We start from the raw sequence: 105,630 nt of genomic DNA on the forward strand, positions 1-105,630 counted from the left end.
ACACGTTTTTACTAAAAACCATCTCTGGTTTCCCAAATCTAAACATTACATTTCTACAGAGAAAAGTTCAAAGCATCGCCCACCTTCCAGCTGTCCATGAGTTCTTCAGCCGCGCGCCTTCCTGCGGGTTCATCCGGGGGTTTCCGGGAGAGTGGGGTGGGGGTGCCCGTATGACGCTGCGTTCACTGGCTTTTCGAAATGCGCACTTCATGTCAATTGGGGCAAATTGAAGGCTTAAAAGCCTGTTTACTTTAGATAATATATCCTATTTAATATATCCTATTTAAAACTTTATTGAGAATTACTACAGGAATCAGTGATGAAACCTTTTTTAACAGATAAATTAGAGCACTTCATTGTAATACTATAATATATGAGATACGTCAAAAAAATTGACAGTTAAAGAAAAAAGAATATAATAGATGCTAATTATTTTATAAACTCCATCAAAATAATTGTTTCATCTCATTTATCATAATATTTATAGTTTTTTTTTAATCACACACCATTAGACTCGTAGTGTAAATAAATTAAAATGCAGAAAAATCAATTTAAAGAACTCTTTGGTCCGTCCCTGAACTCAACATTTTTCCGGTTTGTTGTCACATGTCAATCAAAGCCTGATCGCCGCAACAGCAACACGGAACGAGAAAAACCTAGACACGGGTCCCTAGATGTGTAAATAAAAGAAATGAATAAATCGCAACGTACCTTTTTACGAGATTTTCCACAGGAAAAGAAAGAGAAAGGCACGTCACGTGACCCACGTCAGCCCGCATATATGAATGGAAAAGATCAGACGCTTTCAGATCCTTTGAGGAAAAGTTGAACGTAACAAACAAACAACTTCATGTCTGCAATATTACGAAAATAAAGGGGATATATACTGCTAGAAATGTTTTCAAAAATAAATCAGTCCATATTCACTCATATTTTACAATTTTCTGCGGAAAAAAAGAGAAACATATTAGTCACGTGACCCACGCGCACGTCTGCAGATATGAATGAAAGTTAACGTGTTTCTCCAACGTAACACAGAGCTTTTGGGAGAAAAAGTTGAACGAAACAGGCAAACTACAAACTGTATGTCCTAAATGAAAGCATATTTTAAAAGAAAATGGTATATTTCTCACTAGAAATGTTGTCAAAATAAAAATTAGTCCTCAAAATATCTTGTTTTATGGGATATTCCACCGAAAAAATGAACGTGCATCCGCCATGTTTTTTGCTCACGGCAGGCCAAACCTCCAAAGTCACGTGATCCTGAGAAGGCTCGTAGAAAATGAATAGAAAAATGAAACGTATCCGCCTCACAGTTTAGGGGGCGTTTTTGTAAAACTCTCACGCATTTCCATGTGGACAAATGTAGCTACTACACATTTTAGGATGAGACTGGGTTGGATAAAATAGTTTGTCAGGCTACATATGGCCCTTCGGACCATGGTCTCACCCCTGAACTAAATCAAATTTGGCTGGTTTGTCCAGGTTGCTCACTTTTCACCAAAGACTGTTAATCTTTATCAAAGGCTGTTTCACGTTTTGTGTTTTTCTGTCAAACTTCTTATAGAATGTATTGAATATAGTGGAAATCCATCCGCAGGAGTCATAAGTTAGTTTATAATGACCACCGCTATCAATTTTGCTACTAAATTACATTATGACCCTTTGATAGCGAATGTCTGTTTCTATGTCACGTTGACTTATTTTATTTCTTACCTTCTTTTTCACCAGAAATAAAGACATTGAGAGGAAAGTTTCTTTCACAAGGGTCAAGAAGTCGTGAACCATGTCAGTCATGAAAGCATCTGTAAGAATCAACAGTATAAAATCACAGATACAGTTCAGAAGTGCAGCAGTGTTTATAGCAAGAATTGGCATAAAACGGTAGACATCAAAGTTTTAAAAGGCGTTATCCAATAGATTCAGGCTGTTATTTTCCTCAGAATGGAACAGAACACTCTAAATGAAATGACCTAATTCAATTTTCTCTGTATAACATTCCAGACTGAGGGGACAGCAAAGCTGAAAAGTTTTTTTCCAAATCAGTCCTTACCAAAGAAACTGAAAAAGCCAGCGTGTTGAACACCTCAGGGCAAACCACCTGTTTGCTTTTTGTAAAACGTCCCCAACATGAGGAGGACTCAAACCTAAACCTCCTAAATTAGAGTCAATCAATGTGCATTCAGAGAGGGTAAACTTGCTGTGACATGATGCTCGCAGTGGTGGATAAAAAAATAGTAACAGATGACAAATATCAGTGCTGAGAGAAAATGATTGAAAGCTTGAACGGTCCACTAAAATAAGGCAACTCAATGTGATTACATTTGTGCCAAATCTTTTATGCAATACTTTTTGCATTTAATTGAAAAGTAAAAAAATGCAAAAGAAAAACCTCCAGAGGTGCAAAGAATGTTTGTGCAAATGGAACCCTCCAATTTGCAAACATGAATTGTACATCTTTTCATCACGTATTTCTGTCTTCTTTCTTTCCAAAAATGTTTTTGTCTTTGCTGGTTTGATATTTCCTGCTCGACTTGCCCTTAGACTGTTTCTGTTGTGGTTTCTGTTGAGGTCTTTGAAAATATGTTGTATGCATTTGCAAATCACATGTTTCTCACTGGTGGGAGGGGTTTCTGTAGCATTTGTAACAATTGACTGTGTGACTTTGAGTGACAGGTTAGCGACCCGGGCACATTCTGGCTGATTATGTGCCCGGGTCGCTAACCTGCCCGCCCACTTGCCTTTTTATCCTCATAATCGCTGGTCTGAGCAGAGCAGATGCTGAGTACCTGCAAGTCTGGATTTCTAAAGGGTGAGCAATGACTGCATGTACTGTTTGAACTGGACAGGTTCTGCAAAAACAGCACACAAAACCATGTTTATCTAAGTATCTAGAAACATATTTAGTTATCCTTATGAAGCACTTGGCCTTTCTAAGCAGCATTCCACAAAGATCAAAGGAAGCTACATGCATGACTTACCTTAGCATGACTTTATTAACAAGAAAAAAAATGTAAACAAAAAAAGAACAGTATATTCCCTTCAAACAAGATGTGTGATCATAGTTTTAAGTTTAGTAGAAATCCAAACTGCAGGAGAACTTTGCTCAAATTACTAACACCAACAATTTGAAACTTTTTCCCCAAAAACTATTCTTCCTCCAGGTGTTTCTTCTTCATTCAAACAAAATGTTTTCTTGGTTAATAAAAATAGCAATTAGAACAAATTGTATCTTGGCCAAATATTAGATGCAAATGTAGTACTGCTAAACTATTTCCCTGTTTTTTTCATTAAAATGTAAAAATATGTACAAATTATTTTGGGCAGTCAGAGAATCTAAAAGATAATAAAACCTGTAGCTCATTGCAAAAACTGAAGAAAGTAAAAAGACCCTTATTATTTCAAGAAAAAATGTCTTATTTTCTGTCTTGCAAGACGAATAATCTTTTCAAGAAAGTTTTTAATAGTAAAATAATCTTGTCCACTCGTAGTGCCTTGAATTTTTTTATAATAAGAATTTATGGTAAAACCATTTTAATTAACCCATTGGCAGATTTTTTTTTTTGTTTATTTTAAAATAATTCTGCCATTGGGGTAAGAATTTTGGAGTTATTTCTAAGGGAGCCTGTTTAAGCAATGTTAAGCTGTGACAATAAGCCATAAACAGAGCAGGTTTAGTTTGAAAGAAACAAAACAGAAACCATTTCTGCGCAGACGCATAAATCATGTTTGCAAATTGAAGGGTTGCATTTAACATTTATTATTTGCACTACTGTTACGGGGTCACATTACAGTATGAATATGGATAAACATAAAGAAAAGAAACATTAGTTCTACCTGTGTTTATATATGAAGGGACTGACGTGTTTTTTCTTGTGATAAATATATGTTATCCACTGACATTCTGGAGGTGGTCTTTGTACTATTTTCATGGGTTTATTTATTTATTTAATGGACGGTTCACCTGACGCACGGCAGTCACGCACCAAAGTTGTTAAATGGGGTCGGAACAGGTGCGCAAAGGAGGGAAGAAGGAAGGTGAAAGACGCGCCGACAGCTGCCGGCGTGCTCTTTTCCCATGACCAAAGACTCCAAATAAAATTAAAAAAAAATAAATAAATAAAAATAAAAAAGACTCCAAATTTTCAATGTTCCCTGCCTGCTGGGTTTATCCCACCAAACATGCTGTGGAGTCCAGGGGGGTATTCCAGAAAGCAGGTTATGCTAGCTCCCACGGTAAGTTTGAGGCTAAGGAAGTTGATAACCTCAGCTTTCGGTTCCAAAAATGGAGGTATGTTTCAGGGTATGTCAAGTTGCTATAGCAACTCAAGCTCTGAACATAACCTGGTCTGGAGCAGGTTTAGTTGAAGGTTACTTTGTTTACAGAGAGGTGAAGCAGCATGGCGTGTCCATTTGAAGATGATTTAGTGGATGAAGAAGCTCAGACAATACTTTTTCCACCATTAGAGGGTGATAAGACCACATATGGATTTTGGAAAAATAAACTTTTTACTTTGATCTAACTAAATTATTTGTTTTAGTTAAGATAAATCATTTTTTTGTTAAGTCAGCTTAAAGAATAACACGTAGTTATCACAGTTATTTTGCTTTCTTTCATATTAAGGGCTCCGTCTCACTGAAGTATAGCGCTCTCTTTTTTTCTTTACGCGTTTCCATGGTGACTCCGGAAATCTGCGATCCATTGAGAATGTCTTTATGTACTTGACGTGAATTTGCATTAACCCAGGGTCACCAAGTCGAGCGTAATTACGCTAACTCATATCCGGTATGTTGGAACCGACATACTCAGAGTCAGCAAGTTCAGGTGGACTTCAGCCAGAGTTCAGGGTTAAAGTCAGGGTAGTTTAAACCTATTTTCTGGAATACCCAGATGAGTGACGAGGGATCAGAAACCGGAGATTTTTCAAAAGACAGAGTGGAGTGACATTCGCCATCCCGTGAGTGGGCGCATTCCAATGAGGCTTCAAAGAGACCAGCTGGTGAGATCAAACCTCTATTTTTTTCTTCATGGGTTCCCAAACACACAATTTTTTTTTTACTGGTAAGCCAGTATATACCGGCAGAGCAGTTTGTCCAACAACCAAAGGGTTGGCGGATTGATCCCCACTCTCTCCAGCCAGCTGTCGCCCCCCGAGTGCGGCTAGTCTGCAGCTCACCGCTGCCCCCAGGGGATGGGTCAAAATGCGGAGAAAGAATTTCCCTGTTGTGGGATAAATAAAGTAAAAAAAAATAATAATGACCAAGTGTCATTTGTACAGTTAACCAGATTTTTTCCCAGTTGGTGTCCAGATCTTCTACTCGTCTAGTAATTGTATCATTTGATAGACTTATTTCTTCAAACTTTTCCTTTTGTTCTGGGCAATCAATGTCAGCTACTTTAAGCATACATTCTTTTTACAAACTCCCCGTCACTGAAGGGCTTGCTACGACCATTTCCAAAGCCGCAACGTAGCTAGCTTCTTTCACAGCATTTAGCCATTTTTGTAAAAATCTGGTGTGCAGCATAGCCTTGTTGTAGTTGTTGGAGCTTATTGTAGCGCTCCTCGCTGGTAAGTGTTTGAAGAAAAGCAGATTGGAGTCTGCATCCGGCTCAACAGGTTGGTCATTAGGTGTTATCTTAATTTGAACGTTCTGCAGCAGCACCTTTCACACAAAACCATGAGTTTATCTGTATCTAAAGTCAGTTTCAGATCGTAAAAAGAAGACTGAATTACACAAAGAAAGGACTTGTACAAAGTCAAAAGTCTGAGTGAGGAAAGTTGAACAGCAATAAATAATGGTACTGGATGAGTAAAAACAGCAGAGATTGAGAACAAAATTGGTCCCAAAACTGAACCCTGGAGAACCCCGTTGGTGACGAATAGGCCAATGCTAAACCAGACAGCTTGTTACGGCTTAGGCCGTATTTGGTTTTGTTTATTCTGCTTGTTCTGTGTTTGTGTATTTTTTTATATCAGAATGGGACTTTGTTGTTTTTGTGGATCTTTTTGTGTTTGTTTGTCTGATTATTTTCAGGTGTGGTGCATGAAGGCGTGGCTCCCATTGGACCCAAACTGATGGAGACAGCCTTCAAAAGCACCATGTGGACCTACAGCCTGTGAGAAGGGAGCTTGGCAGCAGCTGGTCCCCATTGCAGCAGCTGGTCCCCATTGCAGCAGCTGGTCCCCATTGCAGCAGCTGGTCCCCATTGCAGCAGCTGGTCCCCATTGCAGCAGCTGGTCCCCATTGCAGCTTGGCCTGCTTCTCCACATGTTTCGTACTTCTCTACATGTTTTGTACTTCTCTACATGTTTTGTGTGTTTCACTTAGTGTTGTTTTCTTCTAGTATTTTGTAGTTCTGTGGTTTTGTGCCCACTCTGTTTAGTCTTTTGGTTTCTAGTTTTGTTTAAGTGAAGCTGTAGGGGTGAACTGCCATTTTCTTTAGTACTTGTTTTCTCCTGTTTATTTTAGTCCAGGGAGGTTAGTGTTTGTCTTTGTTTTCCCTTTTCTTTTGGTTCAGTTAAGAAAACCGATTTCAGTTTGGTGGGGTTTTGTTTGTTACTTTGGCCTCGGTTCACCCTGAAGCGTTTTTGCTTCACTTTAAGTTATTATTTGTTCTCATTTTGTAAATAAATGTGTTATTTGGATGGAGACATTTGTTTGGTGTTTTTGTTTATTTAAACTTGGTGCCAAAAATAATTACTTTTTATATTATGCCCCCCTAGGTACCCCTAGACTCAAAAGGGGGCCTAACACAACTGCGTGTTTAGAAAACCCAAGGGGATGTCGGGGTTGTACCCACAGTCTGTGGTCCATGGTGTCAAAAACTTTTGACAATTAAAAAGTGCAAAACAATATTTTCTTCTTTTTGACGGACTTGATGATAAATATAATTTAAGATTTTCAATTGTACTAGGCTGTTTTATAAACCAAACTAGAAAAATGGTAAAATTCTGAAGAATTTTAAACAAAAAGGCAGAATATTTCGGTGGGTTTGTATTTGTTTACATTTATGGATTCCGCTCCCATTAGTAGAGGAAGGACAGAGGCTCAATTCCAAATTCAAAGACCCACTCCAATAAAAATGGTGTTTTTAACACGTTCTTGTGGAATTTTTCTAATGATGAAGGACATCAATTAAGAAAATTAAACCTAAAGTTTTATTTTTAAGTAAATCTTTCTTTAAATTGTTGTGAATCAGGAGCAGACAAAAATAATGCTGGTTGAAAAAGCTTCCAGCTGTGACACATAAAATATTAGGGGTGGGCTACATGCTCCCTGCTCCGCTTCATTCTGATTCATCCACTTGCAGACAAATAAATCCATGTGCGTCTTGGTTTTCCTCGACTGAGCAGCTGGAATCTGGATCAAATCTGTATGTCAGGATAGCTCCAATATTAATCACCATTTTTGTTACCCTCTTAATGTTAAGTTTGGGGGTGTGAGGGGCTGTAAGCTGATGGGAGAGACTGTAAACAGATGGGTAATGGGAAGTGGAGACAGGGTTGCTCCCCGCCAACAGTCTTACCCACGACTCTGAGGTGAATTTCTAATAAACTACTGCTGCTCTGCAGAAAGTATGTCCTAAAATCGACATTTTTTTTATTATTATTATTTTGGCCAAAAATAGCATAATTCTAACTGAAACACCACTGGGAACACTTTGAAAATAGATCAAAAGATGATCAGAGTGGGACTTCATAAGGAAATTTGTGACTGGCAAGATTTAGTTTATTGAAGAAATATATGTATGTTAGAAAGTTTCATCTATGACATTAATAGTAAATATCAAGAAAAGAGCTTTATTTACATAAGGTCATGCTGCTTCACTTGCTGGTTTAGTTTTTTCAACCCCCTCAATTTGAGTCACTCTCAGGACGACACAAAGTGCAGAAAGACCCCTAAAGGAACTGATGTGAAAATATTCTGCTGAACTTGTTAACACGCCTCAACCAACAGCACATCCATTTCAAGCTACAGTTACTAAAAATAATCCTAAACTAATAAATACAGAACAACACTTGGATTCAGAGGCGCAGCGGCTTCTCAGCTCCATAAACAGGGTGAAGATTTTTAGCTGAGATTGTTGCTATGTTTACGTGGAGCAAAGATAACCTTTTTGAAGTGCAGGAAGTTCAGCAGAGACTCTGTAACTGCTGTAATGTTGTCTCCACCGCTGCAAAGATAAAAAGATATTGTTTAACAAAGCCATGTTCTTGTATGAGTGAAGAAAAATGATTTGTAACATGTTGAAAGCTTGTTGAAGAGTTGAAAGCTTGTTAAATTGAAAAAGAATAGATCTAAGGAGACTGGGTTTTTTTAAGAAGCAAACCAAATGACTAAACACTTTTATAAAATAGTTCAAAGTTAAAGGTTGGTATGAAAACCAGGTTTATATGGTAACGTTCTCCAGAGCTAAACCCTTAGACTTCTGCTTTTTTATTCCCATCTCTGCCCCATCCTGAAAGATAGTTCAGTATTTATTTAGAGCTTTGACTTGTCATGGATAAGCACCGTCACACTCCTCCTGCCTTTCTTCTCTTTACTGGCTACCAGTGTAAGGTTTTCTTTAAATACTCTTAGAAATAAATCCACTTTTTTTCCTTTTTTGTATATGTTATTTCCTGTGTCTTCATTATTTTTTTTGTTTTAATCTGTAAGGCATTTTTAGTTGAGCTGCTATAAACTAACTCAAATATAAAAAATGTAAAGAAAAAGGGCGTCAAGCTTTCTCCAAATATAAATCATGTGTCAGTAACTGTAAGGTTTCTTATGTAGCTTACTATAAGTAAAAATTAAGCATTTAAAGACCAATGTGGTATTTTAAAAATTATTTTTGTGACAATATTTTTCTCTTTTCTTCAAATCATGATATGCTTTGCCACAGATTTATCAGCAGTGAGCTTGGTCTTGCAGAAGACAGAGGTTTGTCAGATCAAACTCTTGAAGGGCCATCTAGTGGCCAAAACTAAGAATTGCAGAAAGGCTGATCATCCAATCTCAGTGTGTGGTTGAGCTCACATTACTGTAGGTCACTAAACAACATAATCACGTTTTTTCCTAATTCTGATACATAGATAGTCTAATAAAGACTGAATTATATGGAGTTAAATGATTATTAGTTAAACTTTTGTCACATTCTGTATTTGTAGTTTTTATACTGTTTTTTTATTATGTTACAATAGAAAAAACATAGGCAGGACGGGGCTGTACTTTGGTGTAGTAGTTTGAGCTCTCACCTCACAGGGAAAAGTCCCAACTGGGACCTTTCTGTGTGGAGCTTGCATTTCCTCCTCACGCATGTCAAACATGCTTCTTAGATTAATTGGAGTCTCTAAATTGTCCCTTGGTGTGCCTGTGAGTGTGGTTGCGTGCCCCTGCATCAGACTGGCAATCTGCCCAGGGTGAACCTGCCTTCTCCAAACAGCAGCGGGGATAGGCTCCAGCAACCCAACGACCCTGAAGTGAAATCCGCGGGTTCTGAAGATGAACGGAGGATGCAGACAGCAAGGTAATAAATTCTTGACTGAGTTTTTTGTTTTTGGTGCCACCTGCTGGACATGTCCATGATCAAACCAAACAAAACAAATGAGAGGAGAAAACCTGAAAAAGAATTGAAGATGCAGCTGGTGCCACAACACGTTTAGACAGCAAACCAACAGAACACAAACATCTTTACAGCAAAGGGGAGGATTTGTGCTGCTCAGCCTAAGAAGTTAATTTTTTTCTAGATAGCAAGGGTTTCAAATATTCAATAATTAAACCAGATGTAAGCACAAATGCAAAGGTATGCACTATTTCTACATGAGGGGTTCGGTTATGGAACAGTTGTAATGAACATTGAAAAATGTGTCACTCAATAAACAAACTTCAAGCTGAATACAGAATGATATGGTTAATAGGTACAGTCAAGAGGCTCGATAAGTGCATGTAACTTTCAAAATTTTTGTTTTCTGTATTTCTTTCCTTTCCTTTTGGGAACTTTTGATCATGGGTTACAGTGTTTGTATTCTTTGTTTCTTGTGATTTTGTTGATAGAGCTATTTTGTTCAATTTTGAGTTTGGATTAAGTCAAAATAGGAAACGAAAAAAGGGCATGGACTTAAAAAGTACCCTAACTTCCTCCCAATAACATAAATTAAAATAGAAAAAAAATAAAATAAAAGTCAAGTGTTAGATCCAATAGCTTTTAATAAATAAAAAATATATATTTAATGTGATCCCTGCTGTCATTTTCATACAAAGTCGTCCCCTCAGTGTGTTTTTGAAAAAAAATGGTATTGTAATAAGGTTTAAAAATACATTGTTCTTTCTTTTATAACAGAAACTCTGCACCAAAACAGATTCAAAGGCAGAAAATCATCATTACAGAATTATCTGTACTTTGACATTTATTGACTTTGGTGATTCTGGTGAAGTTTCCTCCTTTTTTTGTTCCAAACTGATTTTTTATGTAATGGAAAGTGGTGTAAAAGTACAAAAAGGGGAAACTGACATATGCAGTATGTGATCCTGCTGAGCTTTGATCGTGCTGTTTAAAGAGCACACAATCAATGAGAGGCATGTGTGCAGATATTGGCTTTTTCTTCATCACAGCTGTACTTTTGTTAAATATCCTTGACTTTGCAGAACAGTATAAAAGTGGTTTCCAAAAGCAATTAATAAAACTGAAATGTTCTAAAAAGACCCTAGGTGTGACTGAAAGGTGGTCTGTGATTGTGTGGCCCTGCAATGGACTGGCAACCTGACCAGGCAGTACCCTGCCTTCTCCCACCGTAGACGGGTAAGGCTCTGGCAACCCTGTGACCCCGAAAGGGATAAAGTGGTTTAAGAAAAGGCAGCCACCTTAGACATTTAGGGCCCCTTGGTGGGGGAGGGTGAGGGGACGTCACTGTGAGTAATCAGGAGATGTCCCCTTAGTGCCCTACCCGCCAATTTTAACTGCACCCCCCTTAGTACACACACCCCTACCCCCTCAATATATACATCCCAACATAAACACACACACATGCACACACACACCCTCTCAAACACACATACACGCACACACATTTTGCAAGGAAGGTGGGACCTGGGTCCATCTGTCCCCTGCCTCTTCCCTGGTGGGGGGTACGGGCCCCTTTGCAACGGCGGCCGTGTCCCCGGGGTGCCGGCTTCCTGGGCCCGGCGGTGCTCTCTCCGCACGGTGGGGGGGGTTCACATTACATCTGAGCCAGGGGTGTCTGGTCCCTGGGGGGTGGGTTCTGGTCCTCGCTCCTGAGTGCTGGGCCCCGCCAAATTTCCAACTGTGGCCGAGCCTGGTCGGGCCATATTTACAACACCCCTTGTGGGCCCTCTTTTTTCCCCGGGGTTCCCCCCTCCTGGGCGGGGGCGGCGGGCCCCTGCCTCGCTCCTCCCTGGACCAACCGTGGGCTGGGCGGATGGCTGCCTGGAGTGCGGAACGGGTCTCCCTTGGGGGGTCCTGGCTCGTATCTGGGGTTGGGGCGGGGGGATGCCCAGAACTCCTGGGTGGTGGTGGGGTGCTCGTTTGGGGCTGTGGGCGTCCTTCTCCGGTGGGGCCCTGCGTTGGGTTCTCCCGGCGCGGCGGGGGGGCTGCTCTCCTGGTGGGGCTGGGGCGCTCTCTTTCCCTCCGTGCCTCCCTGGCCTCTGGCTCTGGGGGCCTTGCGGCGGCCCTGCTGGCCCTGGCCTGGGTGGCGGGCTTGGTCGCCCGGGCGGCGGTTGTTCCCTGCCGGTTCCCGTGTGGCGTTGGGGGGATTCCGGCTGCCGCTGCTGCTGCGGTGGGGGTCTTGGGGTGGGGATGGCTGGGCACTCTCCCTCCTTCTTTTCACGTTCCACCACCCATTTTAGAAGAACATAAACACTCACCTGAGCACTGGTGTTAGCTCACCTTTGCACTAACAGTTTGCATGACTGAATGACTGAAATATTTCACACTAGTTGGTTTTAAGGCATAAGTATGCGTGTGAACACTATCTGTTTTGTGTACATGTCGACAGGTGGACATTTTTGCAGCTAGCAGGTGTGTTTAATACATTTGAGTGTGTGTGTGGACAGGCTCCGCCCCTTTTTTTCCTTTTTTTTTCTACATTTGAACCTTACCATAATGATTTACAACCAGTAAACTTGTTGCTTTATGCTGCTTCATGGTCTTATCCCCCTTCCCCTCCTATTATCACCCCCTACCCCCTCTCTCTCTAACGTCCCTCTCTCTTCTTCCCCTCTTTCCTTTTCCGTCCGGTCCAACACCAAAGATTTTCAGACATAGTTGTAATTAATAAAGTTTGGCCTCAATTACAAAAGGGGTTTATTCAGACATACCTTTGGTTTGTCTGAAGATTAATAACCCCTCTTGTTAAAGTAAAATATGTCCAACACAAGAGGCCCTCAGCTCTCATCTGTCTGCCCAGCTGTTGGACAGGACAAGTTAAAAAAAAAAAGGCAGCCACAGTGCTGGAAAGGATTTTGTTGGCCCACCTGAGACCTCTGGTGAAACCATCTCAGGACCCACTGAAGTTTGTGTACCAGCCACGCCTGGGGTTTGAGGATGCTGTCATTTACCTGCTGCAGCATGCTCATGCACACCTGGATGGAGGGGGAGACACTGTGAGGATCACATTCTTTGATTTCTGGGTGTGGATGGGGCTTTGGTCTCCTGGATCATTGACTACTTGTTGGACAGGCCGCAGTTTGTCCGTTGGGCAGTGTCCTATCTGACGTGGTGAAGATCAGTGTGGGGGCCCCACAGGGCACTGTACTCTCTCCCATCCTGTTCACTTTGTACACCAGTGACTTCCAGTATAACTCAGAGTCATGCCATCTTCAGAAATTCTCTGACGACTCTGCGGTTCTTGGCTGCATTATTGGTGGGCGGGAGGAGGAGTACAGGGAACTTGTGGATACATTTGTGAGGTGGACTGGAGTAAACCACCTGCTGCTCCATATGGAAAAGACCAGAGAGATGGTGGTGGACTTCAGGAAGAAACCTCCAGCTTCCAAGTCTCGCAGCATCTTGAGCAGAGATGTGGCAGAGGTGTACAAGTACTTGGGAGTAACCATCGACAACAGACTGAGCTGGAAGAGCAGCAGCTCTGCTGTGTATAAGAAGGTCATAGCAGACTGTACTTCCTGAGGAGACTAAAGTCCTTCAATGTGTGCAGCAGGATGCTCAAGATTTTATACCAGTCTGTTGTGGCCAGCACTCTGTTCTTCTCTGTGGTCTGCTGGGGGGGCAGCATAGCTGCCAAGGACACTAATAGACTGAACAAACTGATTAGAAGAGCTGGCTCTGTAATCGGATGTAAAATGGACACGTTAGATGATGTCATGGAGAAGAGGACTTTAACAAAGCTCACTAAAACATTCTGATTGCTAAACATTTGTATAAAAAAAGGAAAAAAAAAATTTTTTACACTTACATGACACGATGGTGTCAAGTCTGAACGTTTTAAAATTTCAAATCAGATCTGAGAAATGTCCAAAAGCTCTGAGAAACTCTCAATGTCTTTTTTTTATAACTTGTCCAACAGCTGAGCAAGCAGACCAGAGCTGAGTGCCTCTTGTATTGGACAGATTTTATTGTTACAATTGGAGTTTGTGGATCTACAGACAGACTGAGTGCATATTTGTATAAACCCCTTTTGTATTTGAGGCTAAGCTTTATTTATGAAAATTATAATTGTATGCATTCCTTGTTGGACCGGAAAAAAAGAAACAAAAGAGGAGAGAAAGAAAGAGTGGGATGTCAGAGATGGGGGATAAGGGGTTAGAGTGGGGGGTAGTCGATATCACAACGTTAAAACACAAAAGTGTTGTAAGTAAATTAAATTACATAACTTAGTTCACACAGAAACAAAACAAAAACAAAACAACAAAAAATAGTCTGCACACAACTATTTACGGGTTAGAAGTACAATCCTGCGTCAATGATTAAAGACTTATCTCCCAGGATTTCTGCACATAGATAGCTACACACAATATTCGCATTACCGATATTCATGAAGAGAGGTGTAGAAAAAAAGAAAAAACAGTATCCATGCCCGTATTTGTGCAAAGGTGAGTAAGCGGGTGGGTTGAATGAACGTGTGCCTCTTAGAGTGTACCTTGATCACATTGAATGCTCCAGCAGAGGCAGGAGGCCTGGCACCCCACACCCCAGAGCTACGGGTAGAGAGTGCAGCAACCCGGCCGATCTCAATGCCTTTTTAATGGAACCAGAAAGGGGGGACAGTCCAGCATCTTTTTGTGCTGCCAAGTCAGGTGAGTTAAGAAGATGGAACCTGAGAGAAACATTGACAGCTTTTACCCCTTAGCTATCTTATGGGGTCCAGATGACCCCATCCTTACATTGACGTGTTCTCCCTACCATGACAAAGGTGGATAAAGGTGAGGAGGATTTCATGTAATCCATGGAAACCATTGAAGATCACAAACCATTGAAGAAAAAAGGTTCAGAGCACTGTCTTGTGGGATCTAGATGAAAAAAAATCCCAACATTAAAGTGCCTAGGATAGCACAAGGGTTAAAAGAATTGTTGGAGGGTAGACATGGTAGAATAGAAGATGAATCTTCAATTTGCTCAGGGGAACCAGTGCAAAAGTAACAGGCTTAAACTGTAGGAAGAGAGAAGTGTATCCTGTTGTGGATGAATGAGTTGTCTTAAAGGAGATGTTCTGAAGGTGAAAGTTGAGATGCTGAGTCAGATACTGGAGACTGAAGGTGTGATGTGGAATGTTATTGTACCCTGCATGTCATGGTGCCTCGGTCTGAGTCCTCCCCCTCCCAGCCCTACTCTGCTCCTGACTCTCAGCTGCATCCTATATTCTCATCAAGCCTCTGCTCTTCATAAGGACACCCAGCTCCAGCATTAATCGCCAGTCCGTTAACCCTGATGTTGCTTACTCACGGTGTGATTCACGTCTGGCTCCCCTAGTCTTGTACCTCGCTAGTTGAACCTTGTCTCCTCTGCCTCAGATTAATCTCAAGCCACGAAAGTCCTGAGTCAACACCACCTCGAGTAGCAGCTGTCTCTATCTCCAGGCTGACGCCTTCATTCCTCAAGATCCACAGTCTCAGCGCTCCGCAAGAACTCCAGGCACGCCACTGGGCGGCCGTGGTGCAGCGGTAGGGCGGTCGTCCCATGATCGTAAGGTTGCAGGTTCGATTCCCGCCTTGCACGCCCATGAGTCGAAGTGTCCTTGGGCAAGACACTGAACCCCACCTTGCCTCTGGTGGTAGGCGGGCGCCTGTGTTTGGCAGCGGAGCGACCACCAGTGTGTGACTGTGTGTGTGACTGGGTGAATGGGTCTGTGACTGTAAAGCGCTTTGTCCTTGTAGGAAGAAAGGCGCTATATAAGTATACGCCATTTACCATTTACCATTTACCACTCGCCAAGAACTCCAGCCTCGCCTCCCTCAAGAGCCTATGCCACGCTCCTCGTCAGTTACACCAGCCACCCTCCAAATCTACTGTCACGTCTGCTCACTGCCCTGTCTGGATCAGTAAAATAAATCCTACTTGCCAACCATTTACCTGTTTTTCCTTCTGGGTTCCAGCACTTGGGTCCGCTTCGTGTTCTGATCATGACACTGCAGGTACAATGAAGAAGAAATAAAAGTTCTGCTTCAGATTGAATGAATTGATGCTAACATTAGATGAAAGCAGAATAGATTTTGAGACTATTTTACTTAAATACACCTTTAAACAGAAGCGCTTTGTTTTTTCTGAATGAACCTATAGTTTACTAACCTAAATTTTACCAATCCGATTAGGGGTCGTTCCTTGAATTTTCTTTGTGGAACAAATTTCAGTTTGGGAAGTAGACGCCATGTGTTTTAAGGTTTGACTGAAAACTTCCCTCTTTGATGGAGTTAACAGGCTCAGGTTGCCGTGGGCGACCCTCAGTCGTCTTTATGTATCTTACTAAAGGTTTAGACTGCAGGTCATTTTTAGATTAACCCGATGGTTTTTCTTAGCTTCCGTCCTTTACACATTTCCTCCCGTCTCCATAAACATACATGTAAATATATACGGGCAGCTATGGGGAAGAGGTAGAGTGGTCAGCCTCTGATCGGATGATCACAGGCTCAGTTCCTGCCTTGTGCTGAAGTGTCTTTCGGTAAGACACTGAACCCCACATTGCTCCTGTTTTTTTTTTTTTTTTTTTTTTTTTTTTTTTACAACTTTATTGAACAAAGCATAAGCATACAAAATCCAGCATCAAAGACTCAGAAAGAGCATCAGCAGTGATAGTCAATGTCATCAATCCAAACTTATTGAATCATTTCAAGAAGAAAAAAATAATAATAATAAAATAATCAGAAATATATCCAAAATAGAATATGCTGATAGAAAAATAAATTATCTTAAAATATATAAAAGGGGATTACAAAATAATGATAATAATAATATTTATAATACAAAGTTTTCTTAGAGGAGGGGATTACCTATCAAACAAAAAAGCACAAATTATTTCAGTGTTACTTGCTTTGGGTGTATTAATTTTTTTTATATATTCATAAAACTGGAGCATCTCGAACTTAAATATGGTGAAGTTGGGAGTTGTTTTTTTTATTCTGCACTTATGAATGTAAAATTTGGAAAGGAGAAGTAACAAATTAATACTTTTTTCTACTTTTTTATCATCCGAATTAAAATATGCAACTATTTGTTTCAAATTTAAAGCAACGTTACAGTTAAATTTGCTGTTTACAAAGCATTCTAATTGGTTCCAAAATTCAAGGGAAAGTTTACAAAAGTAGAAAAGATGAAGAACTGATTCAGGGAAATCAATACAAAAACTACAATTATTTTCTATATTTGAGAATTTGGATATAAACATATTTGTGGGGTAAATGTTATGTAGAATTTTTTTGTGTATTTCTTTAACTTTGTTATTTATACAAAATGTATCTGGCAATAACCAAGCTTTTTTCCAATTTATATCATTTAAAAGGTTGTTCCAAAATATTTCTCCTTTTGGTGTGATATGTCTTTTTTCACTTAAGGTATTCCGAATATATTTATTGATGCATTTTTTATTGAGAATATCAATGCCATTAATCATTAAAGGAGAGTCAATTTTAGAGGCGTCTTGATATTTAAGGTGAGAGGTCATCAGCTGAATTAATCCTGAGGGGAGAGCTTTCATTACACCATTAAATTCTTTGCTGGTTACTGGAAAACACATTTTATTTAGAAATCTGCCATAATCCAAAATCGTACCATTCTCGTCAAAAAGATCCGAAACATAAATTATTTTTTTGTCAATCCAGTTTTGTTTAAACAAAGATTTATTTTGTATTGTTATGTCTTCATTGTTCCAAATTATACTTTTGTGTGGTGAGAAATTGTGATTATAACATAACTTCCAAGCAAGAAGAGCCTGCTGATAAAAATTTGAGAGATTGACGGGAATCTTTTTGATATTATAATTACATTTTAATAGAAATTGAAGGCCACCAATTTTATTAAAAATATTGAAGGGGATGAAATACCAGATTGAATTTGAGTGTTGAAGGCATTTTTTAATCCAGTTAATTTTAAATGTATAATTCAAATCAGAAAAATTTATGAGTTCAAACCCACCTTTACATGAGGGGGCATAAAGTTGTTCTTTCTGGAGATAGTGACGTCTATTTTTCCATGTAAAGTTAACTAAGAGGTTATTTATTTCTTTGGAAGTTGAATCAGGAACAAATAAAGATAAGGCAGGATAAACTACTCTTGAGATCCCTTCTGCTTTAGTCAAGAGGATCCTGCCAAAAATAGATAGATCTCGTTGAAGCCACATATTCATAACATCCTGCATTTTTTTAATTCTCAAGGAGAAGTTTTGCTTTTGTCTAGATTTAATGTCTTTAGTTATACTAATACCTAAATATGTAACTACATCTTTAATCGGGATACTATGAATTTTTTCATATTTTACGTTTTTAATACTTAATATTTCACATTTTCCTAAATTAAGATGTAATCCGGAAGCATTTGAAAAGGAATTAATCGTGCTTATAGCAAGGTCAACTTGGTTTCTGTCTTTTAAGAATAATGCAGTATCATCTGCTAGTTGTGTTATTTTGATTTCTTTCTGAAATATAGATAAACCTAATAAGTTTGGACAATTTTTAATTCTTAATGAAAGTAGTTCTGCAACAATTAAAAAGAAAAATGGAGAAATTGGACATCCTTGGCGTACTGATCTATTTATGGAGAATCTTTGGGATGTATTAGGATAAAGAAGAATAGAGCTGCTAATGTCTTTATAAAACATTTTAGCGATAGAAATGAAATTTTCCCCAAAGCCAAATAATTTCAGTGCATTATAGAGAAAGGGATGTTCTACAGTGTCAAACGCTTTGTAAAAGTCTAAAAAAAAAAACGAGTGCTTCAGAATCAATGTGTTCTGAATAGTCTAATAAATCCAAAATTAACCTTATATTATTGCTAATATGTCGATTTTTCATAAAACCAGACTGAGTCTCGCTAATAATTTCGTGTAAATTACTTTTCAATCGTTGGGCATAAACAAGAGCTAATATTTTATAATCCACATTCAAAAGAGTTATTGGTCTCCAATTTTCTATCATAACAGGGTCTTTGTTTGGTTTGGGTATTAAAGTTATTAAACCCTGTTTCATTGTAGCTGTCATTTCTTGTTGTACAATGCACTCTTTGTACATCTCCATTAGATGAGGATTGATAACATCCCAAAAGTGACAATAAAATTCTTTAGAAAGACCATCATTTCCTGGAGATTTCCCATTGTTCATCTTTTTTAAGGCATCAAGCAGCTCATCTTTAGTTAAATGATCATCACAGATAGATTTGAATGTGTCTGAAATAGAAGGGATGTGTTCTTTTAGGTTACCTAAAAACTTTTGACTGTATTCTTCATTAAATTTGGAAATATATAATTCTTCATAGAATCTTTTTACATGGTTTGCGATTTCTGTTGGATCAGTACAAATATTATTATCAATTTTCAACTTTGTAATTGTATTTCTTTTAGAATTTCGTTTTTCTAAAGCAAAAAAGTAGCTGGTATTTTTTTCTCCATTTTCTAGCCATTTTGCTCTAGATCGAATGAAGGCGCCTTTTGCAGCTTCGAAGTATAATTTATCTATTTCATTTTGAAGCTGGGTTAAATTTGTCTTTTCATCATCAGAAAGAAAGGTTTTGTGTAATAAAGACTGTATAGCTTCCATTATCATATTTTCTTTGGCCTGTTTGTTTATGTTAAGAGTTTTACTACGTTCAATTGCTATGGATCTAACTTTAAATTTAAAGAACTCCCATTTCTGCTTAGCATTCATGCTTTTATTTCCAAATATATGTTTTGCTTCTTGTCTAATGGAATTTTCAAAATGTTCATCTTCAAGTAATTTGTTATTAAATTTCCAATATCCTCTTAATTTATTGTTTGTTTTGTGTTTTGAACCATTTAGTTGGATAGTTATCATTTTGTGATCAGAAAATGGGGCATAACAATGTGAAATATTAGTTATATATTGTAGACAATTACAGGATGTTAACCATAAATCTATTCTTGATTGCAGAGTTTTACGAGAGTTACTCCAGGTAAACTCTTTGCTATTAGGATTGAGAAAACGCCATGCATCAATGAGGGAAAGTTTATCAATTAGGAAATCAGTCAATTTAAATTGAGAGTTTAGAGCTCTTACTGGAAGTCTATCCACACAATCATTTGGGGCATCATTAAAATCTCCCCCAATAATCAGAATTGCATCTTTATATTTCTTTATAAAAGTCTGTATAATATTGTAAACATCTGTGGCTAATTGTTTTGTTTGTGCTATTATATTGTGACCATACATATTAAGGATTATGAAAATGGAATTATCCAGCTTTAACGCCATTACTATCCATCTGCCATCTTCAGAACTCTTTTTTTCTAAAATATCCCCAGTAAATTTGTTAAAGAGTATTGAAACACCTGCAGAATGATTAGAAGCATGAGAGAAAAAATACTGATCACCCCACTGAGATCTCCAAAATTTTTCATCCAACTCACAAGAGTGAGTTTCTTGCAACAGAAAAATATTTCCGCCAGTTCTTCTAAGAAAAAGAAATAATGCTTTTCTCTTGGTTGTATCACGTAGTCCCCTAACATTTAAAGAAATTATTTTTAAAGAGTTAAACTTAAAATCAGTCATAGCTTATAGAACACAGAACTTGAAAATAAGAACTAAGAACAAATAACGATTCTATACCAACTTACCTAGCTTTAGGGATAAGTTGGAAACAAAAACTTATCGAAAGTTTGACATGCCTTCATAAGGTAAAATTCTAACTCAACAAATGATTGTTGCAAAGGGAATATTTCTTAATTACCGACCTTTACAGTTACATCAATCAGTCTTTTAGATTTTCAGCTGAAACTCTCTTTCCATCGATGATGGCATCCTGTCCTCTCCAGGTGGCTTTCTTCCCTTCTTTCCGAGCTTTTTCCACCAACGGCCAGATCTTTCCTCTGTTCTGCCTTTCACGAAAGGTCAGATCTTCGGCAATGCGAAGCTTCTTTTCCTTCATGACTGCAGCATCCTTTGACGCCCTCCAGATTTTCTGCCTGAAGACTCGCATTGTGAATTGAATGATGACTGGTCGAGGCCTGTTTTCATCTTTACGCTGTCCCACGCGATGCACTGTGTCAATGAGAAAGCCAAATTTCTGCCTTTCTTCTGGAGCAATCTGGGCAAAAACCTCAAAAACTTTTCCTCTTGTTTCCTCCCTTGTTTCATTTGTGGATTCAGGAAGGTTGAACATCTTCAGATTCCACCTGCGACTGTACCGTTCCATCTCATCGGTCTTCATCTCCAGATCTGAAAATCTCTGATTCACCTCTTGCATCCTTTCCTCGCTTTTTTTAACCTGATGATCCAATCCTTCCACCACTTCTTTGATGGTTACAATATCTGCAGTGTTTCTGCAGATCTTTTCTTCAAGTGAAGCAAATCTGCCTGTTAATTCGCGGATTGCGTGTAGAATATCAGCATTTGACACATGTTCTTCTTTTTTTCCTGAACACTGTTTTTTTGAGAGAGGACTTGAAGCAGGAGATTCAAGCAGCAGTGCACAAGCAGAACCTGCGCCCTCTTCATCTGTGTCCATTAACATGTTCCCTTTGATTTTATCTCGTTTCGGCATGGCGTTAGCAATAGCTAGCTAGCAATTGCTATAGTGGTGGATTGAAAGATCTTCCCCAGCAGGAACTCCCAGAGCGAGTAAGTAATGTTGAGTTCGTTTTTTTTTTTTATATATTTAAGCAAGCTCTCTTACCGGTAGTCAGTCACTGTATTCATTTGTTGTCTTGTTACTAGGGTTTGGCACGCAAACTTCTGCAGAGTTTAGAACACCACAGGCTCCCGGTCCGCCATCTTGCCGAACCCGAGGTCCAGGTGAAATGTAAAGCGTGTAAAAGAAATTTCCACATTGCTCCTGGTGGTTATAGGTTGGCTCCAGTGTTTGACATCAGTGTGTGAATGTTACTATAAAAGCATCTAGGGCCTTCTAGGAAGGTGGAAAATTGTTGTATAAGTTTACGCCCTTTACATTTATGTGTTGTTATTTTTTTTTCTTTCTCCTGTAGCAGATGTTCCAGTGTTTCTGTCTTTCTCAGGCAGGGGTTGGTACTCACAAGGATCCAAGGGATCTGTGTGTAATTTTTCTATCCAAACTTGCCAAAAGCTCAAAACAGAGAATACCAAAATTGATGTGACTTATGAAAATCAATATTTAACACAGTTAAGATCATTTGGTGTTATTGAAGTAATCTGGACTGAGTTAGACTAATCCAACCTTTTCTAGAAGAGAAGAAGAAAAAAAGTGTATAGTTAAATAAAAAATAAGAACATTTTAAAACTACTTTGAAATTGGGTGTAAAAAAGAAGCTCAGTGGCCACTTTTACATAAAAGTCAGAGGTGTGAAGCTGACAGAAAGGCCCCAGATTCAAAGGTTTAAAAACAATTATTCAAACTTAACCAGATGCTGTGAATTTTGAAACTGTGTGGTTATGGGATGCTGTTTGATCATTCCTGTGTAAAGAGATGTGTGAATAAAATATGTAGAAAAATCCATTAAATAGGTTAAAAAGATATGAATAAAAGATCCATTAACTTGTAATTTTACTGTTGAGTTACTGCAAAGCTCTACACAGAAACTGTTCCCAGACCCTCCAGTGGGGGGCAGTGTGGCCCCAATAACCTTCTCAGTTTTCCTCACCACCAGCTTCTCCATTCCCAAAAGAGATGCTGCTGGTTTTCACTCTCAGCTGTGTCTCTGTGAGAAGTGCAACCCCCTTCAGCCTCTGGAGGGAATCCAGGTGCTGATGAGACTGACTGTGGAGCAGCTGAGCAGTGCGTGATGCGGTTTCCATGGCAGTGACCTCTATTGGATCAAGTTCTTTAGGTGTTAAACGCTGTTTGTAGGTGAGGCCCGCAATACTGTGCTGAACTTAGTAATGTCAGGGGTCATGATTGTGTTTTTGTGTGTCCTGATTCTTAAATGACATTAAAGTCGCACTCTGATCATCTCTCCATCTATTTTCAAATCGTTCCCAGTGGTCTTTTGTTTATGATCCAATATTTTTTTTAAAAAGCTGTGGCTTTTTCTAGGACATAGTTTCTGCAGAGCTGCAGTAGTTTGTGAGAAATTCCCCACTGAGTTTTGGGCAGAACTGCTGGCGTGGAGTAAGCCCCACGCCACTTCCCATCACCCACCTGAATATACGCTTCCCTGCTTTTAAACTGCATTTTTTAAATCTGTTCCTGATTTACAATGATTTGAATAAAGAAATGCAATTTTTAGCTTATTTTTCTTTATACACATCCTCTATCATGAGAAAAATGCCACAGGAACATGTCAAAAAACAATTGTCCTTGGAGTGGGTCTTTAGATGCTTTTTTTTCTCACACAAACAACTTTTAAATAAAAATCAATTTCCTCAGATGCTGACAGGAAACATTTGGTGTATTTCTCCACATGTTTACGTGAATTAGGATGCCTGTTTTGAGCTGTTGTGATAGGTGAGGCGTGCGTCCTGGCAGACCGGTGCCAGAGCTTGTTTTAAACCTGTCTGTGCGTTTGCTCCATAACATGTCCTCATTGCAGGAGGCAATGACAATGTGAGACCTGTTTGGGGTAAGGTGGTGATGATGTTGAGGTTGTTTGTCAGCAGCCCTTGTTACAAAGGCAGCGACCTGATCTGACGCGATTAATTAGGCACATCACATGAGTGCAAAGCTGCTGTGGGTCTGCTAATCCCTCCACCGTCCCTCTTAGCTACCTGCCCGAAGCAGAGCGCACGCTGCCCGCGGCCCTGTGCGCCCACCGGCCTCCCCTTATCTCTCCATAGCACTTGCGGGTGCGTAAATTGTGCAGTTAAGGCGGGGCCCTGAGTCATGCTTATAATGGTGAGGCGCGCTGCGTCAGGTCTCGGATCGCCAGCTCTCTGCTCCGTGCGCATCAGCAAACTCTCCGCCATGGCTCAGTCCTCCCCCGAACAACAAGTGTTCAACAAGCCGAAGGTACGTTTCCAACCGCGCCGCGCACAGACTGGAGAAGGAGGCGGCGAGGCGCGCTTTATGTTGGATTTACGCCCGCTCATCCTACGGTACTGAAAGTACAAGAAGTACTCTAAGTCCATAAAGTACTCACCGGGTCGGGGTGGCTGAACAGTGCTTTCTATCTTCCTCTTTTTTTTCTTTAATGAAAATGAATAAATACTTAAAGAAATAGATTTATATTCTGCGATTCGTGACTCCATAGTTACTCAGGAAGAAGAACCAGACTGCAGACGTGCTTATTAGGCTGCAACTTTTTCCATTGAAAAACCTCAAAAAAGGAAGTTTCTGAATTAAAGAAGTTATGCGCTCTAAGACAACTGCAATGCCCATGAGCCAAAAAATTAAAAGTTATATGTACTTAGGCTGAGATTTTGCATTTATGACCAGGCATAAATGTTTTATGATGTACTTAGGACCTCCACACGGTTGATTAAGCTTTTTCTGAATCATTTGGAGGTAAACAAAGATGCTTTAGGTTCTGAGAGACAAGATTTGGAGTTTTATGAATATCTAAGATGAGCCCAAACGTTCTGTCTGTCAGAATAGGAGATGTTTTGGTTCTGGTGAGATTGTAGCCTCAGTTTCTAGAGGTCGTCATAAATCCTCAGATAATTTTAGCTGAATCATCAGGAAATGTTCTGAGACAATAAATGACAAAAACGTGCACAGAAACAAGGATAAAAGCTTTAAAATGTGGCCTAATTGCTATCTTTATTAATAAATGACAGTGTTCTGCTCTAAAGATGACTGTGAATCCTTTTCAAATTAAAGGTGAGAAATGAAAGAGTCATAAATCCCCCCTGTGCCCTTTGAGTCCTGCACATGTACGGCTCACAATCAGACAGCTGATAACAGAGGGAGAGGAGGGACGAGTGAAAACGCTGAGCTGCAGGTGAGGGCTGCTGCAGCCATCACCTCCGTACATGAATGAGCTGATGAGGCTCTGATACCACCATGAGTGGTCACTGTCCACCTTCAGCAGCCTCGCTTCACCCGCTGCCTCCACCTCAATACAGGGAAAAACCACAACAGAAAGTCTGAACAAACAGCATGACTGACTACCAAGGAATTTTTCTTGGTTCAGAACGTAAATGTCTACATTTAAATGTGTTTGTGTCATGGGAATTAACATACTAAAAAAAGAATTATAATCATAATTATTTGTTTGATAAAAAAACATTAATAAATAAAATTCATCATAGTTTGCCTTTTAAAATTATTTTTCAAGTGGATTTTGAAGGACAAAAATACAGTTGGTAGTAAAATAAGTGATATAAAGTGAGATTTAAGTTCAATTGGAATAGATAAATTATCATTAATTGATGCAATTACCTAAATCTTTATAGTATCCTTGAGTTAAGTTTTATCTTGAAGAATGTAATATAAAATTAAACTTTTCATCTGAGGATTTTTAAATGATCTCAAATAAAAGAGTTGCCTTATCTTCACAATAACTGAAATGTTTCTTTTTAAATCAAAGGAAGTTTTCATGTTCATTTTTTGTCATTTCATTGGAGGTCTGACCAGTTTTTCCTGCGTTGCTGCCATGCCATCACCTGGATCAGGTCATTCCAGGTTCAGACTGATGGAATAAACTTGATGTAGGCGACTGGCAGCAGGCAGAGCAGACCTGGAAAACATGCAGTGCAGTAGATCTCAGATCTGCTGAGTTGGACCTGAGATCATGACTTGAGTTAGACCTGGGTTTCAAAGGCTTGAGGTTTTGGGAATTCTGAACAATCTTACTTTAATCTTCTTGTGTTTTCTCTTCATCACTGCTGCTCCAAAAAAGTTGAGGCTGTCTTTACAAAGCTTTTATATTGATAATGCAGAAACACCAACTGACTCTTAATGTGTCGCCACAAGTTCTTTAAAGAAGCTCAAAGACTGCTTGTGAGAAAAATTATCTTTATTTTAACTTCAGACGTGACTTCAAAGGAATTCATCTGGATGGAGGGATGGATCTTTGGCTCCTAACAAAATTTATGAAAACTTGGATTATACTACACTGTTGATCTTGTGTGTTGATTCTTTAAAAAAAGAGAAAGTTTCAGTTTGAACAAAACAGCAGACACAACACTCTTTTCTATTTATTCTATTATATTTTATCCTTTTAGCCTAGATTGGATAAATCCGACCTAAAGTCCTAACAAAAACATTCTCTGTTTGTTCTCTGACGAATAGATGTTCAAACTTTAAAACATTATTGTTGGCAAATTGTGTGCAGACACGCTTTAATAGCAGAAAATGTGTGATATTTCTCAGCAGTTTTACTCAGCTGGATCACAGTAACTGCTTTCATAAATAACGATGCATTAAAATAAAAAAGCTCCAACGTTTCTTCACATGCTCTCAGTCTGGTGCTTCTTTTTCTCAAGCTTTTTTCAGAAATAAACATCCCTCCTGGGCCTCATATGATTACTCCTTTCAGCACTTTTATACTCCATCATATCTCTTACAAAACACTCAGTACTGTGTGAACTGAAGGAAGCAGCCCAGGATTTCCTGGACACGACGATGAGCATAGCAGCTGTCCTTTTCTGGAAATGGTTCAGATCTTCATCAGAGCTCAGAATGATGGAATCCAAATCCTCGCTGTGTCAGAAAGTCAAGAAAAGGGGGGTCTCCCTTTAACACACGCACAGATGCAGATGGTTTAAGAAAGCGACATAGTTGGATGATTACAGACATGTTATAACAGGAAGTGCTGCAACTCGTTGCAGATCAATCAATTATGTGGAAACTACGAACAAAATGCTTCAAAGAATATGGGCATGTTTCCTAGTAGCACTAACTCTATAAGCTGTTAATAAAGTCAGCAAAATGCATCAAGTTGAACATCTGACTTTATTTCCAAGTACAAAAGAAATGTTCTTTAGAGAGTCCTGGATTCAATGGCATCTTTTGAATCAGCGACGTTTGATTTGAAGGGGTTAAATGTGGACACTCACTTTAAACCAAGGGTATGCGTGAAATTTATGGTCGAATGAATTATTTGGTCACATCTGCTAAAAAACAGTTCCATCTCCAGAGTTTGTGCTCTCCGCTGAGATTTTTTTCTGTCAAAAGGGTAATTTGTCATTGGCTTTGGAATTTCTGAACCCGTTGCACAACTTTTGCTCCAGTTCACTTCTACCTAGATCATTTTCTGAGAGTATTAGTTTGAATCAAAATGTGGTTTTATCGTTGGAGACTCTGAGTCAGAGTGTTCCTCCGGAGGATCTTTCTGAATCTTTTTCACAACTTGAGCTGACTGGAAGTGAGGATTGAGCAGGATCTAGATTAAACTCATGAGAAGTCTGGCCTCCTGCTTTCTTAAAGTGTCTGAGGACCCATTTGTGTAACCGAGGCCTCAGCTGTTGAAGATGATTTGTGTCATCTGCTGAGATAAATCACAACTCTCATCAGAGACCGACAAAGAACGGGGAACACATTATCCTCTCGTACCCTTCTGGCCCCCCAGCCTTTCTGCTCATTCATGTGTTCTTCATCCTCAGTGGGCCGCAGCCCAAACACTGAATGCTTGTGCAGCTCCGGCTAACAGTTTTTGTTTTGTCGTCTGCAGGTTGAGCTGCACGTCCACCTTGATGGAGCCATCAGGGTGCAGACTATTCTGGACGTTGCCAGGTAAGTTGATTTGTTTGATTTGATTTTGTTTTGTTTTTCTGTTAAAGCAACAAAAGGTTGCCGTTCCCTCGTAGGTGAAGGTCACAGAATCAGACATGTCGATAAGCTCAGGCTGTGGAAAATGCTGAACTGACAGGCACACATAGAGCTCCTGACTTTTTTTGTTTTAATCTGATAGTTTATGATTCAACATCAGGAACTTCTAAACATCAAACTCTATGTCCTCAACCCTAAATTCATGTTAGAAGTCTACACTTAAGAACAGAAGAGGTTAGAGACCATCTCTGATGAAAATTACATTTTTGGTGTATTTAACATGTTCTTATGTCATTTTTCTGATAAGGATATAAAGAAAAGTAAGTTTAATATTTCAGAGTATGTCTTTATTCAAATTGATTTGAATTAAGAGCTGGCAAAGAAATGTCCTTTAAAAAAGAGCAGCCACTTGCAGACGACTAGATCCATGAACGTCTTTGTTTTCCCCGTCTGAGGTGGTTTCTGACTCCGAACTGTACGGCTGGAAATTCCCAATATTGCTCGCCATTTTTGCTGGACCGCTAATGTTAGGTCGGGGTTGTGAGGGGCTGTAAGCTAGTGGGAGAGTATGCAAACAAATGGGTGATGGGAAAGGGAGTGGGCTTGCTCTGTGCCAACGGTCTTGGTCACAACTCAGAGGCAAATTTCTGATGAACTCCTGCCGCAGATTTTTTTTTGGTTTTGCCTAAAAACTGCATTATCATAATCACTGGGAATGCTTTTACACTAGATCAAGTGATGATTCGGGAGGTTCTGTGAACTGAGTTGCTGACTATATTCCTTAAAAAAAGTGTGCAAAAAACTATCTTTGATTTTTGTCTCAAAAATGCTGATGACATTTGGTAATGATAAAAATATACAGTTCAAAAAGGTTATAATGAAATTTCCCCGATAAATACAAAAGCCAAAATTATTATTAATATTATAGTGTTACTATAGTATTATTATAGTGTTATTATAGTATTATTATAGTGTTCTCCACTAAACTCTAAAAGTACAATGAAAGAGTTTAGAGCAGCAGCTCTCAGGTTCTCTGAAGCTTTTTCCACCGTGACAGAATGAGGTCACCTCCTGGCATTCAGCTATGGAACCTCAAGAACACGTCAAACATCTCACAACAGCACAAGTCCAACTTTTAGAAAGCACAGATGAATTCTGTCGACTTTGTTTTAGTTACAGGATTTTGCTAACACATAAAGAGTACAGCGACAAACCTCAAGAATGTTCAAATAAATTATGTCAAGTTTAAAAAATAAATAAAATAAAGCTTCTCAGAAGCTGTGACTATTTAAAAAGTTTAAATGAAGATGAGCCACAAAGTCATCTGTTGACAGGACCACGACAAAAGTGAAGATTTTGGTTTGAAAGAATTTAATTGAAACTTTATCAACATGTTTATTGACGCGAAAAATTGAGAAAAATTCTTGTATTATTTCTGCATTTTAAAGACATTTTAAATATTTCAAGACCCTGAAAGCCTCAAACGTCAGAGTGAAATTGATTTAATGCGAGATACATTCCTTATCTCGTATTTGATTGACGGAGTGGGACTGTAACCCTTGTGCTATCCTAGGCACTTTAACATTGGGAGTTGGGTCATCTAGACCCACTAGACAGTGCTCTGAACCTTTTTTCTTCAATGATTTGTGATCTTCACTGGTGTCCATGGATTATATGAAATCTTTCCACCTTTATCCTCCTTTGTCATGGTAGGGAGAACACGTCAATGTAAGGATGGGGTCATCTAAGATAGCATGAGGGTTTAAGTTTGCAGCTTCCACACATTGTCAGTGTCAGTCAACTCAAACCAGAGAGGCTGTGCTGACTCAACATCTCCTTTGATGAAGTGTAAAGTTGTAAAGGACAGAGACAGAGGAATGGACATTTGAAGATTCACTTTCAGCCAAAACTGAACCCCCACTGTGAAAGAGGTCAGCTTTAATCACAGGACCCGCTGCATGATTTATGACTGAAGAACATACAGCTCTGCTGTACGGCGAGCTGAGTGTGTCTCAGTTTGCAGCCATGTAAATGTGGTCCAGGAGAAGTCACCAGATCAAGTTTCTCGCTTGTATTTCAAAGGGATGAAAAGAAATCAGGCCTGTTAAATGACTTATTACAAAAAAAACATACACAATATTACCAGAAGTATTGGCTCACCCATCCAAATTATCAGAATCAGGTGTCCTAATCACTTGGCCTGGTCACAGGTGCATAAATTCAAGCACTCAGACAAGCAGACTGTTTTTACAAACATTTTTGAAAGAATGAGCTCAGTGAATTCCGGCGTGGAACTGTCATCGGTGACAACTGTCATGTTGCCATCTGTGCAACAAGTCCAGTGGTGAAATTTCCTCGCTCCTAAATCTTCCACAGTCAGCTGTCAGCTCTATCAGAACAAAATGGAAGAGTTTGGGAACAACAGCAACTCAGCCACCAAGTGGTGGACCATGTAAACTGATGGAGAGCGGTCAGTGGATGCTGTAGCTCATAGTGCAAAGAGGTCAAAGACTTTCTCCAGTCAATTGCTGAAGATCTCCAAACTTCATGTGACCCTCAGATCACCCCAACTACAGCAAGCAGAGAGCTTCATGGAATGGGTTTCTATGACCCAGTAGCTGCATCCAAGCCACATATCACCAAGTGTAATGCAAAGCATCGGATGCAGTGGTGTGAAGCACACTGGACTGCACTGGACTCTAGAACAGGGGAAACACCTTCTATGGAGTGATGAATCATGCTTTGGTTTGGAGGTTGGCAGGAGAACGGTACATTTCTGACTGTATCGTGCCCAGAGTGAAATTTGGTGGAGGAGGAATTATGGTGTGGGGGTGTCCTTCAGGACTTGGGCTTGGTCTCTTAGTTCCAGTGAAAGGAACTCTGAATGCTTCTGGTACCAAAACATTTTGGACATTTCCATGCTCCTGACCTTGTGGGAACAGTTTGAAACGGGAACATGAATGTGCATCAGAGCACAAAGCAAGGTCCATAAAGACACGGATGACAGAGTCTGGTGTGGATGAACCTGACTGGCCTGCACAGAGTCCTGACCTGAACCCCATAGATCACCTTTGGGATGAATTAGAGCAAAAAGTGAGAGCCAGGCTTCTCCACCAACATCAGTGTGTGACCTCACCAATGCACTTTTGGAGGAATGGTCAAAAATTCCTATAAACACACTCCTCAACCATGGACAGTCTTCCCAGAAGAGTTGAAGCTGTAATGGCTGCAAAAGGTGAACCAACGTCATATTGAACTCTATGGGTTAGGAATGGGATGACACTTCAGTTCATATGTGAGGCAAGGCAGGTAGTATACTTTTGGTAATATAGCGTATATTTTATCAATAAAATAATTATTTATCAAGAATGACATTTTATTTTTAGTTTCACTTCACTTGATATTCTTTTAAATGTAACAATATACTGTAGCAACAAAAACCTGTGGGGGAAACCTAGCTGAAACTTGTTACCAGGTTTCCAGAGCTTCTCCATCAGTTTTCCTCTTTCATCCAGCTGTTTCTTCATTTTAAATCTGTGCTATGACAGTCCCGGGTCCTGTTGTGCACATGTGTTCTTGGAAAAAGCAGTTTTTCCCAAAAAGGAAATCTATTTGGGGGAAAAACAAACTGGATTCCAAAATTCCACTGCCTGGTTACATAAAAAAAAAAGATTGTAGTTTACATGAGATTTAAGAAATGACTTTATTTAAAAAGCCTGATTGGATGCTGTCACTTAATGGCAACATAAAAATAATAGATTACAAAACATAACCTGAAAAATGCTTCTAAAAGTAAAAAAATGATGATCTGACTGCTGTGGGTGCTTCATCACATTGACTTCCTGTTTGTATTTTGAAAACCAGAAGATCAAGAGGCAAATTTCTGCTAGAATAAAACCTGAATTCTCTTTTAAATCTCTGTGACCTTCTCCTGGTTTTTTAGGAGACGTGGCATCTCTCTTCCTGCAACCACGGCCCAGCAGATGAAGGAGAGGATCATTCTCCAGGAGCCCGAAACCCTCACGGGCTTCTTGGAAAAATTCGACGAGTACATGCACGTGGTTGCGTAAGTGCTGACACGTCTCTTTTGAGTTGCATAATTGCAGTGTTTTCTTGCTGAGGCGCTGGCAGGCGGTGCAAAGGCTGAAAGCGGCGTTCTGATGAGTCAGGAATCCACCTTTCTGGAGCTGCAGGAATGTTTACTGTCTGGGTCAAAGTGCGGACAGGACGTTTGTTGCCCTTCCCCTCACGTGTTCCCATACAGGTGTGAGTTATGTCAGGAAGGATGACGCTGAATGGCAGTGACATAACACAGAGGACGGTTTGAAATGCGTTGTCATAGCAACCACCCTATGGGTACGGAAAAGTGATGGAGTCTTGTTTTAAGTCCTGATCCCTTCAGAAAACAAGTCATATTGGCGCTCAGAGGCTGCTCCGTAGTGAGCGCACACAGAAGGTTCAGCAGAAAAGGCCCATGAAAGCCTTTTGCACACAACGGCCTCGACACAAGGGAAGCTGCCAGCTGAGTTCAGCTCATGCAAGGGGGGGGGGGTTGTTCTGGCAGAGGCAGGACTCCGCTTGGTTTTTTTGGAGAAGTGTTGAGAGGACGCCGGAGAACAACACGCATTCAGACCGAGCAGCCAGCATTCAGAGTGGCTAAAAATGCTGGAAGCGGCGTTGTTCTCCGTCATGAGACACGGGCTAGAACGAAGACTCGCCCCACACACACCGCTGTATGAGCAGGACAGACATCCATGTCTGCAGGAGACGCATCACAAGCTTCCTGAGTGTAGGAAAGAAGAACAACACCCTCTGGAGAGAAAAAGTCCTAATTATTAAGGCCGGGCTTTATGTTTCCACTATGAATACAGAATCAGTCTTTGCATTTTTTATCCAATTTCTGTTTATAAAAAACTTTCTGTTTGCGTATAAAAACAGTATTACCATAACTAGCTATGTAACCAAACAAAGGTTAAACTCCTAATAAAAGTTCATTAGTCATCATAAAAAAGATGTTTTGCCTAAAACAAATACTAGAAATTGCTCGTATATATATTATAAAATTATTATATATAATGTATAATTTATATTTTATGTATTTTAATACTTTTATAACATATTTTAAATAATGTTTGCATTTTTTCATTTCTTTTAATAATTTAATAATATGTTATGTACTGTATGTTTTATATTTTATATAGCCTAAATTAAAATATACTAAAGATGCAGTTTTACGTATTTTGTGTAATATTATTTTTAGTTTTTAGTAATTATATTATATATTATAACAAAAAAATAAACTGATGTTGATTTATCATTGAATTTTTTAACTGAACAACCCCTGTTATAATAGTAAAATATGTCCAACACAAGAGGCTTTCAGCTCCTATCTGTCTGCTCAGCTGTTGGACAGGACAAGTAAAAAAAAAAGAACTTTTGAACTGAAAATAACTCAATTTTGTTAATCCATCAAGATTTAGATCAGTAAGAAAAATGCAGAAAAATGAATTGTTGTAAACAGAGACAGGGATAAAAAGTTGAAACTATGTTCATGAACATACTGTTGCATTTGTAGCTGCTCAGCTCTTCTGATCCAAACAGCACTTTTGGTGAGAATTGTTGATGAAATGCATCAGTTCTGATTGTCACGCCAATGACGTACAAGTAAAGTCAATAAAACAGATGAAACCACTGCAAGTTGTTTGTTCACATTAAATAAAACACCACTTATGTGGTTGGAAACGTCAGTTGTATCAACTTTTGTTTACCTAAATATGACACACAGACCTATTTTTGATTTATAATCCATCAATTACTGCAGGAAATCATTGGGAGCGGTTGATGGACTGTCTCCGAGGCTGATAAACATGCGATAAGAAACGCTCGATTAGGAATCAGAAGGGATTGCATTTCCTAGGTTTCTGAGAATCCTATCTAGTTTTGGTTTTGATAGCCATCCCTGCTTTTATGACGGATGGATCAGCTGGCTGTGATAAGCTTATCTGAAGCAGCTCCACTCATCCCATCTGTGTTTCTGTTTCAGAGGAGACAGAGAGGCCATACAGCGGATCGCCTATGAGTTTGTTGAGGACAAGGCCAAGGAGGGTGTGGTTTATGTGGAGGCCAGGTACAGCCCACACCTGCTGTCCAACTGCAAGGTGGAGCCCATCCCATGGAACCAGAAGGAGTAAGCAGATCATCTGTGTTTTTTACGCCTGTCTCCGTCGGGGCGATGAACACTAAACTGCTTCCTGTGATGCTTGTGCCCAGAGGTAACTTGTGCCCAGACGAGGTGGTGCGCCTGGTCAACAAGGGCCTCAGCGAGGGGGAGAGGGCCTTCCAAATCAAAGCCAGGTCCATTCTATGCTGCATGCGCCACATGCCAAGTAATGAACTGTTCACAAAAGCACTGTGAGATAAGGTTCCTGCATGCACTATTTCTGTCTTGTGTCAGAGATCTGCCTCAGATGTCCATGATGGTAAAAGAAAAATGCCCTTGGGGTCAAAGCGGGTGCGGCAGCCTGTCCCAGCAGTCTTTGAGTAGAGTCAGAGAACGCCCCAACACATTTCTAAATGCTACTTTAAGATTTCCAAACTACAAATTAAATTTGCTTTGGACTGAGCAACATTTGGAGAAAAAACATGTGCTCACTGTGACCACACAATGACGTCCACACAAACAGCAATGGTATTTTTGTCAGAACCTCAAGATATTTCAAGCTTTTTTATGTTTTTTTCTTACTTTATTTTGTCTGTATAAAATATTCCACAGACTGGAAACGAGGTAATAAATCATTCTTATACAAATACTTGAAAAAATCATAGTAAAAAAGTTGTTAAATCCATAAAAGGCAGTCTGAGCTTTAGTTCATGTTTCTCCAAGAAAGACAGGACATTTGCACATTTATCCTTCCCCCATCTCTTACGGGATATTTCAGTCAGTTATATTTCAGTTAGTTATATATCAAAAGCATTTATTGAGTCTGTAAATATCAGGGTGTGCAAGGCCTAGAGTGGAAAACCTTGAAGATCTGCTCCATTGAAAATGTTGGTTTTCATTATGACAGTTTTCTCAAACTTCTATTTAAAATTGAATTTCTGAGTATTCCTTTTAATTGTTGTGAATCAGGAGCAACTGAAAAAATGCAGTTTGAACAATAACCTATTAGCTACAAGCTTCCTGCTCCACTGCATTGTGATGGATCTACTTGTATACGATGACATCGATGTACGTCTTTGTTTTCCTCGTCCGAGCTGTTACACTGTTGATGTTAGGTTGGGGGTGTGAGGGGTTGTTTGCTAGAGGGAGAGCATGTAAACAGATAGCTCTCAGCATTAGGGAGGGGAAAAGCGGGGGGGCTCTACTCTGTGACAACAGTCCTGCCCACAAGTCAGAGGTGGATTTCAAATGAACTCCTGCCGCTCTGCAGAAACTATGTCCTAGAAAACAGCACAGGATTTTTGATTTTGGCCAAAAATGTCATATCCCTAATCAAAAAACCACTGGGAACACTTTGAAAATAGATCAAAAGGTGATTGGAGTGGGTCTTTAAATCTCGTCTGTTGATTAAAGAGGATTTAAAACACCTTTATCCACTTTAACTACTTTAAAAACACGTTATTCAGATTGTTACTGGGACGTGGTCCAGGCTCTGACGGTCTGAATCAGTGCTCTGAGCAAAGGGGATGGATGTACGATCACAAAGGAGCTCATTCCAAAGACCTTCCAGGAGCATGAATCAACTTCCAGTCTGTGGTTGGCTATTGCAGGGACATCATTCGATTTTTTTGTGTTAAAACTTCATTTATAGCTACAGGGGCATAACAGAAAAAAAGTATTATGAGACCAAACAAAGAAGACAGCAGACCTGACTTCATTGCCGCTGCTGAGAAAATACTTGAAATATCTTGAATGGCTGTATTTTGCATCCACTTGGTTGTTAGGCTGTGTGTGTGTATTTGTGTGTCTTCTCACTCCAACATTGTTCCTATTTTCCGATGGATGAAGTGTGATCTGCATTTTTCCTTTTCCCAGTGAAGATTATCAGTGTAAACAGGGAACATTTGCTGCTGTGGATTTATTGACCACAAAGGGGAATGTGATAAGAATTCAAAATAAAAGGCCTCATGTTGTTTTTATACAAAAAATATATATAAACCCACCAAAATAACATTATTTATCTTCCCAACATGAATTTCTGAATTAGTTTATTCATTTAATATTTTTCGTTTTTTTTTAGTTTATTAAGGCCTAACAGCCCCAGGTAGGGCATAGGTTGGTTAGGTTTTCTCAGAAACCATAATTTAATATCTCCAGTTTTTTTCATCCAGGCTTCAGAACACGTGTAAGCCCCTGAATATGTGGGTAAGGTTTTTCATGCAGACACACGTCTGTAGATAAGTTAATATAAAACTGCATGCTGGGGCCGGAATGTTACACAGGAAATACAGATGATTATTTCCTGGCTGCTCGCTGTTGTAAGTCTGTGTGGTGATGCTCTGTGTTTGATCCTGCAGGCTGGTCCCAGGAGGTGGTGGAGCTGTGTAAGAAATATCAGAATGAGGGAGTGGTCGGCATCGACCTGGCCGGCGATGAGTCTCTGAATTGTGAAGCGAATCCAGACCACAGGAAGGCCTACGAGGTGAGCATGTTGGAACCATGGCAGAACTGGGTAGCTCGGTTGGTAAGGTGGGAAGCTACCATGCAGGAAACCAGGGTTCGATTCCCAGAGGGGAATGAGCAATGGTACTGGGGGCAATTACCATATCAATGGCGAGCAGTTCACATCGCCCAGTGAGGGTCCTTAGGCAAGACCCTTAACGCTACTGCCTCCCGAGCGCGGTTTCGGCTGCAGCTCACTGCTCCCCAAGGGGATGGGTCAAATGCGGAGAAAGAATTTCCCTTCGTGGGATAAAATACAGTGTATAAAAAAAAAAAAAAAGTCTGCAACCTGTAGAGCTGTAACAGCCACTTGGTCCAGATTCTTATGGACCTAAACCCAGATAGAGCCAAAAAATCCCACTTTACTGTTTAAAGAAATACCATTTATCTATTTTTTGTGGCCATTAAATCATTTTAAACCACCATGTTGTCCTTTTCACTATGGTGTAATAGTGAAAAGGACTTTCGCTTTTGACCTGATGACATTTTCCCCTCATCATGATGAACTCAAAAAAGCTATTTTACCTTATTTGTGCTTCATGAATCCACTAAGGCCCTCAGTATGTTTGGGTTAGCCGGGTTTCAGTCTAACAGATCAGAGAGTTCATCAGAGAAAGGTCATCGGGGGGGTCAGTCTGCTACGTCAAAACAGAGTAATTCATGTTAATTGTAGCATCAGTAGAATAAATATGTTTTTAATTTTTAGACAAATGTAGGATTCAGTTGTTTACTTTTACATGTTCTGACCTCTGACCTGCAGTCATTTGTGTTTTTAACACATGGAGAAGAACCTGATTTATCTATATAGGTTGAGTGTCAAACTGCTTCCTGCTCTGACAGTGATATTGAAATCATGTGTCATATGGCTGGTAAAGTCAGGCTTAACGCACCTGAATGAAGTTAATCTACTGGCTCGGACTCTGTAAGTAGATGAAGGGAGGGTGTGGTAACGCCACCCACTGTTTTGTTTTAGGCCAATTACAATACCTTTTTTTTGTGTCATAGTCATCAGCATCTCTACAGGACATGATGTCCCTAAATGATGACCTTTCGAAAGGTCATCATTTAGGGATTGACCAGGTAACATTGAATCATGCCTTAAAATTTTGTCAGATTTGAATGGCATTAGATAATAATTGATGCCACAACCTCAATTTACTTCCAGTTCTCAGATATTTGAGTTTGCGACGTAAAGGTCGGGTGCTCCAACATTTGCCAGTATAACTCATTTTCTATTTAAGATCACACTCAACTGATCATATACACACAGTCTTCCTCAGACCAGTTGATAGTGATGATGATGATTATGACACCTATTTCTTGAAGCCAGAAACTGATTTTTTCCTATCAGTTAAATGTTCACCAGTACATGACAGGAACATAACAGAACACCCAGACTAACCGATTTCTGCTTAAATGTTGAATCTTCACAGAAAAAAACCCGACTTAGGTTTCCGCTCATATGATTAACTTAGAGAACAGCACGGCGAGTAATCAGATGAATCCGCCTGACCCTGAAGAATGCAGTACAGTTTATTTATTATGCCTCAATGCCTGGACATGTAACACAAAGTTAGGGCTAAAGACTAGCGCCTCTGTCTGGATGAAGGTGTTCATCATAAATGTCAGAGAAGCTAAAATAAAACAGCATTTATGCATTTATTAGAGGAACCATATGTCTGTTTCAGAAGTGTCATAGCTTTCTGCACACATGATCTTATCCGCACATCTACATTTATTTAAGCGTGACAGACAAATTTAGAGGAACTGCATGTGAACCACAACTTCTGTTTGTATGAACTGATGCAATGTTTAAAAGGGAGCAGACAATTATAAGAATTTGCATTCTTCAATTCTGCTCCTTTCCAGTCATGAAAGTTTTCAATATTGTACAACAAACATGTAAACCTATTGGAAAAATCAATGATTTTCATGAAAGGAACAAATAAATAAATGAACTCACAAAGCAGCTAAACTTGTCAGGGACATTACAAATGGAGCTTTTTTGTTTTTATGATCACCAAACACTGAGATCTGACTGTGTCTGATCCTCAGTAGAACAACCAGTGCAAAGACAATCTAAATGCTCAAACTATGATTGATGGAGTACGATATCTGTATACGTTTACCAGATCACAGAGACACGTTTTTTTATTGGTATTTAGGTTCTGACTGAGTGGAATTGTAAAAAAGAAACAAAACAGAATCACTTCAATTATTTTTTTTTTAAATAATTTGTCTAAACTACTTTTTCCAAATGTTGCCCTCTGTGCTTTTGAAGTTTTTGTAGACAAATCATTTTAAGCGCAACAGTCACTCATTCACAATAATAGCAGGTAATAAACGTAAAAGTTTATAAAAAAAAGTATAATTAAAAACAAAAAACTAGGGGGTAACGTTTCACTTCCCGGGTGACTCTTGCTTTAAAGTTAAATCAATTGAGCCACGTCAGTTCACCACGTAACCACTAGGTGGCTAGTAACAACAATAAGGCATTCCTTTATTTAACCCAAATTTTAAATGGACCCAACTTAACAGCAGAAATATTAATACTCACTTTGTGCCTCCAAAAACCTTTTATAACTTCTCCTGCAATTAAATCTTATCTTATCTGAAAAAAAGTGTATTTAATTAACTTATTTTTATACTGCAGTATCTTTAAAAAGAAACTGATCAAATTAATACTGCAGTATTTTTTCCTGGTATGGGTTACTGGATTGACTAATGATAAATCAGAGCCGTTTCTTTTTTTTTTTCTTACAGCTGGCCGTGGGGGGAATTTAACCTCCACCTGCTCCCCCCCCTCTAAACAAGCCCCTGGTTAGGGGCTTCTGGCTTTTTAATGAATGTTTGCAAACTGTCAGACTTATTGTTTCAGATGAAGCTGCAGATACAGTTTTTGCTGCTTATGTCTGTGTTGGCTTTGAGTTACAGAGAAAGGTGCAGCTTTCTTGTAGATAAAGGTTTAGATCTTTGAGGAACAACTGTTGGAAGAGCCACATTCTGGAATTCCATTCAAACACATCATAAAAGCTGTTTGGCTCTTCTTTGGTGACAGGGAAAACATTCCCAAAGAGAACATTGTGAAAGCCAGATGTTTGGCTGAGCTGTGCGCTTGCTGATGTCTTGCATCGTGGGTTTGTGACAGGAGGCGGTTCGTTGTGGGATCCACAGGACGGTCCACGCAGGAGAGGTGGGTCCAGCCTCTGTGGTGAGGGAGGTAAGCTACGCAACAGCATCACACATCTCTGAAGGGAGGAAGTACAGCCATTTGACCTCTTTTTCCCCTTTAGATGAGGGTAAACAAAAGACTGAAGACAGAAACAGAAATATGAATCCAACAGAACGAGACCAGCAGAGTTTTTAGTTACAGCTGTCTCACACGGAACTTTAGTTTCATGGATAAAGTGGCTCCACAGAAACATGAGCCTCTTCTAAACGTAGCAGTTTCCCCTCATTGGTTGATTTCTTTTGCCTTTTACCACAACGTAACACTAAGAGGGCCTTGACTCATATGTGTTTGGTCCACGCATCTCATATTCTGCTTTGTTTTGATGTGTGTCGCTTATTTGAACCCTGGTCCACCTCCACCTCTGAATGTAAATTGATGCAATTACAAGTTTGGTTCACCCACATAATGAATCAGTCATAAAAAAAAAAACACTGAATGGGAGTTATATAAGCACTGCACACTTTGATTAGAGAAGGAATGCCCCCTTTTGTAAATCAGAAGAGACATTAACAAAGGAAATAAATAAAAGGTCTCATTGAAAGCCTGTTGAATTGTCAATATTTTGAATTTACATAATGCTACACATTTGATAATATGGGGAATTAGTGGCAACTACAATAATAGGTGCACACTAACTGCTTCCACAGGATTAATCCTGAAAGTTATGAGATCTTGTGATCATCTGGAGAGCTCCTTGAATTTGTAGTTCTGGAGCCTGGTGGTGCTACCGTCCAGATAAAGGAAGATGTTGCTTATGACCTTAGAGAAGGAAGTGTTAGGTGTTTCAATGTTAAAGGAAACTTGACCCATCTCAACTGGAAGTCACTCATAAAACATGAAGATATTCATTGATTGAGCTAAGGGAAAAGGTGAAACCTAAAGAAAGGACAGTAAATTTGTTTAAATGAAAGGCCAGAAGAAATCCAAGTAAAGAAAGAAGTCTGCAAAGCAATTCTTTTACAAATCACAAGAATTTGAGAACCAGTCTGGACATATTTTGTCAAAATTCTTTGCTCAAAGTCAGGGGAAAAATCAAGATTCAGTGATTTGCAAAATGCCACACATCTGATTATTTCTGTGGTTTTCCATCTTTTCCGTTTCCCCTGGCTGACATTTCAGGCTGTGGAAGTGCTCAAAGCCGAGCGTGTTGGACACGGCTACGGAACATTGGGAGACCCGGATCTGTACAGAGAGCTGCTGGCTCAAGATATGCACTTTGAGGTAACACCCAGTCCACTCTTATCAGCAAAACTGTGATTTATCTGTTTAAATGTAAAGGCGTCTCTTATCTAATCAACTAAAGTGGACTTTATCCTTCATGTTATAATCCCACACTAGAGGGGAGGGGAAGGCCTCAGAAAAGAAACACTGACCCCTAGTGGACGCTCTGTGCGTCATTCTGTGGAGGCTGATGTGAACAGGTGTGCTGTTCTGCCTGCAGGTGTGTCCTTTTTCCAGCAAGCTGACCGGCGCCTGCAACCCAGACTTCACCAAACATCCTGTCATCACGTGAGTGTCGTTCCTGTCAGAGTAAAAGCACTTTCACTTTCAGCTGAACTAAAAAAAATGACCTCTGGTGCTGCAGGTTCATGAGGGACAAGGCCAACTACTCTCTGAACACAGACGACCCTCTGATCTTTAACTCCACCCTCAACTTGGACTACTTCTTAGCCCACAAACACATGGGCTTCACTGAGGAAGAATTCAAGCGACTGGTGAGAGAAAAATCACTTTGTCTGTACTTTAAAGGACAGACTTTTTGTTTCATAGAGCAGTAAGGAATGTCCAATGCTCAAACATCAGCTAAACAGCCTCAATATTTTATGTTTAAAAAAACATTTTAGGTCAAATTATTTTAGTGCTGGGTTTAAAAAGAATATTTGTCCTGTTTATTTAGTGTTAAGTGACTAAATTTGGTGACACAGCAGTAGATAGGTGCTTTATTCTTTGTTTGATTGATTAAGACAAAAAATATTTATGGACGTAAACCACTTTCTGTTTATAAATTAGGGCTTACAGCATAGTTCACGTCAATTAGTTTAACCCTTGTGCTATCTTAGATGACCCCGCCCTTACTTTGGCGTGTTCTCCCTAACATGACAAAGGTGGATAAAGGTTGAAAGATTTCATGTAATCCATGGTGTAGGAGCTAAAGGCCTAGAAACTATTTAACTAAGTTCTAGCTCCTTTGATACACTGAGATGTGCGACGCCAGAGTTGATTGACGCGCCAAGCGGGCTGTCGTTTCCTTATACGACGAAGAAAAATGAGTCTTTTACTCCGATCAACTTTGCATTACTTTGTTTCTTTTATTAATTTACACTACTGAACGGATTGGACTACTCTTTTGCTTCATTTCCCGCACAAGCGGTCAAAAACCATTTCTCCATCTGGCTCATGCACACCTGTGTGTGGTCAGATCATCAACCAATTTATAATTGACAGAAAAACATGAAAACAGCGACACCCACAGGACATGTTTCTCAATAGGGCTCCTACACGCCGGCCCCTAAATTGTTATACAATTGAATAACAATTTACAAATACCTCTCAAAAAGGAGCCAAACATAGTTTACACTTCTTGTAACAAACAAAGTTTTGATATGGGCCTGTCGATTACATTAGATTTAGTTTGTAGTTTCACAGATCGTACAAGTCCCCTTTTGTCTGAATAAACTTCTAAGACTTTGCCAAGTAACCAGGAACCACGGGGAGCTGATGAGTCCATGATTACAACTATATCCCCGACTAACAAATTCCTCTTCCTTTGATTCCATCCATTTCTGTCTCTCTTGGAGTAAAGGCAAATATTCCCGTATCCACCTTTTCCAGGAAAGATCAGCAAGATATTGTACTTGCTTCCAGCGTTTTCTAACATACTGGTCTTGTGGATCAAATATTCCAGGGGGTAGAGCAGGTTTCCTCATGAGAAGAAGAAGATGGTTTGGTGTAAGAGGTTCCAAGTCATTTGGATCATCAGACATCTTCGTGAGTGGACGATCATTTAGAATTGCTTCTATTTCACAGAGTACTGTGGACAGTCCATCATCATCCAGTTGCTGCTGCTGTAGAACTGAACAAAGAACCTTACGAATCAGGCGGATTAAACGCTCCCATACGCCTCCAAAATGTGAAGCTCCTGGTGGGTTAAAACTCCACTGTGTTCCGGCTTGTGTCATAACTCTTGCAATTTTATCTTGGTTTATTGCAGACAACGCTCTTTTTATCTCTTTATTGGCACCGATGAAATTTGTGCCATTATCCGATCTTAGCTGCTTCACTTGTCCTCTTCTGCTAATGAAGCGACGCAAAGCATTAATGCATGAATCTGTATCCAGAGACGTTGCAACCTCCAAATGCACGGCTCGGCTAGCCATACAAGTGAAGATGACCCCATAGCGTTTACAGGTTCCTCTTCCTCTTTTCACTTCCACTGGACCAAAGTAATCAACACCTGTGTTGGTGAATGGAGGCAGATCAGGAAGGATTCGTTCTTTTGGAAGATCAGACATTTTTTGTGTCACTGGTCTCCCATGAAAACGTCGACAAAATAGACACTCTGAAATTACTCGCCTCACCGCAGAGTTGGCATTTGTAATCCAAAATCTTTGTCTTACTTTGGAGAGTGTATAAGCCCGACCGCCATGACCAAGACGTTGATGTATGTATTTCAGAATGAGCATAGAGATATGCTGGTCCTTAGAAAGGATAAGAGGATGCTTGCTTTCTTCGGGCATTGCTCCTTTGCACTGTCTTCCACCTACTCTCAGAAGTCCATCATCCATGATGGGATCTAATTTGTTGATCGAACTTTGTTTACTCACACTTGAGTTTGTCATCAATGCATGAATTTCTTTCATAAATCGCTGCTGCTGACAATAGCGTATGATGGCCAATTCAGCTTCCTTCACGTCACTCAGTGTTAAGAAGTCAACCTTGCCAAATGTTGCGTCTGTTGCAGGTGTGACATTTTTCCCCTTTGTCCTTGTGGTTTCATCCTGTACAGTTTTCAACTGCCTTCTCTGTTGACCCTTTTCCAACAGTATGGATTTCAGTCTAAGGATCCAGGCAACCGCAGTCGTTAACTTGCTCCAGTCTGAGAAATAGGCAATCAACTTCTCTGTAGGGTTAGAAGCATCACAGCCACTGATTGCATTTACAGTTTCTTCTTTTCTGACCTCTTTGTCATTAGGATCAACTGAAAACTTTACATCTTCTCTTGACATCTCTTTGTCTTTTGAAACCTTTTCATTAAACTCATAGCTGTACTGACTGGACAGCAATTCCTCAAGTTTATTCACAGAGATCCTGTTCACTGTAGCAGAGCGGGGGCGCTCCTCCAAAACACCACTGTTTCTATTCAGTGGACCATTGACGACCCATCCCAACACTGTCTTAACGGCATATGGTCCATTTCCATTGCTGTTAATAACTTCCCAAGGCTCCAGTAGCTGGGGGGCGTTGGTACCTATTAATAGGTCGACTTCTGCATTTATTTTTGGCATGTGAATTTTTGACAAGTGAGGATGTTTCTTCAGATGTTCAGATGTTGCCATGCTCTCAGTTGAAACTGGCATTTTCCTTTGTGTCAATACTTCTGGCAGAGGATAAAAATTATGGTCTTCTACACCACACACTTCTAGACCAATCAAAGAGTAGGCTGGAACAACAGTCTCCTGTCCCATTGTACGCAAGATAAATGAAGTTCTTCTACCAGTAACATTCAGCTTTTGCATAAGATGTTCTGAGCAAAAAGTTGCTGAACTCCCAGGATCCAAAAATGCATGTTTTTTGATGACACAATTTCCCTTTTTTGCCTTGATCTTCACAGGAAGTATAGATAGGGCACAGTAATCCACTCCGGCCCCTGTATGTCCACATGTTGTCTGTAAGGTTGGTTTATTCTCTATGGACTCCTTTGACTGCTCTGCAGCTAGGGGCTGTCTTTTAATGTGGAGCACAATAGGGTGCATTTGACTACAGGCCTCACATTTTAGCTGCTGCTCGCAGATGCGACTCACGTGACCAGTGCTTAAACATGCAAAACATAATTGTCTATCTTTAAGCCACTGAATCTTGTCTTTATGTTTCATTATTGTAAAGGCTTTGCAGTCTTCCAATAGATGGCCTTTTGCACAAAAAACACAGTTAGGAAACTCTTTGTTGTTGCTGGGTTTTTTAAATACACCTGATGTTACTGTAGTGGCCACAGTGTTTCCTTTGAATCCAAACTTAGGAAATGACTTGGGTCTTATAAAGGATTTTGTATGAGCAATGTTTGATAAAGGATCTTGTATGTTGCCAAATAGAGGATCAGAAAGAATTTTTACATGTCGTTCAATGAAAGCGACAAGATCAATGAAATGAGCTCTGTTGTTGGTTCTTTCCATAACTTCATGTGCTGTGACTCTCCAATGTTCTCTCATTTTGTATGGCAACTTTGAGATTAGCTCTCATATTTGCAGGCATGTCAAGTTCTTGCATGTGCTGAAGCTCCGTCATAACATTACAACAGGAACGAAGGAATAAAGAAAATGCTTTTAGAGCTTTAACATCCTCAGCTTTTATTGTTTGCCAAGCCAACGCCTTTTCATTGTAAGCTGTTGCTATTTTATAAGGATTTCCAAAGTGGTACTGAAGAAGATCCTTGGCCACTACATAGCCATGTTCAGGACTCATGTGTTGACAGCTACGCACAAGTTCTTGTGGTTGTTCCCTTGTAAACTGTTCCAAATAGTATAAGCAATCGGCTTTTCCTGTTTTTGCTTCCACTCCTTGCTCAAAAGCCTTGATAAAACTTCTATATTCCAGAGGATCCCCTTCGAAGATGGGAATAGTTCGTGGTGGTAGAGATGTTGAAAGCTGCTGTTGCACAAGTGCTGATGTTATTTCATTTTGCTTCTCCATTATGTTAATTATGCGTTCATTTGGTGAGTTCCCAGTCTGTTCTTGTTGGTTATTGCTGGAATAATGGTAGTTAGTTAATTGCCTTGTGTGATCACTTAAAACTAGAACTGATGAATGAGATTGAGTTTGTTGAACCGTTTTTTGCTTGTTGTGCTCTGGTTGTAGACTTATGCTGTGTTGATACTTGACAGCTGACTCCATTTGTTTGGTTTCCTTTGGTATTGCATCCATAGTCGGTTGTTGTCCCTTTGAAGTATTTTGATAGGCTAATTTCCATGTTTCTGGTTTGTATTCCTCCGCTGAAGGATTTAATGGTGTTTTAGACTCCATTTGATGCCTTTGCTTCTCAAAGTAAGAATTCATTCCATCGGCTTCATTTTCATACTCTTCATCTGCAGCTCGCAGTACAGCAAGCTTAGCTGTGTAAGCTGCTAGTTCAGCCTCCAAGTCCAGTTCTTCCTTTTTCCTCTTGATTTGCAGTTCTTGTTCCTCCAGAGCATGTCTTTGTTTTAGTGCAGCCATACGAGCAATCAATGCAGCTTTGTCTGCTTGAGCTTTAATTCTTGAAGATGATGTTCCGCTTGATTTACTTCTCAGACTAGGCTTACTTTCAACATTAGAAATACTGTCATTTGGACCAATGTCATCTTCAGCATTCTCATTTTTAAACACATTTTCCTCATTCACAGAAATCCATGTTGTACCCTCAGAAATACATTCATTATTGAACAACATTTTGGCTTTAAACCATGTTTCATGTTTTTCACATTCATCGGATGGCAATAAACCCAACAAAGATTCATGCATACATGTGGCATCATTACAAACCTCAACAGGTTTATCAAGAGCTATTTGAACCTTTGTTTTATCACCTTTAACCATTAAACTTTGCAGTGATTTCCTAATGTTGCTTGCTTTATTTAATTTCAGGTTTCTGTTATTTTGTAGCCTGTCCAGTTTATCAGCGAGAGCTTTTGCAGTCAGTCTAACCACTCGCTTTTCAGCATGTATTTCATTGCCAGTCAAACTATTAGTTCTGTTCGCGGTGCACGCTGCAGTTCCCACTGTTACGTCTGACGTTGCGTCGCGCGTCTCCATGCCAACGCAGTCTTTTATTCAACAAGTTTTAAAGCGCTTATTGAGCAGTCTCGTCAATCAGTCAACCAATGCATTGGATTTTATGTCCAGTTATGTGTGCACACTTTTTAAATGGCCATTGAAGGTGTAGCGCTACTCATACCTCTGGGTTTTTGAAGTGTTGGGCGCCGAAAGCAGAGCTGAACTTCACGGACTGCTTCAGTTGTCGGCTCTCTTCCTTGTCCAAATCCACGAATTATTCCAAATGTCCACTCCAATATCCCGATCGGATTCCAACAGAATCGTAGGCTGCGCTGGGTCTTGCTGATCTTCTCGCTGTCAGCACTCAAACAATCCAGCGATGCTCCGAACTGGCTTCCGAATCCCGAGATTTCCATCAATCCATCCAAAGAAATGAGAGGTTTTTGACTAATAAGTGTAGGAGCTAAAGGCCTAGAAACTATTTAACTAAGTTCTAGCTCCTTTGATACACTGAGATGTGCGACGCCAGAGTTGATTGACGCGCCAAGCGGGCTGTCGTTTCCTTATACGACGAAGAAAAATGAGTCTTTTACTCCGATCAACTTTGCATTACTTTGTTTCTTTTATTAATTTACACTACTGAACGGATTGGACTACTCTTTTGCTTCATTTCCCGCACAAGCGGTCAAAAACCATTTCTCCATCTGGCTCATGCACACCTGTGTGTGGTCAGATCATCAACCAATTTATAATTGACAGAAAAACATGAAAACAGCGACACCCACAGGACATGTTTCTCAATAGGGCTCCTACACATGGACACCAGTGAAGATCACAAATCATTGAAGAAAAAAGGTTTAGCACACTGTCTAGTGGGTCTAGATGACCCAGCTCCCAACGTTAAAGTAACTAGGATAGCACAAGGGTTAAAATATTTCTCAGAAATCTCTAAAATTGTTCTGAACCATTGACTGTATAATTGACCTGGAGTGAGTATGATGTCACCCATAGAAAATGACTTCCAGTTCAACAAAATGATGTCACTTCAGTCACCATTTTTATGTGACATGGAGGTCGCCATGTTGGGGCCAGTAATCGTCAGTAAGCAATGATTGATTGGAGTTGGTCGGAAGCTACGTTCACGTTGTCCTCAGCAACACGCGTTCAAGCCACCACTTCCAGTGTCAAGTCTACAAGAACACGCGTGTTTCAGCCATTCATGTTCAACACGCAGCTACGCACGTTTTTACAACTGTTTTTGGGCTCGACGTACAAAACACACAGTCACTGAAGTCGAACCTTGACCAATCAGATTTATTTGGTAATGACTTACGGATGGCACCCCTTTGCGGCAACCACTGCCTGGTGTGTCCGTAGCTTGAGTCATCATTTCTATGGCAACCATTCACACCGATCAGTGAGCCTGTTGGTAGTCCACATCTCTACCATTTGAAACCGGCCTCAGCAGAATCAATCATATGTTTTAAAAAGTTCCACCTGAGACTACAGACTTTATTTCAGGAATCTGAGTGGTCGGTTTATAACTTCAATAACTTGCAATAAAGAAAATATATCATGAAAAAAATTAGGATTGGCAGAACGTGTTAAAAAAGCTAAAGTAAGAATGGTTATTCTGACCAATAGAATGACTGATAAATGACTGTTTATTTCTTAATAGAAGTCTAAAGGATTTTAGCTTCTTAGAACCAGCAGGTACTTCCTGTTTGGAACGCCAAGGGGGAGGGGTCACTCAGTCCAGTTCTCTTATACAGTCAAGGGTCTGAACTCCTCCTTGTGTTTGTAATTTGAAGTTTTTAGCACCATTTCTGTCACATATTAATATCAGGTTCAAGTCTCTGCTTCTAGGTATACATTTTCTTATCTGAGATCAATAAATAAATAAAGTCCCTTTCTCCAGTCCATATTTTCATTGGTAAATCCTGAGAAATTAAGTTCTTATGTTTTGTTTTTGCCAGTCAATATGTGATCTATTCACTATGAGGCATAAAAGTCATAACATTTACTGATAACTGAATCATGTCTTTGAACGCCCCTTAAAATTAGGATTCAGGTCCTGGATTTTTGTACTGAAAAACTCATTAAACGTTTGTGTTGTGTTGTTTTTTTGCAGAACATCAAGTCTGCAAAGTCCTGTTTCCTGCCAGAGAAAGAGAAGAATGAGCTCCTGTCCAGACTGTACGAGGCGTATGGGATGATAGAAAGCACCCCCTTCTAAACTTGAGTGGCATGTCAGAAGATTTGATCTTTTCCTCCACTCTCCTGATAAAGTGGAACATCTTAAGTAACCAGACCTAAAGCCTTTAGAAGATCCAATGTGGCTGCTGCCTTGACTTCATGAACCTGCACGATGCCGGCTGGTCCCCGCTCAGGTCTTTTAGCTTTTGTTTTTTTTAAAAGTGCTTTCTCTCAAGTCAGGTCCTTCTGTCCTGCAGTTTAAGCGTTCATGTTTACAGTTTTTCTTAAAAATCCAGTGAATCAGGGAAGCTTTTTATCAGTCAGCACTTATCAAGTTTGAGCACTTTGTCGACCTGAGCGTTGGGTGAGACGGCAGGCCTTCAGCAGGATAAAACTCATGCAGTGAAGTGGGGGGGCTGAAAGCCCTGCACACCCGACTCCAACTAAGCAGCAACATAAACAGCTGTTGTTTTTTACAATACTTCAGTTCTAAACAGCTTAATGCCAAAAGTGTAACCATATCTTTGAACACAAGATGGCAGCATGCTCTCATCTGTTCGCACAGCGGATTTGATAATTACTCTGTTTTCATGTACATATTTATTCAAAACTTTACAGTTCATAAAATGAAAAGCACTTTTATTAATACATTTATAGCACTTTTGAAGGGCATATCCTACCGAAATAAAAGCTGTTCAAAGTTGCCGTGTCACTTCTTTTAATAACTACCGAGTTTTGTTTTTATCAAGTTTGGCAGATGCTCCGACAGCTTATTGCACAATCTGCACAGCTCTGCAGACAAACAGCTGTTGCTTTATCGTAGAAAAAAAAAGATAAATGGGAGCGCAGGGGCCACAAGAGTTGGAAATGTAAACACAAAACTCCCTGCAAGCATCCTTAGGTGCATTTATTCCCGCACATATTTGTGGTTCTCATTAGTTCTGGTTAGCTGGGGCTTCCTCTTCTGCAGCTAAAGGCTGGATGCATCTCAGAAGACAACACACGCTTGACAGTAACTCATAGGTATTTTATTACACAAAGGGAAAGTCTATCACAAAGTTATCACGGAACATTTAGCAATAAATATGAAGACTGTACACGACGGTGAACCGAGACACTGTTGGTTACTACTAAAAGAAACCATGTGGCAAAGACACTGCAGCAGTCACAAACACACGGCGAAAGAAAAACTACAAACAGATGATCATGACACGCAGCAGGCCGCCGCACAAACCACCCAACTCAGTCCACCTCCACAGTCACTGAGCCAAAGTCTCTGGACCTCCTATGAATGGCCAACAGGGAGTAAAGCCAAACTGCATCGTTTTAAATGTCTGTAGGATCCCTGTGATGGGTTTTTTTTTGTCCTATGAAGAGAAAAAGGCGGCGCTCAGAGCGGCTGAGGCTTCAAACGGGCCGGCAGTGAGCCTGCAACCCCGTGTCCATTCAGGACAACTTAAACACCCCCTTTTCATTCCCATCTTCTCCCTTTCTCCTGCTTCTTCTCCACATTTTGCTGCCGCCCCCTTCGGAGTGCAGGGGATCTTAGGATGGGCCTCCCCCTCCCTGCGTCTCTTGGCTGATGGAGCCTTCTGTCGGGGGGGCTGGAGAGGGTCCTGGGTTTCCTTCTGAGGACAAAAGCAAATATAAGAAAAGTTATGGATCTAAGGTTTATATTTGAGGGCAAACAGGGCCAGGGATAATAAGCAGCGTGGGACAAAGAGCAGAATCCTGAGGAAGGAACTGGGACTTCCTGAAGCCACACAATGTCAGAAGAATTCAACTTTCTGTGGTCGTGGGAAACGGACTGACTCAAGAACATAGTCTGACCCGCTGATAAGCCAGCGCAGCATTCGGGTTCATGCAGACCTTAACCCATTTTACTGGTTTTGGATGGGTTAGAACTTCCTGAAAACCTTCTTTTAATTGCCCAGTTAAGTGCAGGAAAAGCAGACCCACTCCTTTTTGTTACTGCAGTGTGCACTTAAAGGATTGTGTTTCAGTACATCTCCATAAAAGGCTTTTGACATTTGCACGTCCATTTCCTGCCGGCATCAGCTCTGCGCACAAAAGCGGGTTCCCAGGGCCGTGCCGCGCCATTACTGACCTCCGGCCTTCAGATCCATCTCCGCCATGTCTTTGGAGAGCTCGCTTGTGCTGCCCACGGCTTTGTCCTCTCCTGAGATGTCGGGCACGGCATTCCTGCGGCCTGTGCGATCACAGTTGATGAAGTCTGAGTACGACGTCTCCACGTCCATCATCTGTCCATGACCTGCGCTCTCATTACACCTGTCAAAAGGAGTAGAGGGAAGCATCAGCTGCAGCTGACAGCGATCACCCCGCTGTGCAAAGGGCAAGCCCCTTTGTTTATGAGGACACTCACAGATCCTGGAGAGCGGAGAAGCAAAGGATTGCACAGGAACGTAGTTGATAAGAAATGCCCTTCCTGTTTCTGCTCAGGGACTGACGGCACCACCATCTATCCTAATTGGTCGGACCTAATCAAATCAGGAAAAGTGGCGTCTTTTGTGTAGCGACGCCTCTGCTATAGTCCATTGGTCTGAGCCAGAGGGACCGCTCTTGAACAGGAGGGCAGCGTGGAGAACGAGCAGAGAACAAGAAACACAAACAGAGGTGGAGCCAGAAGTTCCTCTTAGCTTCATTAGCAACTTGTTCCTCTTCTGCTTCCTGTTCTCACTCTACATTTAAGTGGGTCAGGAATTCTGCCAGAGTCCTTAGAGAAAAGAAAATCCAGCTCTAGGTAAGAGCAGCAAAGTCGAGCTGAAAACACTGAGGCAGATTATCGCATTGTAAATGAGATCCGGAGAGTCCACGGCTGAACTGCTTACATCCACACACTCCCTATCTATTAGAGCGATGAATGCTAACAAACATGAGGGGGAGTGAGCACAAGACCAAGATGGGAATAAAAATGAGCTGGCAGACATGCTGACCCGGGGCCAGCCTGTTCCCAAACTCCTCCACTCACATTGTTTCAGCGTCACTCAGCCGGGCCTCATTCTCCTTTTCTTTCTCAAACGTGGGCTTTCGTCAATAAGGGAAGCAGACATCCTGGTTCTTTGGGAGGTCAGCAGCTGCTGCAGCCGCAGACAATGCTGCGGGGAATGTGAAGGGCCGCTTTTCAGCGCCTGCAGGTGAAAGCTGCGCCCTTGGAAATGTCAACGGTTCTGGACAGCTGGCCTTTTCGCTCTGTGTCCAAAACACAGATGGTTGTGTGATCCTGCGATAGACTGTCATCTTGACGGTCAGCTCGAAACAGTCACGGGCAGCCAAGTCACTGCAGGACGCCATGTCTCATGAGCTGACGCCCGCAGACCTGCCGCTTTACTCATTTTCAATTCTTATGCGAGTGGATCAGATGCTGCCCGTGTGATTAAGGAGGCGATTTCACCCTCAGAGCTCAGCATCTGTTTGGACAGCCATATTCACAGAACGCTCATGAAAAACGTTTTCCCCAGAGCTGTGGGTGGGTTCTGGTTTGAAAACATTGCATACGAACTTAAACCAAAACTAACCTACCAGATATTTTGTTGCAGCCTTTGATAAATCATCTCATCTTAGTCAGAAAGGGTATTTTATATGTATTTGAAATGACAGGCATCCTTTCCCAAATACCCACCTCTCTAACCATTGGGGATTTTGGCTTCTTAGAGCCAGCGGGTACTTCCTGTTTGAAATACGAGGGAGGAGGGGTCACTCATTCCAGTTCTCATATACAGTCAGTGGTCCAAACATGATAACCCCCCTCTAAACAAGCATTTGAGACTCCTCTCTATTCACAATAGCACCTATGATTGAAAATGTCCAACAATGGAGGACGAACAAACTGCTTTGCATTTTTATTTAACTTACTCATCATTTTCTGAAAAACCCCTTAAGTCAACACAAATGACAAACCCAGGATAAATAGCAGAACTGCCTAGAGGAGTCCGGTGAAAGCACAGAAGGATGCAGAAAGCCAAAGCAGATCTTGCTAGTTTAGCTCTTGCTGAGCAAAAATCTAATTTCTCATTTAACCTAATTGCCAGCAGGCAGCAAAGAGTGCAGTGGGATAGTCAGTAACAACATTTGGCACACACAGAATGAGGTTGTAGGGTTTTCTGATCCCGTGTAACACCAGAAAACAGAGACACTTTGCAATTACCTTTAGAACAACAAACCAAAGGCTGATCCACTAGCATTACTTTGAAATCCCTTCATCTTTCTGAGGGTGGTTCCTGTGACTTCCAAAGCTTCCATGACTGTGAACCACAAAGTGTCTGTGCCTCAGTGAGCTGGGGCTGCGATGCTTTTAAAGCTCAAGAAGTGAAGTATCGTGGTTGAATGTTAATCCTTTCAAAATAAAAGTTTGTATATCCTGTCACATACTGTTGTCATTGCCACTGTGAGTAATGCTAAGTTTACATAACTTTCCTAAAGGAAATAGATTTAACAGTCATTGTCCAGCGTGGTTGCACAAAGTAAGCCGGAAAAACAAAATCAGCAAAGGCAAAAAGCAAAAATGATTATGCCATGGTCTGTGTGAATACTCAATTTTGATTGGCTGCTGTGTGCCCAGTAAAGTGATAATGGACAGCAAAAAAGAAGTTCCAGTTAAATAGCCTGAATATTCGACAATACTACGCTGGCCGCCAGTAAGTAACAGTAGGTAACTTAACCTGACATTTAGCCCATACCGCTTTCCTCCAGTGGTTCGACCTCATACACCAGCTGCAGCAGAGCAAGGTGGAGGCTCTGTAGAAGTTACCATGACAACGTGTTACACTGTGTATCAAATAGTCCACTTCTTGTGAAAAAGAATTAAGGCAAAAAAAAGTACGTACTAAAAGTTGATATAATACTTATTTCTTTTGTGACCATGGCATAGGCCATAGGCAATGCCCCTTTGAGGTGGGCACTGTTAGAAAGAAATGAACTTTGCATTGTCCATTAATTTCTGATAGTGGACACCTCGTTGGGCATTATCGTTTCCTTATAATACATCTATCTGTTTTAAACAGGGTTGCTGGAGCCTATCCCAGCTACTGTTGGGCATAGGTCGAGTATACTCGACACGTTACCAGTCCGTCGCAGGGCGGTTATATCACAATTTGGTCTAAATAATTCAAAATGGATCACATGTGAGGAATGTAGAGTTTTTGTTTATTGTCAGTACAAATGCCTTAGAGGTTGTTGCAACAGGAAGGGCTTTCTCAGTGCAGCAAGAAAACAGCAAAAGATGTTTTTAGGACAAAGAGAGAGAAAAAAGCATCACTATCACTGCCACTAAGCTGACTAAAACTAATGTAAGGAAACCCCCCAGCCTTTTGGGGGCTCTGATGCATACAGGTGTGTAGAGCACTGGGAACGCAGAGTTTGCAGCAGAGGGTTAATCCTTTCATCGGCTAAAAGTGATGGACTAGCACACGCTCTTAAAATGAAAGTCATTACTTGTTCCGGCATTCTCTGTCACAGCCATTGCACCTCCACAGTGGACGCTGAGAGACTCAAACAGCTCATCTCATTTCTGCAAAAAAAATAAACCCAGAGAAAACATTTTTCCAAATGTCCAACTGCTTGTTAAGTCAGTGCCTCCCACAATCTTGAAATAACAAAAAGCTATTTTCTCCAGTTCTCCCCCATTGTGATTTCTTTAGACGGAACTTTAACAGTGGGATCTATCAAAACAACAAGCCCCAACTGATAACCAAGCAGCCTCTCTCATTTTCTTGTCCACCCGCCCAGCGATGTGGATTAGCAGTCCTGTCTAATTGCGGTTTGTTTGCTAAATTAGTCAGCTTGCCTGCACATGTGGATCAAATCTTACCATGGCATCATGCACAGGTTTCCATGGGAGAGGACTCTGAATCCTGCTCCCTGGCACATGTGTCAGTCTCCTCAGTCTGTGTGTTCAGGCTCAGCCCAGCGGGGGGAATCAGCTTAACTGGAGAAGCGTTTTAAAAAATACTTTAACTTCCATGTAACTTGTTCTCGTGAAAGTGGCTCGATTGAGAGTGAGGGCTACTGTTGTTGACCTGCCGTCATTTGAATTATGCAAAAAGTTATGCAAAAAGATTGGAACCAAGACTGTTGTGGAAAACAACTCTTACAACGCAAGAATGACAACAAACATAAAGGCCTTATGCTGCATTCACACCGGATGCGGTCCGTGCGTCTAATTTATGTCTGCCACCTCTCTTTTGGCGGACATCCAATTTCCTGCTGCACGCCTGCCCCGGAGGCCTTGACACCCGGCCGCAGAGCATTTTTCTGGACTTCATTTAGTCATTCAATGCCACATCATGGGGTTTATACGTTTTGGAGAGGCACGGGCAAGTACGTCACCGTGTCTGGGTTCACCAGATCCTTCAGAGACGCTCACAGTACACTGAATTTCACCATTTAATGCAGGAGCTGCGCTTGGATGACTTCCGTCTGTCTATGGCCCAGTGTCTGACAAGCATTGACCCGACAGGAAACTATAAACTAGAGGATCTGATTATTACCGTCTCAATGAAAATATGAAAAACATCATAAGCCCATGGAGCAATCACGTCCGCTACGATGGCACCTGTGGCAGCTCTCTGTATGCCAGAAAAGCCTGGCGGCCCCGGGTCCGGCCAGACCGCGAGTGCCGTCGTAGTGGGCGTGATCGCTCCAGCTCCATGGGCTCTGAACAGGCTGGAAACCTGCCCAGGGTGTATCCGGAGACTCGTTTTTTTTTCCCTTTGATGAAGTCGCTGAAAAGCTCACGTGCCCAAAGCTGAGTCCCTGATTGGTTGAGGCACATCGTCTGTACATTGACTTAACAATGAAACTTGACGTGTTTGTGTGTAACATCCTAAGGGCCCTTCCCAATACCCCACACCCCCCACTTACAGTATTTGACCATGCACTTCTTATAAATATGATTATTTTCCCACTTTGGCAGTTAAATACGACAGAGTATTAGGGCCACCAAAAAAAAAAAGTAAATTACAAGTTTTTATCTCGTAAATTTAGGAGAAAAAACTCGTAAATTTATGATATTAAGTGGAAGTGAGCATGCAGAGCAGCAGGTGAACGCCGCACAGCAACAGAGCAGACCCACTAAACTCAGTTGAACAGGTGAGCTGAATGTTTATTGATAACGTTCCAAATATCTGGAAGCTCATTTGTTTGATTTACAATTTATTAAAGTTTTATTTATTGATGGTTGGTTTGCAGGATCCCTGCAGCCCGATGAAGCCATCGCTGTCCCTGCAGCTTTCCGCTTCAATCCTTTCTTCCTCCACCAAAATCAAGATCTCTACGTTTGTGTGACGCTTCCGTCTGAGGAGGAGGATCACTTTTTTGGCATTTTCAATGTTCTAATGCTAATATAATAGACTATTTTCATTCATCTTTGTTGTTTAATGATATAACGGGACGTTTAGTTCCGCATTGGTGTTCGGATCTGATGACAGGTTCATGACGTAAGGTGACAAATGAACTTCAGGGTTTGTGAATGAAATGGAGAATAAAAGCTCCAGCGATCCTCTGCACCCAAACGTGTCTCTGAGCTCCTTATTTTACATATGAAACTCCGCTTTACTGACACTGAACCCCAGAAAGCCGCCTCTACTGACAATAATCTGATTTTGACTCGCCAAGGTTCAGAATCTCTTTGTTTTAAACCTATAATAATCCGGAAATAAAGCTTCACAAAAGGCTCCACGTCTTTCATCTTCAAGCGATGCTCCGATAAACGGACAACTTCTGTGTTTTCTCCTTGTTAATCTATGACTTTTTTCTCGTAGATTTACGAGATAAAATGTCGTAATTTTACGACTCCGTCGTAGTTAAAAGACTGTGCTGTTTTTTTTAAAGATATGAGTTGACTTCAGTGCTAAAGTGTGGGAGTAAGTGAACTCTTTTAAATAATCCTTGCAGCCTTAACAGCACTTTGAGACGGATTTCTAGACCTCGGTCAATATCATTTGGGGGTATAGGGTTGTTTTGTATAATCCATAATTTTGCATGCATTTCCTCACAGGTCATTAACACAAACTTAAAGGTAAATTATTTCATTTTTTAGCCTTTTAAAAAAAAAAAAGAAAGAATGTATACAAAAATGAAATAATGATTTTATCATCTGAAAAAAGGGCTCTATAATCCAGAGAGGATTTGTGCCTATGGAGGCCCGACATGAACACCAACCACATGGGGCGAGATGACATGTAATAGGAGAGGTTTGTGGTCTGGAGATATGGAGAACAAAAGCCTCTGAGATCACAGAGGGAATCCGAGTCAGTGCAGCTTCTTACACAGGAGCCATTAAGACAGACAGCCTCACTCCTGTCCCGCTGGAGCCTTTTAAGCCTGATTTGTGTGTAATAAACTCCTATTATCTGCAATAATCCATGCAGAGACCAGCTTCTTTGCTTGTGCTGAGGTCCATCAAGGCCCGCTAGCCAGCTAATTCCAGGTCTTTCGACTAGTTTTGCTACAATTATGGTAAATTGCGCAAACTCTTCCTGTTATTTAGGGTTACCTGTTTAACACAGTAACTTAAATCTTCCACTAACTCTTCACTTAAGTGCTGTTCTTCCAGAAAACCACCTCTCCATCATAAAAGACTAACCCGCATTTAACTAACATTTTATGAATACATTATTTGAGAAATAGGACATGAGAAATCCCTGCTAAAGTCTTAGGAGACAGATCTGCTTCTTATGACTTTCTAAATGTCTCTGGAATATGAGAATTTTTAATGCACACCTTTAGAAAATCCTTAATTGATAGGATAATAATCTTCTATGAATTGGTAAGTAACTTGTGGTACTCAACTGTGCATAACAGTAGCGTCGGATGCTCTCATATTGGCATTGAAACCAGCCTATATGGAGATCCTGAAATGCCAGTAAAATCAGGAAATCATGCATGTTTGCTTGAGGAATTAAAAATAAATCCTAGTATTTGTCAGCAAAAATGCTGCTAACATGCTCTTTTTGGAGATTCATTGATTTTTTTAGTCCTTGGTTATTACCGTCTGATAGCTGTAGTTAGTCATTTTTGTTGTGTAAACAGTTTGGACTCCTAGAAGTGTGTTTAAGTTGAGCACATTAAAAAAGTGGAGGATGACTTCCCTGGTCCATTATACAGGAACACCTGGCTATAATGAATTTCACCTTTTGCAATTTCGCTGATTTTTTTTTTGTGCATGCCTTTTATTTATTTATTTATTTTTTACAGTACATTGTGTTCTGCGTCCTGAATTGCGGTAGACCATTGTTAGTGTCCTCTGCGCGCATCTCCTGTACAAAATGCATTCGGTTTACCAATTTTACAAAAACCTTTGGTCGTGATCAGACCTTTGCTTTTATTCTATAATATTGGACTTATATGTTTCTGAAGCTTTGAACGTTGAGAGTAAAAACAAGGGAGAAAAATGTGAAAATGCTCATGTCTGTCTGAGAAAAGTCTATAAAGTTTAATGTGTGTGGGTTTTACAGCCTTTAACAACAACAGTAACTCTTTATCCTTTCATGCAATTAACGCAATTCCAGCGGATTCTAAAGAGAAGAAAAGCAGGTTTGATGGGTAACATTTCACATTAGTAATGTGTTGCACAGCAGATATGAAAAGCCGCTTTTCTCTGTATCAGAATCGGCTGATTTAGCGCAATCCACGTAAAAGGTCGATGAGTTGCGGCATGTCAAAGAACGTGTGTTATTTAGGTACCACCAGGGATATCTCTGGTGTTAACGGGTTAAAACATCTCAAATAATTCTAAACAAAAAAAACTACAAAGATGAGTATTTTGCAGATTTTTTCTATTGCAGGTTATTTTTAGAATGCAACTCCCACAACAAAGGAGAGGAGACACTGTTTTGTCTCTCAACAGAAACCATGTTTAGTTTAAGGAGTAAAAAAGCATTAAATTATGTGTGTGCTGTTTTTTGTGTATGTTTACATACTATAATTATTGCTTAGGGTTTTAACTAGTCCTTTGTATGAATGTCAACACTAATAACAGCCTTAAAGCTGCGATGCTTACTGTGATTTTGACAAGCTGGATGACAAAACTGGACTTTGAAAAGTGGTTTGAGAGTTTTTGTGAATGAAGTCAGCAAGTACAACAGAGGTTGTGATATAACAGAAATCTACTTGTTTTCTGTGAACAATTATGTTTATTTTTATAAGTGTGTATTTATCTCTATAGTAACCGACTGCAAAAATCAGCATTCACAGCAACATATGCTCATCTTCCAGAATGTTTTTCTTCTTTTATCAATTATAACCTCACTCTCAGAGCCACGATTTCATTTAGCCAATGTAAAAAGCTAAAATTCACTTTAGCAGTTTGGTCATTTTAATGTCGTTAACTTACTTGCCACATCTGCAATCTTTTGATCCTACTTTAAACATTGTTTGAATAAATAAATTAAGTTTGCTGCATTTACGTAGGACTTTTTCCAGAAAAGACGTTGCATTTGTTTTTAAAAAGGACCATTTAGCATTTCATAACATTTACGCTTTTTCTACAACTTTAGGATTTATTGAAGTAATAGTTAGTATTTATCTTGGTACTTTTAACAAGTAAATTGCCAATTTTCAGCATATAAAATAGCAGCTATAAGCCATCTAAATGTTGTTCAGCTCTTGTTTAGCAGTTGATTTGTCATTTTCTCAGTGTTTTAGCTATTTTAGTTTATTGCAGCGATTCCTGAACCTTTATAAATTATTCAAGACTTTTAAGCGACATGCTTTAGGTTCATTCTGTAGTTCAAACAGTTTGGTTACTTCAGTTTTCACACTTGAATTTGCAATTAAAAATCTTTTATTGTTTTTGGTTTACTTTAGCCATCAACCTAAAGCTAAAAAAATATACAGCTACAATTGATCTAAAGCACGAATTTGAGTGTGTGTCTTTTAATGATTGAATAACATCCATCTGTCAGTTCTTTTGCCTAAACAAAACAACAACAAGCTCGACATGCTGCATTAATGAACTATAACTAGAGCTGCCTCTTCTCCTCTCAGGTGCCCACTGAGTGACGCTAAATGTCTCAGACAAATTCATGCAAATCTGTTACCCCTGCAGGGCAGAGAGTGCCTCTCATCTGCCATGGCATGTCGTGGTCATGCGACGTCATCCAGCTCATGATGTCAACAGCTGCTTATCTGACAACAAGTCCACTTCACTGCTCTTCCTCTCATAAATAAGTGAACCCCCTGACCCTGTATATTTTCCTCACATCCTTCCCTTTAGGTGGGACCTTGGCTGGGTGTGAAGACTTCATTTCCCCTGGTGATGGACATATTGCATTTGCTGTTCAGCAACACAGATGTTTAAACGTTTTCCTGCAGGGGAGATGAGAAGATGTTGTCTCTACAACTTAACAGAGGCTTTCAGCACCTCTCCTTTTCTCCCTGGTACCATAAAGCCTCAGGCTCACCGCCAATTCACGGCAGAAGTCCCCATCTTCAATGCGAGACGCGCAGAATTATCACTGGTAACACCGGAAACTCGATTTAATTTTCAATCTTCTTTTCCCTGTGCACAGATACAGAGAGTGATCACTGCCTCTCTCATAAAATCGCCATCTTATAGTAGCGAGCCGAGCTCCCACGCCTAAAGGCATTAAGTGTCAGCCGAGTAACAGCAGACAAAGAGCCTGACCAGCGCCATTAGCATCAGCTACAATAGGAACGTCTTGAAGGAACAAATGAATAAAACAAAAGCGGCCCTGGAAGGTTGCTTCTTCAAATCTTCTGTCAAATCAAAAATCAATCAGGTCAGCGCAGACTGCATGCAGAGCAGCAGCTAAACTTCATTTAGGTGGCTTTGCTGTAAGACGTCACACGAGAACATGTTAAGAAATGCACGCAATACTTTAATAGCCAAAACATTTTAATCATTTCTTAGGTTATAAGAACTAGCATTTTATTACTGATTCTATTTGAAAACAAAGACCCTTTTTATCAATTAGCATGCTTGTTGTAGATAACTTCTCTGTGAAACCAGATAGGTTTACGCTTTAATTGTGCAGCAGCTGTATCTCAGGAACTAGAAGGGTCCCTAGGCCTGATGATGAACCTGCACTGACCCATGCTGGTGTGTAATTCAGCATTTGGGTGAAACAGAAAAGTCTAAGCTACTCTGCAGAAAAATGCATTGAGTGCTAAACAATGAATAGGAAAAGATCTTGATGATTTCAGATAATCTACAATTATACAGAATCAAATCATCTGAAGATCATAAACCTGTTTTTTGTTGGGGCACCCATTAAAAATCAAGGATTTTTTAAGCAGAAGCCAGAAACGCAGGTATACAGGCATTTACATAGGCTTTTCATTAAAAGTGGCCATTTAAATGCGAGTTTTGCCGGTGTGAATGTAGCTTCAGACATTTAGAAAACTCAAAATATCTGATGAGGTAAAGTAAAGAGGCAAAATCCAAAGGATTATAGGTCTAGCAGAACTTGCTGTTTTTTGCTTTCATTTGTGCTTTTTTTGCTTCCTGGAACTTGTTGAGTAAAATACCCCCCCCCCCCCCCAATACTGCAGGATTTTTTCCCGGCAATTTGGTCAGCTTCTATCTTTAGTTTGCTCCTGAGAGCAAATCCAATGAGGATGTGAACATATTTAGCAATCTTCCGAACTTTTGCACAGAGTCTGTGGGATTATTATGTTTTTGCTCTTGCAAGTGAACCCCACCAGATAATTTCTTTTGCAAGCCCACTTCTCACAGATCCGTTTGCTTGTTTAGTTCCGGCCCAAGTTTAGGTCAGCTTCGGCACCAGTCAAAGAAACCTAAATTAGCAAGGACAACCAGACAGACTAAAACAGGCCAGACTAAAAACACAGAGACTCTAAAACATATTTTGAACCCAAGAAAGTCAAACATAGGACACATTGGTGTTGATGAAAACTAAGTAAAAGGCTTGGCATCTTTTAAAACATTCTAAGCAATGTCTTAAAGAGAAGAAAGTGCAACATTAACACAAAGTCAATAACCCACATACTAAGCCAATGGCAGCTTCTGTTACAAAATATTCTACATGGTTTTTGACTTTCTTCAGGATTTTTATTTCTACTTTTCAGTTTAACCCTTGTGCTATCTTAGATGACCCCACCCTTACTTTGACGTGTTCTCCCTACCATGACAAAGGTGGATAAAGGTGGAAAGATTTCATGTAATCCATGGACACCAGTGAGGTTCACAAATCATTGAAGAAAAAAGGTTCAGAGCACTGTCTAGTGGGTCTAGATGACCCAACTCCGTATGTTAAAGTGCCTAGGATAGAACAAGGGTTACAGAAAACCCACACACTGAGGTACATGCACACTAAATATCTGATCATTGTTGGGTTTCTTGGGTTATGGGAAGTTACAAGAGACCATGCAGACTAGAAGATTTAATGTCCTTCATTAAGAAACGCTGGCCATCTGATATTGACATTTCCATGAGTAGATTTCTTCTCAAAAGCTGATTCGTTTCCTTTACACAGTCGTTTGTAGTATTACATTAGTGGGCTTTTCTACCGAACAACGGAATAAGAAGATGTTGGAGTCAAAGTACCAATGAGTATCCAAAGCAATTCATGTTTCTTCCACGTGGGGAAACGGCGTACAGTAAACCTCATGCTACAACCATTACAACGGGTGAGTCAAGGTTTTGTAAGTAAAAAGAAGTTTAAAAGTTACATCATATTTTCTACAAAATAATTCAGACTAATGTGGACCAGTATTTTTTTTTGAGGATTACAATTCCAAAGTAAAATTGCAAATATATAATTAATTCTAGTTAACAGATTTTTGTGGACATCTGAATAAGTTGACAGCTTTTCAAAGTACTCTAAGTTCAAAGCATTGTTTGATTAGTGAAGAGAAAAGCAAAGTCATAAAACAAAATGTTTTCCTCTTTTGCTTTTATGAATTACTTAGCTGCTCCATCAACTGCGCTTTCCCATTAGCTGACGAAATTATTTATCAAGTAGTCATTTCAGCTTAAGTGTGGATAGCTTTGCTTTTCCGATAAATGGCCAATGAACTTTTCTCCATCTGGCTGCACATTCTAACAAGGGATCAGAGGGCGAGAGCAGCACGGACGTTAAAGAAACACGAGTCCATGTGGACACAAGAAACATATACAAGATGAATATAAGAGAGAATTTGTACAGTTTGTCATTTTTGTTGACATGAACTAAACGGGAAGGTGTATTGCCTATAAATAACCATGTGCTATATTTACACTGTATGTGTGGTGCCCTCTTTCATTTCTAAACTTTTACATGGGATGTTACCTGCAAAACCAAACCTTATTTTCCCAGAATTTATGTACGAAAAATGTATTAATGGTCTATTAAATATCATTTCAAAAGCACACAAAAACATAGATCTTGCAAAAATGCTTGTTAATCAAACAAATACACACGCATAACGCCTGAACTTTGAATCGGAAGTTAGCTAATTGATTATGAGAAACTAATGGGCATTATGTAGCGGTGGGAAATCTTCAACTTCAGACTCTACATAAAGGATCTGTATATGTAGAGTTGTTTGCAAGAAGAGATATATGGATAGTATCAAAATACCCAGGCTGATGGGAAAAGGAATAAGATGGAGTGGAAAATTAAACTGTGTTTCCTCTTTCTGCAGAGGGTTGGACTGAGAAAGAGACAGCTGAGAAAGTAATCAGCAAAGCAGACTTGGCATAAATGTTCATTGTGATGAACCGAAGAAGTCACGTGACTAGAAAAAAAATCTGCAAATTTGTGAAACCGTGAATATTGAAACATGAAAAAGTGGGGGACCACCCTAAATCACTAAGTAGAGTGACCCCTCCCCTCGCATTCCAAACGGGAAGTACCCGTTGGCTCCAAGAAGCCAAAATCCCATAGACTTCTATTGCGAAATAAACAGCTATTGCTCAGTCAATCCTGTATCGCGGAAAAACGCAGACAGAATTGGCTGAATTTAGCTGGAGCCAAAGGTAAGGCATTTTCTATAGGTGACATCACACCTGCTTTGTGCAGTGAAATAGCGTCTATGCTTACTACACAACCTTAGTAATTAACGTGGGTGTAAAGATTAATGCCTTAATCGAGGAATCAATTCATATTTTTATGAAAAAATTGACCAAATTGACCAATAACATCGTTTCAATATGAAATAGATTGATTATAATCTATCTTGGAAAATACCATTTGGATTGAGACATGGTAGGATTATTTTAGTTTAGCGAAAAAATGACCAGGTGCATCACAGCGGACAACACACACGTGATGTCAGTAAAAACTGATCAGTTCATCATTCCAGTCTAATGTGTGGAAACACTTTGAATTTAGCAAAGACGTGACCATTCAGTGTGCTAGAATGTTCTAATAATGTTCCTATTGGATTATTTTAATGTCTTGACTAATTTTGTTGTGGAAACCAAAGACTACGTAAACAAATCCCTACAGTCTTAGTTCAAAGGAAAACAAAAGTAGAAGCTGTCGGCGATTAAGTGCTTAAACCTCAAAACTAAAATAGCTACTTATAGATTTAGCTGTAGACATTTTATTATCTTGGATCAGATCTATCCATCCTGATGCAGTATCATATAGATATAATCGGCTGCAGAACACTTGTGCTGCATGAGATTTATAAAAGACAAAAAAGTGGGTCACAGATTACCCCTGAGCAAAATGACTCGTAGCCCTCTGACCTAGTTTGTAACTTTACAAGCATGATACAACACAATCTGTTGTTGGGTCTTTGATGCAATTTCAAATGTTTTGCAGTCCACATCATCTGTGAAGAACATTTGCAAGGACATATAACAGAGACTGATGTCTCTTCATCGTTAATAAAGAGCATTGCTGAATGTGATGTGTGGGTACTCTTGATTATTCCATGAATGCGTTTAAAAGTAGAAACATTTCTTCAATCTGTTTATTGACATGTTTTAATTTGTGTTTGTGTCTTGGAATACAAGCAGCAAAATCTTTGCTTTACATTCATATTACTTAAGTGCTGTCCTGTGACAGCAATAAAAACTTATTCATAAACAATGTTTCCAAAGATGTTAATTATATGTGTTAAAAGAAAAACTATATAGTATAGTTATAGTATAGTTACTAATAAGTAATGGTACTTCTCATCCTGAATTTGTGGTCTTTAATGTTTGGGACCCCTTTGTCTGATGCAGGTTTTGCATTTTAAAAATGTTGACAAACCATTAAAACATTTAAAGTACTTAACATTAGCATTAAATGGGACAACTTTTTTTTTAGATAAAACAACTATAAGAAATATAACTGCTATCATTATTTAGCCAATTTAAATGTGATCACAATTCGTTAATATGTGTTGAAAAATAAATTGTGTCCAGTTCATAAGATTTGCATATGATTCGTTCTAAAAAAAGAAAAAAAATGAAAAGTGAAATAAAACCCATGAATCCAAAATGTATTTTTCTCATCTACATCTTACATGTTGGATGTCTTGTTAACATATTTTAATAAGTTATGAAAACATTTTTACAGTTGTAACCATTCATTCCTGTTGGGAACACTCTGAAAGTTAAACTTAAACGTCTTTCACTCTGGTACAGTGTCAAAAGTAATGCAGGCTATTCAAACTATATTCTTTCTTTAGGAAATAAAACATTATTATGATATAAAAGAACTCACAAAATTCCACTATTGTTTGACCTCTGAATTCCATGTTTTGCATTGCGGCAGCCAATTACCCACTTCTCAATGCACGCTCCATCATATTTTGGTTTGAATAACAGTTACAAAATACCATTTTTTGTAACCAGTTGGTTGTAAAATAGAACATTTAAAGAACCTTCAATAAGGCTTAAAGCATAAACTCACCTTGTGAATCGGAATTAGTAATATTAATCCTTAGAGACTAATAGGCCAATATATACATTTTAACTTTTATGTAAAACAGATTTTTTGAGTTCTTGAAAAAACAAAAAAGATGTGGATGTATTGCATTTATTATTTTAGGGTTTAAAAGTAATTATGAGTGAAGCAGCTATAGTTAAAGCAGAGATAGTTTTTAGGAATTATAATGGCATCTTAAAGAGTGTTTCCCCTTTGTACACATCAATCCCTCCACCATTTGGTACAGCTCAGTTACATCACATTCTATGTGAACCTTTCTTGGTTGGGCAGATCTACTTCCTGGAGGCACCACTGGTTGCCTGGACACATCGCCGGGATGACAACGGCCCAGGAAGCCTTCCAAATATTGACTCAGGCCACGTTCACATCTAACATTCATCAACTGCGCCAGTCAATTTCAGAAATGTTTCTTTAAGCAAGTATGACACAACCAACAAACCAGGGAGTCTGTCAGGACTTTCAGCTCCTTCACAGGAAACTCGCCTGACAAAGGAGCAGAGGAAAGAAATCCATCATAACTCCTGCTCTCTCTTAGCTTGATAAAAGCAGACCACCAATCAGTTTGACAGAAACATGGAACCCAAAATCAGCCACACACACACACACAGAACATCACACACACACTTTGCTAATCCACTAAATCCTCTCCTCGCTTAAACAGATGGCAGCGACGCCAAATAAACAACATTGAAAAGGCAGATAATACTTTTACAAGAGAAAACAGACACTTTTGTTAGAGCAGGTCACTTGGCAACAGCTGGGTCGAACAACACAAGATCCAGTTAGAGCATTATTGTGTTGCTATGAGTACAGAACCACACAAACACACCAAGCTCAAGTGACAATGTTCAGCAGCAGCAGCAGCAACAGGCTACTTTATGGCAGGCATAAGGTGCAGCACTGGCCTGTTTTCTCATCTGTGTTTCTCAGACACTAAATAAGTTAGAATTGATTCAATTATCACTGTAATAGAGACGAGTGGGAGGACTGTCAGACACATGAGACAGTCAGACTTCAGGCAGAAGGGAATCCCCTGTTTTGAACGCATGTGTGCCGGTTGGTGTTTTTGTGTGTTGGATGGGAGTGACCGATTATAAACAACAAACCATGATTCACGTCTGAGTCAGGAGCAGGTGCTTCAACCAGACGTGGGGAAAAATAAAAAACTGCCATTACTCGCCAAAAGACCACACACACACAATCTTGTGTGCGTTTCAAACGGTCTTGTCATTCCAAAGCCGTCTCACAAACAGCAAACTCACAAAAGCAAATGTGTGAAGGTAGCCAGACTTTTACAATGACTTCAAAAGACAAACACTTTCCTGAGAGTTAAACAAGTAAAAGACGAATGCGCGACAACTAAGACATTTCTCTAAGGCGCCCTTACGTTTATCTAACACGGCAAAATGATTAACGTTTGTGTAGAGCAGGTATTTGGAATTTAGCAGGTTACGGAAACAGTCAGATTATAAATCAGCGTTTAAGTCATAAACATTTAGATCTCAGTGACTTTGCTATTTGTAAATGTAGAGCTCTGACAAATGAAAGTGAAAAGGAGTAGGTTTCAGGGACACCGTTACAGAGGTTGGTGTAGTTTTAACACTTTGGATTGTCTCTTTTTCTTATGACTTTCAGCTTTTTCTCACAGAACTGGAAAGTTTTTACTGTACTTTTTACAGTTTGAGTTTCTTCAGAAGATGTAGAGGATTCAGAGCCCTTCCGGCAATGTTTCAAAAGTCTTTTCTAGCACATCAATTCCAGCGTTAGTACCTCACAATCAACTGTTTTTTTAAGCAGCTCATAGAGTAGTATTTTTTAAAAACAGTTCATACACTACCTGTTTTTTGTTCATGCAGACGATACAACCTATTGATGCTTCCAAGGAGTTATGTCATTGGTTGCCTTGGCAACCAATAACACAACCTTCTGATCTCTTACTTATAGATAACAAATGGAAAGATGGACATTATAAAGACATTGATGGACAATTCCTAACCCCAACGGCTTTATGAAGTTAACAGAAGACAATGGCCACATGAAAAGATAGACTCAAAGCATCACATGTGAGTATTGTAAAATTATGACTCAAAGTCGAGTCACTAAAACAGAACCATGTGGGGAATTCAACATTTTTGTTTGTTTTGCTGTTTTGATCAGGTTGAGCTGTATCTACTAGTCGTAAAAAATAATTATATTACAGTTTTTTTTTTATTTTTTCAGATTTGTTTTAATGACATTTAAAAGCTTAGAAACCAAAAGAAAATGAAGTGATTTGAAGCATTTTTGTTTTTTTTTTTTGCACAAGCCACTGGATTTGATCAACTTCTAGCTTCATGTTATCTCTCAACTCCCACAAGGCTTTGGGATTCATGCAGTTTGATTTCTATCTTTGTATTTCAGAGGGTGGACAGTGATGTGAGCTGGATAACTGCTGTGCTGTTCTGTGATTTTCCTCTCCCTTTCCTAGCCCGTCTATTCTAATTCTACTGCAATGTTGCCTATTTCTATTTCCGTCCACACATTTAACAACATGAGATCTTGGCAGGAAGCAGGTGGTTTGTTTGCCTGCTCGTTTTGTGCCCCATCTTTTCTCAGGCTATCTGTAAAAACGCTGGAGGCAGATCAGCACAGAAGGAGCAGGAGGGGAAAGGGAAGATGGTTGATGTAGACAGAGAAAAGATGGTCAGAGTGTAGATGGAAAAATGACACAGATGAGAACAAGAAGAAGATAGGAGGGGGGGGGGGTCTTAGGGAAAGAATGCATGAAAGTTTATTGTCCTTGCTAAATTTAGAAGAAGTTCTTCCCTGGATCCACTGTTTGTATTACTTTATTGCTTGGCCAAAAAAACAAATTTGTCCTCCTCAACTTCTGTTTGGAATGGAAGATTGGATTTTTTCTTGACCTTTTTCCTTGTGTACCTCCTGTTACTGTAACGTTTTCTCTACTGACTTAACAGAAGACAAACCATGTTTTTTGTTAATTTTCTTTCTATAAAGCAAGCCCTTAAAACCATTAACTTTGGATAAACACTTTTGTTTTAATTGCCTAACACTAAATCAATGACAATTTTTCACTAAAACATTCAGGACAGCTTCCAATCTTCCCTCAAGTGAATGTGTTAGCAGCTTTTCTCAAGATCAAAGCAATGTTCAAAGAAACTGTGAGAAAATATAACATCTCAGACTCTACAAGCTTCCGTTTCTGTACATTCTACAACCATAATGTAGATATCTCAGCCTTAATTTAAATATTTGGCCATAACGCTGCTTTTGGTGAATATTTTAGCACCAGTTAGGTCAATTTTGTACTTTTGTCAGTGTCAGAGGCCGTCAAATGCTGTGGTCACATACTGGGGCGGGGACAGAATGATGAAAACAAAAGAGAATCAACAGAGGGGCTCTGTGAAAAACACAAGACAACTCTGGGCACCGCAGATTTTGACTGGGCAAACTGTTTCACTGCAGTATGACATTTAAGCATCTCTATTAAAAACAAAAAATTATAGAAGAATGACAAAACCAAGTAGCATTTGAGCAGAACACATCACAGCTGGCTGGCAGGGGAGCAAAGATAATTGGAGCTTGTTTTCCAGTCATAAGATCTCAACACCTGCAGTATAGGTTTGGTTGTGCTCTGCTGATAACTTGATTGGATAATTTAAGCAGACATCTGTTGTTCAGATTTGAAAGACTTTGGGACCAGTGAGCAAGTATAGATGACCCTGCTTTGTTACAGGCCCCAGTTTGGTTTGTCAACATCCTTCTGTGAGACTGTCAGCATTTTTTCATTAGAAAAAAGTTTATTCTAAATGTTATGTACATTTGTTTGGCAACTAACTAGTGTGTAATAGTACAAGCTGTAAAGGGGTAGCACTTTAATTCTCTGGATTTTGTGGATTCTGTTTATCCCTTGTGCTATCCTAGGCACTTTAATGTTGGGAGTTGGGTCATCTAGACCCACTGGACAGTGCTCTGACCCTTTTTTCTTCAATGATTTGTGATCTTCACTGGTGTCCATGGATTACATGAAATCTTTCCACCTTGATCCACCTTTGTCATGGTAGGGAGAACACGTCAATGGAAGGGTGGGGTCATAGATGGTTGCAGTCTACAATGGATTTGTCTTGCTAGTAAAAAAGGCTTTTGCATTGAAGTCATAGTTCATAGCTCAGCCTTGATAAGCTCAGTTTGGAGTTAAGTCAGACTACAATGTTAACATCATTCCTAAAGTGTTATGTTGAAGATTACAGTCATAAAACATTTGCACATCATTGTGCAAACATACTGAGAGTTAGGCTGGCATTTTTATTTAACCAACTGAAGGATCAGGTTTGAAGTCGTCAGTTCAACAGCCAACACTTGGCTGAAACAGAGCGACAAGAGGATGAAGCAAATTGATGGTGGGTATAAAAATAAAAGCAAGTGTTGCAGTAACCCAATCAAGGTCAAAAGACCTGATTTCATTAAGACATTGTACTGGAATTTGGGGATATATTTGGTTTAAAATAACCCACAGCCTAACGTGCCATAAAGCTCTTGGAAAGTTTTCCAAAGAGTCGCTTTAAATGTTTTTAGTTAAATAAGTGATAGTGTAATGTAAAGTCTTCTGTTCAATCTTGAAGATTTTTTGTAAAAGGGCAATTTCATTGAGAGTGTTGAACTTTTTAAACCTCTACAACATCAAGTTTTGAATCTGTTTAAAAAAATTATTTATAGGGCAAACTGATCGTGTTTGTTCAAACTCAAGTCTTGTAACTGATATCAGGTCTCTTTCGATTGGTCAACTTAAATACTAGGACTGTAACCCAACCCCACAACTATGGGATGCTTGTCTTTAAATTGTTTAATTATTCAGAGGGAATTGACTCGCTCACAAACAAAGATAACTGGGGTGTATTAGTTAAGTCTGGAAGCAAACTTATACTCCACAAACTGCATCCACTGCTGTCCAGTAAAAACATGACTTTTAGGAAAGAAAAAAAAAACCTTTGATTAAAAAAACAATCTTGATAAATCCAAAAATATTTTAATAGCTTATCATTTTTCACTATTTGAATGCTGAGACAACCTGTGCTAGCTTCTGTACAGCTCTATAGGTATAGAGTAATGAATCTCTTGAAACCTGGAGACATGTCTGTGAAAGATGTGCCTAATAAAACGAGGTCCTCTCGGGGGGGGGTTACGGGGTTACAGGAGTTTTTACTTGTGATTGGTTCCATTTAAAAACTTCACTACAAAAGCATTAACATGAGGATTTTTTTTCTTTGTATTTCAATATTATTTATGATAGCACAACTCATAAAGCTTTAGTGTTGAAATAGGGTGTTCTTTTCTTTTTACATGACCACAGCTCAATTCTGCTGCACCATCACATTTTTCTCCCACAAGTCTGGGAGGACGTGGGCATCATGTGACTCAATATGGTTTTGGTTGACAGCAATACAAAGCACATATGTGTCACACCCTGTGAGCGAATAGGGATGAAAAAAAAAACGCGGCCTGCAGGGCGTTCTCTTTTAGCTGTGATGAAATAGCCATAAGGTTGTATATCTAGAACAAACTCCTGCAGGGCCTCTGATGTGCAGCACACCAATTGAATTGAGACATGATATACTTCTTATTTGAATGTTTCAGCAATATAAAGTACCACTATTTTAAGTTTTAAAGGGAAATTTAGTACAAGTGGGACAGTCCATTTGTCCCAAACAAAATAATGCAAAGATGTCTGTATTCTTTTTTTAGGTATATATATATTTGACAAGTTGTAAAAAATGTAGTTGTTTTCCAGCAGATCCCATTGTGATCCATTGGGTGCATTTATCCTGAGCTTTTGTGTTCATTTGATGGAATACAAAAGCTCCAGATAAATGCACCAACACTCAAAGATGTGGCTAAAATGTTTAACTTGTTTAACCGCTTCACACAATACAGGCCGAGAGGAGGTTGACATCTCATTAATTACAAGACAGTGGAAAGCAACACTGCAGACGCTTCAACTGCAGTAGCATTTTTGTGATTGAAAATAGACACTACAACCAACTGTTGACAGAAAACGAGATTTTCAATTTGAAGAAAAGGAGGCAATGTCACATGATCAACCATAAAACAAGATCATCTTATAATATATGACACTGGTTCAATTAACTTCCATCTCCCAGGGCTGCAACGGTCTATATAAATTGTGAATAGCTTTTGCAGTAATTTCCCTTTCAAGATAGGCACTAATTTATGCAGCTCCATCTAAAACCATTCTTGATTTCATTTATTAGTCAGGAAGTGCAAGAAATAAGGGATAACTTCATGAGGGGGTTGGCGACCTATAAAATGAAGTTGAGACTGGTTGGAGATAGAATCGTGAAGTTGACAGTTTAGGTGAAAGAGAATGATCAGATATTCCTGCAACATTTAGATAACTTCCACTTCCAAGCAAATTTTGGTTCCAATTTTAACTGGAATTTGTTCAACATCCAACACAAGTTTAGAGTATTTTCAGGTAAAAACTGTTGCATCTTTTCTTGCAACTTATTTTCGTCTCAAATGAGTTGTGAGCCATCATAACAGTAGAAAGAGTTTCAAAGTTTAACTTTTAAAAATTCTGATTCTGATGTAGGTTTTTTTTTTGTAAAGGCAGAGTTCATTCCGTTTTTTCCCTTTTGGGATCACGGGGCTGCCGGAGCCTATCCTGGCCACTTGTGGGCGAAGGCAGGGGGCATCCTGGACAGGTCACTCTCACACTCACACCTATGGACAATTTAGATTAACCAATTAACCTATGAAGCATGTTTTTTGATGGTGGGAGGAAGCCGGAGACCCTGGAGAAAACCCACGCATGCAGGGGGAGAACATGCAAACTCCACACAGAAAGGTCCCCCATTGGTGTTCTGGTTCTGTTTCAAGTCCCCAGCTGGGACTTGAACTGGGGGCCTTCTTGCTGTGAGGCAAGAGCGCTAACCACTGCACCACCGTACAGCCTAAAGGCAGAGTTGGACTGGTATAATGTTGTCATCATTTATAAGCCCTCCACTGTGATTTAGAAGAAGAAAGTTTTCTAAAACACAAGAACTTTTTAAAGGCGTTCAATCAAAAGGACTGATGGACAATGAGACTCTGACTTCTAATTACACAGCAGAATTAATGATGTCCTTTTTACCCTCCAGGAATTTTCTGTCTCATTGCTTTGACGGCTCAGTGACATTACATAGCACTGAGTTCAAATGGGCCGCTCCTTTTAAAATAATTAAAGTAAATTTCCATTTTTTTATGACGATACTCTCATCCAATCATGATTCAATGACTTTCTAGGTCTAAAAAGAGGACATGTCATCTTTACTTCTGCACCAGTTCACATCGGTGAGAATCCATTTATATAATGAAGCTTGATTAAACATTCTTTTCGCAAACAGATTTAAAAATGAGTTAGTTCAAAAGTTTAATCTGTTTTGTGAAACTGATTTATATATAGTAGATCCATCATTGCAAAAAGGAAAAACCGGTAAAGCCTTTAAATCTACTCATCGTCACTTATCTAAGACTGGGGCTGTGATGGTGCCAGTCTGACTAGAGCCTCTCAGGCCTCTCAGGCCTCCCCTACCAGCTTTTGTTGAGGAACAATGCGTTTGCCTCGTTCAGCTGAGAGATCTGATCTCTGCTTTTACTCTGGTTTTAGCAGTTTCCATGTCACCAACACCTGAAAGTAGAAGCTGTCTGAAACTGTTCTGACAAACTAATCAAACATCTGGCATTTATTTCTTGTGGAAAGCAGCACTTTCTCAATAAAAGAGCTGGTTCTAAGAGCAGCAGATGAGGAACCCAGCTTCACCACAGCTCTGGGTTTCATAAAGGTTATGCATGTAGTTCTCTTCCACTCCTACCAGCCACAAATAATACAGTGAGGACAACTGAACTCTATCCCAGCACAAACGCCTGTTTACTGTGGCAAAGGAGGGAGTGACACTCGAACCAAAATCTATCTTGAGTGTGGCATCCAGTCCCTCAGGGACTAATTATATGTATTTTGATCTGTTTCAGAGAATAATGGTTGTGGTTATGCGTGTTTTCGTGGTGTTTACAATATAGTGATATTCTAGGAGATAAAAGAATATGTTCAGCGCTACTCCAAAACAGCCATTTCCCTTGCAGCAGGGACTTCGGTGACTCTTCATGAAGAAGGGGTTTATAGTTGCTGAAGCCACTGCCTTCAAATCTTACAGCCACAACTGGTTCACCCTAGACTAAAAAGGACGCAAGTCTCCACTGTGAATATACAGACTCCCTTTTGACTGCATGTGGGAGATTTAGCGGTAGCACATCACACTAGATGAGTCTTTACATTCCTGCTGAGGTGCTAGAAGAAACAAGACTGTGAAAAGAATGTACCTGTCAACGTGGTGCCAATAGCTTCCTTTAGCTCTTCTAAGAAGTGAGATTTATGGCATTCATCTCCCAACCGTTAAGAGTCACTTTCATTGCTTCTTTAACACAATTTTTTGGCAGCTGTGCCTTATTTTAGAAAGAGGGAAAAAGTCTAAAATCCTACAGCCTGCCCACTGCCAACGTGACAACAGGCAGTGTCAGAGAGTAGCTGTTGAACAAGAGCAGCCTCAACAGTGCCACATATTTCCCTTGGGAGCTGATTCAGAAAGTAACAAGTGTTAAACTTGAACTGATTCATTAGTGTCCCAGAAACATAATTCTAAGAGAAATATTCTGGTACTGAACTGTCCCACGGCAAAACACGTGCTTTGCTCCAAGCAGGCGGAGATGCGCCACTCTAGTCGTGAAATTTTTTATGCCATTCATAAGGTTTCTTGCTAAAAAAGAAGAAATTGTAAAGGTCATGATTGGTGCTCTATACAATTGTTTTATTTGTAGAGCTCAGCTGCTGCTTGGATGCCTCCATTCCATCACATCTTGTATTTCCATATCTGCAGGGAGCTCCTGTTACCGATGTGGCAGCCCTGTCAGGGCGAGAGTTTTCTCCAGGAGGCAGACTTCTACTCAGACAGTGTGTGGGACTCCACCTGATAACCCCCTCCAACTTTGAGAGGCATCTTGATTATAGTTTACATGAGTTCTGTTTCTTTCTGTGCTTATTATTTTGTTTTTTGCAAACGACGTTTTAGCTGCTTTTGTTTACGACCGCCTTACGCTGCTGTCTATTGGACTTTCGCTGATCGGGAAAGATACCTCTTCTTCCTGCGCCGGCGTTCTTCGTTCCCTGCATCTGGCGCCTCCAGCCGGTGTCCTGACTGAGGGCCTACCGGTGCCACGCGGATCTCGGTGGAGGAGGAGAGGGAAAAGAGCTGGCGTCCAGGTAAAGATCAGGCTGCGATGGAAGCGAGGAGTGTCTTGTAGACGGCGACGAGCGTTCCTGGTCAGCTGTCATCTGTCGACTTCCACCGACCCAGATGCTTTTCCCGAGTCCCTGCTTGGACACCCAGGGTCTGGATTTCTGAGGCCGTGCTACCTGAGGACCGTTCATCCAAGCTCTTCTTCGACATGGTCGCCTCTCCCTGTGGTTTCCGGATTCTCGGACTGCCTGGGTTCTAACCCTCAGCTCCTGCGGCCCCTGACGCGGGTCGCTGACAACTTGCGCAGGGCTCCCTCCCCTCTGAGCATGGCGCTCCTCAACGCCCGATCCGTGGCTAACAAATCGTTTCTGCTAAACGATCTTATCGACTCCAGGAACGTGGATCTTATGTTTCTGACTGAAACTTGGCAGCGGAATTCCGACCATTCGTCCCTCATTGAACTCTGCCCGGCCGGTTACTCCTTCATCGGACGGCCTCGGCCATCGGGTCGTGGAGGGGGAGTCGCCGCGGTCTTTCGGAATCGCCTCCTATGCCGCTCGGTGAGCGCTGTTCAGTTTTCTTCATTCGAGCTCCAGGTGATCAAAGTCGGGAATAAGTACCCCCTTCACTGTGCCGTTGTCTACCGTCCACCTGGATCAAATGGTGTGTTTTTACAGGAGTTCAGCGACTTTCTTTCTTCCACTATGAAGCTGTCTAACCTGATCATAGTTGGTGATTTTAACATGCATATTAATGATGACTCTGATCTATTTGCCAGTGGTTTTATCAGCCTAATGGACTCCTTTAACTTTATTCAGCATGTGTTTGGGCCCACACATGTTAAAGGTGGCACACTCGATCTTGTTTTTAGCTTGGGTGTGCATATTGATTTTATTTTTTCTGAGGACATTTTTATTTCTGACCATCATTGCATTTTTTTTAACTTATCTTTTTCTGTATCACTTTCGCCTGTACGCAGAGAAGTCAGCTCTCGCATCCTTAACTCCTCCACAGCTGAGGTCTTTTCTAATGCTTTTAACCTGGTCCTTTCTCCGTGTACTGATGTTAATACTTTATTATGTAACTTTAACCGTTATTGTCTTTCCATCTTGGATGAAGTCTGTCCTGTTAAAACTAGACTGGCTCCTGTCACTAAGGTTTCCCCTTGGTTTAACAATACTATTCGCCGTCTGAAACAATTATGCAGAAAAGTTGAACGTTTATGGAAAAGAACTCACCTAAATGTTCATCTCCTTCATCTTAAGGATCTTTTAGTTTCTTTTAACAATGCTGTTAGAGATGCGAGGGCTGCATATTTCACTAATCTCATTTCCAAAAGCAGAGGTAATCCTAAAGTGCTGTTCAACACTATTAGTGATATTGTTATGCCCAGTCCACCTGCCGTTCCCATCCATTCAAATGATGATTGTGAAAAGTTTTTATCATTTTTTATTGAAAAGGTCAGATCTGTGAGAAGCTCTCTGTGTCACACAGCTGGTCCTGGCCCTGGTTCTTTTCCTGGTCCGCCTCGTCCTGTGATTTTAGACACTTTCTCACCTGTTTCCCTCCCTGAGCTAGTCAGATTAGTTGGCACAATGAAGTCATCCTCTTGCTCCCTCGACACGTTGCCAACTTCTCTGCTCAAAGATCTCTTCCAGTCCATTGGTCCCTGTGTCCTGTCAATAATGAACTCGTCTCTGCTGTCTGGTCAAGTCCCTGAGCACTTTAAGGAAGCTGTTGTACTTCCTCTACTTAAAAAACCTGGGCTTGACCCCTCCCTCTTGAGCAGTTTTAGACCCATTTCTAACCTTCCTTTCATGTCTAAAATTTTAGAAAAGGTTGTTGCCAAACAACTTACAGCTGCTCTCGACAGTCATGGGATATTTGATCATTTTCGGTCAGGTTTTCGCAGAGCTCACTCCACTGAAACAGCCCTTCTCAGAGTCACTAATGACATCCTGATGCAGGGTGATGCAGGAAAATGCTCTGTGTTACTGTTATTGGACCTGACCGCAGCCTTTGACACTGTGGACCATTACATCCTCTTGGACAGGCTGAAAAACTGGGTTGGGGTCTCCGGATCAGCCTTAAACTGGTTTTCATCATATTTGACTGGCAGATCTTTCTCTGTTGTCTTCTCCAAGTTTAAGTCTTCTTCTGCTCCTCTCACTTCTGGTGTGCCCCAAGGCTCAGTTTTGGGACCTTTATTGTTTATTTTATATCTGCTGCCTTTACAGCATATTTTAAGTTCTTTTAATGACATTTCTTATCACTTTTATGCTGACGATATTCAGCTTTATGTGTCTTTTAAACCCCAGGATGTTTTTAAAATACAGACTTTACAAAAGTGTCTGGACTCAGTTAAGAGCTGGATGAATCACAACTTTCTCCAACTCAATGAAGCCAAAACTGAGGTCCTAGTTTGTGCTCCTGACAGTTGTCTCCCCAAGATAATCCATGAGCTCGGCTCACTTGCTTCTTTTATCAAGCCCTCTGTCAGGAACCTAGGTGTAACTTTAGACCCGGTTTTATCCCTGGACTCCCATGTCGGGTCACTCGTTCGCTCTTGTTTTTATCATCTAAAAAACATTGCAAAATTGAGTCCAGTTGTGTCCCGTTCTGAGATGGAGATGCTCATTCACAGTTTTATATCCTCCCGTCTCGACTATTGCAACTCCATCTTCACATGTTTAAGTAAAAAATCTCTAGAACGGCTCCAGATTGTCCAGAACGCTGCTGCTAGGCTTTTAACCAAGTCATCCAAGTTCTCACACATCACCCCGTTGTTAATGCAGCTGCACTGGCTCCCCATTCACTACAGAGTGCATTTTAAAATCCTGGTCTTAACATACAGAGCTCTTAATGACCAAGCACCAGTCTACATAAAAGACCTGGTGCAGCCATACACTCCCAGCAGGTCACTGAGGTCATGTGACCAGGGTCTGCGGGCTGTTAAGAGAACCCGTTTAAAGACTAAAGGAGACAGAGCCTTTGCCACGGTGGCCCCATCCCTCTGGAACTCTCTTCCTCTCAGCCTCAGATCTGTGGACTCAGTGTTTTCTTTTAAAAAGCAGCTAAAAACATATCTTTTTAAAATAGCTTTTTCTTAATTTCTTTTTAACATGTGTTTTTACTGTGTTTTACTGTTGTTTTATCGTGTTGTACTGTGAAGCACTTTGTGATTTTTATCTGGAAAGGTGCTATACAAATAAAGTTTATTATTATTATATTATTATTATAAATCAAAGAGCCAAATAATTTCAAGAAATATGACACGGGGATTCATCACTTTCTCTGGATGTCTGACGTAACCTGAATAACAGCAGAGTTCTGACCTGCAGACAACTTGACCTCAACTTTCACCGCAGCTGATATTAGCTGAAGAAGGATATGGACCTGAATCTAATGTCTGCAGACATAACATCGAAGAGAACTATAAACTCTGTTTTGAACCCAGGAGATCAGCTGTTATCAGTAAAAGAAGAAATACCAACCTTGGACAATCGACAGTTATGGACCCTTTTTACTCTTCCCCTACAGCATTTCTTTATTATAAATTTTTTTTTTTTTTAAATAAAAATAAAATAAAAATACAAAAAAATATTAAAAAAAAAGTAAAACAAATGATTAATCACTTATTGAAAATTGTTAAATTGATTGACTTTTGATGATATTACTTCACTAGCTCCTAAAATTGATAAATTGATTCAAAAATCTTTCCTAATGTAGCATAACTTTGCACATGTTTTTAACTTTTGATACTTGATGAAATTTTGCTATGAAAATTCCTGAAACAGTGTTGTGTCTATTTTACTGATATAGTATTATGTTTTAAAGCATATGAATGACTTTTAAAAGTAACATAATTTGCATATATTTCAGATGCTGCATTTGCCATGTTGATTTCTAAAATAGTTATTTTTGACGTAGTACTTAAGTAATTCATCTTTGGCATGTGCTTTATTGATACCTTATGATTGTTAATTCTGTCTGATAAAACCTAGGAACCGGATATTGATATATCATGTAATAAAATGGTTATAGTATAACGGGGTGGGATTATATAAGTTCGCTTCTTTCCACTCCCTTTCAAGCAATATTTATTAATTATGTCTAATTATCCTAAGTTTGATTAGTTACTGTATGAATGTATAACTGATGATTATATTGTTTTTGTGTATTATTTCTATTTGATTGCTTGAAATAAACCATTTCAAATCAAATCAAAAAATAATGAAAGTAGCACGCAATTATGATACGTGTGATACTGTTGTACAGCGTCCTAAAGCTGGCTAGTCGTTAGTAAGGTTTACGTACTGGTCACTTACTGACTTCCTGCAAATTTCGCACACATGGGGTGTGCAGGTAATATATGAGTGCCCATAGGACATATACATCCCACACAAACTAAATTCTGATTGTATGGGTTTACCATGTTGTCTGAGATCGTACAATTTTGTGCGGGCCACCGTGTAGGTTTGCCCATTTTTATTAACTCACTCAAATACTAACTCACAGAATTGGGTAAAAATTGGAATAAAAACCAATATAAGTAGCTCAATCTCCAATATTGAGGAATTTTCCTTTACATTACACTCTGCAAGTAATTTTTCTGACTGATGGCAGATTTGTCACCGTATCCTGTGATGGATCACATGACCTTAACCACCGCATCACATGACATTAACCAGGTATGCCATTTTGTAATGTGCAGCCGGCAGCCCCCAGCCCTGACTAAACACGCTTAAAAAAAAAATACTACTGCTGGAATGTTAAACTAAAGACAAACCTCCCTGCAAAAACAGACTGTCAGAATATTGCAGTTTTCAGAGAGTCTTACAGAGCTGAAACACCATAAACCATTTTTCACTCTTACAACAGATAAAACAAGTTTACTTTTCCCTCAAAAACAAGCAGATGTTTGAATCATGCATGTAAAAAAAAGTTACTCTGAAGGGAAAAGCCAACCAAAGATCCCTTCTTTTATAACTCGTAAAGTGTCAGAAAAAGTTGGAATTTTGGTCTCACTCAGTGGTTTATATGTGACGCCATGACAATTACCTGTTTGCAATTGTGGAGATAGTGGCTTTTTTAGCTTTACAAAGGACCTGTTAAGTATCACTGTCACGCACAGATGTGTCGGGGGCTGGGGGTGTTGCTGAGTGCAAGAACGATGCTTGAGGAAAAATTTGAGGAGGTCGAAAATACATGTTGTTGAGCAGCTCCAAAAGGCAAGTTACACCATTTCTTTTTTGCAAAGCTTGTCTTTAAATTAGGATCATGCCAAATATTGTTTATTGAATCACCAATTATTTCCAATGTATTGTCCAGAGTTTCTTGTAAAAACAGACCAATGGACCGAGAAGAGATCCAGAACCCATTCCATCACAATCATGGTCCATACGTTCCTGGCTGGAAGATTGTGAACCACAGTCTGGCCATGAGGGACAAACTGGATGTCAGAACTCACTAAAATATTAGAAGACCATCAAAAAGCAAAATTCCCTTTTGCCGTTTATAAATTTAACCTTTGTTGATTTTTAATATCAATTTCATTTTCATAGAACCTAAAGCTTTTTGGTAAAACAGTCCCATTGATTGTTGCAGCATTAAGATTTTCAGATTCTTTTTTTTTTCTCTAATTTTTTATGTTATTTTTTGTTTTGTTTTTTAAGTAAACTTGGCATCCTGCAAGGACATTGTCTTTGTCACAGACTAGGGTTGAAGTATGGTCACAGCTTTCAAAGGTTATACCAGACTTTATTGCTCTCGGCCCAACATAAACATGAATCTAAAACCTGTTTGACCATTTGAATTTAAAGATGTTCCCAACATCAACCAGTTCAGGCAGGCAAAGACCCTCGTCATACACTTCCAAAGAGCTGGGCAGACATTTTACATGTCAATAACTTGCATTTGAAAACATGTCAAATAATAATCTAATAAATTTACTGCTCAACATTTCGTATTGTGATGTAAAAATTACAAATGGCATCAGGCTGATGAACTTTATTCAAGAAACTGAGACAAGAATACTAGATTTGCAATTCTCTGGTCTATAAGAGATGATCTGCCGTCTGGAAAGCTTCAGGAGATCCTCATTTAGCAAAATAAGCTTTGTTTATTCCACAATAAATCAATCCAGAACTTCTAAATCAACATAATTTAACCTTTGCTGAGGCTACTGTCATGGTTTTAGTTTGTTATGTCTTGTTTTTCGTTTTAGTTCTTGTTCTGTCTTGTTTGGTTCTGTTTCCTGTTTTATTTTGAAAGGTTTCCTGTCTATTCTTGTTTATTGAGTTTTACTTCCTTTGGTCCCCATCTGCCCTGATCATGTTCACCTGTGTCTTGTCTGCCCTGTCTGTATTTACGTCTTGTCTCTGCCTTCCTCCTGTGCTGGTCCATTAACTCTGTCTTGGTGTTCATGTCTTGCTGTCTAGTTCCTTGTTCCTCGCCACTCTCTCGTTTCATGTTCCTCGCCACATCAAGTAAGTTTTGTTTTGTTCTGAAAACCTGCTCTGCAGCGCTTTGTGTTCGGTTTTGTTTATTAAAACCACTAGTCCCTGATCCTCGTGCCTCCGCCTCTGCATCTGGGTCCTTCCGGCTCTCGAGCCAACCCCACACCGTGACAGCTACCTGTCCGCTAACCAGACAGTCTATCTCTCTCTGGTTCAAACTACTGAGGTAAAAATCAACTGGAATACGAAAATCAAGATAAATTTAGTATTTGAGACGAATAATGTATTCCTCTTTTAATTAACGGTTTATGGGTCTTTAAAAAAAAAAGATGTTGAGTTAATGTTTCTTCCTGCCCTTTAGCTGAAGGAAAACCTGTCAAATGAAAACTCAAAATTACAAAAGAACAAAAATTCTTAATGGTTTACAAACAGCCTTTTTTATTTCATGATATGCTTGCCCCAGTGGTCACAGAAGTACACAAGACCTTTGCAAGTTGTGTGCAGATGGAGGAAGATCTGAAAGAAATTAACATGGGGAGGCCACCAAGTGCTTTGGTACATGACAGAGGATAACCACTGAGTCCCAGTTGCCTTTTAGCTTTTGGCAAGAAACGTCCAGAGCACTTGCACCAGTTGCCAGAAAGATGCTGGCAATCCCAGCAACAAGCCCTTCATGAGGGGGCAGTTTCAGTACTGTTGGGAGACCGACTGAAGTGTGGTGTCCTGTACTTAGTCCTGAAAGTGTCGGCTCTCTTTCATTTTTGCACACATTTGTGCTGATGTAAGATGGTTTTAACAGTACTGTTGTATTATTCAGGTTTGTTACATATTGAATAACACAGTTGTGGTAACGGCTTGTAAAGAATAAATGACAAATTCTGCAAATAAAAGTCTAAATTGGATTTATTTAGCGTTTTCTTCAGGATCTTCACAACCAAAGGAAAAAAACTGAGTGAGAATTCATTTCTTGGGATTTCAATGTGATGAAGTTATTTTTTTCTTGGTTTCTGTGATTGGCACTGAAGGATTTGTGGCTTGTGAAAGCAAAAGAGATCTATTCGCGCTGACATTCTCCACCTAATATAGCCAGAGTGAATCAATACAAAATACAAACAAATTGACAGTTTAGTTACTCTCTTGGTTGGAAGTGAACCAGGAGAGTATTGATAAAAACTGTGAAGGAATTCAGTGGATTACTTGTTTTTTATAGTTTACTTCATACCAAAAGTGCGCAAAATTCAAAACTATCACCTTATGCAAACATTTGGGCCGTGCATCAGCTATGATGCACAGACACCAAAGTTTCACCTGTGGCGTGATCACTCATACGGTGGTGAATACAACATCCACCATGAGCTCGTTTGTCTTAAATCAACCGGCAACAAGTTTTGTTAAATAAGAATGTGCAACTATTTTTAGCTTTTCCAAAATTCAGACGAGGGTCATTGATTGCACTTTAATTTTGTTTACTTTTTCCTTTTTTGAGATAAGACAAAGAAGGAAATAAAACAGAAAAACAATGTGAAGCTATTTCTGATCCCACCTTTGTGGATATTCTTGAATAAGTTTTTAAGTGCAAAATATCTTAAAATAGAAATGTTGCAGTTTTTTTTCCCCTGTTCCTTAGAAACAGTAAAACCAACCCACTAGTTACACTTGTCTTTTTTTACTTCTTACATACCTCTGCTTCTCTTTTCTATCTATCTTTCTTTTTTGTTTTGTTTATCTAGTTTAAATTCTAACTACAAGGCTAAATTCTGTCGGCTCAGGGTTGTAAAATTCCCTTGCAAATGCTTAAAATACAAGAAAGCACAACCGTGACTGCTACATAGATTTACGACAAATCAATAAACACTCAGAACTGAGCACAAAAAAACAACTCAATCACTAAAAATGTTGGAATACTCTAACATTTGTCAAACTGCTTCAGCGTAGAGGCTTCTTCCAGTTTCCAAAACACTGATTTTAGCTTTCCAGTGTGAGTGGCCATCAAAATCATTTAGCTTAAATTTCTGCTGACAAGTAGAACCCAAGCATGAATTTTGGTTGCAGATGGCTGCCTAGAAAATAGCACATGAAGCAAAAAACCTCAGTTTACACACCACAGCAAACAGGCTTCAAAGGAAATTGCACTTCCAAACTTGTAATTGTAGCTGGAACCACTGCAAGAGGAGTTCAGAACACCAGAAGGATGCTTCCATCTGTCACAGCAGACAGTTATAGGGCCGGGGTGATGGCATTCGTTTTCTCCTTATGTGGGAGTCAGAAAGCCAAAGTCAGAGATGCACATACCCTCAATGCAGAAGAAGGGCAGATGAACAAAGTATGTACACATCAAACCCGAACGGAGCGATGAGCTCAGATTTTACGTTGTGGTCCCCGTTGCCGTCTTTGGGCAGGTGGCTGACTGTGGACAAAATCTAACAAGGCATCTGAACTAATTCCAAGAACGGATTTCTATATTTAGCTAAAGGCAAGCTTCAGATTCTCTCATATAAGGACATACTTCTCCAACTAGGAAGCTCAAAACTGTGTGAACACAAAAGTCTTCTGAGTGCAGGGAGAAAAGGGTCTGAGGTGTAATCGAGTTACCGTCAGCAGACTTCAGCCGAAGCAGAAATGACTTCTGTGCATGATGGCATTAGCAGAGAATAGTCAGTGAGAGCGTTTGGTCATGCAGCTCCGCAGATAATCATAGCTGCCCTTGGATGACCTGATTACTCATGATCAAACTGCTTCATGAAAAAGACAAAGAAAACACAGCACCAAAGATTACAAGACGTCTAAACACACCAAAGCCTCTAAGGACAAGCCTTTATAATCATGGCCGCACGAAAGCTTGTGATGAAGATGGCAGCAGCCCTTCCTCCTTTTTTTCTTGTTTTGAAGCAGCAAACGTGTCTGATTCAGAGCAGGGGAGGCTCTGCAGCAGGTCAACAGGGCATGTGTGACTGTTCTGGCTGCTCTCCAAACTGTTTTGACAGATCACAGACCATGTTTGGTAAGATGGTACAAAGAGACTGGAGGAGGCAGGGCTTCTCCACAGAAAGCCACAGCGGATAGAAGACGAGGACAGACCGATCAGGCGGATAAAAATACTATTTGCACTTATAGATCTGCCTCTGATTGAAAGCTCTGTGCTTTACAGGCAGACTTCAACTAGAACCTGTTTTCAGAGCTTGTGGGGTTTATGTCTACAGATTCATTTTATAGGTTTTGTTTATGGCAGTAGTTTGTGTAATCTAGATTACATCTAGAGCAGCGATAGGTAACTCCAGGCCTCAAGGGCCGTACTGCTGTATGTTTTCCAACATACTGGCATGTTCTAATTGGCTGGACACACCTGAACCAGGTAATCAGTCCTGATTGGGGCTTGGGTATCTGGTAATCATGCAGACACTGTGGCACTCGATGCCTGAAGTTGCCTATCTCTGATCAGAATAGGAAAATAGGAAGCAGCCATTAATAATTCAGAAAACAAGGGATAGATTCAATAGGTTTGTCCTTTTAGACACCCCCTTCTCCCACCTCTTTTTGGTCATCAGTTGTCAGTAAAAAATGTTTTTTTAATACGTTTCATTTACATGCGTCTTTAAAGACCCACTCCGATGCAAATTGTGCTTTGGTGATTTTAATATGTTCTTGTGGCATTTAAAGCAAATTAAGTTAAAATTGAATTTCTGAGTATTTCTTGATTCAATGTAAACCAAGAGCAGACAAAGAAACAGGAAAAATAAGGGGAGTGGGTCTTTAAATGTTTTTTTTTCATTCAGGATTTTTACGGCGTACAATGAATCAGTCAATTGAAGAAAATGTAAACGCTCAGTTAGGAAAAGCCCTTTTTTACCTTTTAACATGCTCTGTTTTCTTTGTTTTGCATGATAGAATTAAAATATCTTCATGAGCTGAACTATTTCTTCGAATAGATTTGTTATTAACTTTATTTACAAAGAAAAATCTGAACAAGTTTGAAGCTTAAGCTCTAAAAAGTCTCGGCTTTTGATTGACAGTGTATTTTACAGCAGACGTTATCTAAAGTAGCAGTGCCCAAGCTTCCCATTTTCCAGATCTCTCTGCGCCGCTTGCTGCTGATTAGTCGACTCATGTTCCTCCTTCTGACTGACTGAACACACCTGACACAGGTAATCAGCAGCAAGAAAGGCAGGGACAGCCGGAAAACGCAGACAGGATGGAAGATCTTGGGGACCAGAGCTGGGCAGCCCTGATCTAAAGCAATAAAAACCAAAAAATGAGATAAATGCCAAGTCATGCTGTTACACAGCTTGATAAACTGGACTTGTCTTTACATGCTGGAGCCTGTCTTTGTTTACAACACCGACCTGAGAACTGGGATACTTTTCACCAGAGCTTTTAACATGGTGTGTATGGGGGGGGGGGGGGGGGGGGGGGGGGGGGTCATAAGAGCAGGAAGTACCTAGATTAACTAGTAAACTTTAAAGATATGAAAAAAGTTTAAATTTAAGGTGATGTGAGTTTAGTCCATAAGGTCATAAGTCTTACAAAGATCTGAGGAGCTTAGGAAAAATCTCCTTTGTGAGATGAAAGTCATTTAATGTTAAACCAAAAAGACTAAGGCTATGATTTATTTTAGTTTAAATTGTATTTTTCTGTTCTCAGAGCTTTACGTATTTCTAACAAGTTTGTAAATAATATTCTTAAAGACCCACCTTATTAAGAATGTTGTTGTTGGGGTTTTAACATGTTCTTGTGTCATTTTTCTGACAATGGAGGCCATATAATAAAAAAAATTAAGATCCAAATTGCATTTCTAAGTGTTTTTACTCTAATCATAGTTACTCAGTAGCAGGAAAAAAAAACATAAAAAGATCGTATTTGTGACATCAAAAATACACTGAGTGGCCCACAGGCTCCCTGCTAATGGATCCACTCATAGATCTATGTTCATTTTTTGTTTTCCTCGACTGAGCTGGAATCTGGATCTAAACTGAACTGCTGGATGGCTCTATTTTTCATCACCATTTCTGTTGCACCACTAATGTTAGGCTGGGGGGGGGGGGTGAGGGGCTGTAAGATAACAGGAAAGAGGGTGTAAACAGAGAGCTCTCAGTTATGGGTGATGGGATTGCTTTATGCCAACAGCCCTACCCACAACTCAGAGGGAACTACTGCCACTCTGCAGAAACTATGTTCTAGAAAACGACAGTATTTTTGTTTGTTTTTTTTGGCCGGAAACAGCATAATCATAATTGAAAGACCACTGGGAACACTTTACTTTACCTTTAGATCAAAAGATGGTCGGAGCGGGACTTTAAAATATGCACAAAGAAATGCCAAACAAATGAAACCACTTTGGGGATTAGGCTTAGTAAAAATAAAAGACTGAAACTCCACTCTACAACTGTGATGTGAGACCACAACCACATGAAAGTGAGCATCAACCTGCATGAAGATCCGCTGGTTTCCTTTTCATCACACGCTGAAGCAAACCACTGCTGGCAGCCAGGAGGCCACAGGATGTGAACGGGTCAGGCAGCTGGCACTGACCCAGCAGCGCACACACACAGAGCAGGGGGTGTGTCCCCCAATCTGCTCCACACCAGCCTGCTGCTGTGTCACCTCCATCCATCCATCAGTTTCAGGTTTCACTCCAGTGTAGAAAAACTGGACTGGCGTGTTCCTTCTTAGCGCTGCTGCCATGTTTATTTGAACAGAAACGGCGAGTGGGTCAGTTTACGGCAGAGGGGGAGAGGCCATGGAGAAAAAAGGAGAGTTGATGAGGGATGAAGGTGTTGATGAGAGAGAGACCAGGCAAACGCATCCGCAGCAGCAGCAACCATGGCAGCAGTGAGTGTGGGAGGAAGGACGCGCGTGGCCGTGAATGTGCGTGGCCGGTTACATGTCTGCCACACTCCGGGAACACGTAAATCGTGTTTACTCAACGTTTAATTCAACCTAAAATAAGCCAGAGTTGCATTAAGCCGCTTGAGCGGCGCGGATGGAGATGCGTTCATTGTCTGTGGCACTGGCTGGGAAAAATGCCTTATTAAAATGAGAAAGAAGCGCCCGCTTCGTGACTCTGCGGCTCTAAGCCCCCCGTATTTAAAAATAAATACAATTAAATAACATGACCCACCATTTTATCCCACCACGACCAGAAGCGCGAACGCTAAAACGGCACTAACCTTGATGGGGTCGCCTCCTGTTCTCCACTTGTTACAATAGAAATTGAACACCATGGATCCCTGCTTTAAGTTCCCGGCAGTCAGAGGAAGCTGCAGCACGTCGAACTCGACCAGAACCGCAGCGGGAGGTTCGGAATCAAAGCAGGGACCCCTCGTTCGGGAGCCTGCTCGGAAGCCGTCTGCGAACAACGGGGAGAGCCAGTGTCTACAAAACAGCTGTTTTCCAAAATGGAGTTTGCTGTGTGTGGACCAATCAGAGCGCGCTCGTGGGGGCTCCCGATCCTCCCCGCGTGCTCAACATGAGACGCACGCGGCGCAATTCTTTGTCGGCTTTTATGCCAGCTTTGCTGCGCACGTGAAGGGCCTTCTTTATCATCAAAGCGCGCGGGGAATCTCTGCGCAACAGCAGAGAGGGTTCCGCAAGGAGACAGATGGCCCCTACCTGACGGTTACCTGCGCTGCTGCCGCCTATTAAACTTACAAACAGAACCAGAATTTATCGATTTAGTACTACAAGTTTATTTACTCCAAAAGTGATTTAGTATATTTAAAGTTGACTTCTATTATAGACTTAAAGTGTTCCAATTTAGTCTGAAGAAGTTTTCAGTTAGTATACCTCCTACACTACTCATACAAGATCTATACTTGCTATTTTAATTTTCCATTAGGGGTCCGTATCTGTGTGCAGCTCTGCCATATATTGAACTGTCCAGGGCAGGGGTCTGCAACCTCCAGCTCTTTGGCTTTGAAGGAAAGCATTGAAGATTTGAAGAAATAAAGGGTATTTACCCAGACCATGGTATAAATAATGGTTATTTTGTTTCAAGACTATAGTCTATCATGCTTAGATTTCTAGCATGTCAGATAAATGAGCTAAAGGCTTAATCTACTGTCTCTGCTGCACTTGTGGACCTAGAACATTTTATATTATTTTGGGGGTAGAAGTCTTTGGTAGGGTGACAAATGAGAGCATAGTGGAAGGCCACGCATATCTCAAACAGTTTTATTATTGTTATCGTCATTAAAAAGACATTCTTTTATCTGGGGTGCTAGTGCCTAAAGAACTCATGAAAAAGACAGTCTCTTAGCTGTGTGTGTGGGGTGGCCCTGTAGCCCTGCTTCTGCTCAGCTGTTTCAAATACACCAAAAGCAGATATTATTCTCATCTTCTGCACAACAGTAGCTGCTGTTCAAAGGCACAACTCTTACACAGTTGCACATATTTATAGGTTTAAAAAAGGGATTCTATTCCAATGTTGTCATGCTTACATACGATAGTAAAAGTAGAACAAAAGATGATGGAAAATGTGATGTTTGACCCGACTTTATTGCATTTTAAGTATTTGTAAATCCGCAGCAGGAGCATCTTATTTGACACAGGGTGGGTTTTATTTTGAAAGGAACTTCAATGTGCTGCTGCGTGTGAAAAAAATGTATTTTTCTGAATGGTAAAGTGGGACTTGGCAGCTCTCAATGGGTTTTGTTCAATAAGAAACTGAACAATATAGATCTTTTAGCATTAAAGGACGCAGAATCCAGCTCCAGGGGGCTCCTTTCTTTAGCAGCAACCCCTGGGACAGGACAAAGCAAAGATGGATGGATGGATGGAACACTCCATTGATGAAGCCTATCAAAGCTGCTCCAGTGGTTTTAAGATCTGGAGACAGTGGAGACCAGGCAAGCACAGAGACTTCACTGTTAAGCATAGGAAGTTCTGTTGTTATATAACTCTGAGCCTGTTTCTATGCACACTAAAAATACATATTTATTATGTTTCATTTTATTTTATTATTTTAACATAAAAAAATCAGAGAAAAACAATATTTTAATGTATTTAACCAATAAGCAAATAAAAGTCACATTTTGGTATTTTTTTATTGAGGAAGTTTTCCATGTAAATACCCAGTAACCATAGAAACAACAGACTTTTGTCAAAAGTGGAAAGAGTAAGGACTTAAATCAATTTTGCACAAGATAGCAAACAAAAATCAGTGTGGTTAAAAAGATCCATGACTGTCACTTTAAAGAAGAACAGAAAGCTGCAGAGCTAAAGGAAAATCTATTGTAATCTTGAGCAATTCCACATACTTGCACAGTGCAGAGTTACAAACTCTGTCCTGCTTTTCCTGCTGCCAATCAAAATGAGTGTTTCTAATTGAAATGTCAAGAAAAAAAGGAACTGACCTAATTCTTTTAATTAAAAATATACAATCATTGGGATTAAAATAACTAGCTTATAAAGGTTGGTGGTAACACTCCCTGCATCTCGTTTTTCTGCATGAATACAGGTGAAAGCCGAGATGAATTTTTTTGTTTTGTTTGGTGCGGCTGTCATTTAGGCATTGCACCACATCTGGAGCATTTTATTGAGCTGTTGTCACATTTTGATGTGAGAAAGCCATTTGATATATGACTCTTTTGTGCTTTCTCACTGTTTGTCTTCATTCATGGTGCCTTCATAGATGTTTATGCTGCTTAAATCCACTGTGCGCTTCAGCGATTGTCCTCCAGTTCCATCCCTTCTAAATGCTGAAGAGTCCTTGAGCAAAACAGAGAACTCCCACGCTGCTCTCATTATGCTCATCAACATGTGGCCGAAGAGCAGCATGAATCTGCAAGAAGAAACACTGCATGCCTGTGTGCCGGCAAGGGATGGAGTGGGTTCAGGTTGAGATGCTGCACAAGAGTATCTTTTGTTTTCTATAAATTGCTTTTGTGTTTCATTTTTATTTAATCAGGAGTGTTTTTTCTTTATTAAAACTGGGTCTTTAATAAAGGGCCTTACAGGCTTTGGTCTGGGCCTTAGGTGTGTTGTGGAATTGTGTTGGTTAATGGCACATACTTAAACAGTCCCAAAGTGCTTTAGTCACAGTTTCATTTACCCATTCACACACTGGTGGCGACGCCAGCGTTTTACACTGGTGCCAACCTAAAACCACCACGGTCTTGCCCAAGGACACATGGGCTGGAAAGGTGGGAACTGAACCAGAAGTGGACCACTCTACCTCTGCACCACAGCTTCCCAATGTGTTGTGTAATAGTGTTGGTCTGCATGTTTTCTTCATCTCATTGATCCCTCCTTCCTGCTTTTTTTCCTTCCTCTTATCACCCAGAAGGTCTTCCCTTTGTTGGATTGGACAGTGGAAGTTGTTGGTTGGGGGGGGGGGGGGGGGGGGGGGGCTGACATAAAGACAGATCAAAGCAACTGTCCCCTCGCTTTACAGCTGTTAAAAATAGAAAAAGGGATTTAAAAAAAATCTTATGTAAATACATTTATTGTTGGCGTAAAATCAGATTTCTGTGTTTTTGAACAATTGGTTGCAATCTTCATAAGGATGTGGCAATATAGGAGTGTTTACTTTAAATCAAAAAATGAAATGTCACGTCTCAAAACAAAAATCCCATGAAAGGTGAGGACTGAAAGTGTTTTCTTATTTTGTTCCTATAGTGATGGAGTTTCTAAATGTAATAGTAAAGTTACATTCGCTTAATGCAGTCAGAGGTCAGCTTTGGATGCTGTGACTGCTTCTGTTTCACACCTTTTGGATTCTGAGTGATACCATTTCTGTATTTTTTTTTTTTTTTTTTTTTTTTTACTTGTCCTGTCCAACAGCTGGGCAGACAGATGAGAGCTGAGGGCCTCTTGTGTTGGACATATTTTACTTTAACAAGAGGGGTTATTAATCTTCAGACAAACCAAAAGTATGTCTGAATAAACCCCTTTTGTAATTGAGGCCAAACTTTATTAATTTCAATCATGTCTGAAAATCTTTGGTGTTGGACCGGACGGAAAAGGAAAGAGGGGAAGAAGAGAGAGGGACGTTAGAGATAGGGGGGGTAGGGGGTGATAATAGGAGGGGAAAGGGGGTAAGACCATGAAGCAGCATAAAGCAACAAGTTTACTTGTTGTTAATCATTATGGTAAGGTTCAAATGTAGTAAAAAACAAAAAAACAAACAAAAAAAAGGGGCGGAGCCTGTCCACACACACACTGAAATGTATTAAACACACCTGCTAGCTGCAAAAATGTCCACCTGTCGACATGTACACAAAACAGATAGTGTTCACACGCATACTTATGCCTTAAAACCAACTAGTGTGAAATATTTCAGTCATTCAGTCATGCAAACTATTAGTGCAAAGGTGAGCTAACACCAGTGCTCAGGTGAGTGTTTATGTTCTTATAAAATGGGTGGTGGAACGTGAAAAGAAGGAGGGAGAGTGCCCAGCCATCCCCACCCCAAGACCCCCACCGCAGCAGCAGCGGCAGCCGGAATCCCCCCAACGCCACACGGGAACCGGCAGGGAACAACCGCCGCCCGGGCGACCAAGCCCGCCACCCAGGCCAGGGCCAGCAGGGCCGCCGCAAGGCCCCCAGAGCCAGAGGCCAGGGAGGCACGGAGGGAAAGAGAGCGCCGCCCCAGCCCAACCAGGAGAGCAGCCCCCCCGCCGCGCCGGGAGAACCCAACGCAGGGCCCCACCGGAGAAGGACGCCCACAGCCCCAAACGAGCACCCCACCACCACCCAGGAGTTCCGGGCATCCCCCCGCCCCAACCCCAGATACGAGCCAGGACCCCCCAAGGGAGACCCGCTCCGCACTCCAGGCAGCCATCCGCCCGGCCCACGGTTGGTCCAGGGAGGAGCGAGGCAGGGGCCCGCCGCCCCCGCCCAGGAGGGGGGAACCCCGGGGAAAAAAGAGGGCCCACAAGGGGTGTTGTAAATATGGCCCGACCAGGCTCGGCCACAGTTGGAAATTTGGCGGGGCCCAGCACTCAGGAGCGAGGACCAGAACCCACCCCCCAGGGACCAGACACCCCCGGCTCAGATGTAATGTGAACCCCCCCACCGTGCGGAGAGAGCACCGCCGGGCCCAGGAAGCCGGCACCCCGGGGACACGGCCGCCGTTGCAAAGGGGCCCGTACCCCCCACCAGGGAAGAGGCAGGGGACAGATGGACCCAGGTCCCACCTTCCTTGCAAAATGTGTGTGCGTGGGTGTGTGTTTGAGAGGGTGTGTGTGTGTGTTTATGTTGGGATGTATATATTGAGGGGGGAGGGGTGTGTGTACTAAGGGGGGTGCAGTTAAAATTGGCGGGTAGGGCACTAAGGGGACATCTCCTGATTACTCACAGTGACGTCCCCTCACCCTCCCCACCAAGGGGCCCTAAATGTCTAAGGTGCGGTTAAAATTGGCGGGTAGGGTGCTAGGAGGACATCCGCTGCTTGCTGGCAGTGATGTCCAAGCACCCCCCCTACCAAGGGCCCTACATGTCTAAGGTGCAAATAAAACCGAAAGAGGGGGGGCCCACTCCATACGGCAACCATAGGAGGGGGGCCACTGCCTAGTAACCCCCCCCCCCCCCCCAAGGCTCATCGCAGGCTAAGCCCCCCACCCCCTCACCCTATTATGAGGTTATATGAGGAAGGGGGTAAGTTGGGGACAGCTGATAGACTGTCCCCCGGTGGTCAAACAGCTGTCCCCCGCCCGCCCCCCCAGCAAGGGGGCCAGGCCCACCCAGCCCAGGGGCCCCACCCCCGGAGGCGCCGACACCCCAGGCCCAGCACCACCCCCCCCACAACAGAGAGAGAGGAGCCAGAAAGCGCCGCCCCCCCCCGGAGCAAGCCCAGGCCCCCACCCCCAAACGCCGGCCCTAAAAGAGCTCTGGTCAGGCCTCGACGGGACCGAGGCAGCCAACCGGCCGGGGAAACCGCCGATGGCCTCAGCGGAGACCCCGACCCGTCAACCCCCCCTGCCCCGTACCAATAGTGCCCCCCCCCTCCCCCAGAATGCCCCCCCACAGGACAAGGCCGACAAGACCCCCTACCCCACTCCCCCCCAGACCCCGCAGCCGAAGCGGATGACACCCAGAGCGACCGGGGGCCCCAAGAGGGTTGTCCCGTCCCGCCCCAGAGCCAGGGAAGGGCCGATCCCAGCCCCAGGTGCAGATGGGAAGCCCATCCAGCGCCGCTGGCCCCCCCCCCCCCCCGAGCGGGTGATACCATTTCTAATGTCCTCCGTGAAATGTCGTATTATTGAACCTACCTAAGATTTTAGATTCTTTAATTTACTTCACTTGAGCAGTAAGGTTTACTTTTTTTCATTAGCTTTTGTATAATTTCTTGAACCTTTCCTAATCACTTTTCCAAGCATTTTTTTTTAATATAACAAACTGTTTTGCTGTGGTTAAAAACGTTCTATCATTGCACTTTTTTATTATTTATTCTTTTGTAACCTTGAACATTTCCTATTCACAGCTGTGGTTGTGAAGCCAATCCTGATCAAGACAACAAATGTTCACTGCAAAATAAATAAAACAAGAATAAAATACATTTACTATAATGTATTTTATTCTGAAGGTGACACTGAAATCATTTTTTTCTTCTGTGCAAAGTGACTGTTGACAAGTTTATGTCTCCACAAAGAGAACAAAGTAACAGGAAATAGAATTTGGGGTCACCTACCATCAAACTTAACGACATGATAGTATTTCAAAGAAAGTCCAACACAACATGAACTTAAAGATTTTTTTACACTACCTGTATTCTATTCTCTGTACCAATTGTCCTTGTTTAACCTGTAACATTTAAACGATTGACAGCTTTTGTTTAGCAATGACAAAACATTTCATCAAAACCTGAAAATATACACTTTACCTTGCAGATGCATCAATAAAAGGGAACTTTTCCAGGTGGATGTTCTTTGAAGGAAAAACTGCTCTAATAAAGATTAAATGGGTTTGTTGGAAAACAACAAACTCTATAAGTCTTGTCCTGAATAAATAAAGGTGCAGGCTGCTGTTATAAATCAGGAAACATTAAGCAGAGACCGCTTTGTTTCTCATTTATTACTTTCTCAGTCCATAACTTTCACATCATAAACCAAATATCGACATCTGTGTCTTTCTGTCAGCTCTTTGTTTTTGTCGTCTTTGGGGATTTATGACCCCGCTTTTGGAACTCAGCTTAAACAGATGTGATAATGGGAAAATAGCCACGAGGTCCCACTAGGCTCGGGGGGCGTAGCCCATCCTGCACCAACCGCAGCGCCCACAGCACACACGCAAAACAGTACTTTAGTGTATTGAAGCTAAACTTTACTGTTTTGATCAAACACAACAAAATACATCCTACAGTCACAGACGTGCTACAAATAATACAAAAAGACCAAAATAAAAAGCTTTGGGCTTCAGCAACAAGACAGATGCAACAGTATTGCACATGATAAAAATGGCCTGTTTGGCAAACCAAACGATTAAAGTCAGTAATTAATGAAAAACATGCAAACATGTAAAAATATTAATACAAAACGCACAAAAACAAAACATACATCATAAGGCTGAATGCCTAAAATAATCAGACTGAAAGATTTAAGCTATAAAAAAGTTGGACTAAATAAAGGCTCTTAAACAGTTGGTTCGACGTGATTTTCGACCACACTTTCGTCCAGTTTCTAACCAATGTTCTTCCTCACAGAACAGCAGCACTGCTGAGAACATCAGAACTGCTTTAACGCACACCACTCTAACATAATTCAGACAGTTAAAGGCAATGTTTTTCATGTTAAGTTAAAAAAAAAAGTTTTTGGATGAAAGCCACATCTGAGCTCAAATGGAAAATAGTGACCGGAAGAAGACAACAGGAAATATTAGCTGTACAAACTTTGTTTTGTTCACATCAATGATGATCTGAAAGGGTTCAGATGAGCATTTATTCATCGCCAAAAGGCCTTTTTTTTTTTTTTTTGCTGTAATTAACCCTGCTGATAACAACGAGCATTTAAGAGTCCACTTCACAGAAAAGAGGACAATTTTCCATCCAGGCAAAAAAGCTCAGCAGAAGCTAAAATTAACTTTCAGCAGGTTCTAGCACTTAACAAGTAGGGCACCTACAGATGTTTTCACAGCTTTGGCAGCGCTGTAAGGCCCCAGCTGATGTTTTATAATTCAATAGAAATCAGGAGGAGTTTCTTTTTAGCTTTTTGCAGCAGCAGGTGATACCTGTTGCATTGAATTGCAGGCACAAAAAGCTTCTGAACAATGTAAGACCAGACCAACGATAACAGCTGATTGTATACCGGAAACAGGGCTCCCTTGGATGACAATCGAATACTGGGCTGTGTGTAAACTAAAGAGGACTCTACTAGAGAAGTGCTAACCAGTTAGGAAAATAAATCATCTACATAATATCTTGGGAACTTGCCCTTTACACGTTTCAGAGGAAACTGAGTCTTCCTTCAGCAGTGGGAGCGTGCAGCGCGCCTCAGTAACAGTAGTAAAGCTGTGAGCGCAGACTCCTGAAGGTGTCCTCCACGCTCCCGCTGGCCTGCTCTCCTTCATACAGCACCGAGTCTGGAAGCATGACGCCCTCTAGTGGATCGGGCTGGCAGAACTCCACTATGAACTCCTCCTCGCAGTCCAGCAGCAGTCTGGACCATGCGCCCATGTCCAGCCGACCGGCGGTGCCGCCGTATTCCTCTGGCAGGACGGATGCTGGGAGGTTACGGTGCAGAGAGCGCAGGTCTGAGCCATGGAGGATGTACTGTCGGAGGAGACCACAGTGGCGTGTCAGAGATGATCTGTGCTGCACTCACCCTCAGCTGTTTCCAATCATCTTATTTCAGCCGTGCAGCTTCATTTGTCCCAGATGTCACGCCTTGATTCAGTTTCCTCAGAGTCTTTGCCTTCTACTTAGCCAGTTTTCCAAATTTGTGTAGTTTTTGAGTAAAGTACTTTGCAATAATGACTCATACTAACAAACTGTGGGAAAATGAAAAATTTGATCTGTTGCTGATTTTGTAAGTCCCCCCTCCTAAAAAGAAATTAAGTCATCCTAATGGCAGGTTTGTTTGAACTGTGAGAGATAGAAAAATCACAAAGAATTACAGATTTTAAAGAACTGACATCAATTATCTGTATTTCATTGAGGTAAATAGGTATTTGATTCCCTTATTAAGAGTTCTAGTTCACACAGACCAGTTCGACCTGCTAGCTGCTGATTAGCTCAATCAGATGTCTCCACATTCTGATTGAATGAACACACCTGGTCCAGGTATTAGCAGCAAGCAGTGCAGGGAGAGCTGCAAAAACAGGCAGGGTGGTAGATCTCGAGTACCAGGAATGAGCAGCCATGAGTTAACTCTCCTATTCAACCTTTTACCTGAATAACAGACACCTGTTGGAAGTGATCACCTGTAGAGAAGACACCTGTCCACACAACAGTCAGACTCCAAACTCTCCAACATGGAAAGACTAAAGAGCTTTCAGTGGACTTAAGGGAGTAGATTGTAGACGTGCATAAGACTGGAATGGACAACAAAACCATCAGCAAGAAGCTGTTGTGTCAAAATTCAAGAATTACAGGACCATCAATTCGCCTTCATGGTGGGGCAAAAAGTATTGAGTAAGCCATCAATTGTGCAAGTTCTCCCACTTAAAACCATGAGAGAGGTCTGTAATTTCCTAATAATTGCTCCCAAGGTTGATTTCTTCACACCAAGTTGCTTACCTTTTGCAGATTCAGTCTTCCTGGTGCAGGTCAACAATGTAATTTCTGGTGTCCTTAGACAGCTATTTGGTCTTGGCCATAGTGGAGTTTGGATTGTGACTGTTTGAAGATGTGGACAGACGTCTTTTATATAGATAACCAGTTTGAACAGGTGCCATTAATGCAGAGGATCCTCTTACAAAAGAAGTTATAGGTCTGTGGGAGCCAAAAATCCTGCTTGTTTGTAGGCGACCAAATACTTATTTTCCACCATAATTTACAAATAAATTTTTTAAAAATCAGACACAGTTTTTCTGATTTTTTTTTTTTTTTTTTACTTTTTTGCCCCATGGAAGGTCTGGGGTTCCAAACCAGATGTGACCTGGTGAAGTTTCCATGATCATGAGAACAGTGAGAAATCGGCCTAAAACAACACAGTAGGAGTTATTTGATGATGTCAAAGCATCTGGAACCACAGTCACCAAGAAAACCATCTGTGACTAACTGATTAGTTAGGAATATGAAAAATCATAAAATACTTTTTTCTTTCTGTTTATTTGATTCTATAAAAGACATTTTGATAAGAATGACAGTACCGCGATTTAGCTGCAGCTACAGCTGTATTAGGAAAAGTCCCGCCCCTTTAACTGTCTTTAACTGGCTCATAAAGTCGCTCAGTTCCAACAAAAATCCCAGCTAAAGCTCGTCTTTTGCAGTGTAGCTTTCCGCGGGATCCGGTATCAGACTATGGGGGGGGTTTGTCAGCACTGTTTGTCTTGTCATCTTGATTTTAAATTTTATTGTATTTTATGCACAGCACTTTGAGTGACATGTGTTGATGTAAAAGTGCTATATAAATAAAGGTTGATTTGAGTTGATTTGTGGAACAAGTGAACAAGACAATGAAGCTCAGAGAAGCGATTTCCGACCGTTTTCTCACTACATCTCCCATAATGCATTGGGTTAAAGTGACAGCGTCTGAGCGTATGAGTCTTCCCTGTTAAACCTCTTGAAACCACAACAAACACATCAAACAGTTTTTAAATCTTCTTGATTAAATCAGAGATCAACACTTTAGTTCTCCTTCAATGTTTGTGTTTATTAACAGCCAAACATCCCAGAGTTTTGTCCATGTCATCTTTCTAACTGAAACACTTTTCTAATAACGTCTGGATTATTTTATGTGTTAAATTTAAGAAGAAGTAATAACAATATTTAAGAAACAGGATTAAGGTGAAGTAGCTTAGAGACACGATTAAACTAAATTCAAACAATTCAATTATCTAAAAAGAAATAAAACTTTTTTGTTAAAATTTTCAAAGACTTGATTTTTGATTAAGACAATAGAAAAACGAATACAATTTCAACATATTCACTTTTTGTGTAGCTACAGAAAACATTAATATTGTTATTAATTTTGTTATTAATATTGTTATGTTAGTCTCTTTGTGTAAATGTTATCAAACATATTGTGATCATTTCATTTGTTTAAAAAACCTACAGTTGGTTTTGCACTAACATTGAAATAAGTATAAAAAAAATGAATCACTATTTAGAAAGAATTTATTTGTTTTTTGTGAAGTTACATAAAATTGCATGTTAATTAACTGGAGGGAAAAACAACTACCAGGGTAAAATTTCAAACATATTAGTTGAAAATTATTACAGAAAACGAACTTAACTTTTATTACATCTATTAGGGGGAAAAAGCTGCAACTTCCAGATTTTTCTGCCACAATTATTACAAAAATGCACCTGAGATAGCAGAGGGGCTGTACATCAATACAGACTATAGAGTTTCTCCTTTTTTCAGTTTTTAAATGCTGGTGTGCTGCAGGATTTTTGTCAATGATAAAGTGTGCCTTGGCTCAAAAAAGGTTGAAAAACACTGGTGTAGAAAACCTAAGGAGGGCTGAAGCTCAGAGCCACAAAATCTGAATGATTTAGAAATAATTTACACAATAAGAGTGGAGACAAATTCCTCCTGATATGTGCAGAAATCTGATCAGTAAATACAAGGAAAGATTGACCTGTGGGCTGCAAATAAGGGCTTTGCCACAAAATTCTAAGTCTTTCTGGCAAAAGGGATCAAATACTTATTTTCCTCAATGAAATGCAAATCAATGTACAGTATATACATTCTTCAAAGACGATTTTTTTTTTACCTTTCTGTGTGGTTTTCTATCTCTCGCTGTTCAAATGAACCTACAGACGACAGACTTTCAATTTTTATTTTTAAGTGGACCAACTTCTAAATCATCAAGAGATCAGACGCTTCTTTTCTCCACTGTAAACAGTCTACATTTCAAAATAAAAGTTTGTAGTGTTTTTAGTATGATGTTGCATCATTTTCTCTTCCCCACATACTCCGATTTGGCAAATTTCTCCCAAAGAATCTACTGATATCCTAAAGTCAGAAAATCTTGGATTTGTAAGCCAGGCAGGCCACAAGGAGGGGGTGCAAAAGACTTCATGCATTAAAAACTGTGCTGCTCAGAAGGATTAGCACCACAACTTTTTGGGTTTCTGAGCTGCTCAGAAAGGTGTTGTTTTTTTCCGGCTGTGAAGCACAGCAGAGTTGGCAGCAGTGGATGCAGTTTGTCTTAGACCCAAACTAAAGAAACAGCTGTTTAGGTGTTGTCTCTGCACTGTAGAAAAGACAGAAGGTACCAGCTCTGAACAATAAGCCATTAAAAAAAAAACAGTGGGGACAAAGTGAGCTTTAGCTGTAATCGTATTAATCAGGTCGGCCAATCAGAAGAGACATGGTCTCCGAGTGGGCAGGGTGTTACTCCAACTGCTGTGTTGCACAGTGGGAGACACAAAACCAGCTAAACTGATTTTTCTAGAACATATGGGCTTTTCAAACTAATAGAATGAATGCATTTTGCTGTAAATGTGTGAAAATAAATGTCTTTGAGATGATTGCACTGTATCATATTTTTTACCCCCAAGGTTTTACTTTGATCAACCGGAAACTGACTTGATTTAATTATCAGATCCAAATCAAACAAGACAGATCAATTTCAATTAACATGTTAATATTTGAAAGGGCCTCAAATCACTTTATACAGGGAAAAATGGGCCCCGGTGTCAACAAGGTTAAGAACCTCTGATCTAGGGTCCATTCATATTGGCAGGTTTGATTCTCACCAGGACTGATCGGTTCAGATAATCTGCTGTTTGAGTGAGGGTTCTGGTTCACCTCAAAGTGAACCAAACTGCAGAATTACAGTAAAAGTGTGTGAAAGAAAACCAAACCTGATGAAGGTGTGTGTCATTATTTGCACTCTCTGCCCATTTGGACATACCGTAGTCCGGGGAACTAATGTGAAAGCAGCCCAGAATTTCCGGAAAAAATATATGTTTTCCTCTTTCTATGCATCCAACTCTTCTACTCTTCACCACATTTGAGCATCCTGACAAACGATAGTGTCAAATTCAAACAGAAATAACACTTCGGATGTGACAGTAGGTGTTGGGGAAGAAGGAGAATCCTTGAAGTGGAAAAGACGCTCACAATTCCTGCATTACAGCAAAAATAAAAATCTAATAAATTCACAAAAACTGTATTTGAACCCAGTTGTATGTCCTGTTAGCTAACTCTAATAGGTTCTCTATATTATCTCATGTCAGGACAGTGTTTATAGTTTATTTCAATACTCACAGTTTAATTCCAAATGAACATAGACTAAATAAAATGGATTTTTACAAGGACCAAGATGTTTAGCATTTATTTTTAAAACAATAATATCAGGATACAGTCCAGAAAATGGAGGAAAAAAGTACAAGGACAGTTCTTACCCTTTCTGCCATCTTTTCCTTCAGAAACGGCTTGATTATGGCAAAGATGCCTTTGAAGATCAGAGGCTCGTTGATGATGTTGACCGCCTTGATCCGGATTGGAAAACCATCCTGTGAATTCCACAAGAAACTGCTGTAAACACAAGGACTCGGTAAAACCGGTCTAGAGATTCCACGGCAACTCAAATTTAGCACGCATGTATTCCTGATCTTTATTACATTTGCAATCACATTTTTATCAGGCTTTAAAACACAGTATTGCTTATTTTAACATTTAAAACACTAATTATATAAAAAATGGCATTTGCATACTACATAATACATAAAATATAATATAATTTATCATAGACTGACCTGGAGGATGCTCACAACTTTTTTGGCAAGAAACGGACCTGGATTGGACGCCTGTGACATGCCCACTCCTGTGTAGTCAACCAAGATGATGATGCCGTTAACCTGTGTTTCCTCAGGCTGGATTAGCTTCTCTAGAGTCAAATAAATGGCTCTCACATTGTCAACAAACGGATAATCGTTTGGTTTCCATTTCCCTAAAGACAGAATCATTCAGATGATTTAGTGCTCTGGGATTTTCAGAATGTACTTCAAAAACTGCTGGATTCTTCAGGATGAAAGGAGAGACCCACCTGGGCGGAGACAAAGGATGTACCTGCCACTGGGGTCTGGCCGCGGCAGGACCGTGAGAAAGCCCAGGTCCAGGACGTGTTTGACTGTGGACGGCTTCAGGTCCTGGAACACCTCTGGCCAGGCCCTGCGACCCGCGTGGTAGTTAAGGAGGAGCTGCAGCGCGCGGTCATAGTCAAACTTCCTGGCCCGCAGGAAGCGCAGGAGGAAGGCGTCATCTAGCCGCGTGTGCAGGTTGGGTTGCTCCTGATGGGCCATACACAAGACACATGTGCAAACAAAAGACTGTGCTCCTCAGGTTAGCTAAAACACTGAGAAAAGTATTCATAAAAAGGCATGCTGCTATGAAAATTGAACTATATTGTAATTTTAAGTTGAAACCGTTTGTTTTATTTGTATTTTTTTGCATTATGTGTTTTTATTTGGAATGGAGAAAAAAAAGAAAGATTATCCATCTTAATGACTAACTGCATAAACAGAAGTGCTTCTATGTTCATTTCAAATGGGACCAGAACAAACAAATGGGGTTTATAAGACCCAGTGACTCTTTAAAGAAGAAAAACAAAATAAAAATAAAAAGGCAATTTACATAGGGGTTATGAATGCTGTCTGTATACAGAATAAATGAGTTATAATAATAATTTAAAAAAATACCTGTAATATGAAATTTTAAGAAACAAACACACTTTTTTCAAAAGGGCAGCTTTTCTGATGGTTTCATCCCCATAGCAAACATTTTATGTTTGGTTGCCAGGGGATGACGGACAGATCGACGTGAGTTTCAGAAGAATCAGCAAAAGTAAAGTTTTTTTGCTAACCACGCCCACATTCCTCTTATGTTCATCATTGCAAAAACATTATGGTCCTTGCTGTCAGTGACTGCTGCTGCGGGACACAGTAAAAAAATGTTTTTGTTTTTTTGAGGCATGTCCTACCTTCAAAAATAGATCTATTGTCTTGTTCTATTGAATGTAGATACATTTATCTTATAAAACATGAATGGGTAATATTGGCTATTCAATAACTTATGTTTTATCATGCATGTTTTTCTTCACAAATGGGTTTGTTTATGTTTCCTCAAAACTCTAACACATAACCCCTCCAACCTGAGAAGAATAGGCCAACAGAAATTATTTGCACAATGTCAAACCTTAAGAATCATGTCTCTCAGCGCCTGGACATCTCGAAGACGCCACTCTGGCTTCTCCTGGAGCTCCTCTCGAGCCTTGGCCTCCAGTTCAGGAGTCAGGGTGCAGGAATAGATGGGTTGAGGGGGTGGGGGGAACCAGCTGTGTTTTGCAGCTGTTGCCAGGTCTGCTGGACTGAAACTGTGGGGTTCATGCTGTTCGGCCATGGACTGCCTGAAGCTGTTAAGGGAGCACAGGTGTCAAAACTGGTGGCAGTTCTGCAGGTGTACTGTTAAACATTAAAATTCACCTTTGACTTACTGGCTGTGTTATTTATTACGGATGCGCCGTGCTGGATCACCGGAAATTAATCAATGCTTTCACGGTTTTTACCTTTTAAACCGAGTCCATATAACGCACTGCGCTTATTACCAGGTGCAAGACAAAAGATCCAGTTTTTATTTACATGTACTAGTAATACCAACGTTACTATTTTCACAGTCTCAGTAATGAGTCAGAAAACAGAACAGAATACAACCTGACCCTGAACCTGAAGCAATGCGACGGAATCAACACTGACCCAAAAGGCGTTCAAAATTAACGCCCCACCACAAACATAAATAATATTATTTAAGAAAGAAAGTTGTAACTAGAGAAAAAAACGCAACCACAGCAAATGTAAAATCAACTTTGCCATGAAAAAAATCACAACCGCCTCCTGTTGAGAGAAAATATTTTCCGGGTAAAAAGATAGCGGTTTGTGATTGGCCTGCTTAGACCACGTGACACCTAGATGACTCCTTGTTTGCACTGTTGCGTTCAATGCCCCTCGAAAACTAGCTATGCTAATGCACACGTCACCAGTGTTATGGCTATTATTTATGCCATAATTTAAGAATATACAAATATGTGTTTGTTTTTGTTTATTTTTCTATGTATTCATACATTCATCTGTATTGTATTTTTCACCCACTTTCATAACCTTGGTAAAATGTAGAGAAAAACATAGTTAAAAGTGCACATAAACAGTGAAATTAAACAGTGTAAGGTTTGTAGTATTTAGAAGTTACGTTAATTCAAGTAACACCAACAACACAAGCCGTGCTTCACTTGTAGGCCACATCGACGTCAGGATTTAGCAACAAATTATGTGCGTGAACTATTAAAAGTAAAACTACCTTTATCAATGACACGTCAAAACGATAGATGGCAGGCTTTACCAATGTGTCCCTAAACCTGTCACAGCTTGACATTGTTAAAGGGGCTTCTATTATGTTCCAGGTTTGTCTTTCAAAATAAAATATCACATATTTGTTCGTGGTATAATGTAACGATTTTATTTCGAAAAGAGTTGAATATCTTTATAATATTAATAAGTGAGACTAAATAAGTGTTAAATCACAGTAATCATGAGTATCAGAGTAATTTGCAGGGCTTAACCCTTGTGCTATCCTAGGCACTTTAACATTGGGAGTTGGGTCATCTAGACCCACTATACAGTGCTCTGAACCTTTTTTCTTCAATGATTTGTGATCTTCACTGGTGTCCATGGATTATATGAAATCTTTCCACCTTTATCCACCTTTGTCATGGTAGGGAGAACACATCAATGCAAGGGTGGGGTCATCTAAGATAGCACAAGGGTTAAATGCTTTGGTTTGAGAATAGTTTACTTTTTTTTTTAAATGCAGAAAAAACGGCTTTAAAATGTTTAGGGAAATTAGGAGTACATAAAAACTCAATGTTCTAATTAAAACACTTAAATGCAGCTTTAGGCACTTTGTGGCTCTTAAACATCCAAGTAATTTTGACTTCTTGAGCATAGTTTATCCAATACTGTGCTGAAGTGTCTGAAGGAAGGTCAGTGCCATCCTACATTTATCAGGCTTTTGTGGTTTTACTCTCACCATCAAAAATATTGCCGATGAATAATAGCAATTTCTTTGAAAAAAATACAGGTCCTTCTGCTCCTTCAGGTGAGTTCAAAACATATTTTTATCATAAGAGCATAAAACCAGAAATTGATCTGGCATTTGTACCACTTGTACCAACTCCATTTCCTTTTGGTTATTTGTGTCAGACTTGGACATTTTGTTAGAATTGTCTGGTATTGCATCTGCTTTGTGTATTTGACTTCACATGCACCCAAATGACCTTAATTTGGCTGCATGGCAAGGCTGTGTTTTTAGTTAACCAGCTTAAGGAGCTGTTACTATCCAAATTTTCTCATTTCTGGTTGATTTTCTGATCATTTCTGTGGTTAACTGTTTAGGGTGAATATTTCAATTCAAAAATGTGGCATGGGAGCCTGTTTTACAAGAAATATAATATCAATGTATTATCAATATGGAGAGGGGTCAGTGGATGCTGAAGCACATGGTGCAAAGAGGTCAAAGACTTTCTCCAGTCAATTGCTGCAGATCTCCAAACTTCATGTGACCCTCAGATCAGCCCAAGTACAGCACGCAGAGAGCTTCATGGAATGGGTTTCTATGACAGAGCAGCTGCATCAAAGCAACACATCACCAAGTGTAATGCATTGGATGCAGTGGTGTGAAGCACACTGGACTGCACTGGACTCTAGAACAGGGGAAACACCTTCTATAGAGTGATGAATCATGCTTTGGTTTGGAGGTTGGCAGGAGAACGGTACATTTCTGACTGCATTGTGCCCAGAGCGAAATTTGGTGGAGGAGGAATTATGGTGTGGGGGTGTCCTTCAGGACTTGGGCTTGGTCTCTTAGTTCCAGTGAAAGGAACTCTGAATGCTTCAGGAAACCAAAACACTTTGGACATTTCCATGCTCCTGACCTTGTGGGAACAGTTTGGAGCGGGAACATGAATGTGCATCAGAGCACAAAGCAAGGTCCATAAAGACATGGATGACAGAGTCTGGTGTGGATGAACCTGACTGGCCTGCACAGAGTCCTGACCTGAACCCCATAGATCACCTTTGGGATGAATTAGAGCAAAAAGTGAAAGCCAGGCCTTCTCCACCAACATCAGTGTGTGACCTCACCAATGCACTTTTGGAAGAAGGGTCAAAAATTCCTATATGGCTGCAAAAGGTGGACCGACATCATTTTGAACTCAATGGGTTAGGAATGGGATGAGATAGTAGAACAATAAGATGCAGCCTGATATGAGTCATCTTTTTATTTTCTTCATACCTTTTATTTTTCGGGATTAGATCTTGTTTGGAGATACTGCCCTTAAATAATCTGCAGCTTGAACTGCAATGATTTCACACAATTTGGTCTGTTTTTGAGAATCAAGCTGCCACAGCAAGTCAAGACAAAAAGAAGTATTGCACAACGGAACCAAGTCTGCCACACTATCCTGTTCTTAAAGCACTATAATTTTGTAACATCTGCATTAGTTTGGAGCTCTTGAGAGACTTAAGCTCAAGAAATTCAACCCAGAAATTCAATGGTCAGAGATACAAATATGCTCCATTTCAAAACAAAAGACTTTTATGCTTAAATGTGTTTTTTCAGG

General features: G+C 40.3%; 3 protein-coding genes across 5 annotated transcripts; 1 reads left to right on the forward strand and 2 right to left on the reverse strand.

Annotated features, from left to right (window-relative positions):
- Positions 1–23,407: 23,407 nt before the first annotated feature.
- On the forward strand, positions 23,408–49,000 carry ada (adenosine deaminase). Its single transcript, XM_004071008.3, has 11 exons — positions 23,408–23,539; positions 27,144–27,205; positions 31,185–31,307; positions 33,285–33,428; positions 33,512–33,627; positions 35,759–35,883; positions 39,052–39,123; positions 40,255–40,356; positions 40,577–40,644; positions 40,721–40,850; positions 48,233–49,000. The coding sequence occupies exons 1-11, from the start codon at positions 23,414–23,416 to the stop codon at positions 48,335–48,337; spliced, it is 1,173 nt and encodes a 390-aa protein (XP_004071056.2). The 5' UTR covers positions 23,408–23,413; the 3' UTR covers positions 48,338–49,000.
- pkig (cAMP-dependent protein kinase inhibitor gamma) lies at positions 48,883–87,339 on the reverse strand. 2 transcript variants are annotated; one of them, XR_002290584.2, is made up of 4 exons: positions 87,078–87,339; positions 50,405–50,586; positions 49,610–49,925; positions 48,883–49,579 (listed from the first exon to the last, which is right to left on the reverse strand). XR_002290584.2 is itself a non-coding variant. In XM_020704905.2 (3 exons), exons 2-3 carry the CDS (start codon positions 50,556–50,558, stop codon positions 49,843–49,845), a joined length of 237 nt encoding a protein of 78 aa, XP_020560564.1. In that variant the 5' UTR covers positions 50,559–50,586; positions 50,681–51,924; the 3' UTR covers positions 48,883–49,842. The 2 variants fall into 2 exon arrangements, 1 of the variants encoding a protein (XP_020560564.1); XM_020704905.2 differs by lacking the exon at positions 87,078–87,339 and adding an exon at positions 50,681–51,924 and having other exon boundaries at positions 48,883–49,925.
- Positions 87,340–93,902: 6,563 nt separating this feature from the next.
- Positions 93,903–102,879, reverse strand: ttpal (alpha tocopherol transfer protein like). Of its 2 annotated transcripts, none has more exons than XM_004071011.4 (6): positions 102,454–102,879; positions 102,156–102,372; positions 101,008–101,251; positions 100,718–100,911; positions 100,364–100,474; positions 93,903–95,614 (listed from the first exon to the last, which is right to left on the reverse strand). In XM_004071011.4, exons 2-6 carry the CDS (start codon positions 102,357–102,359, stop codon positions 95,336–95,338), a joined length of 1,032 nt encoding a protein of 343 aa, XP_004071059.1. In that variant the 5' UTR covers positions 102,360–102,372; positions 102,454–102,879; the 3' UTR covers positions 93,903–95,335. The 2 variants fall into 2 exon arrangements, with proteins under 2 accessions (XP_004071059.1, XP_011475919.1); XM_011477617.3 differs by having other exon boundaries at positions 102,443–102,879.
- Between the last annotated feature and the right edge of the window lie 2,751 nt (positions 102,880–105,630).

Source organism: Oryzias latipes, chromosome 7 (assembly GCF_002234675.1).
Source record: "Oryzias latipes chromosome 7, ASM223467v1".
Classification (NCBI taxonomy): Eukaryota; Metazoa; Chordata; class Actinopteri; order Beloniformes; family Adrianichthyidae; genus Oryzias; species Oryzias latipes.

Excerpts from the sequence above, each read along its gene's own strand:
- ada (XM_004071008.3), top strand. The coding sequence starts at position 23,414 with ATGCTTATAATGGTGAGGCGCGCTGCGTCAGGTCTCGGATCGCCAGCT. Across the intron at positions 33,429-33,511 it reads ATCCCATGGAACCAGAAGGA|AGGTAACTTGTGCCCAGACG; the intron begins GTAAGCAGATCA and ends GCTTGTGCCCAG. Across the intron at positions 35,884-39,051 it reads ACCACAGGAAGGCCTACGAG|GAGGCGGTTCGTTGTGGGAT; the intron begins GTGAGCATGTTG and ends GGTTTGTGACAG.
- pkig (XM_020704905.2), bottom strand. The coding sequence starts at position 50,558 with ATGATGGACGTGGAGACGTCGTACTCAGACTTCATCAACTGTGATCGC. Across the intron at positions 49,926-50,404 it reads GATGGATCTGAAGGCCGGAG|AAGGAAACCCAGGACCCTCT; the intron begins GTCAGTAATGGC and ends TTTTGTCCTCAG.
- ttpal (XM_004071011.4), bottom strand. The coding sequence starts at position 102,359 with ATGGCCGAACAGCATGAACCCCACAGTTTCAGTCCAGCAGACCTGGCA. Across the intron at positions 100,912-101,007 it reads CATCCTTTGTCTCCGCCCAG|GGAAATGGAAACCAAACGAT; the intron begins GTGGGTCTCTCC and ends TTCTGTCTTTAG. Across the intron at positions 100,475-100,717 it reads AAGTTGTGAGCATCCTCCAG|GATGGTTTTCCAATCCGGAT; the intron begins GTCAGTCTATGA and ends TGGAATTCACAG.